The 135704-nt window shown below is 42.0% G+C and overlaps 4 protein-coding genes and 1 pseudogene across 4 annotated transcripts; 3 read left to right on the forward strand and 2 right to left on the reverse strand.

Moving 5' to 3' along the window:
- Nucleotides 1-15167: 15167 nt before the first annotated feature.
- Nucleotides 15168-15827, reverse strand: LOC139458644 (GRB10-interacting GYF protein 2-like). The gene has a single exon (XM_071240062.1). It carries the CDS (start codon nucleotides 15825-15827, stop codon nucleotides 15168-15170), a length of 660 nt encoding a protein of 219 aa, XP_071096163.1.
- Nucleotides 15828-18237: 2410 nt separating this feature from the next.
- LOC139459247 (monocarboxylate transporter 12-like) lies at nucleotides 18238-35342 on the forward strand. The gene is made up of 7 exons (XM_071240695.1): nucleotides 18238-18265; nucleotides 28548-28649; nucleotides 29285-29380; nucleotides 31612-31755; nucleotides 32316-33203; nucleotides 33693-33743; nucleotides 34592-35342. Exons 2-7 carry the CDS (start codon nucleotides 28550-28552, stop codon nucleotides 34798-34800), a joined length of 1488 nt encoding a protein of 495 aa, XP_071096796.1. The 5' UTR covers nucleotides 18238-18265; nucleotides 28548-28549; the 3' UTR covers nucleotides 34801-35342.
- Nucleotides 35343-42767: 7425 nt separating this feature from the next.
- LOC139459249 (uncharacterized) lies at nucleotides 42768-67969 on the forward strand. The gene is made up of 17 exons (XM_071240699.1): nucleotides 42768-42838; nucleotides 44839-45146; nucleotides 45669-45823; nucleotides 48237-48471; nucleotides 49876-49975; nucleotides 50763-50859; nucleotides 51894-51989; nucleotides 52848-52898; nucleotides 54051-54135; nucleotides 57088-57147; nucleotides 58401-58577; nucleotides 59692-59818; nucleotides 61951-62059; nucleotides 64445-64517; nucleotides 64798-64962; nucleotides 66412-66548; nucleotides 67642-67969. The coding sequence occupies exons 1-17, from the start codon at nucleotides 42778-42780 to the stop codon at nucleotides 67949-67951; spliced, it is 2346 nt and encodes a 781-aa protein (XP_071096800.1). The 5' UTR covers nucleotides 42768-42777; the 3' UTR covers nucleotides 67952-67969.
- Nucleotides 67970-74305: 6336 nt separating this feature from the next.
- On the forward strand, nucleotides 74306-102214 carry LOC139459250 (uncharacterized). Its single transcript, XM_071240700.1, has 17 exons — nucleotides 74306-74386; nucleotides 77685-77968; nucleotides 79648-79793; nucleotides 82747-82987; nucleotides 84507-84606; nucleotides 86373-86469; nucleotides 87402-87497; nucleotides 87977-88027; nucleotides 88645-88729; nucleotides 91970-92029; nucleotides 93179-93355; nucleotides 93955-94081; nucleotides 95564-95672; nucleotides 97022-97094; nucleotides 98042-98206; nucleotides 99323-99456; nucleotides 101911-102214. Exons 1-17 carry the CDS (start codon nucleotides 74332-74334, stop codon nucleotides 102212-102214), a joined length of 2304 nt encoding a protein of 767 aa, XP_071096801.1. The 5' UTR covers nucleotides 74306-74331.
- Nucleotides 102215-108970: 6756 nt separating this feature from the next.
- Nucleotides 108971-122895, reverse strand: LOC139459251 (uncharacterized; annotated as a pseudogene).
- Nucleotides 122896-135704: the final 12809 nt, after the last annotated feature.

Raw genomic sequence — 135704 nt, forward strand, 5'->3', positions numbered from 1 at the left:
AGTGTGGACACCGTGCGTCGACGATTGACGAGCAGACACCTCCACTGTCACAGGCCACACCGAGGACCCATTCTGACACCACGTCATCGCCGGGACCGTCTTCAGTGGGCAATACAGCACCAGAATTGGCGCCACCAGCAGTGGAGAAGAGTCCTCTTCTCAGACGAGATCCGTTTTTGGATCACAGCAGCAGATGGCAGAGAGAGAGAGGTGGTCCGAGCATCATGGTGTGGGATTGAATTTGTCTTGCACAGAGGGTCGGCCCTGTGGTCTTCCAAAACGTCGGTCCTGGGAGAGGCAATGATGTCACAGCAGCTCGGTATATTGATCAAGTCTTGAGACCACACGCCATACCTCATTAGGCACGTCGCCGCAGCCACGAGTTTCAGCATGATAACGCCTGTGCCCACACTGCGAGAGCAACAAGAGACTTCTTCCAACAGATTGGCATCAGAACCATGCAGTGGCCTGCCCTCAGTCCCTTTAATCCTATTGAGCCCCTATGGGACGAGATTCAAAGACGTCCGACCAAGGCCGACAACTGCAGTTGAACTGCGTCAGGCGTTTGTCAGAGTGCCATTGTCTCAGAGACTAGTGTTGTGTTTCACATTTGACACTTGACACTTTAATTTCAACTTTGATGATCAGATTTGCCAAATATCATCTTTTTAATATGTCTCCAAGTATGTTTACAGTGTTTGGACAAATAAGGTTTCTCATATAGCTATCCATGGTGACGTTTCTTTTGCGGTTCAGTATATGTATGTTAATTGTGTTTTTATTTAATTATAGAAGTTTATTTAATTTAATACTTCAATCAGTCAGTTGAAATTTTATCGTTAGTTATCTTTATATAAATGTCCATAAATAAAAAAATGTAGGTTCTCGTTACTTTTAATTTTTATTACATCCTGTAAGCCAGTTACTCATAAATGGCATCATCTGTGGGACCGACTGTTGACCAAATGTCCAACTTCATGAGATTCGTAACGGTGTCTAAAGTCTCATATGGAGGTCAACAACAGTTGACAATACACAAGGTATGAAGAGAGACACAATACACAGGCTCTGTTTGTCCAACGGAGGTCTCACGAATACACAGGATCTGTGTGTACAACGGAGGTCTCACGAATCGCTTGTTTGTGCTCATCACTGTTAAGAAGGAAGGGACGTAACTCCTGTAACGCCATGGTGTACAGGTATAGCATAGTATTGTATAGAATAGTACAGTACAGTACAGTATAGGTTCAAATCCTCAAAGTAGTTTCTTTTATTCTTTTGCTTATTTTATAATATTTTATTATTATTATTGTTCATTTGTATTTATTTTTTAGATATTTATTTATCTTATCTTAATTTTCAACTCGTTTTTTTACGTTTGTCGTAATTATGTAATACAGAGTAAAATTTCCTTACAGATACCATGTGCTATAGTTACTTATTAAAATCATGAGCTGTGGGATCGACAGTTGACTAACTGTCCAACAATATGAAATTCATGGGGGTGTTTGAAGTCTCACATGGAGGTTTCCTAAAGTTTACCTGAGACGTGTTAGTCATGGAAATGAGCTCCATTCTAGATACTAAACCTGGCCCTCGAATCTTCGCTATGCATCTAAGAATAGGGACACGACACACAGGCTACGTGTTTCCGAGGGTGCTCTAATTGGAAATGACTCGCATCATTCGTGACAAACTCGTGACAAACTCGTGTTATTACGGGACAAGTCGAATAGCGACTCGTGCCCCTCGCATGGCCCCGTCTTAGTGCAAACGAGCATACCTGAAACAATTGTCAACTCGTTGCGTAATGGATCAAATATATTTGCCCATGTATTATATATATTTAAAACACATCGAAACGTACGGAATTATACAGTTTGATTGAACACATTGTCACAAACGGCATAGAGGGTCTAGTTTAACCCACATTCCTATGAATCTAAGAGATAGATATGCTATCTTTAACGTTCAGAATACGGATAACAATTGTTTTACGTTGACAGCCATGGAACTCATGGAACAAGCATGATGAACGTACTGCTAAATACAAACAATATATAGGTAACCTGGATTTCACAGAATTCTCCTTCCGAGTTGGTCACCAGTTGGTCTGGCACTTCCATTGCATAGATGTCACCAAATTGATTGATAGACATTACTTAGAAGTTGACGGATGACAAGGTGGACACAATTTTATGGATAACAACTTCTTTAATACTGTAAAAAGCGACGTTTCGGTATAGATCCTTATACCGTTGTCAAGCAAGACTGACAACTTGGATCTACACCGAAGCGTCGCATTTTACAGTTTTAAAGAAGTATATATTCACACATCACCTAACCATCAATGAATATATTCCCACATCCCCTAACAATCCATGTATATATTCCCACATCCCCTAACCATTCATGTATATATTCCCACTTCACCTAACCATTCATGTATATATTCCCACTTCACCTAACCATCCATGAATATATTCCCACATCACCTAACCATCCATGTATATATTCCCACTTCACCTAACCATCCATGAATATATTCCCACATCACCTAACCATCCATGTATATATTCCCACATCCCCTAACCATCCATGTATATATTCCCACTTCACCTAACCATCCATGTATATATTCCCACATCACCTAACCATCCATGTATATATTCCCACATCACCTAACCATCCATGAATATATTCCCACATCACCTAACCATCCATGTATATATTCCCACATCACCTAACCATTCATGTATATATTCCCACTTCACCTAACCATCCATGTATATATTCCCACTTCACCTAACCATTCATGTATATATTCCCACATCCCCTAACCATCCATGTATATATTCCCACATCACCTAACCATTCATGTATATATTCCCACTTCACCTAACCATCCATGAATATATTCCCACATCACCTAAACATCAAATTACTGGATGGTCTGGTCCAGACTCGATTAATAACAGACCGCCGTCATATAGCTGGAAATCGTTATCTAAAATTGTTATATTTGAACATTAATTGAACCCTTTGTAGTATAAAGGCAGTTAAAACCTTAATAAAGACGTATAATGGGAATAGTACTGTTCATGATGTTTCTTAGGAAAGATGCAAGTAATAACAGAGGCGGTCTTTATCATGGTTGGTCCTTTGGTGTCTTATCAACGTGACTTATCGTCTCTTTTAAAGAGACTTCGTTTTAACGACTCGCTAACTTGTACTCTGATTTTAATGAGTTGCTATGTCGTCAAAATAAGATAATAATAGTGTTTACATAAATACTTTGCACTTGGCTGATCGAAATAATTGTAGCTTCCTTTTACGATCAGTTCGTTCGTACTTTGCGTGAGATGTCATTGTTCTCCTGTTTTATGTTCATAACAACGAGAGGTAGGTTTGAAGTCAGTACCAGACATGTGGTGAAGAGGCCGGAGTAAAAAGGCAAAGGATGGAGAATGCGTTCTTCATACTGTGTTACGGGAACAAGCAGATGTTGAGGCCATCTGGTTTTAAGGTACATGTTCACTCCCCACAATGTTATTGATATACAGTAGTGTACATTTTTATATACTAGTATCTGCTGAAATGCGGTCTATTTGTTCCCTGACAAGTGGATCCGTATGTTTTCCAGTTATCATTCTCAGCTCCCTAGTGAACTACACAAGGTGCCTACGGGCGCTGGAGGGGAGAGGGGGGGGGGGGGGGGGGGGGGGGGGCTGGTTCATTTCCCCTCACTTGTCGGGTACCCATTCCTTGCTGAGTGGGACCCGTACAGATCCGGGGTGGAATATTCAGCAACCCATGCTTGTTGTAAGAGGCGAGTAACGGTATCGGGTGGGACTTGGTTGATGCATGTCATCGATCCCAATTGCGTGGATCGATGATCATGACAGCAATCACTGAATTGTCTGGTCCAGACTCGATTATTTACAGACCACCGTCATATAGCTGGAATATTGAATATTGAATACCCGCATACGTCAAATGTGTGTGAGTTAAATATTCTGCAGCTCTCTCTTTCATTGAACAGGTTATGTTCGGTAGCCAAACCAATACTGGCTGCAATAATGTGTCTGTTGAAAGCCTGCCCGAACTGGTGTATACATGCATACAACACCTCAACACATTCGTTGTTCACATGTCATGGTGACATAATACGAATGTAATATGTCTCCATTACAAATTCATCCACGGTTCGATGAACTGCAGCAGGTGTCACCAGAGGCATGGCCATCAGTCATGCATAAGGCCGTAGTTAACTTTTTTTCTTTTCTTTTGTGTGTGTGTGTGCAAATATTTGTACAAGTATCACTTGTCCCAATTGCCCAATTATATCACGTTTCAAGCTTTTTTATAAATTAGGTTTAAACCATTAGCAAATCGTCATAAGACACGAAGTATTGATAAGCGGTCTGCTCCATTGCACAATGAATCCATGCTTGTTTGATATGGCGCCTGAGTTACGAGTGGTCGAAAATATACTCAACAACAAAGGTTCCTGTGACACCAATATTTTAGTGTACTTCAAACAAGTAACGTTTGGTTTTCAATATCGTAGTACATGTATAGAATCAAATCACAAAAACGCAACTGCTACAGAAAAGCATGCATTCCATGCAAAAGTTGACTCTTATGCAAACCCCATGCATTTCACTATCCAGGAAAGGGTTCGAAAACATGTGCGTTAACCGGATTCCATATGCATTGTTTAGCATCGTGCTGACAATAGCCAATCAGTAAAACGCAATTATTCAACATTACGAAATGCCACGCCTGTCCCAAAATGAGCGTCTGCGAGCCATTGGTATGCTTGAAGCAGGATCAAGTCAACGTGATGTTGCAAAACAATTTAACGTCCACAGAAACACCGTTTGGTGTTTATGGCAACGTTGGCAACAGACGAATGCAGTCAGAGACCATCCTCGGAGTGGCAGGCCACGCGTTACCAATAATCGACAAGACAACTGGATTCGAACAACACACCTCCGAAATCGAGTCCAGCCAGCAACAGTGACTGCAAGAAGCATCCCTGGCCTTCGACGAATATCTTCACAAACCGTACGTCGTCGCCTCACATGTGCAGGGGTTGTCGCCAGAGAACCCGCCAGACGTTCCATTTTGACTGGAAACCACCTCCAAGCACGTCTACAGTGGTGCGGACAGCGTCTACGCTGGACGGCCATGCATTGGGGACAAGTTCTATTCACTGACGAGTCTCGTTTTCACCTCAGCCACAGCGATGGACGGATTCGAGTGTACCGACGTCGAGGTGAACGTTACGTCAATCATTGTGTCATGGAAGAAGATCGGTTCGGGGGCGGCAGCGTAATGGTTTGCAGTGGGATTACAGCAAGACAGAGGACCCGTTTGATAGTGGTAGAGGGAAATTTCAATGGACAGCGCTACCGCGACGAGATCATCGGCCCTGTTGTTCTACCGTTTATGCATCGTCATAGCCTAGGCAATACCGTTCAACATGACAACGCCCGGCCTCATATTGCTCGATTTGTTCAGGGGTCTCTTCAACAAAACAACGTGAATGTCATCCCCTGGCCGGCTCGCTCCCCTGATCTCTCACCAAACGAGCACATGTGGGATGAGATGGATCGGCGCCTTCGACGTCAACCACGTGTTCCACAGACACTGCAGGAACTTCGAAACATGCTCCAGAAGATATGGACAGATATCCCACAGGACTTTGTGCGACGCCTGGTCCTTTCCATGAGACGAAGATGTGTTGATTGCATCGCAACCAGAGGTGGACACGCACGCTATTGATTTGTAAATTGACATTTTGACATGTTCATGTTTGTTTTGTATGAAATCACGCATTTTTTTAAGTTAGTATGGCAAATTAAACCACTTGAACATTTACAGGAGTCTTTTATCTGTTGCAAACCGAAATTGTTTCAGATTTAATAAAAAAACATAACTTTGCATTAAATATTATTCAATGTCGCAGGAACTTTTGTTGTGTATAGATTTGTTGAATAGATGTGCTGCCAATGAAAACGTATCAGCAATTTTTTTTAAATCTATTTGTACATACTCTTGGGTGATAGTTCGTTAGTATATTCTTGTTAATCATAAAGAAATAATAATGATGTCCGACCTGGAGCGATGTCAATTTGAGGATTGTTTGAGCTGTTTAGCCATCTTTCATATTGTTTCCTTTGAAATATTTACGATGTCAATCACCCAGAACTTGTTTTTGTTACTAACGAAAAAGCACTGACTCTGAAACATATATGGACGTAACAGGCATTTCGTCAAGTTCGTATTGTAACATATTCTTTGAAACTGTGCGCATGAACTAATGACCACTTTCGTCAATTTTGTTTTTACGTAAAACAAACCTGACAATTTCAACGTGTTTTTATCGGTAAATTAAACTCGCGGACAATTCTCAATGAATATTCTCGACACACTTTGACATAAATGTCATAATTATATCATCGTTAGGATGTCTACTTTCCAATGATATGAATTATTAGAGATCTAGATTTCAAGCAAGGGTGCTTGCTAGACTTTACTTTCCACATTTCTGGTGCTTCAATAATATTAAAATCAATGTAACATAAATAGCAATTTTAGAATACCGGCACTTCCATCGATGGCTGAGCATATATATATATATATATATATATATATATATATATATATATATATATATATATATCTTTGGGATTTGCTGAATGTAGAAATTGTTGGGTCCCGTGAAGATTCCGGTGTAGATTAGGTCTTCAGCAACGTAAAAGGTGACTATGCTTGTCGTAAAAGGTGACTATGCTTGTCGTAAAAGGTGACTATGCTTGTCGTAAAAGGTGACTATGCTTGTCGTAAAAGGCGACTATGCTTGCCGTAAAAGGCGACTATGCTTGCCGTAAAAGGTGACTATGCTTGTCGTAAAAGGCGACGAACGGGATCGGGTGGTCAGGCTCGCTGACTTGGTTGATGCATGCCATCGATCCTAATTGCGTGGATCGATGCTCATGATATCATTCACTGGATTGTCTGGTCCAGACTCGATTATTTACAGACCACCGTCATATAGCTGTAATATTGCTGTGTGAGGCGTTAAACAACAAACCAACCAACCAAGAAACTGTTAGAGACACATTCAACACCAGTTGAATGTTTTACAATTTGGTTCCATTGTGTGTAGAGATATGAACGGTGTAACATTGTCCATGCAATGTATACGGCGTTGAAACCGCGACGTCATCACAATGTGGCACTGAGCGGTATACAAAGCCTCCTGACGGCCAGGCACCATTCTGCTGAAACAACAAACAAACAAACAAACAAACACAATGCTTATATCCATGTTTTATCTGACACACCCACCGTTGGCGATTCCGGGTTAGACATTGTCTCTAGCACCCTATATTGTAGGTCGTCAGATTAGACAGACAGACAGACAGACAGATAATTTATTAAAGTCTCACCTCGTTTGCTACAAATACTAAACTATTTACAAGGTATAACAATATGAAGGTGTAGCACGAGCCACTCTAAGCAGAGTTATGAGAGACTAAAATTATCGGTAAAAGCATATAAGATTAGATATATAAGATTAGATTAGAGTTGTGTGCTTGTACACCGACGGCGTGTATCGTTTCATCGTGATATCAACCTCACGATTGTATGGTCCACACTCGAGTATTTACAGGTCGCTGTCGTATACCATGTAGCTGGAATAGTTGGCTGGGTTTGGCGTGAAACAACAAACAAACGAACCAACAACGACTGTATCAGTTTATTCTCACTATTCAAAAGTACAGGAATTTCCTAAAATATGTGTGCCGTACACATTAAACCTTCTGTGGTCAAAAACATGATATTGTTATATAAGAGAACAAGTGAGTGAGCTTATTTTAACGCTAGTTGGAAAATATATCACTTAAAATGTAGATCCCGGCGTGATAACAGTTTCTATAACATGTCCGTGCAAGTCAACGGGTTTGTCGCGAAGCGATGTTCCTATTAGTTCCTGTAGACCATGAAACTGTCACCGTTTTGTTTGACTGGCGTTAAGCTTGGAAAACCTTATCAGTATTTCCAATCTAACAGAATGCTATCGTTATTCAGCAGCTGCCCATGTTCTGTGCGACCCGTAATCCCTATATTTGTATATTAATCATCAATGTCTGGCTTCAGGCAAACATGACCTTGATAACGGATGCTTTACACGTATGAAAACACGGGCCAGAACGAAAGAGAGACTGCGTATTTGCGCAAATTACCCACATAAATCCACAACTGAATTGGATTTGGAGTTTGCTAGAGTATACGTATTCAGGAACATGTTGAAAAATACAACACTGTGCTTAACTAACCGATTAGTCATTCAGCTTGCGCACGCAAATTTAATGAAATATCATTTTGCTTCTCATGTTTCAATACAAGCATCACGTATACATAAACTCTACTTCGGCTAGACAAGCACACGAGGGCTTCATTCTCGCTCATTTTAACGTAGACATATGTCGCAGTTGTCGGCCTATGGGATATCAACAGATGCAAACTAGAAGGCACGAAACCGCAGTTTAAGCAGAATGAAGCGAAACCTATCACTATCCAATGTGAGTTAATTATGCGAGTACACACTCAGTGGCTCCAAGAATGACCAGGAGCCATCTACAGACACACTAATTAATAGTGTTGAAGGTGAGTGTCATCATAATCATCATCATCATCAGCATTAATAATCCAAGTGAAGTGCCCTATCTCTTTTTCAAGGAGAGGCTTTCTGAACGACCACTGCGTCGAGTTTATGTGCAGTGTGTTGAGAAGATCAGCAATCCTGCAGAGTCCTTCGCTTGGATGAAGTCGTCTTGCCTGAAAAATGAAACAGAAGGCTTTCTGTTTGCTGCTCAGGACCAGTCACTTCCTACTCGAAACCGTCAATGTGTGATTTTGCATCAAAATGTGAATATGAAGTGTAGATTATGTAATGAATTTAATGAGACTGTCCAACACATTGTCAGTGGATGCCCAGCTTTGGCACAAACACAGTATCTTAAACGACATGATAGTGTAGCTCGATCATTTAATTACCGTCTTCACCATGCTTGTGGTTTTGACACAGAGGTCCATCCACGGTACGACCCTGAATATGTAGAGGGCATCATGGAAAATGATAAATACAAAATCCTTTGGAATAGGCCCGTATACAGCCTCAGACATATCCAGACCAACAAACCTGATCGTGCCCTTTTTGATAAATCCAATGAAATAATTTATATCATTGAATTTTCTGTCCCGTTTGAGAGTTATGTGATTGACAAGATTGAGGAAAAACGTGGCAAATATGCGAACCTCGCGTTCGAAATGTTACACTTGCATCCCAAGTCCCCATTGTTTTCGGTGCTTTAGGTTTGGTACCTCCCAATCTGTTGACTGGCATTGGGAGATTACCCGGGTTTGCTACCAGGAATACAGCCCTTCTGACAATCTGGCTAATGCAGAAGGCTGCAGTGTTGGGGAGTCTCCACATTCTCCGAAAGGTTCTGGGTGTGTTTGACTAGGCAGCGCTTCCTGGGAAAAGTCCCATTTGCTGTCTGGGCTGCGTGTAGAGGGGGCAAGGGGTGTCAGGATCACCCAAACCCTCTTTGCTGTATTTTTTATTTTAATCTGTAAATAATAATAATTATTATTATATCAAAATAACAAAAAATATTCATGACATCGATGTGGGGATATAAAAACACACGAGGGTACTAATCTCTTTAGCAAATAATGTTATTCTTATTATATTTTTCCTATATAAAGTAGCTTTAGAATGTACACACCTTTTGAGTGAACCGTCCAAATTATCAATAGTGAAACTTTGGGAATCCCCAATCTAAGCATAGTAGGAACTTAATCAATGGTGTGTTGAGCAATGAGGGAGCATATTGATGTTTGGAGCTTGAGAGTCGTTTGCATATTTATCGGATTATAGGTAAGGCGAAGATATATGGAAGAACAACTTTTGTATTGCAATTAGGAGCAACGGTTTGGTGTAGGTTCTAACAACGTTATCAAGTAAATGAAGTACGGAGGGTGAATGAGAAGAATATGAAGGAGCGTTTGCACAGTTGAATACATTGGGGACTGGCTGCAGTTGAGTGGAGAAGCCAGTTATGTACACAAAGCGGGTGAAATACGGTAAAAGGTCCTAACTGGTGAAACCAGTAACATAAAGGAGAGAAGTATGGTAAGCAGCGAGCATGTAATATAAACGGTGGATTGATGGTTGGAGTCAAATGATATGGATTCGTATGTTGAAGTTGGCTGTAAGAGCTTTGATTTTGTCTCACCGGGTGCTGTGGCTGGGATTGTCGCGGATATTGTCTGATAGTGCTTACGTCACGTCAAGTTTGGAAACTGGGATTAGACCGCCTCCGTGGTCTAGTGGTAGACTATCCGCCCGGAGAGCGGAAGGTCCGGGGTTCGATCCCCGACCGCGTCATACCAAAAGCCGTTAAAAGATGGTACTTGTAGTTACCCTGTCTGGCGCTCGGCATTAAGGGGCTAAAACAAGGACTGGTCGGCTCGGAGTCAATGTACTGTGTCTGAGCGGGGTATTCATGTTAAACTGCGGCATGGTATCTCAGTGAGCTAGCACTATAAATCGGCATCAGTCCGGACTAGTACAAGCAGCCACACAAACAAACACACGTACATGCGCGTCGCTATATAAGTGCAATAATCTTGGACGCGACGTTAAACCCCATTTCACCTCACCTAATTCGGGGCTAATTAGAGGGGCCTTAAATTGATGTTTCGGTGATATTAATATGTCCATAGTTACACTGAATGTGGTACACTGCTCCTAATGGTTCTTGGTGTTGGGCGTAAGATGGTTTTCCTGTGGCTTTGGTGCTGTTTTGAATAAATTATCAGATCATGATACCAAGTTTTTTGCAGATTGGGTCATCGTATTGATAACACGAGCCTGTATGTGGAAACGTTTCAGAATGATCAACTTCTGTTTCATCACGGTGAAAAAATAAGATATTCTCGCTGATATCATGCTTATGTTTGTTTTTTGCTGAATAGACATGACACAGCTGTTTGCTCTTATAGACATGACACCGCTGCGATCTTGTAATTGTGTTGAAAGTATGTCACCAAATGAGTCTCAGTCAGTGTCCACAACTTTCTAATTTATTAATCTGCTTCAAATATAAACAGGGGTGGGGATGTGCGCTCCTGCACCCGACAGACCCCTGCAGCCCCACACCCCCGCAACCCTCACACCCCTCCCTCGGTATCCACGCTATGGATGGCTGGTTAACGCGTTAATGCACGTACCAAGTAATGGGCGAGGTTGGAGCTGCTGACACTATGTGTATGTACAAGGCGTGTATTTATAGACTGGTTTCTGTCGACCCCACTGCAGTCTGCATGTATGAAACGAGTTTTACAGTAAGACTGTTGCCGTATTATACGGTACCAGTCCTATTACAGACTGTGAATACGTTTTCATGTGTGAATATATTTGTCGCATTGTTGTACATGGATGGATACCCTAGCTCAACAGCCAATGTGAATGGTATGTTCACTGACCCGATGTTTATCTCGCCTCCATGATGTCCCTCTCTCTATATACATAGTCAGTTCCTGGTGATCCGAATCAGGCCGGTCGCAACACAAGGTCAACCTGACAGATGACTCTTCCAGCTTGAGGGTACAGTATTTTTGTTCAGTACTGCTGTAATATTTCACGTGTGTGTGAGAGAGAGGGCGAATGAGTCTCTCTCTGTCTCTCTCTGTCTGTGTATGTGTATTTGTGTGTGTGCGTGTGTGCGAATATGTGTATCCTCACGATGAGCATATTTTGTACGTTTGTTAGCTTCTTTCTTCGTCATTTAAAGCCACACTCAGCTATATCCCAGCCATATGACGGAAGGGGAATGGCCACCCGATTCCGTTAGTCGCCTCTTACGACGACCGTGTTATAGAAGATCGATCAATTTTAACCCTGATTCTCACTGGGGCCTAGCGTTTGTAGCACAGAGAAAGAACAGGTCCCCAGCAACCTGTTTGACGAAAGGAGCGACTAAACTGGTTCGGTTACTCGGTTAACTGCTTGTTATCGTACCATAACAGTGTGTGACATAGCTCATGGTATCAATCACCAGGGACCCGTGAAGATCCGTGGTAGAGTAGGTCTTCACTAACCCATGTTTGCCGTAAAAGGCTACTATGCTTGTCGTAAGAGGCGACTAACGGTATCGGGTGGTCAGGATCACTGGCTTGGTTTATGCACGTCATCGATCCCAATTGCGTGGATCGATGTTTATGATGTCAATCACTGGACTGTCCGGTCCAGACTCGATTATTAACATAATTATAGCTGGAATATTGCTGAGTGCGGCGTTAAACAACAAACAAACCGCTAGTTTATCCGGTCATTTTGAAATGCGCAAACACACTTACATGTGACCATCTGGTGCTATCTATCACGATATATTTCATGTCCTATACGTATTCCTGACAACACATGGGTTTTATAGGTTAAGGTTACTATATTGTGTATATCCACATTATTACCCACGTGGTGAAGATACAGGTGGTAAGATACTAAATCCGTACGTCACACGTCTGTCCTACATGGTTGACATTGTTTTATTCGTTTTGATTGGATAACCGTGACCTCTGTCACACCGGGACTACTTTTTTCATTCATTAAAAATCGCGAGACGTCATTCATTTTGCAACTACAAGGCAGAATTGAAGCAATCTCATGAGAGCGAGAGATATTTACAAACACTTTATTAAACCAAACAAGATAGTCACTCGCATCAAATTCTGTTTGCACTCTATATAAGTTATGCATAGACCTTCTACGGACATTATGTAATCGAGCTATATCCGTTTACAATGTAGATCTATACGACTACCGATCAATAGATCGAGGGTCCCCAAGAGCGTGACACACCCGACCACTTTCGCAACTTTCAATGCGAAACGATAAGCGTAGTGAAATGAAGTCAGTTTAAGCTATCTGGACAGATATCTAGACCTAGTTTGGATGCTCCGGTTGTGCCATCAGTGTCCCCTTCGAAGCGTAATTTGTGGCAATATTTCGGGAGTTGTTTGTTCACGGCTGCGCGACCAGATCACTCAAAGTGAACATTTCCGATACAAATCATTCGAAAACTATGTAGAAGTTTGCTATTGATTAAGTGGCCCAAAATATCCCAAATGTGAATAATAACATATATTCCCTATCCCTGGCGTAAACGCTGTGAGTAGATCATGGTTGTCTTTTCTTATTCCGGTGGTGACCTTGCCCTTCGATTGTTCCAAGTTGTCACTGACATGCAAGCAGACTTGAGTTTGTTGATTTTCACGTCTTCAGTAAAGGGTGGTACAGTTAACGTGCATGTCTTTGGCGAACAGTCTGATTTCCCTCTTCCAAAATGGTACGGACATGATATAAGTTCAGCTGATAGATCCAGGAAACCGAACCATTTTGATTGCACAGACTGGACACCGGCTGTGTGAGTGACCGACTGTTGGTCCGATATTCAAATTGCGGCGCTAATGTGACTTTTAAATTTTTCTTAAAGGTGCCCTGCGTACTAACAACATGGCGCTGGAATTACCATAAGTTGAAGAAATTCTCCCAAAAGGATCTTGAGCGTCGGTGCTGTTATGTTTGCAAACACAACTGCAGGCGCGTGTTGTTAATGCGTATGCATAGAAATGTCAACAATGCCCATATTTGGGCATATATCAATATTCATGCGCAGCCAGTGTTTCCAACCGGTTTCAGTTTGGTCTGTCAACGAACGAAACTTTTTATGTATTTACACTTTAATATATATTTAACGTGGGTAATTAATAAAATGCACCACTCATTCTCGTCAGATACCATTTCTACGAAACTCTAATGAGAATGAGTGTAATAATATCTACCAAATAGCTGATGGCCACAATAGAAGGGTGTTTAACTGTTGGAGGGGCAACCCATCTGTTGGGACGGTATTATTCTGTAGCCAGGATTCGTTAGTCCGGACCCTTCGTCCAGACACCCCATTACTTGGACGATATTTCACCGTAGCCAGGGTTCGTTAATTCGGACGATTTCAGTTATAACAATTTTCAAGGTACAACATGCAAATTACAAAGACAAATCATTTCATGTCATCGATCCCAATTGCGTGAATCGATGCTCATGATATTAATCACTCGATTATTTACAGACCGCCGTTATATAGCTGGAATATTGCTGAGTGTGGCGTTAAACAACAAACCAACCAACCAACCAATTTTATCAGAAAAAGACGTGTACAATAAGGTACCTCCCTGTGGATAATACAGGTCAGAAGGGTCCCAGTGCCCCATGCTGGTTCTTGTGAGCTGATGAATGGGAATCGGTAGAGCAAGACTTGCCTGCCCTTTTTGCGGCCTTTTGGTATGACCGGCAATACAAGTTGCCAAGCAGTTCGCATCAGTTCAGGTCGGATAATTGAACTCTGGACAATAGTAACATTGTGAAGGTGTTCTTTCTTTCAAAACGACGTTTCGGTACGCTTGGTGTATAAGTCAATAGGATCAGCTCCAAACATTAGATAAAGAACAATGTGTCATTGAAAAGATTTGACAACCCACGTCCCTGTACATGTTTACCTACGTCATGCGCTGTTGCACGAATATTAACTTTCGAAGGGACCTGTTATCCACATATGCTAAAAAAGGACGAGATAGGGCATGGGCGACCAACTCGGCAAGCTCCGTCATGGTTCGGAAGGGTCTTACTTTGTACCATCCGCTGTAGTCCTACTGATATATTACAACGACCAGCTGTCGCCCCCCAGACCAGCTGTAGGTCCGCACACACATATTGCATGACTCCATTTGTCCACTACAAGATAGGACGGCACTGACCAGGCGACCTCTCCAAGTCATGGGTCAGGCCATCCGACCAAGTCGATGTCCAACGTTCATCTCCCGACACGCATATACTTAAATATATCTAGGCCACGCGATCCCATGGAAAAGTCAAAGCAGGCATTTAGAGAAGTTGCTAGAATTTTCGTTTACTTATAATGATATCATCATTGTTCAGTCATAATAAGTGCTTCAAAGCCGTATATTCCCAATTACACTCACTGGTTGGTTTTCATATAAATGAATGGCGGAACGCAAGAAGATCATTATTTCTTCCGTATGCGTTCACATTTCATCCGTATGTGCTCACATTTCATCCGTATGTACTCACATTTCATCCGTATGTGCTTACATTTCATCCGTATGTGCTTACATTTCATCCGTATGTGCTCACGTTTCATCCGTATGTGCTCACGTTTCTTCCGTATGTGTTCACATTTCATCCGTATGTGCTCACATTTCAATCGTATGTGTTCACATTTCATCCGTATGTGCTCACATTTCATCCGTATGTGCTCACATTTCATCCGTATGTGCTCACGTTTCTTCCGTATGTGCTCACGTTTCATCGGTATGTGCTCACATTTCATCCGTATGTGCTCACGTTTCTTCCGTATGTGCCCACGTTTCATCCGTATGTGCTCACGTTTCATTCGTATGTGCTCACGTTTCTTCCGTATGTGCTCACGTTTCATCCGTATGTGCTCACGTTTCATCCGTATGTGCTCACGTTTCAGTCGTATGTGCTCACGTTTCTTCCGTATGTGCTCACGTTTCATCCGTATGTGCTCACGTTTCTTCCGTATGTGCTCACGTTTCTTCCGTATGTACTCACATTTCATCCGTATGTGCTTACATTTCACCCGTATATGCTTACATTTCATCCGTATGTGCTCACGTTTCATCCGTATGTGCTCACGTTTCATCCGTATATGCTCACATATGGTATTGCACCGAATATCCTTTTTGTCACTGATGTCTCAAATTTGGAAATGTCTTCCACATGTCTACCATAAAACAAGTTTTACAGTGGCCTAAAATGTTGAAACACTGTTCAAACAAATTGTATGCGATAGGAAAATTTGTAACCCCTTACATTTACATTTGTGATGGGAGATCCACCCAATGGTTACTATATATGTAAGATTGACCTGTGGAGTGCCATCTAAGCCGATCGCCTCCGTGGTCTAGTGGTAGAGCGTCCGCCCGGAGACCGGATGATCCGGGGTTCGATCCCCGACCGCGTCATACCAAAAGACGTTAAAAGATGGTACTTGTTGTTACCCTGTCTGGTGCTCGGCATTAAGGGGCTAAAACAAGTACTGGTCGGCTCGGAGTCAGTATACTGTGTCTGAGTGGGGTATTCATGTTAAACTGCATGGTATCTCAGTGAGCTAGCACTATAAATCGGCATCAGTCCAGACTAGTACAAGCAGCCACACAAACACACACACGTACATGCACGTCGCAATATAAGTGCAATAATCTTGGAAGCGACGTAAAACCCCTTTCACCTCACCATCTGAGCCAAAACAAAGTCCGACTGCCGTGTTTCATGCCCTGCGCGGTCAATCTAAGCTGTTGGGCAGCTGACCCGCACTGGCCATGACTTTTATCGGACGCAGCTGACCAGTGCATGACCTTCTGCTACTGGCAATCCCAACACAGCTGCTGTTAACTAATTTGTATTGTCGCATTGTGATTTCTCACATAGATAATTATACTGAACTTGTTCAAACTCTGAGGTGATTGGGGGGCGGATGTGGTTGGATTAAGATGTAAATACATCATAGGAATAGGCACGCTGCTATTTATTACTGTAACCATCAGCCTGCGTATTCCGTCAAACCGTATGATGGACCTGGTCATTTGTGTTTACTATCATTGCCTGCACCGCGGGCTGTGACAAGGAAATATACGCCAAGGCCGTCAAAGGTGTCTGGAAGACCATCGTGATATATGTGCAGTCGGGTAAGCCCAGTAGCTATTGTAATTCAAAGCAAAGCCGCCATGCAAGTTTATAATGACTTTTCATACATGTATGTAAGAAAAAATAAGAAAATATTTGATAATGAGTAATGGCTTTTCCAACCTATAAACTATATTTATGCGTGATTCTATGATTTATTGGCTATGCATGTGCAGTCTAAATTAAACCCGGGATGTCTCCAAACCTACAGGTTTATGTTGGTTTAATTCTGATGTCGTTGAAAGCACCGAAATATCACATGTTCCCCTGCGAGTACCTTACAGGTACGATTGCACGTAGAAAAGGAACAATGTTGATTAACATGATGGTCAAGTATACAAGCATGGACGTGACTTTCTATTACGCATACCATTGAAGCACAATAGATCAATGTGACTTCGAGGTTCAGGTGTGTTCCGTTCTTTGTCACTATTTGAAAAGGAGTCGACTTAACCGCTACAGCACAGAGATACATTGGGATACTTTGAATATTAAAGCAAAGAAAAATGAACTTGTGCTTCGCACTTATTGATTTACAAAATGTGAATATCAAATAATATAATACATGCATCAATGGAATCATTACACCTGCGGAACCGCTGAGAGGTGGAATGTATTGTGTACAAAACAGAGCTTTGAAAAGACCGAATAGTTTGGCTCTGTTTTAGGTATATTTGATACTGAATGATTATACATCCGAAATCACTTGTTTCTATATATTCACTCGAACACTGTTGTGTCGAACGTTGATGTGTCGAACTTACGATTGTCTCGAAGTAGAAGCATGGTACCTCATTTATCCCGTTACTTCATCATTTTCGGCTATGTCGAACCTCGAATAACTCGAAGTATTTACGTAGGCCCCTTCAACTTCGGCACAAGGGTGTTGACATACACCAAGGCATGATGCCATGGAGGGAAAAAACCCTTTTCGCAACGATTCAAAACAGTTCCCTAGGTGATTTATAAACTATATTTAACAACTCCCAAAGCCTTTTAACGTATGTGAAATGTGTAAACGTAATGTATATAAGTGGGGAGAAACTGCACAACATATGCCACTGGGATTAACACAGGGAATATAGATGAATGAGCAATGTCATCCTAGCAGTCACATCATTAGTTCTAAACAACGCATCCTGTTCAACGCCCCATTCAATGATATACTCCAGTATATCAAACCGCACAGACAGTCATAAAACAAACTAATTACTACCTGAAAAATTACAATCAATAAATGTTGCCAGATTGGCCTATTTCCGTAGGCAATTAGTGACTCAAAGCATGAACAACGATCTGCACTACATATACATGTGTGACAGTCAAAGCACCCAATTTTCCTTTGTCTCTTGCGACAAGCCACGAGTTCCTGGGAACACGGGTGTTATACTCTCTGTAAGTTAATTGATCAAATTTTCAAAAGGCGTTGACACTCATTTAATTCTGTGTGCGCTTTTCTACACGTATGTTATCATGCTTGCGAATAGTAGTATTTCTGCATGTAATCAATATTATACTTCTAATGTTTATGTTAAGTATCGGTGTGGATAAATGTGGGTAGTGTGGTGTTAGTTGTGTGTGTGTGTGTGTGTGTGTGTGTGTGTGGCGGGGGAGGGGGGATATGGGTGAGTGTGTGTTCGTGTGCGCGTGTTTGTGTATGATTGGGTACTCTGACACGTTTTCAGAACACCCTGACACGTTTTTAGAACACTCTGACACGTTTTTAGAACACTCTGACTTCCTGTCTCACGTTTGTTAAACTCGTGCACGATTTTGGCGTGGTCTTGTACAATGAAGGCGACTTTATCTTTATAATAAGACCATTCTCGTGGAGAGAGCAGTTGCGTCAAGTCCCCAGGGCTGGTAAGAAGTTGTAGTGTTCGTCGTCTGTTAACAAATAATAGCTTATCGGAGAATAACACCGCACATTCTTAGTAGTAGTAGTACCGACCTGTCACATTTCACCCTCACTAACTCTAGAGAGGTGCGACCTGTTTTAGATAGGTGTGTCTCCTAAACTGGCTTCCATGCACTGTTTCACTACAGGTGTGTCCGAGATATTAGACGAAAGCGCTGACATTGGTGAGAAATCGTCGTGGTCGTTGACTGTTCCTGTTAACAAACAATAACGTATGGGAGAATAACCCGTTGCTTTATGAGCAATAATACCGACCTAGCAGATTCGCCAGTCCGAAACACGCCCGGTAATACACCGTAGATTTGCCACATCCCCTGAAAGTAGACAGAAAGAATAATCATTGAGTGGACGTTAGTACTCCACAGTTACCCGTGACAAGGCATACTTTACCGCCTCCTCATAATTCTTCCGGGACCGTGAGTGAGGGTATAACAACAGGGTAGTGGTCAAGGAGAGATATGGTTTAGAAACTAAACTAGGCCTACCGCAAAGGAATTATACAGTGACAGCACTTATGGAAACATTTACAAAATTGGACATTTTTGACAATCGATTGGTCGGTCACACTCTGTCACCTCCGTTCACTATAATACTTGTCCAAAGGACATGTTGAACGATGTAGTACATGTGAGAGATAAGAATGCTTTAACGAGACGAGATACGTTCTGTAACTATTCTTATAACAGTCGATAGCGGGTGGCTCGTGTCATTCGCTAGTGGTCAGTCGGTGGTGATACGCCATTTTGAAAGGGAAGGGTAGAAGCATACTACTCGTGGAAATAATGTACGAGGGTCGTAGGGGGGGGGGGGGGGCGCATAGCAGTGTATGTCGGGAGGCATTACGGTCAGGGGATGCTGGTCTAGGGTATGTTCCAGAAATCCAATACCTGTCTTTAAAATCTGACGAGATACGTTCTGTAACTCAGAGGATGGCGGGGCCGCCCGTGTCATTCGCTAACGGTCGGTCGGTAACACTACATTCTAAAATGGAAGGGTAGAAGCATACTACTCGTGGAAATAATGTATGAGGGTCGTTGGGATCGCATACCCGTGTATGTCGGCTGGCATTACGGTTAGGGGGATGTTGGTCTGAGGAATGTTCTAGGCGCTATAGGTCTCGCACACACACTGCTGACTCTGATACCTGTAAGAACAAAAATGGTGAACGATGTAGTGCACTGAAGAGAATCCAATACAATTACTGTCTTTTAAAATTTGACGAGATACATTCTGTAACTATTCTTGTAACAGGCGACCACGGGCGGGCCGTGTCATTGGCTAGCCGACTGTCGGTGGTGATACTTCATTTCAAAAGGGGAGAGTAAAAACGTATAATACTCGTAGAAATAATGTACAAGGGTCGTAGGGGTCGCATACAGGTGTATGTCGGAAGGCTTTAAGGTCAGGGGGTGCTAGTCTGGGGAATATTCAAGCCGCTATAGGTAAAATAGCGATGCCCTTGCACAAGTCTACAGGAAAAATATTACTGAGGGAAGGCGCCCGGGCTGTTGCGGGCGTGATCGGTGATGTCGTGACCGGTAGTTCGAAAGCCACGGAAAGTATAAGGCGGCGAAGTAAGAGGGTCCTTAAAGCACTTTCGCCGACGTTATGGGACCATTCCCGTCAGGATCGCCGAGCAGTAAACGCAGAAAAATAAGTATATGCACTCAGACACCCATGAAAAATATACGCCGGGATAAAGAGAGGACTTTGGTAGATGCAAACGGGAGTAGCCGTAGCGCGTTATTAAAAAGAAAGAAACGTAGAAGAAAGCTTAAGAGACGCTTGTTATTTTATTAGAGACAATACGCATTTTTTCATTATTATGTCTGGGGATATGGGTCACATACAATGCGGTAAAAGCGAACTGGATTTATTTCCGCTACCAGGCATAGTTTCCACATTGACCGATTCACACTGGACATACAACAAAGATATCTGATCGACGGGTACCCTTAAAGATTGAATTCTTACGCAGCCCAAATAATTTTTACATGTTACACGCTACAACGGCCCGGGACGGTACTCGCGTACCCGGCTATGCTTGTTACATACTTTCCATCGAATTTCATGTCAGACAAGTTAACGTGGCACCCGCCATTAGAGATGGTCATATTAAAGGTCCGACGTGTGGTAGCACTGTCAAATATCCTATAGCTCGGGTGAAAACCACGGCACACGACATTCCACAGGGCTTGAGAGAATATAATTCTGAACATTTGATAATGGGTCATGTTCCCAAAAGAATAGTACTCGGACTCGTCGACAACGAATCCTTTGCCGGGGTATCGCAAAAAAATCCTTCCTGTTTCAAACATTTTGGTTTGACCAAAGTAGTTGTAAAAGTAAATGGTCAGAAAGTAGGTAAAAGATGTCCTACCGTAAATTTCCAACCCAACTCTACCAGGCTGTATGAGACATACATGGAGCTGTTTAGAACTACAGGTGGGCTAGGTAGAAATTCCACGCACACCTTTACTCTAGAAGACATTTGGTACTTACTTACTTACTTACTTTGGAGATTTAACGTGCGCTTTCCGACTGATGCGTATTTCGCACACGGGCCCGGCCAGGCCATTTAATGTGTTTCCGAAAGGGGCGAAGGTGGCCTGTGCAACCCTAAGAGGGGGCTTTAGGGGTTGCTTATATATAATTTGGGAATTTTGAGATTTGGAATAGATGCCGATGGGGTTGGGGAGGAGAACTAAGGGAGCTGGGTATGGTGGATGTTTGTTTGTTTATGTGATTTTGATTTGGTAGGTTATTATGTTTTTAGATGCGTTTTATTAGTTCCGTTTTGATTAAGAATACGCCTAAGGCCTTGAAGTTTTCTAGTTTATTTTGTGGGTTTAATATTGCTTCTAGAGTGAGAGCCTTGTTTAGATTGAGGGTGGTTTGTAATGCGGTTCGATGTGTGAGGTAGTGTGTGCAGTGGATGAGTGCGTGTTCTGGGGTTTCTAGTTGTTTGCAGTGTGGGCAGTTACCTGTAGTATGTTTTTTTTAAATTTTTTAGGTGGTTATTTAGGTTGGTGTGTCCTGTTTGGAGTTTAGTGATTACTCTGTCGATTTATTTTGATGGATGGAGAATTTTTGGTTTGGTTAGTGGTTTGCTGAGTAATTTTTTTATTTGGCTATTTGAGTTTAGATATAGGTTATGCCATTTTTTGGTGATTTTTTTATTTTTTTGTACGAGAATTGAGCGTTACACGCGTTCGGATTTAAGTACCAAGGGACTATTAGTACGCGTAATCACACCTATTTAGCGTTGACTTTTCGCCTTTTGCTGCGAAAGTAAGTAAGTACCTTTTGCTGCCATTCTTTACCCGCTCACCATATCCGAGGAAGTTAGGCCCCGCCCCTCTAAGGACACGCCCTATGTGAAAGGTGGTCTGTGTTAGCCATTCTACGCCTGAGAGTCAGAGAGTGAGGTCGCATATTTTAGAGTCTCCGCTATGAAGTCCTACCCAATATTCGATGCCAGTAAGTCGCAGATGGTTGGAGAAAGGAATAAACTGACTGTTTGTTGTAATAATAACGGTACCAGAGAAGTAGCGGCGATATCAGACTCTGATTCTGCTAATGAGGACAGTGTGTCAGTGGACAAGAAATTTAATTTCGAGACTCCCAGCGATATTGTAACGGATTATGGGCCGAAATGGAAACTGTCATGTCACTATGGTTACATTGAAAGTACGAAGAGACACCAGACGGGAGGGTCAGAGTTAGATTCCCGCGGATACTCGCTGACACCCCCGGGGAAAAATAGGAGGTTGCTGTCCGATTTAAGCGCGAACTGTTACGACGAAGTTATGGTATACGGACACGAGAGGATGGCTACTTTCAAGGATTGGCCCGAGCAACTTGTTCAGAAGGGTACACAGCTGGCCAGGAGAGGATTTTATTATACCGGACATTCGGACAAGGTCGTGTGTGCTTGGTGTGGTCTGAGATTGTGGAAGTGGAGTGCTGAAGATGACATTGACTTTGAACACAATCGGTTTGCACCCTCGTGCTCTTTCCTGAAAATGACATGTCCTAGTAGATTCGACAATGATGAAGTCGACACGAGGGCGGGAAGAATGTACACTACTGTGTGATAAATAGTACCCCAGGGTTTCTTGTGGTTGATATAGCGTTGTCTACTTTTAGTGTAGAGACTACTAAAGGGGCACTGATCTAACGCAATTCCCCGGACTGGTTGTTGCCTTTGTTATTGTTTTTTTCCCCGTGAGTACCCGGATGATACGCAACGCAACTGAGCGTGACCAGAGACTGGGCTACCGTCTGCAAGGACAGCTAAATAAACATGGAGGCTGGAGGCAATATTTGTTTTACGCATTTTTGCATAAACACTGATTGGTTAACTGTGATCTATAAAGATTTCGACAAAGGGCGCATGCTAATTAATTTCTCCAGCCTAAACAAACAGACAAAACGAACGGCGGAGCTCATCGGATGTCGTCATTTGGAAATACCCCAGATGGTTATGGTTTAATACTAAAAAAAAGTATCCATGCAGTGAAAGCATTTTCTGATTCCGGCTTGCGTCGATAATACGATTACTACTCCACGTTTTCTCGTATAACCCTACACTTGTGTATTTGTCGTCATTTACTTGATGCTCAGTTAATGAATATATAAAGTACTATTTATTCACGATGTATATGTAAGAGGATGACTTGTGAATAAATATTTTGTAATGTGGTACCTAATGTTTTTAAAGTGTTGCCGTTGTTTACCTCGTGGGGTATGTTTGGGGTGGTCCAGCCATATTAGAATATCACCTTCGTGCAGTCGAGTATTGTAGAGAGCTTTACATAGGCAGCACGACGCGATGTTTTTTTTATAGATATTGTTTGGTAGAATATCACTGTCATACAGTCTTGTATTGTAGAGAGCTTTACATAAACGGGACATGTGATCCTTTTTTTTGAGTGTGTAAATACATTTGTCTTACAGTATTGTAGAGAGCTTTACATAGACAGTAAGACATTTACAGGCCTCCTTCAAAACATTTTTTTTATTGCTTGCCCTCTGGGTATTTATGATACGAGGTAAACAACGCGACTCAACACACCATAATACTACTCTTACTACTTTACCGTTTTCTACCTCCCATGATATGTTTTTTCATTCCGGTAGAATACCGCCGTCTTCCTGCCTTGTATTGTAGAGAGCTTTACTCGGCCGGGACGACCTGCGGGGTTTTTGTTTTGAGTGTCTAGATACATTTGTCTTGCGGTCTAGTAAGGTAGAGAGCTTTACATAGACAGCACGACATTAACAGACCTCCTTCAAAATTTGTTATTTTATAACGTTTGACTATTGCGCATTTATGAGGTAAAAACGAGACTGACGGTAATCGAGAGTACAGCCCTCGCTAGTTTATTCATCGATTCGCTGAACAGTGACGTTACAATATGGCAGACACTATAGGGCCACACACACACCGTTGTCCGGTTCTGTCGGTCATTTTGCGATGCCGCCCATTAAAAATAATGCTTGCTGCGGTTGACGAGGCACGCACAGCATAACGACCACCGTAGGAATACCGAAATATCGCAACACCACAACCCGTTTATTCGAGATCTAGACTCAAACTGCCCTCCCCGAGCTCCGTTGCACGCTCACTACCTATACAGATACACTAGCAACGTGACTAAAACTCACCCAACTTGAGATTTACCCCAACTCACTGCCAGTGTTTACATTCGTAACCGCTTCCAATATATACAGTTATCTCCTTTTGACCGTAAGCGCTTGTCACAAACACTAGAAACCACGATTATGATCGCCGTGTTGTGACGGCACGAGAAGAATGCGTTGTACGACGTCACACACACCCGTAGTGAAAGGTCACGCGATGTTACACCCGTCACCCCACGATGCTATGACGATACGAACAAACACACGAAAACACGCTTATGATCGTCGTGTTGTGACGTCACGAGTAGAATGCGTTGTACGACGTCACACACATCCGTAGTGAAGGTCACGCGATGTTACCCACGTAACTCCACGATGCTATGACGATACGAACAAACAAACGAAAACACGCTTATGATCGTCGTGTTGTGACGTCACGAGTAGAATGCGTTGTACGACGTCACACACATCCGTAGTGAAGGTCACGCGATGTTACCCACGTAACTCCACGATGCTATGACGATACGAACAAACAAACGAAAACACGCTTATGATCGTCGTGTTGTGACGTCACGAGTAGAATGCGTTGTACGACGTCACACACATCCGTAGTGAAAGGTCACGCGATGTTACCCACGTAACTCCACGATTGTAATAATTGTTTGACAGCGTGTCGTTATTTTGTATATATTTTATTTCACATGTAATAAAATGGATTTTTGTTAAATGTATACACTTTTTCGTATTTTTTAAGAGAACACACACACACACACACTTGTGTTCTGTCAGGACACGCATTAACAGAAATGTTTGTTATGGTTGACGAACCACGCACAACACGACGATGACCGTTAGGATACAAAACCACGACCGCCATGTGCTGACGTCACGAGTATAGGATGCGTTGTATGACGTTACACACACACACACGTGATCATACGACCACCGACCCAAAATGGCGATCACCATAGGGACAACCCCCCAAACACAACAACAACGTAGGTTATGGCCGCCATTTTGTGACGTCATCAAGAGGTATCACCCTCTTTCCCTAATACCCCATTGATCTATTGTTATTTTCCGACTCCATTGTTCTCTTAACGATTTAGGTAAACACCCCAGGGCATTCATAGGGGCCAGGGCCAGACCAGCGAATTTCCGAGGTGACGTAATATTGCATAATATTACGTACCAGATTATCTCGGAAATTCGCTGGTACCACACTACTGTGTTCATGACCCAATCTTGACTTTAAACATTGTGTCAGGATATGTCTTAATTTACCCTATCAGGATCATAACGTTATACATATGCTTTTGTGTCTTGTGTCTCGTAGGCCATACCTGGTCGGATGTTATATTTTATTGTTTGTGTACGTGTTTTAGTATGAAGAGTATATAACATGTGAAAGTATAATAAACATTATTCTCTCTCTCTCTCTCCCTCTCTCTCTCTCGCTCATTCACACCTGACTAACCGAATAAGACAGGTTGCAACGGGTGTGTGTGTGTTTTACTGGCCCAGACTCGATAACTTACAGGCCGTCGTTGCATAGTAGCCAAACAAAGCCTTATTGTATTCATAATGTATGCGATATGCGTGAATACATTGTGAATGACGTATTCCGGTTTTGTGGTTCGTGTTCAAATCAAGTGCGCCCCATCGTTCATCTCCCACCAACCGCGGTATTCCTGGTCACATTACTATCGCTCTTCTCAGCATCTTAGGTATGTACGTCTTTCAAAAGTGGTAGGTAAGTAGGTATGTATGTAACTGTAATATTGTTTTACGAGTCCGAATTATATATGCATGTGTATTAGTTTTATAAAGGACGTTGTTTCACAACCGGGAGTACAAACAAAGCCAGATAGGAATTAATAATTAATTTTCTAACTAAACGTAGCGATTAACCCCCACCAAATTCACTTGACAAATACTCACTCAGATTAATTAACTTCATTTCAATCCACTCCCAGCCTACCCCCGATCATACACACATACCCTTTCAATTGTTTCACCTGTTACTTCACTCCTACCCTCCTCTCTGCCTACCTCTATGTACCAATACTAGTACATTATATCATCACACTAATACATCAACGGCAATGCTTGATCTCCTGAACCATATACATTAAAGAATATACAGTACACCGGAACAGTATAGAACGTCACCGTCGTATGTGCTGTCACAGCCACCCTCGAGGTAGACAATGTCACCACAGTCGTGATGTTACATAGACGTATAATAAGTCAAGTCCCACATCTGCTCTATCTATCTTCCCTACATTAGTTACGGTACTTGGCCATCGTTACATCCATGGCCAGAATTTAGATGTTGAAAATATCAAATATCCAATACGTTTACAACTTCAAACTTGCATTTGTTACAATATCATGCTAAGAAAGTTAGAAGTTCATGCACAAAGATTTACACTACACATTTCATTCTACAATGTTGGTGAGGATTTTACAAACGTATTTACAACAGCCGGGACACGGCTTATATACCCATTAAGTTACGTACTAGATATGGTTCAATTGTGTGAGAGATCCAATGTATTTTTATACTATACCATATCTATGACTGCACAAATTTCCATACATCTATATAAATTCCTGTCGCTCTACATAAATACATATTCTATACAAATTATACATACAACACTATATAATGTTCAATACAAAAGAACTTCAGAGTGATCAGGTCACAGCCTCTTCTATTCAGCCTCTCACTCGTAGGTGAGGCACAAAAAATCAATAAAGCTTTAAACTCCAACTCCAAGCACTTTACTTATTACTGTAATATTCAAACATTATAGCTTACTCACAAACCTCACTCTAATGTCGACAGTCAAATTGAATTAAAAGATTGTGTGATGTGATATAAAGGACATATATAAGTCAGTCTCGGTCACGAACCCTGTCTGATAGTGTGGCCTCACGCGTTTTGTAAAACGGAACACCTCAAAAGGGAGGGCTTATATCTAAGTAAACACACTTACGTGAGATTCTGATATGACCTGCGTATAAAGGACGAAGCAGGCTAAGCGAGAAAGTCGTCCCATCATGTATCCCTAGGACGGGAACAGGGTGCTATTCTATGCCCTTCTTTCTTCCAAACAAATGTTTCAGTAATGCATGTGGTAAGTTTTCATTGTATCATTGTCTTGGAAGCGACAGATTTCTGATGAGATTCCCGCTTGCATTTGTAATGTGAAAGGGCGAATGGACGCGTAGATTAGGAGAGGTCGACGACGGTACATCAGAATAGATATTTACAAAGCTGATACCAAGTAGGGTGGGGATATTTGACCCTGACCTCGCGGGCCTGTATATGTTTAGTGGGTTGATTGAGCGTTGACATACCAGCTGGAGGAAATACCGGTCACATTTGTCGGAGCCATAAACGGACATAGTCTTACATTTCGTCTAACCACATGGTAATTACTAGCAGATATTGTTCACCCTCCGTCATCCTTCCATCACCCAGAGAAGTATCTTTCATTTCCCTCTGAATCCAGATCGAATGATCTTCGTCCAGCTATCATTCTCTCTCGTCATATTGGTGTAAGATGGAAAATATGCCTGATTCTTGTTACCCTAAAAGATGTTTGTATGCTGTATCTTGAAGCTGCCAGGGGTATATGCAATGGGACATCTAAAATTAAGTTGCGGTTGTATAAGTTTGGTTTTGATCGAGTATATTCGAGTCTGAATGTCTGCATTTGTAACACGTTTGTCATGATTTATCAAAAGTCAAGATTTCGGTCACTGAAACTCCTTTGCACTTGTTTCGGCCACATCCAACACTGTACACTGAACATTACTTGCATCGTAGTTATTGTCATTAGAATATGTGTTTCGCATACAGTGTGTATGTGATTTGAATACAGAAGTTGGTCATTTTATGAGTCACAGTTACAATTGTAGATGTATTAGAAAACAGGCTCAACATATGTTTTACTGAATTAAGCAAAAGGAGTGGCATTTCGCCATTTGTCCAACTGCACTTAATATGTTTTTATCCCAAAACAGGCACCGGCGTCACCAGACGGGGATTGACTCTCCTATGTGAAATAGACATCACGATTAAGCCCGTTTTATGCTTTCCAGTGATGAAGTCACGAGCGAACATCGATGGAGGCTGGGCGTTGGTGGTCCTGGGGGCGGTGGTCTTCAACCTGACCGTAGTTGGGACAGTCACCGTCTGTCTGGGTACCTTATTATTACGTTCAAAATAGTACTAGTTTCAAAGGGGGCGTGGGTGGCCAAGTCGTGTTAGTTGGCTTATTTCGCTTTGCTGCATTGCGTCCATTAGGCGCGCCAGAAGCCAATGAGTGGTCGAAATCCCTCTTTGTTCTGGTACTGACTCAATGTATGTTGGCACCATAACGGTGTGCTCATGGACTTGACGAACGTGGTTGAGACCAGAATCATTTCTGGCTTTGCTTCCACGCCGTGATATATCTGAAAAGATGTTCTAAGCAGCGTAAAGCACAACTCACACACTTCTTTAACCTGGGCCCATTTGCACAAACGATCTTAGCGCTAAGACTATCGTAAGCGTATGTTAAAGTATGGGAGTTAAGATCATCTTAGCCCTAAGATTGCTTTGTGCAAGTGGGCCCTGCTCACCACGTTTGTAGAGGCGTCAAAAAAAAACCTTTGGATGGCTTATTAACAGCTTTTGTTGGTGAAATGCTTAGTAATAACTGATCAATTTATTTCGTTTGATAACTATTTCTCTTGACATGATATTTATACCAGTGTTAAACAAATGCATTATAGTATGCAGGTTAATACATAACCTCTTGGAGATGGTTATGTGCAATGAACATTTCTTTTACTAGGGATGTTCCAGGACCAATTTCTTCAGCATTACGATGGCAGCACGGCTTTTATTAGCTTGGTGTGCTCCCTCTTCATCAGCCTACAGTCAATATTAGGTAACGGTAATCACGGTAACTACGGTAACTGGGTTATCCAATGTCACATGGACCAGCATTATGCCCATGATGCGTCAATGTATGTTCTTCACGTTCTCGTTAATCTGTGTTGCTCTTTATCCTAATCACGTATGACACATCCTGTTCTCTCCTAGAATACGAAAATCCCGATTTTGATGAGTAGTAGAATATATTGTATGACTGTTGTACATAGGATGTATATGTTGTCTTTCGCTTTTGTGCTGGGCATTGTAAATGTACAATCTCATTAAAATCAGATCTAAGTTTTCGCTTCCGCAAAACAAAGATCTGAGGTCATGCCATTACGGGTCACGTCAGAACGACTTTTCGCGAACTTTGACCGACCACTGAAAAGAATAACCGCCGATAAAGTCGATATCAGCCAATGAGATTTTTCGAGCTTTACGGCACTCGTTTCAACCTGACGACTTCCATTTCAGACTAGGCTTGAAAAATATGTTGACACAGTTTTCGATTAAATTTTCAAAACTGAACAAACGAACATTCCGGAATGTTTAATATATTGTTGTGATTGTATTGCAGAACTTCCCACGTTCTTTGCAACGCCTCCTCTGCTCAAATGTTTATCCCGCGGAAGCGAGAGATAAACGATATTTTTGACGGAATCATTCTGTAACTGTCGTTCGGAATACCCCGTGTTAACGTTTTCGAGGTTGCATGATTAGAATACACATTCCGACTGTCACTTTCATGATCTGGTAAGCGACGCTTTGATTGGTCGGATGAAAGGTCGTTCTGACGTGACCCCAAATGGGATGTCCTCAGATCTTTGTTTAGCGATAGCGAGAACTAAGATCTGATTTTAATGGATTGTGTAAATGTACAAACTATAGCATCATTGTGGAGAAGCCGCAGGAAGAGTGGTTCAATCAATGTTAGACCCTTAACTTTATCAGAAGAGATGCAAGTGGACCTCCTTGTACTAATATAAAAAGCAAGTCTGTAAATAATATCGAAAAAATAACTTACCCTCAAAATGCTTGATCAAAATAATTCAGACTGTTGAAAAAGAAAGAAATTGTCTTAAACAAAACTTCTATTGTTACAAGAGGATATTTCTAAAAATATATGTTGGCTTTTAATGTTGATAAAAAAATATCTGTTTTGGCATCTGTGGCTGAAACAATATGGTCGGTCCCATATAACATATTCATTTTGGTAAACCTGACATTACCAAGCGTCCTTCAATACTGATGTACATGTAAGGTTTTTGTATATTTATGGCATCGCTTCTGAAGTCACAAGGGCTCTGAAGCTCACATGCAAGATGTCAGATGCTATTTCAAAAATATTCCCAAACAAATACACAGCCATTCATATATCTATACATTAATGTTGTGTGTTGTAGTTAAGTGCGATGTAGGGTTTTGGTATTTTGTTATGGTTGACCTAATTACCCTTAATCTAAAGTCTCCCTCTTAATCTAGTGGCATACCATGTATTTAAAATGTACCCGGAACAACTTGGTTAATGAAACTGAAATTTAGAAGTATTTGCTCAAACCAAATCTCACTACTGACATTCCTTTATACAATCGTGTGAGGATACAGTATGTACCAAACAGGATAACAACAAGTTCCAACTTTCAACGTATGATTGTATTCCGCTGCTAAGAGATGGAAGCCCCGATCTTCCTCTGCCGCCTCCGTGGTGCTATCCACTGCACCACGGAGGCGGTGGTACTAAAATGTATTACTTGCATTTTACAGCACAAGTTTCCAATTAAAAACGGTCAATACTCTGTATATATTGCAAGTTTCCAATCAAGGTGTAGATTTTGCACTTAGTTCCCCATATGACCATGTTAGACGGTATGAAATACTCCCAGATTTGCCTCTCTTTTGCCTACCAGGATCTTTTGATCGTGGGTTCGAACCCCACATTTGCCAGACTATGTTCCTTGGTTCCTCACCATCAGTCCTGATCTTGTGAGTTTGGTACAATGGTAACATCAATGACATTCATCACGTTGGGCTCTCCTCGACCAACTTTATAACAAATAATCTTCTCAAGGGGTACTTGTGAACGATTCGAAGGGAATACTACTGATCATGAAAGGTGTCGGGCTAGTTGGTTACAACGTATTTTGTAGAAGATATTCGTTCATGTATTTAGAGAGACACAGAGCCTGTCCTACAATTTAGGGTAACTACATGTATAATTATTATAATGTTTAGTTTGTTTTTCAGGTCCCGTAGCGAGTGTCATCTGCAACACCTTCAGCATACGTACATCTGTAATGGTTGGAGGAAGTCTACTGTCAGTAGGACTTGTGGCATCCAGCATTACCGACACACTACCACAACTGCTTGCTTGTTTCGGAATACTCTCAGGTGAGATGTCAACGTGCCCGTTCAAATTCATTTAGAGATGCATGTCCTATCTCCTTTTGTGTCTGTCCGTCCTTTCAGGTTGGTCGTTTAACGCCGCACTCAGCAATGTCATTTCGAGCCTCTGTCCATCCACCCATCGTTAACTCATATTTTTATATGTCCTCTGAAACAGACAATCTAACAAAGAGAGAAATGTTTATGGACCATCACAGTAACTGTGTCTGTCAAATGCCTTCTCTGAATTCGTATCTGATTTGAACCACGGCGGTCATTTTAAAAATATCCATTTTTCCTGTGCATTTCTTGAATATTATGTAATGCGAAACCTCGTGTAAGTTTCTCTGTTAATCAGTGTTTTCATGTTTACCTTCGTATAAACAGCTAATTGTCAAATTCTGAAACTTATTCTAGGAATATGAAGATGAGTTTTTCTATAATTGTGTTTTGTTCTGTGATTCGGAAAGAATAACATTGTTAAATCAATAAGTTAGCAGTTGGAATAAAAAAGTACTTTTATGTACTTTGTATTTTGAAATGATTGATGCTTACTTGACTTGCAGGAACTGGATTTGGTATTGTCTACACCCCAACTGCCATAGCTGTTGGCCATTACTTCAAGGAGAAGAGAGTACTTGCCAATGGAATCGCTTTAGCTTCAGCAGGCATCGGTATCCTGTCAGGCCCACATTTGATTGGCTGGCTGATTGATCAGTTTGGTTGGCGGATTGCGATGTCCACACTTGGATGCATCACAGCTCAGATGGTGGTGATGGGATCTCTGATATTTCCACTTGAAACGACGTCACGCACAAACGAAAATAGAATGTTCTGTTGCCTCAGGAAGAAATACAGTGCCGCACAAGCGGCGGAAGCAGAGGATCTGTATTTCGAACCTCCAGAGTCATCTGAAAAGTCTTCCTGTCTATGTTGCAGGAAACGTTGTAACGAAAGTGTCTTTGGTGACAATAGCAAACAAGACAGCACATGTTCGGTTCTGAAGAATAGACTCCTCTGGGTCTTCAGTCTCAACTATTTCATGGAAATGATGGGCTATTCTATTCAGATTGTCCATCTGCCATCCTATGTACGTTCGGTTGGAGTACCACAGACCAAAGTTCCGTCACTGTTCACAGCCTACGGCCTCACTCTCACTGTTGCTCGGTTTCTTGGCGGTGCTGCCTGTAATGACAAAAGTATTGACCTCCTAATGGTATACCTATCGTGCCAAGGCCTGAAAGCTATAACTGTGATTTTAATGCCTCTGTTTGCACATGGATTTGCTGAACTTCTCCTATACCAAGTCTTATATGGTATCTTCTTCGGATTTAGTTACATTTTATTGACGCCTATAATTGTGGAGTTATTCGGAGTAGCGAAATTGGCAACAGTGTTTGGACTTACCTTGTGTGTTGGTGGTATGAGTTATCTGATTGGTCCAACCATTGCTGGTATGTTGTTTCATTAGCTATTTGCCTGAATGTATATTCAGGAGTGACGCCATTTGCATTATGTACACATTCAATTCTCGCAATTATTATTTCAACACAGGATAGACAGCTCTGACCACTACGGTTAGCACAGAAACAACGACTACTAACAGTAGTTGTCGGGCTTTGTAACATGGCTCACTGGGTGTCATCACAGCATGGGATTTTGTATATGCAATCAGTAAGCGGTGTTTCTTGCCAATGCAAGACTTGAGGACACTCTGCTATAAATGATATATTGCCGAACCCAAAGTAAAACTTAAAATATAATCGCTGACATCGCTTAAATTATTAATACTAGTGTTACATATTTGATATGACCCTTAGGTTAGGGTTAGGGTTAGGGTTAGGGTTAGGGTTAGGGTTGAGTCTTGCTGTGGCTACTGCTCTCTAAATTAGTATCTACTAAACATTGCTGCTGCAAATATAACATGTCCTCGTTGGTTTTAGGTGCACTGTTCGACATGACATCATCCTATTCTGCGGGATTCCACATTGGAGGTAAGCATGCGATTTTCATTTAAGACAGAATATGTTTCGGTCACATTTCAATCATAGGTTTTTCCCTCTGGGTGAATGAGTGAGTGAGTGAGTGAGTGAGTGAGGCACCGCTTTTAACAGTATCCCAGTTATATCGCGGCGTGTCAGCTTAATGTGGGAGGAAAGACCGAAGTGATGCAGGTCTCAGACGTTTACCACTTCGGTGAAACCCACGAGCACGGGTATGGTGCTGACAAACCTGGAAACATAATCGGGGTGAACCGGGATTCGAACCCACAATCATAGGTTTCTGGCGTGTCCAAGGGACGCAACTCTACACAGCGAATCGCGGCGCCTTAGAGGACTGGGCCACCCGTGCCCCTTTCCCTCTGAATAAGAAGACCAACCATTTCTTTGGATACCCTTTTTCATAACGTACTACAGGTCCACTGACGATATATTTGTTGTAAAACCAGTTGACAAATTATTTTGTAGCAGAATTTCCGGAAGCTGTAGATGGTTGGCCCCAAACATATATAACAGCTTGTCACAAATTGTTAAGCACTCTATACTGCATAATTTACCCATTATTATCGCGTTACGCAAGCAACGTGTATGTTTCATGGATCAAACAAATCATATATAATGTTATGGATTAATGATCAGTTTGAATATATATGAGCTTCATTTTGCAATGTTGGACGAACTACATTTCTTTATGCAATGGCTAGGATAGGTGGCAATAATGCTTTCCTTATTTTCGGAGGTGTATTGTTTTATGTGAGCTTTGCTACGAGTTTTTCATTTAATAGTTCAGATTCAGGATATTGGCATCCTTAAATGTGATGTACATGTTCATATGCTTCCAGGCTCAGTGTCTTTTCTTGGCTCCATGCTCTTGTTCCTGATTCCCATCTTGAGGAGAGACGCCAAAGTTCCTGGACAGTCAGAGAACAAGGAACATTTGATTGTTACGGAGAACAAGGCACCGCTACTTGTTTCCGAGAACAAGGACCAACTGATACTTCACGAGAACAAGCAACCACTACAGAAGAAAGAAATAGAGAGTCCATGCTAAAATTTTCTCCCATGAGTCTTTAAGGATCAAATAGATGGACGTCGAAATTTCATCTCGCCGATAGTTTCAAAGGACCCCCTTTTGACACTTTCCTGACACAGATCTATTTCGTATATTTTTTTTATTTCATTGTTAATAATGGAAACACCAAGAATCCCATACAACAAGAAGAATGCAATAATCACTGTACAAAACGAATCATATGTATCCTTAGTGTATCACTTTTGAAACGCCGTCCTTCCATGGTCAGTACCTAGCTCGGGCGGGACATGTTTACCATTTTCGCGAGCACATGGTGGCATCAGTGATATTTCAGTGATCGATTTATATAACATTCATCTTTATTTTAACTCCTGTGGGATCGTTGGCAGATAATAGAGACTGGTTGTTATCTAGCGTTGACAGTTTATAACTACTTGACTGGGATTCGAACACATGATCATCGGATGCAATTCTCAGAGAATACGGAACCCCCGGATCACTGTGACATGCGAGTCGTTATTAATTACCAAGCTAGTTTTTAAACCATCGATGACATTGAATGGCGATATGTTTATATCTTTGTTTCTACATTCATTACCGACAATGATTTTCATACTATTTATGCATATTGTAATCACAAATCAAAGAGGTGTTAAACAAAACTCACTAGTTTTGGATTAAACCTTTTAAGTCATGTGTGCTGATTATTACACACTGTCCACAATACGGCTTGAAACATCTTTATTTATGCCCGTACCATCATGTTGGGGCACGGGTGGCCCTGTCGTCTAAAGCGCCGCGATTCGCTGTGTAGAGTTGCGTCCCTTGGGCATGCTAGAAACCTATGATTGTGGGTTCGAATCCCGGTTCGCCCCGATTATGTTTCTAGGTTTGTCAGCACATACCCGTGGTCGTGGGTTTCATCGAAGTTGCAAACGTGTAAGACCTGCATCACTTCGGGCTTTCCTCCCACATTAAGCCTACACGCCGCGATATAACTGGGATACTGTTAAAAGCGGCGATAAACCCAACTCACTCACTCACCCGTACTGTCATGTACCATCATCAATGGTTGGGCAGCCTAGTAGTAAAGCTGTTCAGGTGTCACGCCCAATGCTCGGGTTCGAATCCCCATATGAATACAATGTAGAAAGCACATTTTTAGTGTCCATCGCCAATATAGGGCAAGACGAAACAGCGATTTATAACCACACAATCACAAACTGTCCAGTCAGCATTATGTGTTCGTATTGATCTAGATCATTTTCAATTCATAAAAACAAAGTTCGTTGTTGGCATTGGATATATTTGATGTTGCCTAATAATATGTCTTCTGTTTGTGTTGCTGATCATGTCTTGGATTACTGCGGGCGCAGCTACAAGAGGATCTATACAAGTATATCTTGCTTACTTCGAACATACTCCAGTCACTTAACTTACCAACATCGGTCCCTTCTCATATTCCGGGACAGACTCACGTCAAACGTCGGGTCGGGCGAATAACATACTGTGTGTCCTGGATCACGTGTTTTTCCATGTCCTACAGTCTGTTTTTTGGTTTTGTTTGTTGTTTAACGCCGAACTCCAATATTCCAGCGATATGACGTCGGTCTGTAAATATTTGAGTTTGGACCAGACAATCCGGTGATAGACATCATGATCATCGATCTACGCAATTGGGATACGATGACATGCATCAACCAAGTCAACATAATTCAAGCTGGTTACTAGTTACCCTGCTTGAGATTATGGGGATATTTTAAACTGCGGCATGGTATCTCAGTGGGCTGTCACCGACATTTGTCCGGTCCAGTACACACATACACCCACACGCACACGGACTCAAACACACACGCACGCACGCACGCACGCACGCACGCACGCTTACTTAGGTGCAATAATCTTGACCACGGGGTCGAACCACATCTCACCACACAATACCATATATTTGAAGACATATGTTTTCGGAGGTTCGGGGAGAGCAAGGAGTTTTTAAAATAGAACAAAAGTGCATTTATTTGGGGTAGTATTCTGTGAGGTCATCCTTAATATTTGAATGTCTCAGATCACATCGAACGACGTTCAGCAGGGATATCAGTGACTTTGCCGATTGTCGCGCATCATCTAACATATACAGTCGTGCCTCGTTTATACGGACACTTGCGTCATTTCACAATTCGTCCGTATAAACAAATTTCCGTATTACTGAAACCAGCTTCTTACTGGAAGAGTTATTTCCCTTCAATTATGCAACTCATGCTTGTCTTGCTCATCGTCTGAATCTTGCTCCGGCTGTGTTACGGCTTGCAAAATGTCAACATCACTGAGGGACTCGCCAGTCACCTCTTCCTCATCACAGTTCACATATTCCTCAGCGCAAGTGCTGTCCATTAGGAGCCAGCAAACCGATACTCTAATGGATTCAAAAATAAAGTTTACCATCATTGCAATAACATGAGAAATGCAGTACGTATATTATGTGCGCTGAGCTGGCATCTGATACAACCTGCGAGTCTAGTCATTATTTCCCGTACCCCACGTCAAGGACAAGCATATGTGCAGTTAGTTCATGTTTAATGCGTGCCAAAAAGCAACATATAATTCACAGGGTAAAATACATCACTTTCTGAGCTTTGAGTGAATGTGTGAGTGAGTGAGTTGGGTTTAACGCCGCTTTTAAGAGTATTCCAGTTACATCACTGCGTGTCAGCTTAATGTGGGAGGAAAGCCCGAAGTGCAGGTCTCAGACTTTTAATATTTCGGAGAAACCCACGAGCACGGGAACGGTGCTGACAAACCTAGAAACATAATCGGGGCGAACTGGGATTCGAACCCACAATCATAGGTCTCTGTGAAAGTGATGATACAAGGTGTTCGAGAAAAGGTGGCGTATCCTGCCCCTTTGGTGGCACGCGTCACAAACACATGCAAAAGCAAGTCAAATGTTCACCTGGAGTAACACGGAAACACATGTTTGAATAACAGATGGGGAGATGGGGACGTCTTGCAGCTTCTCCGATGGATATTGCAGCCACCCGACCGCACGACCTCTGACTGACTGGCTTTAATGACATGGTTTCCTAAACACGCGGGGGAAGGACTCACCAGCTTCGACCTTTAAAGCAATGTGTGCATTTGTCAAGCAAATCATGCTGAGCATTTCATTGTTGTACTGGGGTTAACAATAAGTGAATGTCTAAAACAAGTGCTTTTGCGAATGGCACATTCAAGTAGGTTTCAAGCCATCCAAACAGAATGAATACGGGTGTCAATTCACTTCATGCACCCATACCTTGAGTGATCTATATTGAATGTGTCATATGGGGCACGTTGTACATTTGTACTCACGTATTTTTTATCACTACATATATTTGATGGTTTTTTTTGTTTTGGTTTGTTGTTTAACGCCGCACTCAGCAATATGCCAGCTATATGACGGCGGTCTGTAAATAATCGAGCCTAGACCAGACAATCCAGTGATTAATATCATGAGCATCGATCCACGCAATTGGGATCGATGACATGCATCAACCAAGTAGGCGAGCCTAGCCACCCAATCCCATTAGTCGCCTTTTACGACAAGCATAGTCGCCTTTTACGGCAAGCATGGGTTGCTGAAGGCCTATTCTACCCCGGATCTTCATGGGTCACATATATAAAGCGTTATTGAAACGGTAAAGAAAGACAATGGCATGAAACGTGAAATATCAGCTGGATATCTATGAAATAGTAAACAGACTTTAAAACAATTTGCGTATCAATGAAATAGGATTTGGAATGATACTATCATCTCGGAGATTTGGGCTAAAGAGGGAAATATGAAATACATGTATGTTATTTTGCATTATACACCGCCTCCGTGGTCTAGTGGTAGAGTGTCCGCCCGGAGAGCGGAAGGCCCGGGGCTCGACCCCCGGCCGCGTCATATTAAAAGACGTTAAAAGATGGTACTTGTTGTTGCCCTGTCTGGCGCTCGACATTAAGGGGCTAAAACAAGGACTGGTCGGCTCGGAGCCAGTATACTGTGTCTGAGTGGGGTATTCATGTTAAACTGCGGCATGGTATCTCAGTGGGCTAGCACTATAAATCGGCATCAGCCCGGACTAGTACAAGCATCCACACAAACACACACACGTGCATGCACGTCGTTATGTAAGTGCAATATTCTTGGACGCGACGTTAAACCCAATTTCACCTCACCTCACCTCACCTCACCTCACCTCACCTCACCGCACTTATTGGGCATTATAAGATAAATCGCAAAGAACAAAGAAGAACGAGACGTGATTATTTCACGATACAACATTGTTCTATAATGACGGCATTTGTGACATTAGGGCACACCTTGATGTCGTTAACTGGACGAAGCTAAAATCTATTTTTGAGAGGGTAGTGAGTACGTCTGATAATAACATATATCGTCAATATTTATATATTGGTAAATACTATTAAAGCTTGTAATGACATACTTAAAGAGGCTCTTCGTGTTGATATCTCATATAAGAAATCTACAACTCGTGGTCGTTGTTTATTGCACGATAAACAACTCCCCCTCGTGTAGTTCTTAATTAACAGTGTACCACTCAAACTAAACATGTTTCACCAGCTCCAGTGGCGGGTATTTAGCAAGGTCGACAGATCATACGACAGTCATACCATGAGAGGTGATATGATGAATTAACCTAGACAAACAATAGAGATAACCATCCCTCGTTGTATATATATTTGCTTATGTACCACGACAACCTGGGTGATAAGTAACAAATGTGTTTCATATACGTGTAACCGGGATTGTGTAGGTATATAGGAAGACCAGACACAGGCTACGGGTGTGAGACTTTATTGTCTTTGTCTATTGACAGATAGACACACCTCTGATTGTTGTGAAGTGCAATGGCTGACGTGCAAGTAGCTTTTAGTATTTTAAAAACAAGCCAATCAACACAAGGGGCGTCGCAAGACAAAGAACATAATACAGGCAATGACACAACACAACCTGTCACCCCTTATACCCGTAATAGACGTGACAAAGATCTAAAAATAACTATAGGCTAAAGCTTGAAGATGATACTATTAGAGGTAAAACTATAAACAATCACAATTCTAACAACCTGAAATGACAACCTATATACATGGAAGTTCATATCTGCCACACATGTAACCTGTAGCTGAAGCAGTTTCTCAAATCATTTAAACATGTACCTGTCAATAAGCTCTGTCGGACATGGAATAATATTCCCCAAAGTTCATACACACACTATATATATTAGAGAGTTATTTACCTTAAATATAGCTCAATCTTTTAATAGTTTATAAATATTCTGACACGATGTAGATGAGGTTAGGTGAAATGATGCTATGCTATCATGTCACTCACATGCCTTTGTTTTAGTGCTTGCCCACTGAGATACTATACCCCAGTGTATCACGGATACCTACTCTGACACAGTATACTGACTCCGAGCAGTAGTCGTTCTTGTTCCCTTATCTATAACAGCGAGCGCCAGATGGGTTAATAACCTAAATCAAGTATCATCTTCCAACGTTGTTTTGGTATGACGTGTTCAGGGGATCGAACCCCGACCTTCCGCCCTCAGGGCAGACATTCTATACACTACATCAAGGTGGCAATGGATGGCTGAGCAATGATTTGGATATTACTAATTGTCCAAGCTGAAATCGCGGAACAGGAGACGAGTATGATACAGAATATATGCTTATGATTTAATCGGAATCGAACAACTGACTCTGCCTTTGCAGATATTCCTTATGATTATTGAAAATGTTTTGTCGCCTTTTAAGATCATTCGTATCGTTATAATGATTTATGATTAAGGAATATCTATGTTGTTATCCTGAATTTGAATAATGATTAACGCCGCGTTCAACATAATAACAGTTATATTCCATTTTGTAGGACGAGAAATACCACGTTTTGCAGGTCTCCGACGTTTACCGCTTTGATGAAACCCAAGAGACAAATCTATGCAAATAATCAGGGCAATTGTGGTTTTCGAACCCACGACTATACAATTCATTGGAGACACGTGGAGGACATTTCCAAATTTGACGCATTAGTGACAAAATTGATGTTTTTCGCTACTTTGTACCATATGTTCCCGTGTTTTTGTTCAGGTGAACAATTGACCAGTCTTTGCATGTGTTTGTGACGAATACCTACGATGGGGAAGGATACGCTCACCTTTTCGCGACCACCTGGGATCTGCATTATTTGACAGTGATATTCATAAACACATGCTGTTGATATAGTTGGAATCGTACAATCGACTCTACTTCTGGCAGAGATTTCTTATGATGATGGAGATGGTTTTGTCGCTTTTATTTCCACGTCTAAGGGGCGCAAATCTGCATAGTGAATTATGTAGCTTTGGGTGACTGAGCCGCACATGCACGAACTATCACGTGTTTGAGAAAACCCTGGTAAATAACGTAACCGCTATATTTTAATTTTTGTTGTTGTATTGTACTGTGTGTAGTATGAATGAATGAATGAATGAATGAATGTGATTTGGTCCGGTCCTGGTGATTTTCTCATTTTTAAGCTTTGTTTCAGTCGTTTTAGTTCGTGTATTTCTATGTCTGTCTTCAGTATAGGATCATCGTCCAGAAGTGGTATCTTTGAGATGTTGTTTATTCTAGAGTCCGTCTGAACACGAAAGTCGCTGTCAAACTCCGGCCGGTCAAGACGTGATAATAAATCTGCATAGTAGTCTGCCCACAAGTTGCACACCTCTGATGGTGTATTGCAACAGCGTTCTTTGTACCTGAGGTGTGTATTTACGGTCTTAGATTGTCTTTGTTTCTTTACAATCCTGTAGAATTCAGCAATATCTACTTCACATGATGATTTGTATTGTACTGTATGTAGTATGTAGCCCGCATATGGAATGAATACCCACCCTAACGTGTTGTACAATACATAACTGCCAGCACCCACCCTATCCACACAGCGTTCTTTGCGGGTACAGTTCAGAGTTAGAGATTATGAATTCGGCATAGTAGGTGTATCACCTCGTTACTCACGACAACAACGTCCCCAACAAATTGTCTGGATTAACGAATCCACTGTGTATACATGTAAGCAGAAGACATCATCTGGAAGTAGGGTTGTCCGGATTAACCGTATCCGGATTAGCGAGTTTTAAGTGTACTAAAGGTATACTAGATGTATTTCCGCATACTTTATATGTATGATTACAAATACAACTGATTAAACTAACATATAGTGAAGCGTAAAGTTGAGTAAAGAAAAGGGAACACTCTATATTTAGGAAACCCTCAAATCTCTGTGAATGGGATGAGTTTTGGCTTCTGGAGCTGAGGAGGGAGTCGGGATAGAAGGGAGCGAGTTGCTTCAATAACTATTTGCTCTGAGATCTATAAAAGGAAAGCTGATATTAACAGTCTGCCATTACATATATCTAGCTACATATAACTAGTCCGTGTATCTATCCTTTGTAGCTAGGCTGTGTATCTATACTTTGTATCTAGCCTGTCTATATATCCTTTGTATCCAGTCTGTGTATCTATTCTTTGTATCTAGCCCGTGTATCTATCCTTTGTATCTAGGCTGTGTATCTATACTTTGTATCTAGCCTGTCTATATATCCTTTGTAGCTAGGCTGTGTATCTATTCTTTGTATCTACTCCGTGTATCTATCCTTTATAGCTAGGTTGTGTATCTATATTTTGTATCTAGCCCGTGCATCTATCCTTTGTAGCTAGGCTGTCCTGTGTATCTAGTCCGTGTAACGATCCTTTGTATCTAGCCTGTCTATATATCCTTTGTATCTAGCCCGTGTATGTAATCCTTTGTATCTATCCTGCGTACACAAGTCGCTCTCTTCATAACGCCCTATCACAAACTCTGATAACGAGAAGTCACTTAGTGTTCCAAGTGTTATCTTTAATATTGAACCTGGTGATATGATAACACCTTTTATCTCACCAACCAGTCACGTGGCCGGAGACAAAATGGTGGCGACGAACCTCATCCTTCTGACAACGGTCAGTTTAATGCTTGCCATAATTACAGGTAAGTAACATATTCATTGTTGAATCTTCAGTGTTGTGACGCTTGTCATTATTGCTGGTCTAAAACGATGTCGCCCATCATGAAGTCGTACAGTGTTGAGATCACGTGACGATAGTGTCCTGTCCCATACGCTCTGTGAGTGGCGACGATCATTGTACAGCAATCCAGTAGTGGAAATATAATATTCTGCATGTACAGAATATCTCCCTTGTGTCTGTTGATATTAAATGTATTAACACGAGTCGATAAAAATTGAAACCTCCGAAGCTTGTCGATAAGCTTTAGTGAGTGAGTGTAGTTTTACGCCGCTTTTAGCAATATTCCAGCAATATCATAGCGGGGGACACCAGAAATGGGCTTCACACATTGTACCCATGTCGGAAAGCAAACCCGGGTCTTCGAGCGAACGTTTTAACCACAAGGCTACCCGACCGCCCCCCGACGAGGTTTAAACTTTAACGGCGTTTGTTGATATCAAAAGACACTAGGGTGAGATTTTATCATCCAAAATCTTTCTTCATACTTCTGTTGTTTGTAACCAGTATCAAGAGTGTACAATGAAGGCAGCTAACCAGCTTCAGTGACAGATAGATTAGATTGCCACTGATACTTAATAGTAATCGTACTCTTATCTCTGTCCTGTTGACGTTGGTAACTCCATTACCGCCTTCAATTATTATTTCCTTAAATATATTCATCTTGAATAGGAAATTCACATAAACGTTGATAAATCACCAGGCAGTGTAATGCTTGCTCTCTTCCGGATTATGGTCGTACGTGTAGTGTGTGCAGATGTAAACTATTATGAAAAGGCGCCAAGATTGGTTGGTTGGTTTGTTTGTTGTTTAACGCCGCAATCAGCAATATTCCAGCTATATGACGGCGGTCTGTAAATGATCGATTTTGGACCAGACAATTCAGTGATTGATATCATGAGTATCGATCCACGCAATTGGGATCGATGACATGCATCAACCAAGACAGCGAGCTTGACAACTCGATCCCGTTAGTCGCCTCTTGCGACAAGCATAGTCACCCCTTACGACAAGCATAGTCGCCTCTTGCGACAAGCATAGTCGCCTCTTGCGACTAGCACAATCACCCCTTACGACAAGCATAGTCGCTCTTACGACAAGCATAGTCGCTCTTACGACAAGCATAGTCGCCTTGAAGCAAAGTACAGTGGGTCTGTAATCATATGTGTTCACCATAAAGAGGGTTTATGGAAGGCTATATTTTCGGTTATTGCGTCTGGTAAGTATGAAATATCATCGCCTAGACATAACGAGTGATGAAAATTATATCAAAGAATCGATGGAAATCAGTGATGACACCAGGTGTTCGCAAACGTGTAAGCATATCGGTAGCACCCGCCACTCACACAATTTGCTAAAAAGTGTGTTTTTGTTTGATGCCTAATATACATGCGTTTTCCCTGAAAGTAGAAACAAACAATCTTGAGGTTACTTCATAACATACTCTTGACACCCAGCGTGTTCAGTGGACAATTTCTTTGGTGAAATCTGGGCAATAGATCATTCTTTACTATTATATTATAATATAAATAATGTTATCGATGTCACATACCAATCCGATAAACGTGATACCACCATCCGAAAAAGTAGGTCACCTCGCAGGAACTACTTTTGTTACATCGATGTGACTACTACTTGCTACAAAGCTGTTGCATAAATTTCCCCAACACGTTTAGATGTGTGAGTACTCATGTTAACAAACATGGATGCAAAGCATTCGGCACAATATCATGAACGAGACTGTCCACTCAAGCTTTGTATTCCTACGCGGTTCGTAAGTTACAGTAGTGAATAGCAATATGTCCTAAGTTTCGAATTTGTTTTTAAAATGACATGACTTCGGCGACGTAGATCTCACAACGTCAATACCTCGCATTATATAATTTGGATTCTTTATATATGAAACTTATGACACGTGAACACTCTCGGCTAATAATCTCTATTTCCCAAACCTCTATTTTCCAGAACAAGCACCTGCGGATCAAGCCGCTTTTCCTGCCATACAGGTGGTTGTCGCCAGTAACGGGACCTATCAACTGAAGGTCAAGGGTACGGTCTGGTTAAACAGTGCCCCAACGTTCTTCGTTCTGAACAACCAGAGGTATGGCATTGACGACGGATCTCTGGTGGTTGAGTCCGTCACGAACATCAGCTTCACAGGGGATCTTTTGGGACCCGGCGTTGAGACGCGAATCACCTTCAACGCCAACAACGTCACCATCGTCGCAAGTGTCCTTGCATACTCCTCGGACGAGCTGTTGACATTTAAAGTGGTAAGATCTAAGATAGTTGCTGAAGGAGGTAGTGGGTTGATAGGATTTTACGTCGTCAAGGGCTCTCGTCTAGATATGTTGCCCAGAGCACCACGGTTATGATTCACTGTGCGAAATCGGACCCGAATCTTCGACGTTACGAGTTGACCCTTTAACCACTAGCCTACCCAAGATCCGATATCTCCTGACCGAATTTTGTTAAGGGTATTATATATGGATTAAGATTTTCTATACTCATGTGTTTATTTATAATGTGATTGTGGGAGGTGGTTTTCTCAAATAGTTATCATTTTCATGAAACCCACAAACACGGGTATGGTGCTGATAAACCGGGAATCGTAATCAGGGCGTGTTTTGGATTCGGATCCGGGATCATAGGATTTTGACACGTCTAAGGGATGCACTCTGCATAGCGATTGTGACGACTCGCCCGATAAATTGTGACAGTTTTCTGGAATGGGTCCCGGTTTCACAAGCCTTGATGACGCGATTTTAAATTTGCTTTTTTTCTTACACTTTCAGAACTTCCCCATGGGCGCTACAGACATCAACCACTTCAACTACGACAAAGTCATCTGTGGGTTCCCCGGCTTCGTGATGGAGAACGACTTGTATCCCCTAGGCTTCATGTCTCTGGGTGGGGAGTTTGCCGGCTACACGGGGCAGGTGGTGGGCAGGTGGGAGAAACAGTCAGCTTAGGGACCGACCATTGTCTCGCAAGCAATCGAGAAGAAATTACCCTTTCAACAGCATGTAAAGCCTGTGGCGAAATGATTGTTTGCGGTATTTTCTCGAACAAATCATTTTTGTCAAGCAAATCGCACGCCCCATAATATAGAATGGTCAGTCCCTTGTAAACATCATGTTTTACTGTCGGCGGCATAACTCAACACCTGGTTTGACTTATTTTCCAAATTGATAACCCAGTCAAGAAGTTGTTGAGGCCTTGCCTCGTTACTTTGGGGTAAGCGTCAATGTAAGGCTTTATTTGTGAGGCATGCATGCCAGTGTAAAGCTTAGTGTGCCGTGCATGTCAGTGTAAAGCTTAATGTGCCGTGCATGTCAATGTACAGCTTAGTGTGCCGTGCATGTCAATGTACAGCTTAGTGTGCCGTGCATGCCAGTGTAAAGCTTAGTGTGCCGTGCATGTCAGTGTAAAGCTTAATGTGCCGTGCATGTCAATGTACAGCTTAGTGTGCCGTGCATGTCAATGTACAGCTTAGTGTGCAGTGCATGTTAATGTACAGTTTAGTGTGCCGTACATGTCAGTGTACAGCTTAGTGTGCCGTGCATGTCAGTGTACAGCTTAATGTGCAGTGCATGTTAATGTACAGTTTAGTGTGCCGTACATGTCAGTGTACAGCTTAGTGTGCCGTGCATGTCAATGTACAGTTTAGTGTGCCGTACATGTCAATGTACAGCTTAGTGTGCAGTGCATGTTAATGTACAGCTTAGTGTGCCGTACATGTCAATGTACAGCTTAGCGTGCCGTATATGTCAATGAACATCTTAGTGTGCCGTACGTGTCAATGTACAGTTTAGTGTGCAGTGCATGTCAATGTACAGCTTAGTGTGCCGTGCATGTCAGTGTACAGCTTAATGTGCAGTGCATGTTAATGTACAGTTTAGTGTGCCGTACATGTCAGTGTACAGCTTAGTGTGCCGTACATGTCAATGTACAGTTTAGTGTGCCGTACATGTCAATGTACAGCTTAGTGTGCAGTGCATGTCAGTGTACAGTTTAGTGTGCAGTGTCTGTCAATGTACAGCTTAGTGTGCCGTATATGTCAATGAACATCTTAGTGTGCAGTGCATGTTAATGTACAGTTTAGTGTGCAGTGCTTGTCAATGTACAGTTTAGAGTACCGTGCATGTCAATCTGTGGGGTAGCCTAGTGGTTAAAGCGTCGCATTTCACGCCGATGACCCTGGTTCGATTCCGCATATTGGTACAATGTGTGAAGCCTATTTCTGGTGTCCCCCGTCGTAATATTGCTGGAATATTGCTAAAGGCGGCGTAAAACCATACTCACTCACTCCCACATTAAGCTGACACGTTTTGATATAATTGAAATACTGGTGAGGCGTTTAACCAATTTCGCACACAAACCTCTGAGATAATTTTACGTTCAAATGGTACCTTTTTAAACATATATATTTTATTAATATTTCGGACGGACGAAAGGCGTCAAACGATGGTACGTATTGTTACCCTACCTGTTCAGTATGAAAGGGCTAAAACAAGGACTGGTCGCCTCAGGGTCAGTACTGTGTGTCGTCGCTGTTTGCGTGAGATATTCTTAACATTAACCCCATGTCACCTCACCTCGTTCATATCTTGCTGTTATTAGTAACACAAAGCCTACACGTTTTCTACCCTTTAGTCACTCACATTGTGACTCGGAAATGCCCCGAGTGTGTTCCATCATGAAGATTTTGTACAGACATAACGCCTCTATACATATCCTTTGTTTGCTGTAGAGCGTATGTCTGAGTGAACGACAAATGAAATGGTTTGGCCAAGACATTATAACTGTCACTCGCGGTGTTGCAGAACAAATATATTGCTTAAACGTTTCTCATTACCTATAAACAGCAGAGTCTCTGCACTTTACAGGGAAGACGTGTCAGTAAGTACGCTAGCATATCACTGGATTCACCTTGTTTATAGGCCGCCGTATGGCAAGAGTACTGTGTGGCGTCAGGCAACAACCACTTACATTTTAAGCGAGTGATTGAGTAATGGTTTTACGCCGCTTTTACCAATATTTCAGCATATCACGGCGGGGGACACCAGAAATGGGCTTCTCACATTGTACCCATGTCGGGAATCGAACCCGGGTCTTCGGCGTGACGAGCGAACGCTTTAACCATTAGGCTACCCGACCGCCCACATTTTAAACGTCGAGTGTCAGTGGCGTGGTTTCGGTAGGACAGTGCGTGTTTACCCTTTTTGTGAACACCTGGTGTTATCATTGTTCCGTTCATTAAGGTTTTATCGCTATTCTGTCTGTTACGCCAAATGGAATCCGTTTCGGCGGATAAATGAGACTGGCTGTTCTCTAGAGTTGACGTTTTATATTCTCTCCAGGTGGAACAAGACGGCCAACATTCAGGATGGCCTGGAGGGGTCGGCTCCCCTAAACCTGTTCGACAAGAGCTTTAACGCCATCACCATAGGTCCACAGGATAACTTCATGTCCACGTCGTTGTGGAGGGACATCGACAACGACTACGTATACTGGGGAATCATGAGCGGTGTTACCCAAGTTCCAACTAATTTCACATACCAAGTTTTAACGGCCTATTCAGCTGACGTCACAGAGGTATTATTACAGTGGTTACATGTCTTGATAAACGATATAGAGTTTGAGACCTGTGAAGATCCGGGGGAAAATAGATGTTCAGCAACCCATGCGTGTCGTAAGAAGCGATTAACGGGATCAGGTGGTCAGGCTCGCTGACTTTGTTGATGAAGGCCATCGTGTCCCATTTGCGTTGATCGATGCTCATGATTTCAATCACTGTATTGTCTGTCCAGACTCGATTATTTACAGACCGCCCTCATATAGCTGGAATATTGCTGAGTGCGGCGTTAAACAACAAACCAACCAACAAAACATGCGTATTTTTATGAGGGATTGAGGTGCGTTTGACGCTGCTTTGATCAGTATTCCATTTATATCACAGCTTGTCAGCTTGATGTCGGGGAAAGTCCCGCAGTGCATATAATAGACGTTTATTACTTTGGTGAAACGCACGAGCACGGATGTGAGGGTGACAAACCAAGATACATAATCGGGGCGAACCGGGATTCGAACCCACAATCTCAGGTTTCTTGCGTTCCCAGTGGACACAATTCTGCACAGAGAATTGCGGGCCTTGCACGACTGGGCCACCCTTGCACAGTATGGATATGATGACCTTCGAGCTGAGAGCTCGTATGGTATCCGTAAAGATAATAGCGATGTTCACACCGAACGCTTTTCCTTTATCGCAATTCAGTATGCACAAGGCACCGCAATTTGCTGGTCAGATTGGCGTCCCTTAGGCATGCCATCATCCTATGACATTCTTGACCAACTTGTGTTATTCCGGGACAAGTCGAAAAGCGACTCGTGCCTCTCTCGTGTCAATTTTTGCGACCGGGTTCCGTCTTGGCGCAAACGGGCATAGCTAAAACAATTGTCAACTCGTTGCGTAATGGTTCACATATATTTCCCCATATATTATATATATTTCAGATGCAATTTATAGCACACCGGAACATGCCGAATTATACAGTATGATAGAACACATTTAACTGTGTCTTGGGTATATTTTTAGATGCAAGACATGTAAAATCAAACATCATTTCTGAGGGATTCTTTGACGAAGAACTTGAAATCATACGCGCATTTTGATTGGTTTGTCGTATTTTCGCACATAACATTCATCGATAGGGGGACGAGTCTTCTTGCAGGTTACGGAAAGAGGCGAGTGGAGACGAATGCATCCTATGATAGAGATTCTAATCTCAGATTCGCCCTGATTACCTTTTACCTGTCAGTACCATATCCGTGCTCGTTGGTTTCACAAACCAGGTAAAAGACCTTCCCATAGTCCCTCCCACATTAAGCTGACGCTCATATCTTTGACTGAAACATTCATAAAACCCACCTAACTCACTTATTTAATCCTATAACGACCAACAGGACGGTAATCTGGTTTGGTTTGATCTGTTTGTTTAGAGCATGTTCGTGTGGGGCAACTCAATCGCCAGCTTATACTACCGGCTGAGCCGACCCTCCGACCCAGTTGTCAACAACATCGGCTACTGGACCGGAGAAGGTCAGTGACACTACACGAGACAATGTGAGATTGCGTGAGATTTATTGATTGAAACTGACAGGTCAGACATGAAAATATCCTTCAATATATGGTGCTTATTATGATGGTATTGTCTATAAATTTTGGTTGTCCTTTGTTTAACCATTGTTGCATTGTACGCGGATCCATTGTGAAAAAGTGTTTTTAATAATAATAATTATTTATAGGCGTAGTTAGTCATCGACCATCTCTTTAAAGCTGCAGCTTATTCTTATAGCGAGGCTTATTTTACCGTGCTATTTTCAATCGTCACTGTTTATTTTCTACAAATTTGTTTTAACTGGTAATCATAACGCTGGAGTCACATAAAGTGGAACTCAGTTTGGCGAATTTAGACCACACGTTACGTTAGTTCTTTCAGCTTTTGGGTATCGTTCGCTGGCTTTATTCGACGAGTTTTGCGTTGTCATCGTGAATCGAGTACTCTCTTTATCGTGAGCGACAATCACCAGTTACTGAAAAATCAGTGTTCGACTATACACAATCACGGACCTTATCGCTCGCAGCGTGCAGCCATAGGCACAGGTATGATCCTCCACATTGTGAGAGGCCCCTTTCAAGTGTCTTGCGCCGTGATGTAAAGTAAGCACAATGTACTGTCAGTCGGTTGTATAGTTGATCACTCTCACAGGTACTGCTGTGGCAGGTCCAGCCGGTAATTTACAAGCCACCGTCACATTACTCGAATATCTGTGATCGCAGCGTAGACGAACATCCACGCTTTCACTCACTGTGTCTATTTCTGTAGGGTCCTTCTACTACGAGGAAGGGAGTTTCGAGGGTAACTATGAAGACGCCATCACAGCTGTATTTGCAGCTGCAGCTAATAGATCCCTGCCATACAGGTAATTCTCCCCGCCGTACAGGTAATTCTCCCTGCCATACAGGTTGTTCTCCCCGCCGTACAGGTAATTCTCCCTGCCGTATTGGTAGTTCTCCCCGCCATACAGGTAATTCTCCCTGCCGTACAGGTAGTTCTCCCCGCCATATAGGTAATTCTCCCGGCCATACAGGTAATTCTCCCTGCCGTACAGGTAGTTCTCCCCGCCATATAGGTAATTCTCCCCGCCATACAGGTAATTCTCCCTGCCGTACAGGTAGCTCTCCCCGCCATATAGGTAATACTCCCCGCCATACAGGTAATTCTCCCTGCCGTACAGGTAGTTCTCCCCGCCATATAGGTAATTCTCCCGGCCATACAGGTAATTCTCCCTGCCGTACAGGTAGTTCTCCCCGCCATATAGGTAATTCTCCCCGCCATACAGGTAATTCTCCCTGCCGTACAGGTAGCTCTCCCCGCCATATAGGTAATACTCCCCGCCATACAGGTAATTCTCCCTGCCGTACAGGTAGCTCTCCCCGCCATATAGGTAATACTCCCCGCCATATAGGTAATTCTCCCTGCCATACAGGTAGCTCTCCCCGCCATATAGGTAGTTCTCCCCGCAATACAGGTAACTCGCCTTACCATGCAGGTAATACTCCCCGCCATACAGGTAATTCTCCCTGCCGTACAGGTAGTTCTCCCCGCCATATAGGTAATTCTCCCCGCGGGACAGGTAGTTCTCCCCGCCATACAGGTAATTCTCCCTGCAGTACAGGTAGTTCTCCCCGCCATACAGATAATTCTCCCTGCCGTACAGGTAGCTCTCCCCGCCATATAGGTTATTCTCCCCGCAGTACAGGTAATTCTCCCTTCAATACAGGTAATTCGCCTTACCATGTAGGTAACCCCCCCCCCCCCCCTGCCGTGCAGCTAGCTCTGCTTACCATGCATGGAGGTGCTAATACCTTTTTAAAGTGGGTGAGGAATGACACTACATAAGTCAACCCTGTGTTCAGATATATCGTTTTGCCCATCTCTCTTCTTGTGCTGCAGGTACGTGGAACTGGACAACTGGTGGTTCACAAAAGGTCAAGGCGGAGGGGTCAAGGAGTGGACAGCACCCACGGACATCTTCCCCAATGGAATCGAGTACGTCTTCAGTAATGTAACATTCACTATCGAACACGTAACCTGCACAATACTGGTCGTGACCCTTAGAGTAATGTTATAAAATAACAGACTGCTCCTGGTGTGTTGGATAGAGCGTCTGCCCGGGGAGCGAAGCTCGGTGGTTCGCGTCATACCGTAACGTTAAGAGATGGTACTTGTTGTTACCCTGCCCTGTGCCCGGCTTAAAGGGGTTAAAACAAGGACTGGTCAGTATTATGTGTCTTATGAGTGGTATCTCAGTGGCCTTGCACTGTAAACTCAGCGTCAGTTCGGGCCAGTACAAGCACCCACAAAGACACACATATGCACGTCGCTGTACAAGTGCAATAACCTAGAACACGACAGTATTCCCCAATTCACCTCAACTTTGTAATTTCAAGTCATCTGTAAAGGATACTATCCCCGTTCTTGTGAAACCCCCTTCAGCATTTTATGCACGATAGGGATATATTGTCATATAGTAAATTCACAAGTGTCATATAATAATTAATCAGTGTTCGACCGTGATCTTTGCTGCAGCCATGTTCAAGGAACTGAAGTGTTGCATTTCACCAATGGTCGATGAAAGTTATGCTTTACACAGGGTATAGGAAAGTCCCTTTCGAAATCTCGATCAATCACTGGTATCGCATAAAAGATATACAAGCATGGGCGTGGGCTGTGCCGGTTCTTTATGGTGTGTGGGTAGGGGGTGGTGGTTGGGGTAGGAGGTAGCTCAGGCTTATAAAGCATTGTGTGGGACTTACCGAAGGTGCACATGGTCTGGATTATCGAGGCCTGTGTTAAGTGTTGCGGTTCTTTGCATGTAACCTGACACCATGGCCTCGTCTGTTGTAGGCAGCTGCACAACAAGATTAATGTTCCGGTTGTTGCCAAGAATAACTTCTGGTAAGTGAATAGGAACAGTTGTCTGCGGCACTGACAGACACATAAACCGTCACTATATGACTTTAAAGTAGAACGCCATGTATCTTCAGTATGTAACACCATCGTATATCTATTGTATATAACACAACCACATATTTATTGTATATAACACAACCATGTATCTATTGCATATAACACAACCATGTATCTATTGTATATAACACAACCATGCATCTAATGTATATAACACAACCACGTATCTATTGTATATAACACAACCATGTATCTATTGTATATAACACAACCACGTATCTATTGTATATAACACAACCAAGTATCTATTGTATATAACACAACCACGTATCTATTGTATATAACACAACCATGTATCTATTGTATATAACACAACCACGCATCTATTGTATATAACACAACCACGTATCTATTGTATATAGTACAACCACGTATCTATTGTATGTAAAACAACCATGTATCTATTGTATATAACACAACCACGTATCTATTGTATATAACACAACCACGCATCTATTGTATGTATCACAACCACGTATCTATTGTATATAACACAACCATGTATCTATTGTATATAACACAACCACGTATCTATTGTATATAACACCACCATGTAACTATTGTATATAACACTACCATATACATTCAGTATTTAACACCACCGTGTATCTATTGTATATGACGTCACCATCTATATTCAGTATTTAACACCACGATGTACGAGAGGCCTTTAATACGTTTTGCAACTTCAATATAAGACCAAGTCGCAGAATATCTTTAGCACTTTTATTTTTCAATATAATCTCCATTCACCTCAACACACTTATTCCATTTGTCCTTCAATCTTTTAACACAACTTTAATGGAAATCCGCAGATCTGTGGCAGCCTTTATGTCCTCGTCATCCTGGAAGCGTCTTCAACGTAGGGCAGATTTCATTTGCCGGAACAGGAAATGGTCACTGGGGGCAAAGTCTGGGCTGTAGGGTGGGTGATTTAACTGTACAGCCCAGTGGTATTAAAAGCTTGAAGGACAAATTGAAATATTATCACTTACAGCGGATTACAATTTACTTCGCTGTGAGCGATATGTTATTCGACTTCGTAATACACAGAGTTGGTTATATATTTCCATTGTGAAGGTCAAGTGATACAATCTACGCAACACAAAATCAGGGGCAGTACAACTTCGACATATCCGGTGACATGGCTCTACCTAAAGATGAGGTACAGTAAAACACAAGTTTTGTACATACAGAGAATAACCTACAAGGAAATACGGATAAATTGAAGTCATATTCCCAAGGGAAGAGCGTCCACTAACCTTTTTATCAAAGTCGTGTTTCCACCCTTGCCGCATCAAGCCCACTTTTCCGTGCTTAATATGATTGGACCAATCCATTAACATTGATAGTCCAATCAGAGAACGTTCCACAAAATCAACATATACGACTAGTACACCTTCGCATGAAAGTGAGTTACCGCGGGAATATGTCAATTTCATCCTTTAAGGAATGTGGCCTTGTTGTGGCAAGGGTAGAAACTAAGCTTTGATATAGGCCAGTGGACACGCTTGCCTCGGGAAGATGGAGTGAAGTAGGTCCTGAGCCTTTCTGAAGAACACAAACTTCGTGCATCTTACTCGCGAGGAGGTTATTCTGTACAACTATTTCTATATAATTATTAAATTAATTAATTAAATTACGTATTTATTTAGCGCTACTTATCCAGACAACTGCCTGCTCAAGATCGCTCAGTCGTATGCTCTTTTGAAGAGGATGGTCTTAGAGTTTTGATCTAAAGGTGTTGACATCTTCAGATCCCCTGGCATCAATGGGCAGTGCATTCCATTGAGTTGCATTATGTTTGTTTCACCGAGAAAACTTCAGCTAAGTCAAGCTAATGTTGAATTGACGTTATAAATTCAGCAATGACGAACAATAAATAACGAGGTGTGGTTTATTTCACGATAAAACATTCTATTATCATGACGTCATTTCATGAGTTACGACCAGACGCTCGCAACTCGATGACATCGTAAATTTGACGACGTTATTGTTTAGAGGGTAGCGAGTTGTTTCCCTTAGAGGTAGCTGTGCAAAGCAGATAAGCGCAATGGCCGAACGATCGCATCCATCTCATAACGCTGTGAGAATTGTGAGAATATTCAGAAAATGCCAAATGTAATCTTTATTTACATACGGGCAAATATGTATAGAGCTTGTAAATTGTATTAACATCCTTAAGAAGGCTGTACATAATGCTGATATCTAATACGATAAAAAATGTTTTATTGTGCGATAAACAACGACCACGAGTCGTATATTTTTTTATATCTATGACGTCATCTTTAATTACTAATGCGTTGGCATGACGTCACGTTTCTAAGGGCAGCTTCGCAAACAAAACTTAAGAATTGACCTTCACTTTGTGTGAGTTCATTGTGATATGAACCTTCATAGAGTGGGGGCCAAACTGTATGAACGTCGGAGCTTGGTACACTCCAATTAACTCACACAAAGTGAAAGTCAATTCTTATAATTTTTTTATCACGATTTCTTACCTCAAAGGATGTAGGCCAAGATCTAAACACAATTTCATTTAGTACGTGTGACTTCATGTTTACACTGACAGCCATACAACAACCAGATATACCGCGGAATAAAATAGTTCCTCAAATAGAGAGGTGACATGAGCGTATGGATGCACAACTTGCTCTTCAGAATTATCTTACGCAGCACGTGTTCATATATCCTCATCAGATGAGAAAGGTCTGTAAAGAACAACCGCAGTTAGTCAGTGACAATGACAGCGCGTCGTAATACATTTACATCAAGTACAAGACGTCAAAATGGCCGACACGATCAACGTGACGGGAGATTTCCGAAGTTGTTACTGAACCTGTGGCGGTTATATGTGTTAGTCATCATTGATCAACTGGCCGATCATTGAAAGGTGATTAAAGATGCGTCAAACAAACACTAAGGTAAATTCGTAGATTGCTGGAGATGGTTACTGTCAGCCAAGACACATCTTCACGAGGCAAGAGAGTTAACTGGAGTTTAGTCCAGTTTCCACCCTTGCCGAACTAGGCTGGAATTCCTGGGCTCGATCGTAGCGCCACCAGTGGCTGTTACGAGTTATGTCCTTTCTATGCCTCTCCTATTGGCCAATCAGATTCTACCTCTCGTATCACTTGCATTTGCTTCAAACAAAACGGTGGCGCCCAGTCAAGACGATGTGATCGATAATCAAGATCAATATTGTGATAAAACGAGTTTTACATCGTGAAGTGCATCAAATCACGTGAGCACCTTGATTAAAAACAGGAAAAGATTTGGAAAATATCTGTTGACAACGAGTTTGCGGTGCACGTGGTTTGCAAATCCTGCAGTCGACCGAAATATGCATGAAAGTCCATAATACCAGCCTAGTTCGGCAAGGGTGGAAACTGGACGTTTATAGTCAGTTAACTCACATGCCTCTTGAAGATGGCCAAGACACGGATCGAGTCGATACTGACGATAGTTGGGAGGTGCATTTCTTCGATTGTTCATTAGGATGGGTCGTAGCGAGGATATTCGTGAACAATCATACAGTCAAGCTCCTTGACGTTTTTCAATGTATACTGGAACGCTGAGACCAAAATTAAAGGTTCTAAATGATCAGAAAGAACGCCTTTGTATGTTTTCGTGCTAGGGAATTCCCAAGGGGTTCATCGGGAATGTGGAAGTTGTCCGTCAGTGTTTACGTCATTTCAAGAACACTATCTCGTGAAAAACGTATGAACGTCAAGTTGTGTCGTTCATACACTTATGAACGTCAATTTCGCGGTCATGTGACCGACCTCTCTTCTAATGGAAAACGTCAAATTAAAACATTATAAAAAAATAAACAACTGGCGTGAGCTAGCCAACTGGCATAAAGCGAAAGATTATTCTGATAATGCCTGGGCCCCTATGTGTAAGATATATGATATAAGATAAGAATTAAGACATAATATACCCATCCACATGGGTTTCACCAAGGCGTTTAAACGTCTGAGACCTGCATTCGGGCTTTCCTTTCACATTAAGCCGACACGCCGTGAACTGACTACAATAATTAGAGAATACTGTTAAAGGCGGCGTTAGGCCCAACTCACTCTTGTTCACTATATGTGTTTTATTCCATGTACAGGCATTTTGGGACTTCCTGTTCGGGGAAGCAAAGCAGTGGGGCATGACTACCTACATTCAGGTAATTTTTTATGCAGTGTTGTTGTTGTTGTTTAACGCCGAATCAGCAATATTCCAGCTCTATGATGGCGGTCTGTAAGTAAGAGAGTTTGGACCAGACAATCCCGTGATTGTCACCATGCGCATCGATCCACGCAACTGGGATACGATGACATGCATCAAGCAACTCAGCGACAAGCATAGTCGCCATTTACGGCAAGCATGGGTTGCTGAAGACCTATCTTCACGGATCATGACGGTTTTTTTTATGCAGTGAACATTATTAGGTCAATAAAAACATTTTATTTCAGTTTATGGCAACATAAACGCAAAAATAATTTCTTGGTTAGCCCATCAACATGGCAGCTAATTCTGAGAATGTTAATGTTTAGGTAATGAAGTTAGGTGTACAATGTCAAATGGAGCAACATTGAAAACTGGTTTTCGACTTCCGCTAGAGTGTGTAACATGACGGACACGTCAAATCCATTTCCAATGCTCCCAACGCTGGTCGAAATGAGGTGAGCCGAGTCGAAACATATGACCAAAACATGATAATTCGCTCAGGTTTCAGTTACTGGTGTGCCTGCTTCACATTCGATTATGAGTGAGTGAGTGAGGTATTATTTAACGTCACATGGGCAATATTTCAGCCATATCGTTACGACATTCGATTATGTGCAGAACGCCGTAATGTGGCTTGCGTAATGCTGACTGCCGAGTTACAATCTAACATTCACTAACTCAATCAGCAAATCAATTTGCAGACACCTCCATGTCTGATTCTAATTCGATAAAGGCATATAGAACAAAACCTACCGCCTTAAATAAACCCATAATTTCCATAATCTAAAAGCAGAGTCCACTGAACGACTCCGACTGCATCGTAAGCAATTGATACAAGGTGCGAGCGAAAAGGTGAGCGTATCCTGCCCCACCCGTTACAAACGCATGCAAAGGCAAGTCAACTGTTCCTCTGAAAAAAACCGGGGACATATGGTCAAAATAGGGAATTGCATCGTACATCATTTTTGTCACTGATGCGTCACATTTGGAAATCCTTCCAAAATTTCTGCCGTAGACCGTTTTGAAAGCTTTCCTGGGATCTTGAACTTTTGGAGAAGGAATGGTGTGGCAGTCTTTAAAATCTTCGTAGAAAGAGCATGCGCAAAATCCTTTTCTTGGAAATTGGTCAGTATTGATTAATGATGTGTTGAAGTATGTCTACTAATACAAACAAAATAATTAATTGGATCCAATCGTATTTGTTTTCAGGACAACATGACAGAAATATTCCGTCAGTTTGATTACCTGAAGATGGATCTGGACTATGGCAGGGACTGGTTGATGAACATGGGCACCGCTGCCACCAAACACAACATCACCATCCAGTACAGTGGCGCCCTCCCGCGGATGGTTATGCAATCTCTGGAGATACCCGCCGTCACACAGGTAAGTAATAAATACTGTTATGTAATCAGTTACTGTGTTTGTTTGTTGTCTTACGCCGCACTTAGATATATATAATCTCTATGACAGCGACCTGAAAATAAGTTTTGTTTATTTGTTGTTTAACGCCGAAATCAGCAATATTCCAGTTGTATGACGGCGGTCTGTAAATAATTGAGTCTGGACCAGATAATCCAGTGATTGACATCATGAGCATCGATCCACGCAGTTGGGATCGATGACATGCATCAACCTAGTCAAGGAGCCTGACCACCCGATCCCGTTACTCGCCTTTTACGACAAGCATAGTCGCCTTTTACGGCAAGCATGGGTCGCTGAAAACCTATTCTACCCCGGATCTTCACGGGTCCTGAAAGTAAGTCTGTACAAGACAATCCAGTGATCGATTTTGTGAATTATATGGCAATTATATGGAGAAGGAACGTTTTTTGTTTGTTTCATTGTTGTTTAACGCTGCACTCAGCAATATTCCAGTTATATGACGGCGGTCTGTAAATAATCGAGTCTAGACCAGACAATTTAATTATTGACATCATGAGCATCGACCTACGCAATTGGGATACGATGACACACAATAAACCAATAACGCAATAAACCAAGTCACCAAGCCTGACAACCGATCCAATTGGTAGCCTCTTACGACAAGTTACTTGCCACAGAGTTGGTTGGAAGCAATCGTGTCAGAAGCACGCATACAATCGTATGAAATAACGAGACAGACTTTTCAAAAGATGGTTGGCATCCTGAGCCATGTTAAATTGCGGGCACCACGAACGCGCGTCAAACGCGTGTGAATTCAAGGTTATAATTAGTTCCTGGTCCATACTGAAGGAAACGCCTTAAGAGGCGGTGGTCAGGCTCGGTACTTAATTGGTCCTGCATCACCGTGGTCTGACGGCGTGGACAATTTCACAATATCAATCACTGGATTGCCTTGCCCTGACTCAATCATATACAAGCCGCCGTATAACTGGAATATTACCGAGTGTGGCGTTCAACAAGAAACAAATCGAATTATGATATTCCTCTATCTCCCAATAGATCTATTTGCGCCGTTGTAATTGGTCGTTATTGTGAACTTTCTTCACGTTGCAAGATTCGAGTGAGCCCCAACTACGGCGCGTCCGAAGACCAGTGGAAGATCGGTCTGACGTCTATATTTGCCAGTGGTCTACAAGTCGCCATATCTAAGGACGGGTTTCTGTCACAACAGCACGAAGGGGGTACTAACTATTAATACTATAATGAATGATAATGTGAATTAACATGTTTTTGATCATTTCTAACTATTGAACGTTTGAGACCCCGTACATTTTCGCCAATTGTCACAGTCTGGCACTGATTATGCATTTTCTCACTACCATAACCCTTGCAATGAAAATGACCTGTATCACACGGGCTTCCTCCTACACTAAGCTGATATACCGTGTTATGAACGAAATACGTTAAACGCGGCATTATACCTTATCTATGAAAACTGAGAAACAAAGCAAAATATGCCTTTCATTTGATTCGATTTGTTTGATTTCCAATTGAAAATATCTGAATAATAAATATAGCGACAAAACCCTTTCCATATCCAGTAGATATGTCCGCATAACGCAGAGTCGATTGTACGATTCCGACTATATCAAGAGCATGTGTTAATGAAGCACTATCCACTAGTAATGATACCAGGTGCCGGCGAAAAGGTGAGCGTATCCTGCCCAAACGGTGGCACCCGTAAGTGATATTATATGTACAAAATGAACCGTACTGCTGCTCAGACAGCACCCAAAGGTTACATTTCTTAAAACATAAATTTACTTTGATTTAAAACATTTTAAAATGAAAACAAATCGCATAATACACAACTGAGTATCTTAGAGATCTTATCTTTGAAAGTTAATACATTTCCTTGTTTCGGCACAAATTTTACATTTCAATAGGGGTAAGAGTGATATGTTAGCAAATTAATATCTTACTCCAGACTTCATTGAACTAATTGTTTTACACAAAATCAGCCAGGCACAGATTAATGTTTACAAACTGTTGCAGTTGAACAGACATTATCACATTATACAACAGCTCTTTCAATTTTCAATAATATTAAAATAAAACTCGGTATACCTACTTTTCCCCTCTGGTATTTGAAAAAGGTCATCCGTTTACCAACTTATCAAATACAAGTCCTTAATACGTGAAGTACATGCATTGATGACTGTTCGCTGTTCTGTTTGTCAGTTGTGGGGGTGGGTGGGGGTGGGTGGGGTTTGGGGGTGGTGGAATACATGCGGGAGTTCATGTATTGATGACTGTTGGCTTTTCTGTTTATAAGTTCTGGGAGAATACATGCGGGAGTTCATGTATTGATGACTGTTGGCTTTTCTGTTTATAAGTTCTGGGAGAATACATGCGGGAGTTCATGTATTGATTACTGTTGGCTGTTCTGTTTATAAGTTCTGGGAGAATACATACGGGAGTTCATGTATTGATTACTGTTGGCTGTTCTGTGTGTAAGTTCTGGGAGAATACATGCGTGAAGTACATGTATTGATTACTGTTGGCTGTTCTGTTTATAAGTTCTGGGAGAATACATGCGTGAAGTACATGTATTGATGACTGTTGGCTGTTCTGTTTATAAGTTCTGGGCGAATACATGCGGGAGTTCAAGCATTGATGACTGTTGGCTGTTCTGTTTATAAGTTCTGGGCGAATACATGCGGGAGTTCATGCATTGATGACTGTTGGCTGTTCTGTGTGTAAGTTCTGGGAGAATACATGCGGGAGTTCATGCATTGATGACTGTTGGCTGTTCTGTGTGTAAGTTCTGGGCGAATACATGCGGGAGTTCATGTATTGATGACTGTTGGCTGTTCTGTGTGTAAGTTCTGGGCGAATACATGCGGGAGTTCATGTATTGATGACTGTTGGCTGTTCTGTTTATAAGTTCTGGGCGAATACATGCGGGAGTTCATGTATTGATGACTGTTGGCTGTTCTGTGTGTAAGTTCTGGGCGAATACATGCGGGAGTTCATGTATTGATGACTGTTGGCTGTTCTGTTTATAAGTTCTGGGCGAATACATGCGGGAGTTCATGTATTGATGACTGTTGGCTGTTCTGGTTGTCAGTTCTGGGGGAATAAATGCGTGAAGTACATGTATTGATGACTCTTCGCTGTTCTGTTTGTCAGTTCTAGGGGAATACATGCGTGAAGTACATGCATTGATGACTGTTGGCTGTTATGTTTGTACGTTCAGGGGGAATACATGCGTGAAGTACGCATATTGGTGATAGCTGTTCTTTAGTAATTTCGTTGGGCCTAAGTGCGGGAGCACAATTTATTGATGATTGTTTGCTGTTCTGTTCATAAGCTCTGGGGGATCCCAACTCACAGCGGCAGGGTCTGATATCGTCCCTCAGTAAGGGGATGTTTGAAACTGGCGACGAGGCGTGGAAGTCCAACACAACCCTCATCATGAAGTGAGTACAGCTGAACGAGGGACAAGTGTTGACATATACACAAAGAAAAATGTTAAGCATACCCTAATATATTTCATTATTGTTTGGTGCCGATATTGGTAACAGTCATGAAAGATATAATTACGGGAAGAATTATGTTTTCTCGAGATGATGTAATCAGTCATGCGTCACGGAAGCTCGCTTTGAAACAGTTATTCGATGACATTGTGTGACCATGGCATGAAGGCAATGATCAAACGCCACAAGATGGCAAATAATCGGCATGCAGGAATGTTTGGTAATTCCATTGGTCGGAATTTGGGGTATCATCACACTGTCGTTAGCCGTTTTGTCGAGAAATGGGTAATGTACAGGACCGTCCCAGATCCGGAAGACCTCCTGTGACGACACGTCGCGAAGACAGGGACCTTCTTCGTCTCCTTCGCCTAGAACCCTTTTCAACAAGTACTCGTCTGAAACAGCAGTGGTTACCCAATCGTCGTTTCAACACCAGAACCAACAGGAACCGTCTGAAAGCAGCAGGACCGAGGGCTAACGAGTTATAAAGCGTCCCTTGTTGAGAGATCACCACAGAGCTGCTCGTTTAGCATGGTGTATTGCGCGACAGAACTGGAATCTGAGAACTTGGAGACGGATCCATTGGTCAGACGTAAGGCACTTTCTTCTCCACGTCACTGATGGACGAACGAGAGTTTGGGGGCACTGGAACACGGCCTACACCCCCAGGGACATTAAACCGACATTTGCATACGGCGGGGGCTCGGTAATGGTTTGGGGGTGTATCTCTTATGATTGCAGGCTGGCTTTGTCAGCATAAGAGGCAACTTAACAGGGGCTCAGTACATCCGGGACGTTTTGAGGCTAGTCGTCGTTTCTGATTTTGACAACCACCCTCTTGCTACTCGATCTCAGTACATGGATGACAATACCAGTCCTCATCGATCCCATGTAGTCGTTGATTACATGAGGGTCAATGCAATAACGACTCTAACCTGGCCAGCAATGAGCCCAGATTTGAACCCCCTTGAACATGTTTGGGATATTCTGGGGCGGCGCATACAGGAACGAGATCCTCCTGTACAAGACTTACGCCAAATAGAAGCAGCATTGCACCAGGAGTGGTTGTTGTTGTTGTTGTTGTTATTGTTGTTGACCCATCAACAAATCCAACGTCTGACTGGAGGCATGAGACGTAGGGTGGAATTCGTGGCGGTTATACCCGCTACTGATCTGTTTCACGGGTCATGTCGAGTAGAATCTTCAAGGAACATTTTCACATGAAACATCAAACGTAACTCGTTTACTTAATCCAGCAGCAATATACTTTTTTAGGTATTGTCAAAGGTTAAAAACAGTAACTGTGTTACCATGATGTTTTTGTCAGTACATTTCAATCACAACTCACCAATATCTTCTTTATTTGTTGTCAAATGTTTGTTCTATCCGATGACATTGGTATCGCCCAGCTCCTGTGGTCAGTCATCCCATGCCATGATTTTTGTCATTTGTCATGGTTCAGAAATAAGGGTGTACTTAACATTTTTCTTTGTGTATATTATGAGGAATACAACCACAGCGTGACGTTACTGATCCAGCAGCATAATATATAGACGATTATTGGCTTGGTATTAACGACAAGCATGCCACTCGTGAACATATCCATTTTGTCAGGCCACTCGCGGTGATCAACATGTTATTTGACAAGAAAGGATAAATTATTCATTTATTATATATGTTCTCACTTATCTCATAGGTCTTACGACCGTGGTCTAGTGGTAGAGCGTCCGCCCGGAGAGCGGAATGTCCGGGGTTCGATCCCCGGCCGGGTCATACCAAAAGACGTTAAAAGATGGTACTTGTTGTTACCCTGTCTGGCGCTCGGCATTAAGGGGCGAAAACAAGGCCTGGTCGGCTCGGAGTCAGTATATTGTGTCTGAGTGGGGTATTCATGTTAAACTGCGGCATGGTATCTCAGTAGGCTAGCACTGTAAATCGGCATCAGTCCGGACAAGTACAAACAGCCACACACAGACAGACACGTGCATGCACGTCGCTATATAAGTACAATAATCTTGGACGCGAAGTTAAACCCCATTTCACCTCACCTCTTATTTTAAAAACCATTGTGTCAGTAAGCAAACTGTAAATAGTTCCAGCATGAACTGCCATCTCACTCCAGTGAGATATCGATATTAATTAAGATAAATACAGCAATTCAATATCTACTTTATACATGATTTATCACATATTTGTATGACAAATCATGTTAATTTGCAAAAGGTTACGATAACAGTAAGTGAAATATCAAAATATTGAAAAACAGACCCCAGGTCCCTTATTGGCCACCGTAACATCCTGTCAATGTACCCCACTATAACCCACCAGGAGCTGCCTAAAAGACGGAACGATTCTGAGACCGGATTTTCCCGTTGTGGCCGTTGATGCCCAGCTCATGCAGGTGGGAACACGAGGGATGGGGTTAAACTGTTTTCAAATGGATTAAATGGATGTATCCAATATATATATATTATCCAATATATCCAATGTTATTTCCATCTAAAATTGAAACTGTAACGTCTTGTCCATGGAACATTTACATATCGTAACATTTACATTGATTGATGTCACAAAACCTAATTTAAAATATTTTTTTATCCGACATCGAACTGTTTGACTTATCCCTTAAACCTGCTTACCAACATCATGATGAAGGCATGCAATGTTCTCTCCCCTTGTAGAGGGCGTTCCAAGATGGCAGCGGCCCAGTTGGTGAAGTGTGGGCGACGCTCTCCACCGTCACAAGGATTGGGGATGGCCCTGAGCTTAAGTTTGGAATTATCTTTGCTTCCAATCTCCAAGGATCATACGCCATCACACCCTCCACCGCCGGCTTCACGTTTGAGGTAGATCAAAGAAATACATGAGTATACAAATTAATTGGTAAAGCGTGTTTCTTGTTTTACGCAGCACTCGGCACTATTCCACAGCGGCCTGTAAAAAAATTTTTCGTTTTTTAAAAATAGTTTTTATTCAATTCCGTATATGACATTACAGCGTTATACATGGAGTAGCACGTCTGTGAATTATCGAGTCCGTTTCAGTGAGTGAGTGAGTATGGTTTTACGCCGCTTTTAGCAATATTCCAGCAATATCACGGCGGGGGACACCAGAAATGGGCTTCACACTAGAGTCCGTTTCAGACAAACCGTTGCCTGAAAATCATGGCATCGTTCGATGACTGATGGAATCAGTCTGGTAAGAGAGCTTGACATCCAATTTACTGGCGTATTACGACTAGCATCGATGCTCATCACTTGATTGCCTGGTCCAGACCAAATTATGTACTGTCATAAAAACTGGGCCATTGCTGAGTGCGTCGTTAACAACAATAAAAAAACCCAAAGCATGTTGAGGGATGAATGCAGACTTGAGTTTCCACTGTGTGTATTTATTAAAACACATTCTCCTTTCACAGAAACAAATTGCGTGTTTTGAAGTAGCAGCATTCCTCATGTTTATTGAGAGGCTCGGGCGGATGGCTTATTGGTCTATGGCGCTGCGATACGCTGTGTAGATGAGTGATTGAGTGAGTGAGTGAGTGAGTTCGGTTTAACGCCGCTTTTAACAGTTTTCCAGTTATATCGCGGCGTGTAAGCTTAATGTGGGAGGAAAGCCTGAAGTGATGCAGGTCTCAGACGTTTACCACTTCGGTGAAACCCACGAGCACGGCTATGGTGCTGACAAACCTTGAAACATGAACGGGGCGAACCGGGATTCGAGCCCACAATCATAGGTTTCTGGCGTACCCATGGGACGCAACTCTGCACAGAAAATCGCGGCGCCTTAGATGACTGGGCCACCCGTGACCCCGTTGTGGAGATGAAGTTCCGCTGACGTCGGTTCGAATCCTCGAAACCCTGGTGTCCGTCCATATATATATATATATACATATGTGTGCCTCCGACCTGTGTAGGTGATCACATTTCTTAACATTTACGTAGGGGCGGTGGGGTAGCCTAGTAGTTAAAGCGTTCGCTCGTCACGCCGGTGACCCGGGTTCGATTCCTGACGGGGCTACAATGATTGCAGCCCATTTCTGGTGTCACCCGCCGGAATATTGCTTAAAGTGGCGTAAAACCATATTTGCTCGCTGACTAACATTTACGTAAGTTCGGAGGTCATTCTACATCATGTTAATATGCATTACTGTTACTGTTATTACTGGAATACTGTTCAACGCAGCGTTAAACACATTTACTAACTCACTACCTTATTGCGTTAATGACACTGTGAGTTTTGCTGGATCTCTCTATGTAAACCCACCTCGCCTAAAATAAAACTCTGTCTTTCAGTTTCCAAAAAGTAAGATCTTCAACGCCAAGGATCCCCGAGAGCAGCACGACTTCTCCGAAGACAAACCCTTCACGCTGACCGGCTGCACCGCCGACACCTTCTGCCTCTACTACACGTCTCCTGTCATCAGCCTCAAGTGAGACCAACGAACTACCTTGGTGTATACTCGATCCCTGACTGAATATGTCTATTTAGGTGCACACTGATTGAGTGAGTGAGTTGGATTTAACGCCGCTTTTAACAGTATTCCAGTTATATCGCGTCTTGTCAGCTTAATGTGGGAGAAAAGCCCCAAGTGATGCAGGCCTCAGACGTTTACCACTTCGCTGAAACCCACGAGCACGGGTATGGTGCTGACAAACCTAGAAACATAATCGGGGCGAACCGGGATTCGAACCCACAATGATAGGTTTCTGGCGTGCCCAAGGAACACAACTCTGCACAGCGAATCGCGGCGCCCTAGACGACTGGGCCACCGGTGCCCCCAGGTGCGCATTGACAACTCCATAGTAAAGACATAATTATATCCCTAAATTTTTAATCCTCGAAAAGAATGATATTACAGCTTTAATTAATCAGTGATTAAACCAATATCACATATAGTACGCTTCTATAAATATAAACACTTACTTGTTTCTGCAAATTGTGTGAATGGCGGTTACTACCGGTTGGGCAGGACATACTTACCCTTTTCGCGAACACCTGGTGTCATCACTGATTGTCAGTGGTCCATTCATATCGTTTTCACAGGTATTTTGCCCTTTTCGCCAGTTTGAATCTGTTTTGGTAGATAGTCTAGACTGGTTATTCTCATGCATTGACAAAATATATTTCCATGCCGAACGTGAATATTGGCTTTCCGCCCAACATAACATTAAAGATACCACCTTATAAAATTAACCTGTTCTCATCTAGACAATCGACCTCTCATCGCTGCACTTTGTGATAAAAGCATGAAACTTGGCACTGCAGTATGTTGTGATATCCCAAATATTTTATTCCACATAAAATATTCTATTCCAAGATTTTGGAATGTATTTTCCCAACACTTCATATATAAAGTAAAGTAAATAATTATATTATTATAGACTATTTATCTTAGTTTATGTAATCTAAAGTGTGACAAATTATGATTTCTCTCTTCAAAGCGAAAGCCAATTACTACAGCTATTTAATATTACATGTTTTGGGGAGATTTATGTGAACTAACCAGACTTCTGTTTCCGCAGTAACAAGGAAGTGCTGATCCTGGGCGAACTGGACAAATGGATACCAATGTCAAGACAACGTGTTATCAACGTCACCCTCAGCAACGTCATCACCATCGACTTGGTAGGAGCGAAACAGGAGAAGGTGGAGATGTGGTTTTCTGTGAATGGAAATATGGGGGCCCTCGCCATCGATGTGAATAACAACGGAGCAGCGTCACTGGTATTCGAGGACAAGTTAATCAACTCCGGAGGACGTGGTCAGCCTCTATCCGTCGTCGTTGCTGCCGCCGTGGCGTTAGTTGTCACCTTTTTCTGCAAACAGTTATAGTTATAAATGTAACTTGGATCATTAAGGCTGAGTTGTTATGTATATGTATAACAGTATCAGATGTCAACCGGTCTCGACTGGTATATGATGTCCCATTGCGATCTACAAAGCAGGGTAGTAAATTCATTTGTCACTATCCTGGTCGAAATTACTGATTAAGTTAGTAGAATTCAAAGTAATTGTTTTTTGTCAGTGGAGGGGTTTATGATGTGATGTACCTTGTGTGAGACGCTTTGTACCCCGAACCGGTACGCGAGGGTTACACTTTTAGATGTAGCAGGATCACGAGGGGTACCATTCGTGACCAACTCGTGTTATTCCGGGACAAGCCGAATAGCGACTCATGCCCCTCTCGTGGCCATTTTTGCGACCGAGTTCCGTCTTAGCGCAAACAATTGTCACCTCGTTGCGTAATCGTTCACATATTGTACCAATATATTATATATATTTCAGATGCAATTTAAAGCACATCGGGACGTGCGGAATTATACAGTATGATTGAACACATTTATCTGTGTCTTTGGTATATTTTTAGATGCAACATATGTAAATTCAAACATTATTTCTGAGGGATTCTTTGACGTAGAATTTGAAATCATACGCGCATTCTGATTGGTTTGTCGTATTTTCGCACATAACATTCATCGATAGGGGGACGAGTCTTCTTGCAGGTTACGGAAAGGGGCGAGTGGTGACGAATGGAGGGGTACATGGGGTTTTATTCGTCCCGCGTGAGTTTTATACCACGAGCTGGAGGCGAGAGGCGAGTGGTATGAAACCTCACGAAAGCACATCGGGACGTGCGGAATTATACAGTATGATTGAACACATTTATCTGTGTCTTTGGTATATTTTTAGATGCAACATATGTAAATTCAAACATTATTTCTGAGGGATTCTTTGACGTAGAATTTGAAATCATACGCGCATTCTGATTGGTTTGTCGTATTTTCGCACATAACATTCATCGATAGGGGGACGAGTCTTCTTGCAGGTTACGGAAAGGGGCGAGTGGTGACGAATGGAGGGGTACATGGGGTTTTATTCGTCCCGCGTGAGTTTTATACCACGAGCTGGAGGCGAGAGGCGAGTGGTATGAAACCTCACGAGGGACGAATAAAACCCCATGTACCCCGAGTGATCCTGCTACAACGAATATATCTTACCGACATGTTTTAATAAAAAATTGTAAAAGAATTAAAACAAATTCAAAATTGATGGTGAACAGTTGTTCGATTAAACGAATTTCAGCTTGTGTAATGTCACGTGACTTTCGTTTCCTCGGAAAATGCGTGAGGATTTCATGAGGGATTTATACTGCCTCTCAGAAATCCACGTGCAGCATGTCTTGCTTGTGGCGGATTTATTTACCCGCTGAAAAATCTATTTCCCGCCAATGCGGGGAACATGGTATTTTATCAAGATCACGTGGCCCAATCAGATCTCATTATTAGACATGGGGTATGCTGAAGTATCGTACACAGAGACACTGTAACATGTACCTTGAGGGACCAGTTGACAACGAACTGATGTCACCGGCATATTTTCGCCGTTTCATGTCAAATGTCCACCGAGCCGTTTCTCTGACATCATGTCAACTGGTAAACGATAAAAACATCCAGAGTTGTCGCCCTTGCCTTACAATCGGCGATGCTTGGCATTAACACTTTACTGTTAGCGGGATACAGGAACACCATCGACCATACAGTACCCGCTCACAAGCCTGAACCTTATATAATACAAGGTGAGTTTATCATCACGGGCCTGCGACATGGATGCTTTCACAATTCTACGTTACAAATTACCAAAATGAAGACATTTAGTGATATTTGTTTTGTGAAGTATCTGTTTCAATGAGAGTATATATGGTGAATCTGTGAAATGTTTATGGTTTGTTTGTTAGTTGTTTAACGCCATATTCCAGCTATATGACGGCGGTCTATGAATAATCGAGTCTGGACCAGACAAACCAGTGATTGACATCATGAACATCGAATTATTGATGGTAAATGCATTAAGGTATTAGAGATAAAACTCGTTGAGATGGTTCCTTGCATTCTCTCCGCGGTTCTGCTTGTCAGGGGACAAGGGGGTAGCCAAGACGTCACCGTGTTGTCACACCCACGTCCCTTGTGTTATTCCCCACACTGGTACAATGTGTGAAGCCCATTCTGCATGTTCCCCGGCATGGTATGGTTGGGAAAAAAACTCGACTCAATGGTTCTTAGTTGCCCAATGAGGTACCCTACTGGTTAAAGCGTTCCCTTGACACGCTGAAGACTAAGTTTTTTTCCCTACATTGATGCAATGTGCGAAACCCTGATCGCTGTTCCCATTCATAATATGGCTGGAATATTATTGAAAGTTGTGTACAACTCACTAACTCGGTTACCAGAAGAGATACGAAACCTTTGCTGCTTGTTCCAAGTGTAGCTACGTTAAGGGCTTCTGACCATCTAAATGCATCTTCCCGAGGACATTTATAGTCAGTTAACTCCCTTGCCTCGGGAAAATGATCTAAATGGTGCTCTTACATTGAACAAGAGAATAATTCATAAGAATTTCTTCCGAATCACTGTACACAGAAGCCATTTTATATTTGTCAGGATTACTGAAGCATATCCAGTGAATAAACATTTTTCATAACTGGTTTCGATGGTGCCATTCATGTATGAGTTTAAGTACACACCGTGTGCTAAACTGGGGCGATAACTAACAAAAAAGATGATCAGATTTACTTGACAGCGTCAGTTTATTGCTTACCCTCAAAACCTCATGGTTATTGTCTTCAGCAACCCACGCTTACCATGAGAGGCGATTATGGTTGTCGAAAGAGGCGACTAACTGGATCGGGTGGTCACGATCGCTGACTTGGTAGATGCATGTCATCGATCCAAATTATGCAGATCGATGCTCGTGATGTCAATCACTGGATTGTCTTGTCCAGACTCTATTATTTACAGACCGCCGTCATATAGCTTGAATGTTGCTGAGTGGGGCGTTAAACAAACAAACAAACAAACAAACAAACGGCTGCCTGTCCTCGCCACTTGAAATAGAATCACGAAAAATAGCGACAATTAATAAACGAAGATAGCTGCATGTCTGCCAATACTTGAACAGTGAAAAGAAGCCATTCCGCCGATAAGGAATATTACTTACAACAATGACAAACATTGCAAAGTGCTTTTCAATAAATGTCAGCTTTCCGAACCGACCAATCCTATCTCCTTATAACAGAGCGCAAGGCAAGTCCCGAAACGGGGTATTTAAAAGTGAACAAATATCCCATTATCATACTTAGTTTACAAACATTCACATTCATGTAACCGGGGTGTGTTTTTTTATTGTGGCAGCTTTAGTCTTTTCATCTTCCCGACGCACGAGCGTCCACTAGCCTTGTTGTCAATGTCCGAATGTAAACTTAAGTTTCTGTGTATAGATATTTTATGGACGTTTTATTTGCACTATCATATGCTTTACCAAACCTTAAATGTTAACCGGAAAAGATGATCAGAACTAACGGCCCCTGATGTGTGAATATGTTTGTCTGTTGACATTCATGCATCATCAATTTTAGACATGTGTACGCCTCTGTCAGTAAATCGTTTATCCAACGAGAGTAGTTGAAGCCTCTATCAAACAAAAGGTTAGACGTTTGGCGAAGTCAACAAGTTATGGGCCCAGGCAACGTTTGCTGTTTGATGGCGATGAAGCAAAATTCGAATTGTGGGAAGTAAAATTTCTTGGCCATATGTGATTGAAGAAACTTTATAATGGGATTTTAGCACCCGAGAAATGTTCGGGAACAACCGCTAAAAATGGTGATGCTTTCGCCGACAGAAGGTTTAGCCTAACAATGAGCGATGCAAAAGACGATGGGAGACGGGCGTTTGAGATTTTACGGGAGAACAACCTTGGACGGGATAAGCCACGAATAATGTCATTGTACACAGGGCTTACGTCGTTGAAAATGGGCAGCCAGGAATGTGTTACGGACTACGTAATTAGAGCCGAACTGCATCGACTTCGTTGAATATGGCAGGAGAGACAATCAGTGGCAGTTTATTGATGGGCATGGTTCTTACAGGACTCCCTCCCTCTTTCAAGAAGTTCTCAACTGTGATCACGCAGAAGGAGAAGCAAGTGATGTTTGTCGTGTTCAAAATGGCTCTTTGAAGCTATGAAGAAACGGAAAAGATTCAACCTACACCCAATTATGAAGACAGTGTCATGAACTTTAAATGTTTCTCATGAGGGAAGCCAGGGCGCAGGGCATCGGAGTGTAGAAGTAGAAATCAAGGTTATACTGGTGGTGAACAGAAAGGTTACCATGGACATCAGAAACAAGACGGTTATCATAGTATACAGAAGAAACACGCATCAAGTTACAGTTGACAGAAGAGATCGGGTAGGTGGTGTGATGTTTGCAAGAACTCTACCCATGACATCAGGGACTGTCGTAGACGAGACTCTGCCAAGACTGCCTGTGATAGAGAAGAACAAGAACATTTGTACTACGTATTCAAGATCTGTGTTGATTATGTTGTCATAGTAAGTGAGGATAGTGTGAATACTTTACTCGTGGACTGTTGGGTAATCGCCTATGTCGCAACTGATAAATCCAACAAATGTTATATTTGGGATAACACTCTCTCAGTAAAGTACAGATTCTCGTACTCTTTTGGGTTCAGTCCCGTCCGGGATTCGAACCCACACTTGCCAGAATGAGGCACCTAATCGCACACAAAGTCAGCGATCTAACCCACTCAGCCACCGAGACTTCCACAAAAAATGAAGGTCCGACAACTGGTAGTCTAGATCACGTACTTTGAGTACCCCCCTGACAAGTGTAATTTGGCACGGCTCCCATGGCCGAAAGCTATGAATACACAATGCCAATTAGAAAGCATTGTGTATTATGATAAATCCAAGTTCCTGAAATTTGATAAAAGCTTTAAAGTACAAGATCACTGTATCGAATATGCTGGTGGAAGCAGAACGAATGGTATTGTACTAAGAAGAGGGTGTGCTGACGTCATGTTATATGATGTAAGGAGTCGACAACAACGTATTGAGTTGGAGAATGCTTTGTATGTGCCGTCCTTCAACCAAGACATTTTTGCCAGTGCAAGCAGCTACAAGTAAAGGTGCATCAGTTCACTTCAGTCCAGAGAGTGTACATTTTAAGTTTGACATCCACAAGCAGGGGAAGCTGTACTTCTTGCACAATACTGCTCCATCCGACTGGCACAGAGTGAGTGAGTGAGTTGGGTTTAACGCCGCTTTTAACAGTATTCCAGTTATATCGCGGCGTGTCAGCTCAATGTGGGAGAAAAGGCCGAAGTGATGCAGGTCTCAGACGTTTACCACTTCGGTGAAACCCATGAGCGTGGGTATGGTGCTGACAAACCTAGACACATAATCGGGGCGAACCGGGATTCGAACCCACAATCATAGGTTTCTGGCGTGCCCAAGGGACGCAACTCTGCACAGCGAATCGCGGCGCCTTAGACGACTGGGCCACCCTTGCCCCCTTGTGTGATGTAAGGATGTCGACAACAACGTATTGAGTTGGAGAATGCTTTGTATGTGCCGTCCTTCAACCAAGACAATTTTCCCTTGCAAGCAGCTACAAGTAAGGTGCATCAGTTCACTTCAGTCCAGAGAGTGCAAATGTCAAGGCTCCAGATGGTACAACGTTTGACATCCACCAGCATGAGAAGCTGTACTTCTTGCACAATACTGCTCCATCCAAGTGTGTTGTCGAATCCCGGTTCGCCCCGATTATGTTTCTAGGTTTGTCAGCACCATACCCGTGCTTGTGGGTTTCACCGAAGTGGTAAATGTCTGAGACCTGCATCATTTCGGGCTTTCCTCCCACATTAAGCTGACACGCCGCGATATAACTGGAATACTGTTAAAAGCGGCGATAAACCCAACTCACTCACTCACTCACTCATTACGTAATGGCAATTCAGTATGACAATTCTTTTATTTATGCCGTTTGCGCTTAGACGGAACCCAGTCGCGCACATGTTTCTGCAATATATTATGTAAGTAACGGAATAAGCAGAGCGGACCCAAATGACTCACCTAAATGTACGAAATCGTCGTTACATGTACAGTTACCTTACGGTAAACATTCTTTCACCACACACGTTTTGAAATAAACCAATCCCCAAAGTCCCTTATTATCATATCGGATAATGGCGGCTTGATAACAACCGCTTTGAGTATGGGTCAAGTGATTATTGGACTGAAGAACGACACGATTTGTAGCTATTAAGTGCACTTTGATCAAGCGAAATGAAATTCCCGGGTCACTGAGGTGAACGCGAGATAACGCCTACCCTACAACAGTGGTCAGCAACTAAAGCATGGCGCGCTTCTGGTCTGGGGTAATACTGTGTTTCACCTGCTTCCTAATTACAGGTAGGTTACGTCTGTTTCGTGTTACAGATAATATTATCAATATATTAACGCGTGTTTATAAATAGGTAGAGTTTCCTGTTATCTCACTGACATGTGGCCTAGATAATAGGTCTCCCACATGGGACAGTACATATTTATTGCTGGGGATTGTGATATTCATTTAGGTAGCCTTGACGCGAATTATGAAGTTTTACAAATGAAAAGTTTAATGTCAATAAATATAACGTTACATAGGCATTGATAATTGATTACAGATGAATGAAATTTAACTTAACATTTGTGTTAATTGGAAATATGATTCCAAACAGTTTCGACATATTTACATGATTCTAAACCCGAGAAGATCCGGTGTAGAACATCGCTTCAGCAACCCATACTTGCCGTAACAGGCGACAATGCTTGTCACAAGAGGCGACTAACGGGATCGGGTGATCAGGCTCGCTGACTTGAATGATGCATGTCATCGATCCCAACTGCGTGGATCGATGCTCATGATGTCATTCACTGAATTGTCTGGTCCAGACTCGAATATTTACAGACCGACGTCATATAGCTGGAATATTGCAGAGTGCGGCGTTAAACAACAAACAAACAAACAACATGATTCTAAAGCTACCTACAATGTGAGTTTCGGAAGAGGCATGGGTTGTATCGTCCAAAGTGTCGGCGATTGTGGTCCTGCAGATACCCTGAGTAGACACCTTAGAGTAGAGTTACGCCTGTCCGCCTACCACCGGGATATTGCTCTTGATAAAAATACAGTCAGTCTCAGTATGCTTTAATGTCCACATTATGATTTGGTTGGTTGGTTTGTTGTTTAACGCCGCACTCAGCAATATGACGTCGATCTGTAAAAAATCGAGTCTGGACCAGACAACCCAGTGATTGATATCATGAGCATCGATCCACGCAATTGAGATATGTTGGCATGCATCAACCAAGTCAGCGAGCCTGACCACCCGATCCCGAAAGTCGCCTCTTACGACAATCATAGTCGCTTTTTAAGGCAAGCATGGGTTGCTGAAGACCTATTCTACCCCGGATCTTCATCACATGATGAGTTACATACGCTTGATTAGTGGAAACATACTTCTTTCTACATTTACCTCTGCCATGACGGTTCCATAGTCTATACAGAAAACTTTCCCTTCCTGTCTATTTCGACATTAACGGAAGGTGCATGGGGATATTGAGGGAGGTAAACATACCAGACAAAAGAGGTCAGATTGATAAATTTTATAAGCATTTTCATTTTCCATCGTATCCTGAAATAACGGACTCTCTCTGGTTGACTTAATGTACGTCTCTGTTCCGTGACCTCGTTATTCCGAACCCCCTAATTCCATACATCCGTGCTCTGGACGATCCTGTTGGTAACGCCTACTTATGTCCACAGGAATGTGACTCCGACCGTAACTTGTGATAGCGTGTGATATCACAGCGTTCTACATTTCACCCGCCCCCTCCTCCCCTTCCACACCATCATTAACCGACACACACAGTCACACATTCATCACTCCCACCAACCCGTCCCCTCCCCACCCACACCTACACCCACAGTGACACACAAACCCAAGCCCGTACCAAATGGACACGTCACCCATGTAAGTGTCTTATCGACCTTGAGTAGAAAATAAGACATTATACCCTTAAGTAGAAAATATAACGACATTCCCTTTAACATAAACTAATACATTGCCATCAGTCTCGAGACGATTAATGTTCTTATTGCGAAATCTGGCGCGAAACGTTCTTAGGGCTGACATTTGACACTTGTTCAACGGTGAAATACCAACGTCACCTAGGTACAGTATCAGTTGTCGCTTTGATTTCGGAGGTCGATGCGGGCCGTATCTGATGAGAGTGTATTATACCTTTGACCCGGTGTCGATGGCGGGGCTGTTTGCCTGTCCGTGGCTACATCTGATATTATCAACGTTCACACACGATCAGTGGCCTCACTGCAACAATGCGGCGAAAGTGAGATGCAGATGAATTTTGAAGAATTTCCACCTGTCTTGATTAAACCTTAATACAGCGTTTCCTCGTCGTATAATTGCATTCTCTCGTGTTCCCTGACAATAATCTTCGCGTTCCCTCACTGTACTAAAAACTAAAAAGTTCGCTTGCAACCGTCACTACTCGCTCCTTTCCGTAACCTGCAAGAAGACTCTTCCCCCAGTCGATGAATGAATGCTATGTGCGCAACAATGACGAACCAATCAGAATGCGCGTATGATTTCAAGTACTTCGAGCAAAGAATACATTTTGATTTTACATATGTTTGGCTTTAAACATATACCCAAGATACAGTTAACGTGTTCAATCGTACTATATAATATCCTAAGTCCGGCCGGTTTTACTTACATCTGGAATATAAAAGTAATATTTGGGAAATGTACATATTTGTCAACGAGTTGACAATTTTTTTTGGAATGTCCGTTTGCGCTTAGTCGGAACCTAGTTGCAACAATGGCCAGGAGAGGGGCACGGGTCTTGTTCCGGAATAACACGGGTTGGTCACGAATACGTTCCCTTGCAGTACCATAGGGTTCCATTATCATACTAAAACCCTCGCAACAGAATGATGTTCCCTCGCTAGGCTGTCGCTTTCCCTGGCTATATAGTCTCCCCTAAAAGTAGGGGATATTCGAACATAACAGATGATTACAGAAATTCAAAGAGGTATGGAGTGATGGTGATGGATGCATCAGACAAAGGAAGAACAAACTGTAACATAACAATCAACAGCACACGTTGTATGGACGCGTATTGTAATGTTGAAATCAACAGGGCCATACAGTAAAAGACTGAACTTTTGCGATGACATTCCTTTATACGAAGTTTGCTTGTTTATTTGTTTGATTTTGTCTAACGCCGCACTCAGCTATATGACGGCGGTCTGTAAATAATCGATTCTGAACCAGACAATCCAGTGATTGACTTCAGGAGCATCGATCCACGCCATTGAGATAGTTACGTTGACATGCATCAACCAAGTCAGTGAGCCTAACCACCGGATCCCGTTAGTCGCCCCTTACGACATAGTCACCTTTTAGAGCAATTATGGGTTGCTCAAGACCTAACGGGATCAGGTGGTCAGGCTAACTCACTTGGTTGATGCATGTTATCGATCCCAATTGGGTGGATCGATGCTCATGATATCAATAACTGGAGTGTCAGGTCCAGACTTGATTATTTACAGACTGCCGTCATATAGCTGGAATATTTCTGAGTGCGGCGTTAAACAACAAACAAACAAACAGACACTATTATATCTGAACATTTAATTTTTTAGCTGAGGCCGACGTCTTCAATGTAGTTCACTTCCCCGATGGACGTTACGCGATTAAGATCAATGGTGTCACATGGTTAAACAGCGCTCCCACGTTCTTCGTCGTCAACGACACGCGCTTCTCCACCGAAGATGGCAGCCTCATTCTCGACAGCATCAACACTACGGTGTCTGGATGGGGACCATTCGGAGCTTGGGTCGCCACCAACTTCCATTACCGAGCTGGTGACGTACCCATCGTCGCGAGTATCTCCATGTCCGGGGTTTCAGTCATTACATTTATAGTGGTGAGCAGTATTTAAAACGTCTCAACGTTAAAATCAGTTTGCCTTACAAAAACAGCGAATATTGACTTGCAAAATTGTAAACATCAAACATTTTTTGTTTTTTTCTCATGTACTTGGTAAAGTAACCGATTCCCTTCAATATTCTCTTTTGAATATACATTTCTCTGAAAACTCTGCGCTCTTTTAGTAGTGATGTCATCTGATAATTTGTGTGTGTTAGTGTTCGTGCTTCATTCGTTACCACTAGTCCCTTTCCGTAACCTTCAAGAAGACTCGTCCCCCTATCGATGAATGTTATGTGCGAAAATACGACAAACCAATCAGAATGCGCGTAAGATTTCGAGTTCTCTGTCAAATAGATTTTTGATTTTACATATGTCTTGCATCTAAATATATACCCAAGACACAGTTAAATGTGCTTTAAATTGCATCTGAAATATATATCGTATATGGGGAAATATATGTGAACCATTACGCAACGAGTTGACACTTGTTTTCTGTATGCCCGTTTGCGCTAAGACGGAACCCAGTCGCCAAAATGTCCGTGAGAGGGGCACGAGTCGCTATTCGGCTTGTCCCGGAATAACACGACTTGGTCACGAATGGTTCGTGCTTGATACTTGTCGGACATATTTGTTTGAGATGTATATAATGCGGCAGGTCGTCTCATGGCTCTTTGTATAACAGGGTCACAAAGCGCAAAATAATCAGATAAATCACGTGCATTTGTATGGTTGAATGTAATTATACCTCAAAATGTAATATCAAATCAATTGATTAACATCGAAACTCAGAGAAAAACATTGACAATATAATGGCGTGCGGCGTCCTTTCAGGTTTGCTTATTGCTTTGTTTGTTGTTTATCGCCGCAATATTCCAGCTATATGACGGCGTTCTGTAAATAATCGAGTCCGGACCAGACAATACAGTGATTGGCATTATAAGCATCGATCCACGCAATTTGGATACGATGACATGCATCAACCAAGTTGGCGAGCCTGACCACCCGATCCCGTTAGTTGCCTCATTAGCCGCCTTTCACAGCAAACATGAGTTGCTGAAGACCCTTCTACCCCGGATCTTCACGGGTCTTTTCAGGTGTTGATTACCCTAATCACATTGAGACTAGAACCCTGTTGGCATTCCGGGCTAGGATAGGCCTCCAGAAACCTTTGTTGGTTGTAAGAGGCGACCAAATCGTCAGGCTCGGTGAGGCTGTCCTCGGGTCCGGACGACGTGGATCGTTACTCACAATATCGATCACTTGATTGTCTGGTCCACATTCGATTATTTACAGGCCGCCGTCATATAGCTGGAATATCGCTGACTACTTGAGAACTTTAGCAGCAAACAAACAAACAAGCAAACAAAAACAAAACATAAACTATATCGCCATTCCGCTCCGATATATTGTGACATTTATTAAACAATCTTGGCTAGAAAAATTGGCTCGAGTGTGCCTTCACTTGGGACGGTTGGGTTGCTTTGTGGTTGTAGCGTTGTTGAGAATCGGTTACTTTCAAACAGGATTTATGGTTTCGGCGTAAAACAACTTTCACTCACAGAACACGCCATAACCTAAAAATCAAACACGTAATTTTAGATCATTTGGTTTTCGCTTATGTCACAAAATAGATATCGTATATAACATTTTAATTGGTACTTTTCATTAATGAAGCGATTCCCCGACGGAGTTTCAAACATCAATCAAACCAACTCAGACGGTGTTATGTGTGGATTCCCGGGATTCCAACTGGACACCACGCAAAAACTGGGATACATGTCTTTCGGGGGAGCTGACATTACAGAACAGTCCGTCGGAAGGTAAGCTTTCTGCTCATGCCTTATTAAACTGCAAGAAACAAGGCTTTGGCTAATCGACAGTCCCACAAATTTTGATTCAAGACCGTTATGCCATTTATATCATTATAGCAGTATAGGGCTACCCGACGTACACGCAGAAATTACAAATGGCAAAATTAAATGTTAAGACCCATATAGCAAATTGACAATTGGCATTGCAGAACTGGACCCATCGACAAAGTGATCTGATTGGCCGGTTGGTTGGTTTGTTGTTTAACGCTTCACTCAGCAATATTCCAGCTATATGACGGCGGTCTGTAAATAATCGAGTCTGTACAAGACAGTCCAGTGATTAATAACATGAGCATCGATCCACGCAATTTGGATCGATGACATGCATCAACCAAGTCAGCGAGCCTGACCACCCGGTCCCGTTAGTCACCTCTTACGACAAGCCTAGTCGCCTTTTACGACAAGCATGGGTTGCTGAAGACCTATTCTACCCCGGATCTTCACGGGTCCAAAGTGATCTCAACGCTGTGACGATTGTTACTTGCATCCTTTAACATAGACTTACACAGCAGTAGCACGAAGATCGCTTTGTGGAACCAGGCCCTGTAAAATATGTTTCCGTTTCATATTCATGCACACATCTGAAGAAATGCTTCTTCAAATTACGTTCAGTGGATGACTATTTACGCACATGTAATGGCTTGTATTAATAATGCAGCTGCCCTTGACTACAAACAGTAGTTGCGATTTTTTCTGAGTCATTTAAACGATGTGGGGGCAATCATTATAGGTTGTGTCCTACATCCAAATGAATGACACGACCTTGAACTCGATACTGTAACAATACTTCTGCATTTCAAGTTGACTATATCGACCAAATTTGATTTATCTTTGTCTCAAAGTATGTGCCCTCAGTAAAACTTTCAAAAGGTTTTATGGTAGACATGTGGAGGACGTTCCCAGATTTGACGCATCAGTGACAAAAATGATGTCGGATGCAGTTCCATATTTTGACTTGTACCATTTGTTTTTTCAGGTGAACAATTGACTTGCCTGTGCATGTGTTTGTGAGTGCCACCGGTGGGGCAGGGTACGCTTACCTTTTCGCCGCCACCTGGTATCATCACTTTTGGATATTGATTCATAAACACATGCTTATAATATAGTCGGAATCGTACAATCGTAGAAAGATTTGTATTGAATATGGAAAGGGTTTTGTCGCTTTTATTTATCACGATATACTGGATAACCCGGTAAGGACTCGAATGTTTAGGGGCACCTGTCATGTAGCTCGTAATATGCACATCATAAGTACATTTATGTTCATTTATGTCATCTGAACCTAAAATGAGACAAAGCTAACGTCAGCAAATGGTAGGCAGGGTTGAGGTATGGTATGGGAGTCTTCCTTCCTTGCTGGGGTCAATTGTGTGACCCAGTCGTCTAAAGCGCCGTGATTCCCTGTGCAGAGTTGCATCCCTTGGGCACCCCAGAAACCTATGATTGTGGGTTCGAGTCCCGGTTCGCCCCGATTATGTTTCTAGGTTTGTCAGCACCATACCTGCGCTCGTGGTTTCACCGAAGTGGTCAACGTCTGAGACCTGCATCACTTCGGCCTTTCCTCCCACATTAAGCTGACACGCCGTGATATAAGCGGAATACTGTTAAAAACGTTGTTTAACCCAACTCACACACTCACTCCTTCCCTGCTGAGACAGCCTCCGTGGTCTAGTGGTAGAGCGTCCGCCCGGTGAGCGGAAGGTCCGGGGTTCGATCCCCGACCGCGTCATACCAAAAGACGTTAAAAGATGGTACTTGTTGTTACCCTGTCTGGCGCTCGGCATTAAGAGGCTAAAACAGGGACTGGTCGGCTCGGAGTCGGTATACTGTGTCTGAGTGGGGTATTCATGTTAAACTGCGGCATGGTATCTCAGTGAGCTAGCACTATAAATCAGCATCAGTCCGGACTAGTACAAGCAGCCACACAAACACACACACGTACATGCACGTCGCTATAAAAGTGCAATAATCCTTGACGCGACGTTAAACCCCATTTCACCTCACCTCACCATCCCTGGTGCAGCGGTTCTGTCAGGCGACCAAGGCGGGAGTCGATCTATCTGAATACTCTCTTACGTGCTGATGGAGCTGATCCATGGTCGAGTTGGGCTCTGTTTTTCCGTCTCTATCTTCCGGTCTCTCTCTTCTATTGTCTTAAACTTGTTAATGAGTTCAAACACATTGGGATGGGCTTTTGACAGAGACCTGTTTAGCTTGGAATGCCATTCATCAAGAAGGTTATTGGTTCGCGGTCCAAAGTCTGGTTTTCACACCGTAGCCACCGAGTCATCATCGACCAATGCGGATGTCTCATCAATAAACTCAGTTACCCTCGGCCACTACAATTTCTAGCCAAACATCTTGCTCTTGGTTAAGAGGCAGAGATTTTGATCGTCTCACAAGAGTATTAAATTTTTCGTCAGTACGTTCGAAGGGTGATATGTTGTCACAGGAAGCCAGTTCTGACCATGCTTCTACAGCAGCTTATCCTCTATCATATCAGTAGATAGGGTAATATGTGTTTACTTGAGGCCACTCTCACAAGATGTTATAAATTATATAGATTCAATTTGATATGTAGTCACATATCTTTATATACGTCTCTATAATTTGTGTTAAAAGGATAGGTATATGATTGGAAGAGAAGACCTGTATTCAGTAAGCCCTAATAAACCTTATGTGTATTATACTGTAGGTAATCTTTTTATTGTATCTCATAACCTGCACGAGTCACTTTTCGTTTGTGGACAAAAAATGGCAATGTTTCCTTTGCTGTCTAGATGATAATATCTCTTCATTAGTGGATTCCTCTTGATTCCCCAGGGTCCTACACAAACAGATGACCACATCAAACATTTCGGACACTCAAATGTTACTGATCCATGGACGTCTTCTGCTTCAGATTGGGTCCGTCCGCTTCCTTTCAGGACGGTCTGGAAGGTTCCAGCCCCTTCTCGGTGTTTGACCCGAGTGGAAATTCAGTGGCATTTGGACAGTTGGATAATGTCATGACAACACCAATATGGCAGAACAAAACCAACAACTTCCTGTACTATGGAATTATGGGAGGAATCGATCAGATCCCGACAAATTTCTCCTACCAAGTTGCTGCATTATATACCTCGGGTTGGGGGCCTGAAAATGTAAGTATAGATTCGACAATCTTGATCAGCTCTATGAATTATTTAAATGATCATTATCGATAACTGTATTTGATACATTGCTAGATAAACAAGACAAAGTACGACCTGACAACTGAATCCGCGGATGTGCATAATCTTTGAAGTCAATATCAATATCAGGGGTGAAAGGTGGGCTATTGTACATGTGTCCAGTCGTCGTAGCGCATTGACGAATAGATGAACAGCTTCTCGTCTACGTGCAACGGATAAAACTACACCGCAGTCCCCTCTTCAATGGGAATGGATTCTTCCAATACACCAGGAACTCGTACTGTCCTACACGCATTGTTCATGCAGATTACGGGTGTTTATCACTGGGCACCGTGCTATTGATGAATTTCATTCGGACACATGCTGCTTTGAATATCCTCCTCGATATTCGAGGGTATATTTGCTATGTTGTCCCAATATCAAAGTTTGTGTTCGAATCATTGTCAATATGGATACATCATTATTTGAATACATAGCGATTATTTGGACATAAATAAAGGGTTCTATCGGAAACAAATCGAAAAATATCCCTTCAAAACCAAAACAATCAAAGGTTGGATCAACGGTGACGAAATACATAATACCATCGATAGAGTTCCAAACATTCACTGATTTTTAGCCGTCAATTCATATAATTTTCACAGCTTTTTTCACATTATCGCCAAATTGATTCTGTTTCGGCGGATAATCAAGACTGCATTCACCAGAAATATATTCATAATAAAGGATAACCAGTTCAATATGATACGCTTGCCACACTTGCCACACAAAATGTCATCAACAAAATATTGGATGTAAACAATTTGTTTCACAGTCACATATGTCTGCTTCTGAGAACTAGCTGTGTATGGTTTGTTGTTTTACGCAGCACTTTGCAAAATTCCAGATATATGACGCCTGCATACAAAGGATACAAAGTTTATTGCTTGATTAGAAATTCATAGGCAGAGGTTTGTTTTACCCTTGATCTCTGTTGACCAAACGTTTGTGGCATCGAATTTTTATAGCTTCTGAATTTTCTTTGAGTAAATTCTTTATGTTTAGTTGTGAGAATTTGGAATTTTCTGACTGAATTTAAGACTAGGGTTTTTTGTTGGTGGTCTGAGAAGGGCGATTGGTGTCTGCTTTGGGATGATCTACAAGATTAATTGTGACTGGTGAACCGTGCATTGGTGAAACCTCCCGCCCAGTTGATCCCCGCATTAGAGAACATACGACTTCAACAGCCAAAGCAGACCGGAAATCAGCCCTGTTATTTACTCACCAACGTTTAGAAAGCCAATCAAATAAACACTTTTATGCAAATTGAACGAGTGGCGGGTGCTACCAGCAGAGCAAACAAGCTTATATTTTTCGCGAACACCTGATGTCGTTACTGAGTTTCAGTGATCCATTCATATAATTTTCACCAATGTTTCGCTTTGTAGGTCCCACGGAATCTCTGTCTCAAAGACCTGAAGAATTGATGCTTCTGTTTTCTTATTTTCAGAGTCTTTCGACGTGGGGTTTCGCAATCAGAAGCATGATCTACAAGCATGACAAACCCGAGGATCACACCGCAAACTCACTCGGATACTGGACAGATGAAGGTGAGAACAAGTCATTTTATAGATGTTTTAGACTCTATTTGTAACCCTTTGTCGTCAAGTGATTACAGACCACGGGGTTGTGAGAATAGCAGTTCATTCAGCAAAGGCATAAAGAAGACACTCCTGAAACAATTTAAAATCACAATTTATCACTTGTTTCAGAATAAATGTACAATAACACATTAAATGTAAAGTATCGATCTGCTGCTTAATAATTCATTACATCATTACAGCAGATACACAAATATATTTCTTACTTGATATCTAATCGGTGCAAATGTACCTTCATATACAAAGACAATATAATTACACATTATTAAACGCATATCTGAGGAAATCATTAAATCACCAGATAATCATATTATGCATAATGAATCAACGACATGAACATATTATATAGATAAACTATATACAAAACATACCCTGGGTGTGACACGAGACTGTAACATGCCTTCTGCCAGTCATCTCATTCGACAGTCACACGACCCTAAATACAGATACAATATTAATTATAATAGTGTAAGTAACATATAAATATTTGAGACATATACGTGCATCACTGAATTACAACTTCAGTCATTCATACCACTATCAATAAATACATGCATACATCTAGAGGGATATGTACAAAGTCTAGAAATACACCAGATTTACTAAATAATAGCAAATATGCATCAAATACCAAACTACCAAATTACCACTGCATTGAAATATAAAATATATGTATAGATAAGCAATTCTCATTAATCAGACCCTAATCCCATCACCATGATCTCATTCACTCAACCTATCGCCTGTTTATGTTTACAAGATATTTAAAACCTATTTAATTACTTATATACTTGATTTATATTAATGATTAAAAACATAATGTTTAGATTGATATAAATTAATTATGATTACAAACCTTGATTATTTGATCTTTAATCCATTGAGTTTTGCTGTGCAGTGCAGGTGTGTTTGCAGCATACGATTAGCAATGGCAGGTGAGAATGGGATTTGAATGGAAAGGTATACTAATTGGCTAACAACAAGAAAACCTAATGATTGAGCAAACAATAAAACAAAACACCCTTGGAAGTAAAATAGACTGGACCATTGACCTTTGACACAGTAGAAGCTTATCAGTAGCAAATACTGATAAGGACACAACTAATGATATATAGGAAACCCGGAAATGACACAACCCTCTGTTGAATCAACACGCTGTGAAATAGAAAAACCATGATACCTTATCTACACTAAAAATACTTACATATATACAAGCTGCAGAATTAACACCTACTACATAAATATGTCCTGAAAGACCTTGGATTTGAACGAGCAGTTTGCGGGCATCAAGTTCTGTTTCGCCGACAATGAATCAGCTGTTTTAATTACCAGACACCTATGATCGTGGGTTACAAGCCAGCATCACCCTGAATGTGTTCCTTTCTTTGTCGGCACCATACCCATGTTCGTTCCAGGGGCCTACTATTCCGATGTCAATGTCCCAGGGGCCTACTATATCGATGTTTCTGTTTCAGGGGCCTACTATTTCGATCTCAATGTTTCAGGGGCCTACTATTCCGATGTCAATGTTCCAGGGGCCTACTATATCGATGTCAATGTTCCAGGGGCCTACTATATCTATTGCAATGTTCCAGGGGCCTACTATATTGATCTCAATGTTTCAGGGCCCTACTATTTCGATCTCAATGAATCAGGGACCTACTATTTCGATGTCAATGTTTCAGGGGCCTACTATTTCGATGTCAATGTTTCAGGGGCCTACTATTTCGATAAGACCGATGGCACATCAACGTATGAAGATACATTGATCAATGTGTTTTCTGATGCACGAAATAGAAGTATACCCTACAGGTACGTTTGTAGTTTGATAGAATAAAACATCATTGATAAGGTAAACGTTTCGCGTTGGGGAGACGATGTTGTATGTTAATATACTGATAACTAGATCCTGCGGGTGAACCAGGAATTCACAGTGCAGATGTGTAAACTTAGAATAACTGAATTGTTAAGATTAGATCAAATCTTCTGAAATAGCTTTAGTGGCGCGTTATATCAGTACAAGAACAATACAAGAACAAACTGATATACCAGCATGAGACTCATACGCAGTGATGTAGCATTATTCATTGATATCCTCTTGTGCAGCAGAAACATATTTTTTATCCTTGCACTCTTCTAGATGTACCCTTACTCCTTGCACTCCTCTAGTGAAACACATATCCTTACTTTTTGCACGCCTCTTGTGAAACACACATCCTTACTCCTTGTACTTCTCTTGTTAAAGACACATCCTTATTCCCTGAACCCTTTTTTAACACACAGACCCTTACTCCTTGAACTCTTTTTTAACACACACATACTTACTCCTTGTACTCCTCTTGTGACACAGACATATCCATATTCTTTTCTCTCTTCTTGTGGAACAATTACATCCACATTCACTTCTCTCGAATTTTTACACAGACTCATCTTTACTCCGTGTACTTCTCTTGTGAAACAGATACATTAAATATTCCTTGCTCTCCTCTTGTGAAACAGACACATCCTTACTACTTTTACTCCTCTTGTGAAACAGATACATGATATACACCTTTCTCTTCTCTTGTGAAACAGACACATCCATATTCCTTACTCTTCTCTTGTGAAACAGATACATTCATGTTTCTTGCTCTCCTCTTGTGAAAAAGTCAACTTTCGCAGCTGACCTATCCTTATTCCTAAAGCTTGCTCTCCCGTTGTTCTGCATGTATATCCATATTCCTGTTTCTAATTTTGTGCTGCAGGTACGTGGAACTGGACACCTGGTGGTTCACAAAAGGTCAAGGCGGAGGGGTCAAGGAGTGGACAGCACCCACGGAGATCTTCCCCAAGGGAATTGAGTAAGTCTTCAGTAATGTAACACTACTCGTGATAAATGTAAGTGTCGATGTACAAGTATTATCAACGATTTGCAGTGTAATTCTAAATATAAGCAGCCTGATCATAGACAACTGTGCGCGATTTCCAACTTTGTTGACAATAATGCATGGTCGTCCATAAGTTCTTCAAAAGAAATTTATTCGCTTGATCAATCCTGGAAGCCTCCAGCTGTACTGATTTTGGCTACTTGTCAAGGTTACAGAAACAATAATGAAACGCTTCGATCCGACAAAAGCGTTTGGTCGAAAGGTAATTGTGTAGCTTTGCCCCGTCTAAAGACATGACATTACAACAGGACGTCCAGTCTCTAAGGTAAATAACATGGATACCATTGCAATGGAAGTGTATTATACAAGTTGCTACCTCGGGGATCACCATCAGCACGATGTGTGACAAAGAGAATACAGATGCTTTAGAATTCTTTCTGGTTCGGTTTCAGATATGTATACAGAAGTTTGAACGTACCCTTCGTTGCGAAAAATAATTTCTGGTGAGTTGTGAGGCCGAGTATCGCTTAAAGCAATTTAGTAATATTTGTTATTAATATTAACAGCTTCCTAAAAAGAGTCTGTTATTTAGTGTTTGACGGTGTGGTCGAAACATGAAGATAAAAGTGTTTTTTTTGTGAGGGGTGTGTGTGGGGTGTGCGTGTGTTTGTGCGTGTGTGTGTGTGTGTGTGTGTGTGTGTGTGTGTGTGTGTGTGTGTGTGTGTGTGTGTGTGTGTGTGTGTGTGTTGGGGAAGGGTGGGGGGCTGGGGGGGGGGGGGGATGCATATGCAGGACATAATTTCCTGGTACATGTATATTAGGACTATGATTTCTAGGCGGAAATGTGTTCTGTTGCATTGATGTCGTGCGACTGTGACATCTACAACCTCGAATCCGAGTGAACTGGAGTGAACTGAAATACACACCATCACCGTTTAGTTGTTCGTCAGTCCAATCCCGTTGGCTACGAAACCCGCTATTAACCCATTACTGATTTGAAGGTCTTTTTCAAAGAACCATTACGAAAAAAACCTGGAACCTGTTAATCCAGATCTCACTGTGAATGACTTGGGAATATTCAATCATAGGAAGCTGATTCCACAGCCTTTATCTATTGCAGGTCAAGTGATAACATATACGCAACACAAAATGGTGGAACCTTTAATTTTGAGATCGAAGGTGACATGGCAATACCGACAGATGAGGTATGAACAATTAACATTAGATTATATACATTTATTTTATGTCTGGAATTGGTTTTGAGTCTTAGATGATTAATTGAGGCATTTGGGGAGTTTCTTCTACACCTACTACATAAAAAGTCTTACTATACAGTTTATTCCAGGAGAGCCAACTGATCACTTCTAGGTACTATGCAATCCCAAATAATAGGGTAGGTAAAAAGCTAGAGGCAGTCTAATGCCAGGTACCAATTGTAAAAGTTAGGTTCATTATATATATATCTGCACGGTAGGATAGAGGCAATGTTTGTAACAACACTCACAAACTTACGAAACAATGTACAGAGGTACTTCAGTGGCCAACAAAGCTTTCTAGTTGTAGATTTAAAAAAATAAAATAAGCCAGGACCTGTCATGAAGCCATTTTTTTAAGATGGCCGACGTTTGTCAAAATGACCATTCTAAAAACAGTACATACCTATTATTTCTACGTTTCATTCACACATTAAACTAAATATATTAGGTTATTAGTTTCTTATAATAATTCCTTGATGTAAATTCAGTTAAGCTTGTCTCATTACATTAATTGCACTATGCATTAGATGCAAATCTGCTTCAATTTTCAATAGAGAATTCCGTACAATAACCAGGAGGTGAAGTGCAACATAAACCGTTAAAAACCGGCTCTATGCAGCCCGCGTGAAAGCAAAGTGTTCTGTGATGGAGGGCGTGACCCTAACAGCTTACCATAGTAGGCAACGGTGCGCTTGACAACGCCAGGGACGAGCTGTGCGCCAATGGCTTAACACCATGTTTACAGACGAACCAAGGTGCCGCCGATTTACAGATGGCAGAAAACATTGTTGGCGACGTATCGGTGAGCGGTATGTCAAAACAACACTTAAGCTTCTTGGCAGTGATTTGGTATGAGGGGCAGTAGTATCATGGTGAGGGGCGGTATTACACATGACAGGCGAACTAATTTGGGTATGGACATTTGACTAGCAGGTGATATATTGACGACATTTTGCGTCTTGTCATTGTTCCATTCGCAAGAATTATTTTGAACTGCAAGATGACAATGCCAAACCACATCTTGCCCAGGTTGTCACTGTTTGTACCCCCGAAGAGAAAGCATACGGAGATTGGACAGGCCCGCAAAGTCACCTGACATGTCCTCAATAGAGCGTCTGTGGATGTTCTCGGTCGGAGAGAGTACACCAGAGACCCAGCGCCCGCCAAGGTGGCCAAGCTAGGGGACGCTCTTCAGGCGGAATGGTGGGCAATACCAAGGCATGCCCACAGTATGCCATCAAGGTGTTGTGCATGTATCGCCCAACATGGTGGACACACAAGTATTCACCAACACGCCCGAAATAGATTTTACATTTCATCGTCATTACACCTTCACTATCATTTCACCAATTCTCTTATTTTTGTCGTCAGTACGTTTTACATGGATTCTGACATTTGCCTTCACCCATGCAGACACAAGCACAAGTGGAAGGTAGTTCATTTGGCACTGCGTGCATATGTTCTTGTACGACATGCTGGCCGTTTGCATTTGCCAGATTCTATTCTAACAGTCTCTTTTGGTCCCCAACACTGAATTACACCGTCTTTTATCTTCCAACCATGCCCATCAACCGATGGAAGGTTGTGCATGGCTTACAATGCCCTTCTCTAAACATGGTCTTGGTAGATTGCTCGTTTTATGTGCTGAATAAGACTGTTTGGGGTCAGGGGTAACCTTTCGTTGTTGAGCTGCTTCTTAAAGAATAGGCAGTTCTTGCCTTCTTGCCCTGTCACCAGCAAGGCAGAGGCAGGCTAAACCGGCACCTCAGCAAAACGTCACCGATTTCTCTGGCGACTTCTCTGTAGAGTCCGCAAAATCCCCATATAGCCTTGCTTATTCTTCATCTAACTCCAGGGATTCACCAAAATGTGCTACGTTGGTTTGGTGAACTTAGCTGTTCCTGTAGCGGTGCCCTATCGTCACTAAGTAAAAATGGCGAAGGAGTAATCAAATATACTTTCAATGTCCTTTTCCTGTATGAGAGAAAGCTTGTGTGGGTGTCGTCTCTTTGGCCTCTCACACCAAGGTCTCATTGCAACCCCGCTTGACTGTACTTATCCCACAGCCGTGAAATTACACTTTTTGATTTGCCAAACATTCGGACAATGTGGAATATTGATACCGTCTAAAATATCACTCCACGGTGCAAACTTGCTAAAATGTTATACATTTCAGTTACACATATTGATACAGTACAAGTGCAGATACCTTATCAAATGTTACGCCATTCCATGTATTCATAAGAATGAGAAGAACCTCCTGGCCGTACACTTTTGCATTACAAAATGCCTATTGATATGTTCAAAAGTGTACATTATTGTAAGACGTAACGAAAGTCATGCCAAAAATGTAATATGACTGTCAATGCAATACCAAGACAGAATAACTAGACCCTTATACACAAAATATGCTCAGTTCATATGTGAATGAAACGTATTAACTAGACATCTTTATTGGTCACTGAAGTACGTCTGAGGTATGTTTCATAAATTTAGGACTCATGGTACAGTTTATTGCCTTTAGTGAGTGAGTGAGTGAGTTGGGTTTTACGCCGCTTTTAACAGTATTCCAGTTATATCACGGCGTGTCAGCTTAACGTGGAAGGAAAGCCCGAAGTGATGCAGGTCTCAGACGTTTACCACTTAGGTGAAACCCACGAGCACGGGTATGATGCTGACAAACCTAGAAACATAATCGGGGCGAACCGGGATTCGAACTATTGCCTTTAGACCACCATGCAAATCTATTTATGAAATGAACCTAATTTTACTTACCCTATAATTTGGGATTTCGTGGTACCTAGCAAAGTTTAGTAGACTCTCCTATACCAAGCTGTAATGAGTGAGTGAGTGAGTGAGTTGGGTTTAATACCGCTTTTAACAGTGTTCCAGTTATATCGCGGCGTGTCAGCTTAATGTGGGAGGAAAGGCCACAGTGATGCAGGTTTCAGACGTTTACCACTACTGTGAAACCCACGAGCGCGGGTATGGTCCTGACAAACCTAGAAACATAAACGGGGCGAACCGGGATTCGAACCCACAATCATAAGTTTCTGGCGTGCCCAAGGGACGCAACTCTGCACAGCGAATCGCGACGCCTTAGACGACTGGGCCACCCATGCCCCCTTATGTACCAAAGAAAACAGAAATGAACAACACGACGTCAGTGCATGATTTGCTTGTTGTCAGGCGTTCTGGGACAAAATCTTCAGTGAGTCGAAGCAGTGGGGACTGGCCACCTACATACAGGTAGGTCATGCCACCAAACACACTCAAGTTTATTGTGAAATTATATCCATCGATATTTCTGTGAAGGGGGGCATATTTTGTAATTGTTGAATGACGTTATCGTCACCTCATTTAATGGTTATGACGTGACTAATCAATCAGAAGTTTCTGAATAATTCACGATGTAAGTAGGCAGTGAAATGTTTCATTGAAAATCTTGAACAGAGCAGGGTATTCAGCAGAACTTTATTGTTAAATATGTCACAGTGCTTATCATTATTCACATTCAATATTGTTTTATGTCCACACGTTTTGACACAATCCGTTACATAATAATAAAAAAAATCTCTGTTATAAGTCCTACTTTAACATAAGCACGTGTTTGTTAATCACAGAGCATGTGTTTGTGATTATACCAGGTGAACTTTTCCTGCTCCACCGATGGCGACATGGACTGAGACAGGACTGCAACTCCAAAATCAAAATATAAAACGTCAAAGCTCACGATATCGGTGATGACACCAGGTGCTTGTCTGGCTGATCCTCCAGTGCTTGTCTGACTGATCTTCCAGTGCTTGTCTGGCTGATCCTCCAGTGCTTGGCTGACTGATCATCCAGTGCTTGGCTGACTGATCCTCCAGTGCTTGTCTGGCTGATCCTCCAGTGCTTGGCTGACTGATCCTCCAGTGCTTGGCTGACTGATCCTCTAGTGCTAGCCTGACTGATCCTCTAGTGCTAGCCTGACTGATCCTCCAGTGCTTGGCTGACTGATCCTCCAGTGCCTGGCTGACTGATCCTCCAGTGTCTGGCTGACTGATCCTCCAGTGCTTGGCTGGCTGATCCTCCAGTGCCTGGCTGACTGATCCTCCAGTGTTTGGCTGACTGATCCTCCAGTGCTTGGCTGGCTGATCCTCCAGTGCCTGGCTGACTGATCCTCCAGTGTTTGGCTGACTGATCCTCCAGTGCTTGGCTGACTGATCCTCCAGTACTTGGCTGACTGATCCTCCAGTGCTTGGCTGACTGATCCTCCAGGGCTTGCCTACTGCCTACTAGTGCTTCAATGCTTGATTGTCCAAAGTTGCCCTGTTGTTGCTTGCTGTGTAAAATGGTTACAATACTGCCAATGTGGAAATCATGTGCAGCCCTCAACAGGATATTTTTCTTCCGCAGGACAACATGACGGAAATATTCCGTACTTTCCCACGGATGCAGACGGACCTTAACTTTGGGCGAGAGTGGCTGGTTAAAATGGCGGATTCTGCTTTGAGACACAACATCACCATCCAGTATAGTGGCGCCACGCCTATGATGGCACTCATGGCTCTCCAATTACCGGCTGTAACCCAGGTGAGAAACAGTCGTTGCTGTTGATATCGGTACATTCAGTATAATCTCAGTATCTGCAGTTGTCATTCGCTTATTATGGTTCCCGTTCAGGACAATGCATCAAATGTGTTACAAGAACAAGAAAAGTTAACACGTCCAGTCCAGTCCTTAAAATCTGATGTTTCCTTCTAATACGATACCTCTCTGCGTAAGGGATGGTGGTTTAGCCTAGTGGTTAAAACGTTGGGTCATCACGCCGAAGACCCGGGTTCGATTCCCCACATGGGTACAATGTGTGAAGCCCATTTTCCGGTGTCCCCCGCCGTGATATTGCTACAATATTGCTAAAAGCGGCGTAAAACCATACGCACCCCCTCTGCGTAAAGATTTGAGAACACGCGACAGGTGTAATGTTTTGATGGTTTATGATGTAGATGCCATGGCGTATGAAACGACAGGGTGGATGAAATATCCACAGCAATGATATTGCGCCTTGTATTGTTTGCTTTCGGAACTGGCCCATTAACTTCATTTGGAGATTCAGAAATCAAATATTCTGGTCTGACTTCTTTTCACTCGTGCCAGAAATTTCGACCTGATTGTAAGCATATTTCTTTCAGGTGCGCGTCCAAAGAGGCTATGGCACAGGGTCCGACCTGTCTAGTTTTCTTGCTTCTTCCGTATTTCCCCAACTTTTAGGGATATCGGCCTTCAAAGACGTGTTTCTTACTGAAGACAAGAAGGGAGGTGGGAACATTATGTCATCATTGTTGTCGTTATTGTTATTATATGGTGTTGTTATTGTTGTTGTTACGATCATTATTGTTAATCTTATCGTTATTTATCAGCAGTGGTTTTGCCCAGTGGTGTAATCAGGCCGAGAACATGGTTGTCATCCCGACGTGAATGTAATGCAAGAATCCCTTTCAGGGAATCCGAAATTCGAACCGGCTATGATCATTTGTTCACACAGACCTAACTGACTAACCCACAAAATTAGATAGCAATTCATTTTATTGAAATATACTGAACCGCAAAAGAAACGTCCCCATGGATAGATATATGAGAAACCTTATATGTCCAAATACTGTGAACATACTTCGAGACAGATTAAAAGGATGAAACTTGGCAAAACTGATCATCAAGGTTGAAATGCCTTGGTCTGACTTCATTCGGCCGTTTTTGAATCTCGTCCGACAGGTGCTCAATGGGATTTAAATCGGGACTGAGGGCAGGCTACTGCATAATTTTGATGCCAGTCTGCTTGAGGAAGTCTCTTGTTGCTCTCGCAGTGTGGGCACGGGCGTTATCAGGCTTCAACTCGTGGTTGCGGTGACGTGCCAAATGAGGTATGGCGTGTGGTCTCAAGACTTGATCAATGTACCGATCTGCTGTGACACCATTGCCTCTCCCTGGGCTGATGTTCTGGAAGACCACAGGGACGACCCTCTGTGCAAGACCAAATCCACCCCACACCATGATGCTCGGACCACCCCACGAGTCTCTCTCAACAACACAAGCATCCGACTAACGTTCCCCATGGCGTCGTCAGACTCTCTCTCTCTCTCTCTCTCTCTCTCTCTCTCTCTCTCTCTCTCTCTCTCTGTGCCATCTGCTGTTGAGATACAGTAACGGCTCTCGTCTGAGAAGAGGACACTTCTCCACTGCTGGTGGCGCCAATGCTGGTGCTACGTTGCCCACTGTAGACGGTCCCGGTGATGACGTGGTGTCAGAATGGGTCCTCGGTGTGGCCTGTGACAGTTGAGTTGTCTAATCGTCAATCGTCGACGCACGGTGTCCGCACTAATGTGTCGCTGGTGTGCCCCCAATGGTCTGTCGAGCAGTTTCCGCAACAGTAACAAAGCGATCTTGAAGATTCTGTTGCACAATCTGACGATCCTGACATCGGGTAGTGACCCTTGGTTTTCCAATACGTGGTCGGTCATCTGTAGTGTTGGTGGTCTGGTACCGTTGCTGGCAACTTTTTACGCAATGTTACTTGGGGTGGCGTTTCTTTTGCGGTTCAGTATATATACAAATATGACATGCTATCCTTAAACGAAGCGAAGTTCGAAATCTAACGAATGACGACGACCTGATTACATTACTCATGTCCGACACATCAACTGGAAATTATTCTGCTTGCGTAGTACATTTAATACCAATATGGCTAAAGATATCCGATGTGGTGCAGTTGAGTGTTGGAAGGCAGTGCTTTCTGTTACCCAGACACTGGAGGAATATCTGCGTCCAGGAGAAGTGTGGAGGCTGTCCTGTCCTACGGCCCTGTGGGGATTGGTGACCAGATCGGACATACAAATACTTCCATCGTCAATCGGTAGTTACCTTATCTCATAGTGTCCCAGTTCAGTTCCAGTTGTCTGTACGCATCATTTTCTCAGCTCTAGTATCCTATACGTATCGTCTTCTCAGCTCTAGTAGCCTATACTTATCTTCTCAGCTCAAGTAGCCTATACTCATCCTATTCTCAGTTGCAGTAGCCTATGCTCATCCTCTTCTCACTTCTTGTAGCCTACACTCATCCTCTTCTCAGCTCTAGTAGCCTATGCTCATCCTCTTCTCAGCTCTAGTAGCCTATGCCCATCCTCTTCTCACTTCTTGTAGCCTATATTCATCCTCTTCTCAGCTCTAGTAGCCTATACTCATCCTATTCTCAGTTGCAGTAGCCTATACTCATCCTCTTCTCAGCTCTAGTAGCCTATACTCATCCTCTTCCATGCTCTAGTTACCTATATTTATCTTCTTCTCAGTTCTAGTAGCCTATACTCATCCTATTCTCCGTTGCGCAGTAGCCTATACTCATCCTCTTCTCAGCTCTAGTAGCCTATACTCATCCTCCTCTCAGTTCTAGTAGCCTATACCAATCCTCTTCTCAGTTGTAGTAGCCTTTACTTATCCCCTTATCAGTTGTAGTAGCCTATACCGTCCACTCCTCAGTTCTTGTAGCCTGTACTCATCCTCCTCTCAGTTCTAGTAGCCTGTACTCACACCCTGATTTGTTGTAGTAGCCTATACCGTCCCCTCCTCAGTTCTAGTAGCTTGTACTCACACCCTGATTTGTTGTAGTAGCCTATACCGTCCCCTCCTCAGTTCTAGTAGCCTGTACTCACACCCTGATTTGTTGTAGTAGCCTATACTCATCCTCCTCTCAGTTCTAGTAGCCTTTACTAATCCCCTTCTCAGTTGTAGTAGCCTTTACCGTCCCCTCCTCAGTTCTAGTAGCCTGTACTCACACCCTGATTTGTTGTAGTAGCCTATACCACACCTCCTTCCCAACACTAGTAGTCCTTTACTCATCCCAAACTCAGTTCTAGTAGCCTATACTCAACCGATTCTCAGCTCCGGAAATTAAGAGAAATTAATGAGGTTTCCAATATAAAAATTGTTTTGTTTAACCTTATACATAACTTTATTTCCGGTACTATATTTTTAGTCTGATGGCCGTATGGATATGACACATGTTGCATTCGTTGTCAAGCGAGAAATATTGTCGTTTGTGCGATGTTACCTGAATGAGCATTGGTCTGAGCGCTAGCTAGAATCAGGCGACTTCGCCGCTGGTCGATCGTCCTTATGTTGTCACGGGTGATGGAGGAATTTAGTGTGTACACAGCCCGGGAAGTATTGTTGATGACAGAAATTAATCTCTGACAAATGTTTCCACAGGATGTGTCGGGCTGATGGAACTGTTCTCAAGCCAAATAATGCAGCACTTGCAATAGGTGCTCAGGTTATGCAGGTGAGAAGCAGTGAGTGGCCTTAACGTCACTTTTTTCACAATATTTCAGGAACCTAATACGAGAAGCAACAGAAACTTTACCTCTCAGTTGATTTTATCACTATATCCAAAGATAAATTGTAATCGCCCTTAGTCAGACATCACAGGATACTTCTGCATGATGGTGTTTTTTTCAATATTGACTTAAAACTGTTTTCAATTACAAGTTGTTCGCTTAATACACAACTGCTCATGGATATCTTAGACATATTATCTTTGAAGATCAATGACTTGTGCTTGTATCGGCACCAGTTTAAAACACATGAAACATGGTAGGGGTCACGTGGTTGCAATTCATTTCTTACCCCAGTCGTCGTTAAACCAACTTATTTCTATTCAAAATTACCCAGCCACAGATGTTTTACAAACTGTTGCAGGAAAGAGTGATGGTTAAATAGAGGCAATCAAATTTAACAACAGTTCTTTTAATTTTCAATGTACATAAAAAACCCTCGATAATCTACCCCTCAGTTTATATCACGTCTTGTGCATGCAAAAGTAGAGCTATTTAAGTGACGTATGTTGACGTTAACATCTTAGTGAAACAAACGATTGAAGGTATGGAGCAGACCAAGGATCATAATCTGGGTGAATCTGGACCCATGAGTAGCGAATCCTACCATGGCTAAGGGACACAACTCATAAAAAAGGGTTGACATTCCTTATTTGCTTAAGGGTGCAGCTCACGACTCTGTTAGGTTTAACGTTAACATTTCAGCTGTCATATTTTGAAGATAATGTGGTCAGGTCTTTAGCGATAACACACTAATATACACGCTAGATTGATAGTGCCAAAGTCTTGTTTGTAGGTGCAGACAAAGGAGATGAGTCTTCAAGGCGTGTTTATCAAGATATGCTTTTGCCCAATAAAGGCCATAAAATTGCAAATGCCGTTCACTGTTTACTAGATGGCATTTCAAGATGGCAGCAGCCCTAACGCCGAGATATGGGCGACAGTCTCAGGTGTCCATGAGGGTGGATCCGCGCCGAAACAGGTGTATGGGATTATCTTCGTTTCCGGTTTGAAGAATAATTTTGACATCACCCCGACGAAAGCCGGTATAGGGTATGAGGTTAGTATGACATATGCATTTAAAAAAGCAAATCGACAGTCCTAGCTAATATGAAATAAATTGTTCAAACATGACGTAGGTTTTATGTCGAGACTGCATGATCAGTGATTTGTATTGTAAGTCAGGGAACACAATAGTTGTTCGTAATACAGCGTGTATATATGCTAAAAAAAGTGCGTTTAGTTTCGAATGTTGGTATTGCACTTTTAATTAGCTCCCTTCTCGTACCACCGATAATGCATTTCGCTAGTTTACTGCCAACTCCAACTGTTTTATATGTTCATCGCACTGTTTAGTTAATGATTACCTACCCTGAGACAATCTTTTATGTCGAAGAATAACACGTGGCATTTCTTCGTACAGTCGACTCCACCCCATCCCCCAACTCCGCCCCCCAACCCCGCCCCCACCATTATGGCGTTGCACAAGAATGAGGAGTGAAAACCCAACGTGTGAGACAGGTCTCAGGCGTATACCATCCTGGTGAAACCCATGAGCACGGGTATGGCGCTGACAGGCCTAGAACCATAATAATGGCAAACCGAGTTTCGAATACATGATCATAGGTTTCTAGTGTGCCAAAAAGTCACACGTTATCTGCTTTCACAAAACAAATCCTCAAGCATGGAATATGGAAATTCAAGTGTTTCGATGGTCACCATTCGCTACTCCAGTTGCCTACTTTCATCCCACTCTCGGCTCAAGCAGCCTCTATTCATCCCACCCTCAAATCCAGTAACCTGTACTCATCCCACTATCAGCTCTAGTAACATTTACCCATCTATTCCTCAGTTCTAGTAACCTGTACAGTCCCATTCTCATCCCATTCTCAGCGCTAGCAGCATGTATTCTATAGAACTGTAATCAGGGCAAGCTTTGATTCAAATGCCCAAGCGTCTGATATCATTTACGTTCATTTTTGACAAACAATTCCTGAAGCTTGGAACTATGAGATGTAAGTGTAAAGATGGTCACCGCCTTTAGTGGTATATGCCCAATGGATCAAGGAATGAAGGAAAAAAAACCGAAACAATAATTAATGGCGGTACCTGAGACAACGGGGCTACCCGTCTTCATTTAATCGTAAGCATCCTAACATTAATTTTCCTGTTCCAGTATCCAGTCAGCAAGATCTTCTCTGCAGCGGATCCTACAAAGCAGTACGACTTCAGCGACAGCAAGCCCTTCACCATCCCGCCATGCCAGCAGGATTTCTGCATGTACTATGCGTCACCAGTTCTAAAGTACAAGTAAGAATCATCTATCTTCAGCTTCAGATTTAGATCGATTCGAGATTGCTTATCGTCCATGCATTCTTTTTAGCAAAAGGTGTATGTTCTATAGGGCGATAAAAACAAGGAATTAAACTTTTCTTTCAACTGATGTAGTTAGGAGGCTGCCAACCCCTCTTTCGTACGTGGGATTCGGGGGTCTATTTAGAGGTTATTCGGGCCGCAGGACGCATATATAATCGTATTTGTTACGCAGATTCAAAATAAAAAGGAAACAGCTAAGGGTGTACATACAAAACATTGTTTTCGATATTATTTCAGTAATTTAACTTCATATGGGACCATTTTATAACCTAGGAACGTGGTCTATGAGTTTTCGTTCTGCTTTTATTGAATGCATCCTGATATTTGCTTTTGAGATTTGTGATAAGTAGTATTCGGGAGTGAAAAAGTAGATGTCATTCGGGATTCAAGGGAGGGTGGATTTTCACCCTCAATTAAACTGACTGGTGTTTTTTGGCAATGCGTAAGGCATCAACATTGATATCATTGTAATCATTTTTCGTGGGTGTTCCGGACAACTGCAATAATTTTGTCAGTGTATGGTTTGTTGGAATCCTCAGTCATCCTAGGCCTGTACTGCAGAAAGATAAAAACACACTCAAAAACGTTGTGCGGTGATAGGCAGCAAAAAAACCTACTTTTTGATGCAAATTGAGTGGCAGATGCTACCGGTAGAGCAGAACATGCACACCCTTTTCGAGCACATCTGGTGTCATAATTGAACTTCAGTGATCCAGTCATAGAATCGAGACTAATTGTTCTCTGGCGTTGACCTTTTATATTTACTGCAAATACTTTATTTTCTTAAAATCCTGGCACTGACATGACCTTAAATTGATTACTTGGAGAAGCATAACAAATTTTAACTGACAAACATGAGTCATCTTCTCACGATCAATCAGCAGGAGAGATCCCCCTATTAATATACGAATGCTGTTGAATGTCTTTCAGAGTGGGTTAAGTCAGTGCGCGATGTTGTCATTGGTAGAATGCACAAACTGAAAAAGAGAAAACGGAATTGGAATTTACTCATTCTGTCCCAGCCAGCTGTTATCCAAAGTCTAGCTGCCCTACATGTAAAGTTTGTAGTTGTTCCCACTGACAAGGCCTCAAATAACATAACCATTGTATGTAAGCATCACCACATAAATTGTTTGATCAAATAACTTGGAATAAATGGCATATCAAATAATGCCCCATATAAGGCCAGTATGTTAACTGAGGAAGAAGTCTACCGAAACCATAAATCAGTACTGTCAACTTTTGACTTGATTCTAAAACCTGAAGACATGCCCATTCCCCTTTTGTACTTGATTCCAAAGCTCCATAAATATCCATACAAAGAGAGATATATTGCTGGATCCTGCAAATGTACCTTCAAATCCCTGTCTCAAAGACTAACCATAATCCTTTATACAATCGAGAAAGGACTTTAATTATATTCACAGAACGTATTTGAGACAAGTGGAATTATTGCCATGTAGATTCTCAAAAACGATTTGCTTGTATTTTTGCAATCTAAGAAAGGAATTAAGTTCCACTCTGTCAAAAAATTTGATTTCTTAACTTTGTACACCTCTATCTCACATGACAATCTTAAGGAAAAACTTGATCTATGAGCCTTTTGTTACAAAATGTGGTGAACACAGATACAGTTACGTATCTATATTCAGAGGGGCATTGTTAATACAATTCCTAATTCTTTAGGACATTACAACATGAACAAATTTAAATTTAGTTGGCATTGTTAAATTTGCTTAGTTAAAGCTGTACTATTTTGGAATGGTTACTGAGACTTGATAAAGTAGTAATAAAATGTTTAATCGCTATGCTTACTGGCATTTCACATTGTGCGTATGGTTCTTGTGGAAAGCATTTATATTGACTGAGTTAACTTAAATAGACGGGACACCGTTCTGAGCACTAGACCAGTTCTACACCGGCGAGAGAGCAGAACACCAGAGACGTTTACCACAGGTATTTGGCAGCATGTAGGACCGAGTTGTAGGGACCAGGGTTAGGATGAAACCTGAAGTTATAACTACGGCTGGCAGGGCTAAGGGACGTAATTGCACCATCTTAAACTTCTTAGTTACCTTGAGGGTAAATGCATCAAACAGCAGTAAACTGTGCAATGCATCTCCGGGGTTTCCAAAGTCCTTTACGTACGCTTCGATACATCACCCAAGGCGCGTTTGCAAGTGTTATGTCCAATACCATACTTTCCTGTATGAAAGGTACGGTAGTATATTGTATTGAACCTGCTGTTATTCTGCGAGGCTGAGTCGGCTCGTATACCACATTCGCGTTTTATTTTTAGGTAAATGTTAAAGACCTACATCTTTTGACATACGGAAATACTGTGTAAAGCTGTTTAAATACTCACCTACACTCTTAAATTTGTTGCAGAGAGAGAGAAGTTCTGATCCTTGGTGAGCTCAACAAATGGGTACCAATGTCCGTCAACAGGGTCGTCAATGTCACCCTCGGTGACGTCATCACAGTCTACGTCACGGGTCAGTCGGGGGAGTCTGTTGAGATTTGGTTTGCTGACGGTGTAAGGTTCGGGGCATTAAAAACTATTCTAGGGAAGGATGGCCAGGGTAGCATCATCTATGAAATCAAATCTCATGTTAACAATTCCGACCTCAGAACAGCTTCAACAGTTGCTGTTGTGATGGGTATCCTAGCAACCATCATGGTAACGTTGTAAGAAGAAGCTCATTGCGTTGCTGCTTATGTTGGCACCACATGGTTAAATCACCACCTGTTCTCATTGTGTTAATATGGTTTCACTTTTTTATTATATACTTATTCTCCTTTTAATGTGACAGACATGCGGCTGGAGACTCAAGCAACTGATCTATTGTTCTTTTTCATATTTTTGTTTTCGCTGGGGTTAACCGATACATATTAACCTCCCAAGAAGACGGGGAAGAAATAGTTGTTATTTTTACATAAATAAAAGGCATCTCTTATACAGATATAAATATCCCAAAATCCCAAGCAAGTCTGCACTACTTTGGTAAATCTGAATGTTTTCACTTTGTCTGGGCTACTTTGTGTTACATAGGAAAATGCAACTTGATGTCCCAAATCATCATATTAAGTTTCAGATTAAAGATGTATTTTAGAAAAAAAACATGATTTGATTTCTTTCATAAAATCCCGCAATCTATCGCCACAAAAACCCCACGACACCCTCACACACTATTTCACAAAACAAAAATGGTGCAATTTTCAACGTGCAATCAGTTCCACTTGGAAATAGTTCAAATATTGTCAGTGTTAATGTATCTTTGAAACATGTTCAAAGAAAAAACTGTTCCATGGATATAATTCCCCAAGAGAAGATTTGTACAAAGGAATAATTTCGCTACAGGAACAGATACTCTTTGATACTCTTTGACACGTGTTAGGTAATTGTGTTAATGTATTAATGTCTTTGGCATATCAAGAGAATCAGAATGTTTTGTCACTCATCCACACCTTCAGCACCTTCCTTTACCTGCTACTGTTTTCTAAGATAAGAATGTATCATATTTGTCGTTTTCGATGTTTAAGTTTTTAATGCATGATCATTATTCAAACACCCGAATCCCTCTACAAATGTGTTATGGAAAACATTTATCATGGCATGGCAATGAATGTGCAGTGAAATCTGCCCAAACCGAAATTCTTTGGGACCAAAATTTCAATTCGGCTTGAAAACATGCCCGGGTTACAAAACGTGAATTTTCAGATGATAAATTAACATTGTAAATTTAGGACTATAAATTTAGTCCTGTATGATTAAGATCCGGATTAATCCAAGTCTGGTCGAGGGTCGACAGGCAGGTAGTAGAGCAGGTTACTGTGACCTGCTGTACTGGCCTGAAGGCGAGGTCACTGTGACCTGCTGTACTGGTCTGAAGGCGAGGTCACTGTAACCCTGTTGTACTGGTCTGAAGGCGAGGTCACTGTGACCTGCTGCACTGGTCTGAAGGCGAGGTCACTGTGACCTGCTGTACTGGTCTGAAGGCGAGGTCACTGTGACCTGCTGTACTGGTCTGATGGCGAGGTCACTGTAACCTGCTGTATTGGTCTGATGGCGAGATCATTGTTGTCGCCATTGGCCCATTTTTGAATTTTGTTAAAACAGAGCTATAGCTGTCTTTCTGTTGTATGCATATTCTTACCACGACAAGAAATGTTGAAATCGTCCACAAACAGTGTACCATAATTACTATTGTTTAATACTTTAGTGAGAATATTAATTTTAATGCTGACTGACAGTATGCTGCCTTGGGGAACGCCCTGATCTTGATCGAAATGATGAGACAGGGTAGAGCCCACAATTGTCTGTTGTTTAAAAAATGAGATATAGACTTTGGTAATCTGTTCCTCAATCCAAATTCATGCAAATCTTTTAAAATACCATGTTTCCACGTTTTATCATGTGCCTTATCTAGGTCGAGAAGAATGATGTAGTATGTTGTTTGTTGACAATGGAATTTTTAATAAATGATTCTAAATGCACCAATTGGTCAATAGTACTTATGTTTTTTTCGGAAGCCGCACTGGATGTCACTCAGGACGTAATTGGTTTCCAAGTGCCAGATTAATCGATTGTTGACCAAGCGCTCTATAGTGTTACAAGTTAATGATATTGGACGGTAATTTGATGGATCTGTATGATCCGGTCCAGGCGTTGGTATAGGAATACTAATAGCATTGTGCCTAGAAGGAGAGAGATTGCCGGTTTCCATATTTCATGAAAGATATTAAGTAAAGTTTCCAAACATGAATCTGGCAAGTGTTTCAGGAGTTGATAGTGTATGTAGTCGGCTCCTGCTCCAGAGTCATGGGTTTGCCTAAGGGCAGTATGCAATTCATGGAGTGAAAATGTTTCATTGTAATCCCCACCATTATCAGAGTTAAACTTTACTTTTTTCATTTTCTGATTTTTTTAAACCTCTGACATTGAGGTTTATAATTGGATGATGAGGGATGATTTGCCACAGTTTCACCAAGCTTGTTGGCAATTTCAGATTTAGTGTTTGATAGTGTATTATAGTCTTTGAGATGGTGAACTCCAGATTTTGATCCTCTACCCTTAATCTTTTGAATCATGTTGAACGCCTTGTACATGGGTGTGCGGGATTTGAATTCAGATACATAGTTCCTCCAGGAGTGACGTTTGTTTTGTTTGAAGGTATGTCTTGCTATGGCGCCCGTGATTTTAACATTATTCAAATTGTGGACAATGGGATGCCGGCGGAAATATTTCTCAGCTTTTTTTCTATTTTTTCTAGCTTGTTTACAATTATTATCGAACATGGTTTACCCATATGAGGGTTTGCAGAGGTCTTAGGAATCCTTTCGTCTCCAAAAGCATTTAATATATCTTTAAAAAGTTGCATAAGATCAGGACCATTCTTGAAACTGTCCGGTTTCAGTTGTCCGGTACATAGTGTTTGGAATAAAGACCAATTGGCCTTTGTAAAGTTCCACCTTGTTGCAAGTGGTACGTCAGCGGGATTGAAAGTTGTAAGTCATGTTGGAAAATTGCCACTTCCACAAAGATCACTATGGACCAACCATTCAAATTCGTTTAAGATATTTGAATCTGTCAGTGAAAGGTCAAGGGCAGAGTATGTACCAGTGGCAGAATGCAGATATGTACTAGATCCATCTCTGAAGCAGTATAAATCTTTGTTTGAGGTGACATCTTAAAGGCCTTTTCCCTTATTATTTGAATCAGTACTCCCCAGTAAGGGATTATGACCGTTTAAATCGCAATGATGATAAAGGGCTTCGGGAGGTGATCGTACTGAAGATCTGATTGACACCTCACATCATTTCTGCAGTCAGTGGCCTCGTGCTTGTCACCGCAGCGGTAACAGCAGAGGCATAGCAGCGCTTGGATCCATGTCCAAACGCTTGGCAGGTGTAGGACAGGAGTGGATTGGGGATGTACACCGCTTCAATTTGACAATTTGTTCTTCGGTCATGTCAGACAGACCGTCTGTTCTGTCGTGGACAATGTCCTTACATGAGTTCAGAGATTTCTGCTCAGAAACAGGAACCTTAATGTTGACAAACTCTTTCAATTTGAATAGATTGACGGATTGCTGTTCCTTTGCACACTCTACAAGGAGAGAACCGGAATGTAGTTTAGTGACATTGAAAACCTCTCCGCAGATACTAGCGATACCTTCGGAGATTGCAAAATGATTTAGCTTGATTGGTTCTTTGTCACATGCTTCAATTACCCAAAGAAACGTGGCCAATAGTAAGATCGAATGGATGTATTCTCGTCAGAATCTATGTCTCATCGTTTTTAACCCAGGTGCTGGGAAGCCATATCGAAAGGATACCACGGAGTGTAAACACCACACACTGTCTTATGCTGCAGCGGATTTCTAAGCTGAAAAGACCGAGGATGAAGGAGTGGTATGCTCCAGCAAGTTTTACACGAAAAGCTGTTGCTATCTACCAAATTAAAGGTCAGGCTGGTTCGGCCCATGACAATCAATTGGAGACGTACAGAATTCTGAGGTCAGCATCACCAGGTTGATGAGCCACCTCCTTCTAGGCACAGGGCTCCAAGAAACATTTCGAATAGATTTTTTTATAGTACCAAACGGTTGTGCGAAATAGTGTATGCACAGGACAGGACATGACATGACCAGCCGACAGATATTTGTTAGATCTATGTGATTTCAATGACTACCCCTGCCGTGCGGTTTGATCTGGCATCCATACTGACTGTGCTGAGAAGTTCTTTTGATGCCATTGTATGCAAGTTGCACTGTAGGCAATATGTCAATACATCGATCAAGGGATTAAAGTGTGGCAGCCGTAATCACTGGACCCTGAAGTCGTTTGATTAGCACCGTTGGCATTAAGAAAAGACGCCCCAAAAAGTTGCCTTGAATTATTATACATGTCCCCATCTTTTCATTATTTTGCATCATTTTTCATAATTAATGTCATGTTCACAAGGTTATAAATGTGCATCCACACCAATGTGGTACTTGACACCCTTAACTCAGAATCTCAGAGTAGACCATGGCGTTTGTTTGTTGTTTCCACTCTCCAGTCACCAACGTTCAAGCTGTATCACAGCGATCTGTACATCCAATCTTGGCCATGAACGTCAAACCAGCAATGTCCATTGTCTCTTCCAGACTCGATTATTTACAAGCCATCATCATATAGCTGGATTATTGCTGAGCGTGGCGTTCAACAAACAACCAAAACTAAAGGACAGGGACAAAATACACAACACAAGCAGACAAGCTTAATACACAGTTTATTCGGCTTAACAAACGTGTTGACAACAGCCACAATGTGGAATGGGATATGAAATGAAAATCTACATTATGTATGTGTTAAAACATTGAAGACGGTGATAAATATAACGCAAAAAGTTTACAGAGTGATTTGGTAAAACTTGAAAGCAATGAGGCATACCGTTATCGTAACTATGGACTTTAAAAAAAATGATACGCAAAGCCAGATTTGTGTAGGGTAGGTAGATACATTTATACGAGGAACCGTACAAGGTATTGAGCAAAAATATTGTGGAGAGAACATTTGGTGAGTGTAGTTATCTCAGTTATCGGTAAGTCCCAGGTGAGGGTCAGCTACCATCAATAACGCGCATGTCCCCCGTTGGAATCGAAAGTGGCCTGACATCTCCTGTCCATGGAAGAGACGAGTATGCGAATCATATCCTGGGAAATGATAGCCCACTCGGCCTGCGACGCAAACGCCAACTGCTGCAACGTCTGGTGTTGTGGTTGACGTCGCCGCAGCCGTCTATCAAATTCATCCCACAGGTACTCTATCGGGTTCAAATCCGGGGATCTGGAGGGCCAGGGGAGAACATCAACGATGTTGTTGTGTAGACAGGCTCTTGTGATCCGTGGTGTATCGTTGAGCCGTAAGATCGCCTTGGATATGGACCAAACATGCCCTGCCATGATGAGAGATACCTGCCCAAATCATAACACTACCCCCACCAAACCTGTCCACTTACTGTACGCAGTTTTCGGCGTACCGTTCTCCCCGACGTCTGTAGACCCGTGCTCTTCCATCCCCTCGACGGAGGAGAAATCTTTATTCGTCACTGAACCAGATGTCTCAGACAGACGTTCTTGACGATGTTGTCGACTCAATATGACGCGTCGAACAGGACGTCTTGCTCGTAGACCTGCTGCTCTTAAACGGTTTCCTACGGTCTGGTCGGAGATTCTTCGTAGTCCGGGTATTTGGGATGCAGCTGAAGTGGCTGTGGTCGTCCTTTCACGTAGGTGGGGCAGTCGGATATTGCGATCTTGAGCGGGGTCGGTTACTCTTGGTCGTCCCGGCCTTGGACGATCCCATAGCCTTGTGATGGTGCTGGGCGCTACATTGGCTACAGCTGATTGGGATTCCCCTGCCAGAAAGCGGCCTATGACGTTGTTTCTTTGCACTTCTGTTACTCTTGGCATGTTGTTAAACTGTCACTGTTCGATTGACGCAGATACCAGGCAAACCCACTACTTTAATACCGTTCATAGTGCTGCTGCACGTCTTAATCCACCGTGTTAATCTACTGGGTGCGTTTTTCCGAGTCGTACGTGTTTCCCGACTAATGGTTTGCATGTCTTTGTTGTGATCATTTTGATGCGGGAAATTTGTCACTGACCCTATAATACATTAAACCTCTTGGGTCGCTAATTTTGCTTTTATGGCCAAAGATATCTGTATTGCGTTTTTTTAAGAGTATATTTAAATTTAAAATGTAAACACAAATGTGGGAAAGGATGGGAAATTGTAATATTGACACAACTTCAAGCTTAATGCTTTTAGAACATAGACATTACGTTAACTAGCCAAAGTGACATTACAGGAAATTAGACATGATTCGTTACTTGGAAGCATAAATGCATTCGGGGTAACTAACATACCATGGAAATATCAATTTGGGGTGAATGAGGGGGAACTGTTGAACCGACATGGGCTGAGAAGGGACTGCACTGACGATAAAGGGTGCAAATCTTATATAAGGCAGGGAATACTGGCGAAGCGTTGGGAATAAAGTTGCAACTCGCGGATGTGCGAAATGCGCTATATATGAGGAATGGTGAGGTAATGTAGCGTTTTCACGTTCAATACATACACTTTATGAATAGATAACATAACATACATGTATGTCAATTTGTTTTGGAGAAAGGCAGGTGAAATCATCAATCTCTAACACTGCCCCAACAGGATGTTCTGCATTTCAAAAAAAAAATTCAAAGAAAAAAATGTGTAACTTCATTAATCAAAATATCAGTGAGTCTTCATCAGGTGATCATATATATTCGCAAGAGGAGGCACAGTAATGACCTAGCATAACACAATAGCCACGTAACCGGACATAGGAAATAGGCTTGAACTAAGGACATTCCCAGCAAGAAGGTAACAATATTATGCACTTATGGTGGTGGGTTCATTAAGGGCAGCAGTTGCTAACACGGATGATGTCAGTGCCCAAGCTAGAACGGACATCAATTAGATCAGCATCGCCTAAACCGACGAAAGGCATGCTTAAGTGCGATCCTTCATTGTAGTAAAGCTGAAAAAGGAAAATAATACATATTTTACTGAATCGGATTACAGTGATACTGCACACAACTATGCCCAATTTCGTTGTATTTGATTAAAGTTGTTCTACACTAATCTATGCCCCATTTCACTGTATCAGATAACAGTTATACTACACACAACTATGCCTCATTTCTTTGTATCAGATGACAGTTATACTACACACAACTATGCCCCATTTCGTTTTATCAGATGACAGTTATACTACATACAACTATGCCCCATTTCGTTTTATCGGATGACAGTTCTACTACACACAACTATGCTCCATTTCATTATATCAAATAACAGTTAAACTACACAATACTATGCCCCATTTCGTTTTATCAGACGACAGTTCTACTACACACAACTATGCCCCATTTCGTTTGATCAGACGACAGTTATACTACACACAAATATGCCCCATTTCGTTGTATCGGATGACAGTTATACTACACACAACTATGCCCCATTTCATTGTATCAGATGACAGTTATACTACACACAACTATGCCCCATTTCGTTTTATCAGATGACAGTTATACTACACACAACTATGCCCCATTTCGTTTTATCAGATGCGATTAATCGGTCTGCTATTCCCCAAGATGGATGTTATGATATTTACCGAAATCAGGTCCGAGGACCACATGATGATTAAGGAGAAGTCCGAAGCTCCGTCTGAGGAGATAGCGCGTTTGTCATGATCAGTAAATGCCCCTTGGGTTAATCCTGACCATTGTATGGTTCCCTCAGTGAAGCTCATGTGTAATCGAGCAAGGATTTGTGCGGTAGCGTGATTGGAAATATCTATGGTGATATTCTGAAACAATGGAAATCATGTGTGCATGTTATAAACTGGTATGGTTCTACCGTCTACCGTGTTCGCCCTGAATAGCTGCAAGATTGCTGCTGTGACGTTAACTCATAATTACTCACTCCTTCCAGATACGTCTGCCATTATATACCCACTGCCAAAAGATACGCGAACTACAGAAACATATAGAGAAGTACATACGTTGAGCAGAGATGTTGCAAATGTGTTTCAATTAATGACAAAACTAGCAATCAGACAAGTGTTACCACAGAGTGACTTTATTCTTATCACGATATACTGCAAGTGATTTCTAAACTGTACACGCTAATCCTGCACGAGACAAATGGTGCATCTCCTGTCATTAATCTATGACGTCGCATGCGATGCGTTCATGAGCATCGGTTCACACAACATACCAGTATGTTCGTTTGTGCTTCGAACCAATCTAATACCATTGAATATCAAGTCTCATATATTACACTCTCAATGGTATTCGCGTTTCGTTTGGCAGTGAATATATAGTCAACACTGTTGTAAATACTGTTGTATGGACCAGGCAAGCCAGTGCAGTGGCATGATCAGCAATCAACTTCGTCGTTTATCACCTGATCCCTATTTAGTATTATGTTTGGGGTAGTCGGTTAGGAAATTTTTCAATAGATACAACTGTACTGTGAAAGGGGCTCAACGGATAATTTTAATTACAACCTCAGGCAAATATGTTTTGTTCCAGTGTGTTCTTGAACAAAGGATGGACGGTGATGACGGTGAAGTTGAAAATGAAGCTGATGGTATGGTGATGGTGATGCTATATGATGTTAAAGATGATTACCCAGTAGCACTCACCAGCATCGAAGTAGCCAATCTTGTTAATATAAAGTTGGATTCCGTAGTCAAAGGGCAGATTAAGGCTCTCCTTTCGGCCTGCGGTGGAACAAGATTAGCTTTTTCGTAATAACCATTATCATCCAATACAGACTGAAGGTGGTATAGTCCTGTGGGTCAAGTGTTTGCTCATCGCACCAATCGCGTTAGATTCGCCAAATATGCACATTTGTTGGTGTTCCCGATGGTTTGTTTGTTTGTTTGTTTGTTGTTGAACGCCGCACTCAGCAATATTCCAGCTATATGACGGCGGTCTGTAAATAATCGAGTCTGGACCAGACAATCCATTGATTGACATTATGAGCATCGATCCACGTAATTGGGATCGATGACATGCATCAACGAAGTCAGCGAGCCTGACCACCCGATCCCATTAGTCGCCTTTAACGACAACCATAGTCACCTTTTACGGTAAGCATGAGTTGCTGAAAACCTATTCTACCCCGGAATCTTCACGGGTCTCCACGCAATGGGGACATCCATCAACCAAGTCAGCGAGCCTGACTACCCGATCCCGTTAGTCGCCTTCTACGGCAAGAATTACTGAAGACCTATTCTACCCCAGATATTCACGGGTCGTCCCCGTTGGTGTATGGCTGCAATATTGTCACAAGAGTAGTACTACAACTAGCACTATCACACTCATCCGGACCGAACACTTTCTTCCAGTTTCTGTTCAGGTTCTAATAGGATGATCATCTTTACATGGCACTACTTTGTTGAACTCGATATTTACTCACTCACTCACGCATTAAAATGCCGCTATGTGCATCAGAAATACCTAGAATCCAGTGAGTGAAATGGGGTAACAGGGGAACAGCGAGCGAGAGTGTGAACACGTTTTTCACCATATGTTTCATATTCCGGCTATATATCTCAGGAATGGAACCCAGGTCTCGACGAGTAAACACTCGGCTATCCTACCACTCACATAATGAGTAAGGGATGGGCTTCGCGCCTGTCATCACCGTCACCGTTATGCTTTGTCCGTAAGGTCCCTTGGAGCGGTGGGGTAGCCTAGTGGTTAAAGTGTGTGAAGCCGAACTGTGAGGCCAATTTCTGGTGTCCCACCTCGTGATATTGCTGGAATATTGCTACAAGCGGAGTAAAACAATACCAACTCACTCACTATTAAGTCCCACGAGCCAACAATATAGGGCATTATATGTGGTCCAGCAGTTGCTGTGGTAGTCAAGCTTGAGTTGCTGAGGATTTGTTCTCACATCTGACAAACAAATATCGAAATGACCAAACTAGACCATGCAGTGTTATCATAGTAACCTTGGCCAAATCGTCACAACTCGGCAGTTTCCGTAACATCTAACACCCCTATAGCAAGTGGGTGAGTTGGGTTTAACGCCGCCTTGAACAAAATTCCAGTTATAACACGGCGTGACAGCTTGATGTGAGAGGAAAGCCCAAAGTGAAGCAGGTCTCTGACGTTTACCACCTTGGTGAAACCCATCAGCACAATAAACTTGGAAACATCGGGGCGACACTCCTTTAGCTAGCTCTAGTAATAAACGTTGTGTGAGAAAATATGACAGTGAGATCAGAATTCGCGTGTGACTATTAGTATTCTGTCAAGAAATTCCCTAAGAAACATTTTTTGTAGACATTTAAGATATTTTTGTTATAAAACACTTATCTAAATAATGATATATGACGCGGTTGTTTTTTATGTGTGGTGTGATACTCAAAATGGCGCGGTCTGAAAGTTTTAGGATTCTTTTGTACAAAAGTACAATATGTGTGGCCTGTGACACTAAAAATGGGTTTCCATGTGACGAAATAAATAAATTATGGCGCAGTCTGTGACAAGATAAATAGAATATGTCGCATTCAATGACAAGATAAATAAAATATGGCGGGGTCTGTACCAACAAAAGTACAAATGGTGCTACTCAAACTGCGTGGTTAAAGCCTTTTCCTGAACTTTTGGTTTCCATGTGATAATAATAATTCTGCTATTTTATTAACCCCAATTCTTACCACGGTCACAAATTGAGGCATGCACTGGAACTCCGAACTCGCCCAGTTGACTCACATACCACTGTTCCACTTCCACACATTATGTGGTTCGTGTTACAGCCGTAGAATGCTTTGTCACCCACGTCGTATCCCAACACAGTCGCCGTGGCTTCTTCCTCTTGTTGAGGCAAGCCACATTTCGGAGCCACCGTGGTAGTAGGTGATGTTGTCCATGATGTAGTGGTGGATGAATCTGTTGGTTCAGAGGATGACCAAGTCGATTCTGAAGGAGTGAGTGAGTATGGTTTTACGCCGCTTTTAGCAATATCCCAGCAATGGGCTTCACACATTGTACCCATGTCGGGAATCGAACCCGGGTCTTCGGCGTGACGAGCCAACGCTTTAACCACTAGGCTACCCGACCGCCCCGATTCTGAAGGATGTTGTCAAACAAAGTACACAACAGGTTTGGGTGCAATATGTGAAGCCATTCTTGTTGTGCTCAATGCATTGGTATTGTCACTCACATACCCATGCAACTATCCACCGCCCGAACACCCACCCACTGGTACCCTTACTCACTTACTATCAGTATATGTGTGTCTCCCAGTTATACATCAGTCTCTCAGTGTATGTGTATCTCACTGTTATACATCAGGCTCTGTGTGTGTGTGTCTTCCTGTTATACATCAGTCTCTCAGTGTATGTGTATCTCACTGTTATACATCAGGCTCTGTGTGTGTGTTTGTCTCTCTGTTATACATCGGTCGATCAGTGTATGTGTGTCTCCCAGTTATACATCAGTCTAGCAGTGTATGTGTGTCACCCTGTTATACATCAGTCTATCAGTGTATGTGTGTATCTCTGTTATACATCAGGCTCTGTGTGTGTGTGTCTCCCTGTTATACATCAGTCTCTCAGTGTATGTGTATCTCCCTGTTATACATCAGGCTCTGTGTGTGTGTGTCTCCCTGTTATACATCAGTCTATCAGTGTATGTGTGTCTCCCTGTTATACATCAGTCTCTCAGTGTATGTGTATCTCTCTGTTATACATCAGTCTATCAGTGTATGTGTCTCTCTGTTATACATCAGTCTATCAGTGTATGTGTGTCTCTCTGTTATACATCAGTCTATCAGTGTATGTGTGTCTCTCTGTTATACATCAGTCTATCAGTGTATGTGTGTATCTCTGTTATACACCAGTCTATCAGTGTATGTGTGTCTCTCTGTTATACATCAGTCTATCAGTGTATGTGTGTCTCTCTGTTATACATCAGTCTATCAGTGTATGTGTGTCTCTCTGTTATACATCAGTCTATCAGTGTATGTGTGCCACCCTGTTATACATCAGTCTATCAGTGTATGTGTCTCTCTGTTATACATCAGTCTATCAGTGTATTTATGTCTTCCTGTTATACATCAGTCTATCAGTGTATGTGTGTATCTCTGTTATACATCAGTCTATGTGTTCCACCCTGTTATACATCAGTCTATCAGTGTATGTGTGTCTCTCTGTTATACATCAGTCTATCAGTGTATTTATGTCTTCCTGTTATACATCAGTCTATCAGTGTATGTGTGTCACCCTGTTATACATCAGTCTATCAGTGTATGTGTGTCTCTCTGTTATACATCAGTCTATCAGAGTATGTGTGCCATCCTGTTATACATAAGTATATCATTGTGTGTGTGTCACCCTGTTATACACCAGTCTATCAGTGTATGTGTGTCACCCTGTTATACATCAGTCTATCAGTGTATGTGTGTCTCCCTGTTATACATCAGTCTATCAGTGTATGTGTCACCCTGTTATACATCAGTCTATGTGTGCCACCCTGTTATACACCAGTCTTTCAGTGTATGTGTGTCTCTCTGTTATACATCAGTCTATCAGAGTATGTGTGCCATCCTGTTATACATAAGTATATCATTGTGTGTGTGTCACCCTGTTATACACCAGTCTATCAGTGTATGTGTGTCACCCTGTTATACATCAGTCTATCAGTGTATGTGTGTCTCCCTGTTATACATCAGTCTATCAGTGTATGTGTGTCACCCTGTTATACATCAGTCTATCAGTGTATGTGTGTCACCCTGTTATACACCAGTCTATCAGTGTATGTGTGTCTGTCTGTTATACATCAGTCTATCAGTGTATGTGTGCCACCCTGTTATACATCAGTCTATCAGTGTACGTGTGCCACCCTGTTATACATCAGTCTATCAGTGTATGTGTGCCACCCTGTTATACATCAGTCTATCAGTGTATGTGTGTCTGTCTGTTATACATCAGTCTATCAGTGTATGTGTGCCACCCTGTTATACATCAGTCTATCAGTGTATGTGTGCCACCCTGTTATACATCAGTATATCAGTGTATGTGTGCCACCCTGTTATACATCAGTCTATCAGTGTATGTGTGTCTCCCTGTTATACATCAGTCTATCAGTGTATGTGTGTCTCTCTGTTATACATCAGTCTATCAGTGTATGTGTGCCACCCTGTTATACATCAGTCTATCAGTGTATGTGTGTATCTCTGTTATACATCAGTCTATCAGTGTATGTGTGCCACCCTGTTATACATCAGTCTATCAGTGTATGTGTGTCTCCCTGTTATACATCAGTCTATCAGTGTATGTGTGTCTCCCTGTTATACATCAGTCTATCAGTGTATGTGTGCCACCCTGTTATACATCAGTCTATCAGTGTATGTGTGCCACCCTGTTATACATCAGTCTATCAGTGTATGTGTGCCACCCTGTTATACATCAGTCTATCAGTGTATGTGTGTCACCCTGTTATACATCAGTCTATCAGTGTATGTGTCACCCTGTTATACATCAGTCTATCAGTGTATGTGTGTCTTCCTGTTATACATCAGTCTATCAGTGTATGTGTGCCATCCTGTTATACATCAGTCTATCAGTGTACGTGTGCCACCCTGTTATACATCAGTCTATCAGTGTATGTGTGCCACCCTGTTATACATCAGTCTATCAGTGTATGTGTGCCACCCTGTTATACATCAGTCTATCAGTGTATGTGTGCCACCCTGTTATACATCAGTCTATCAGTGTATGTGTGTCACCCTGTTATACATCAGTCTATCAGTGTATGTGTCACCCTGTTATACATCAGTCTATCAGTGTATGTGTGTCTTCCTGTTATACATAAGTAGACGCACTATTGATGTGTGTGTCACTATGTAATGCATAAGTAGACGCACTATTGGTGTGTGTGTCACTATGTAATGCATAAGTAGACGCACTATTGGTGTATGTGTGTCACTATGTAATGCATATGTAGACGCACTATTGGTGTGTGTGTGTCACTATGTAATGCATAAGTAGACGCACTATTGATGTGTTTGTCACTATGTAATGCATAAGTAGACGCACTATTGGTGTGTGTGTGTCACTATGTAATGCATAAGTAGACGCACTATTGGTGTGTGTGTGTGTCACTATGTAATGCATAAGTAGACGCAATATTGGTGTGTGTGTGTCACTATGTAATACATAAGTAGACGCACTATTGGTGTGTGTGTCACCATGTAATGCATAAGTAGACGCACTATTGGTGTGTGTGTCACTATGTAATACATAAGTAGACGCACTATTGGTGTGTGTGTCACCATGTAATGCATAAGTAGACGCACTATTGGTGTGTGTGTCAGTATGTAATGCATAAGTAGACGCACTTTTTGTGTGTGGATGAGACAGTCTGTTGCACATCTACGTCAACCAGAGCTACGTTGGCTGTCGAACGGAAAGTATTTTACCATTCACGCTGTAATTAAACTACAAACATCAATCGAGTGCCGTACTTAACATTTAATGCATTCATAGGGTAATATGTTGACATCTACAAATCGAAACCACAATCTAACGACAATGATTGTTCGTTAGAATTAAAGAACTCGGTGCCCCCAGAACTATCTAATAACAGGTTCCGCATGTTCGTTATGACACTCATTGTTATTTATAACTGAACTGGATCGAAGCTGTTGTATGGATTATTGAAACATGTTCAGCAATTACTGCGCTGGGCATAAGGTATTAGTGTGGTGTATCATGTGTGGCAAGATGACAAACAATGAAGCTAACCAACCAACTTACCGACCTTTACACCAACTCCCCGGCCCGCCAGTCCGTCCCCACCCAGACACACCTCCCGCGATTATCTTGTTACAGTTGTATGCTAGTTTTAGATAATGATATGTGATATTCTAGTGATTTTACTGTCCATCGATGACAGATTTTAATTTAGTTAAAATATATGTATTTAAAAATGTATAATTTCTCGTCACGATATGGCTGGAATATTGCCGATGTAACGTAAAGCATTAACTCACTCACTCACTTAATAAAGTCAAGACAAACAGAAATAGTCCCAGTTCACCGTAGCTCACCTTCATATGTAGCCAACATTTTAAAACGTCAACAAAGATAGCCTCTTAACATTAGTATTTTCTACATAAAGTGTTGAGGACTGTACATTTATTAATTGTGCTTTTGAATCTGCAAATATTTGTTTCAAAATATATGTTGTTTAGTATGTAAAACGGAAGCAGTGGCGTTTAATTTTAGACATTGTCTTTTCAGTTGTTTTAATAAGAATTAAGTTTTAATTGTTATGCTTTTCGCAAAATTAAACCTCCTAATGGTGACAAATATAAAGTAAAATATTATTCACTAAACCGTATCAGGGGAACTTGAAAAGTGTTCAAACTACAGGCTGAAACAGAAGCAGTCTCACCGAGTTTCCTTTAACATATAACTTGTAAGCTATATACAACTACCGTTATACATAACGAAAAATGCGCTTCCGGCGTGTCCTCATCTTCCCGAGGCAAGGGAGTTAACTGACTTTAAAAGTCTAGTTTCCACCCTTGCCGAACTAGGCTGGAATTCCTGGGCTCGATCGTAGCGCCACTAGTGGTTATCACGAGTTATGTCCTTTCTATGCATCTCCTATGGACCAATCAGATTCCACTTCTCGTATCACTTGCATTTGCTTCAAACAAAACGGTGGCGCCAAAGTCAAGACGATCTGCTCGATAATCAAGATCTATATTGTGACAAAACGGGTCTTACATCGCGAAGTGCATCAAATCACGTGAGCACCTTGATTAAAAACATGAAAAGATTTAGAAAATATCTGTTGACAACGAGCTAGCGGTGCACATGCTTTGCAAATCCTGCAGTCGACCGAAATCTGCATGACACTTTACAAACCGGATTTCGATTTCGGTGCGCGATTCTTATTGGACTATGCATAGACTCGTTAGTCCAGCCAAAATCTAACTCCATAATACCAGTCTAGTTCGGCAAGGGTGGAAACTGGACTTTTATAGTCAGTTAACTCACTTGCCTCGGGAAGATGGCGTGTCCTAAACTAGGCCTTCGAAACAGAAAGTCTCGCTGACTTTATAAGAAAGCGGTATGACACATCCTTTCTTTGAATATGTTTTTAGATTGTTTGTTTGTTGTTTAACGCCACACTCAATAATATTCCAGCTATTCGGGTGTTCTGTAAATAATCGAGTCTGGACCAGACAATCCAATGATTGACATCATGAACATCGATCCACGTTGTTGGGATCGATGACATGCATCAACCAAGTCAGCGAGCCTGACCACCCGATCCCTGTAATCGCAGTCGCCTTTAACGGAGAGCACGGGTTGCTGAAGATCTATTCTACCCCGGATCGTCAAGGGTCTGAGGTGGTCTGACGGGTCCGAGGCCGTAGACCCGAGAGTCCTTGATTCCATATAGTGACCTCGCCAAGAGTGTTGTTTTGTCAAACCGGAATTCATTGATAAAGTGCTTAATTTAAGCTTTTTGACAGTCTTGTTTCTATTATAACTATAATTCAATCGAAATCATCTTCGGAAATATAGGCGTACCGTTACTAGTACATTGCAACACGCAGACGACATGTTGTTTTCTAGCCGATGATGTCAATATTCATCACGTGACATGTCAATAGTGAACTTGTGACGAATCAATATCCAAGGTCCGTCACCATATTTAACCAATCCCTTTCGGGTCAGTTTTCTCTTGTTAGGTCAACGTTGAAATTTGTTTGTTTTCATGTTGGTCAAAAAGGGAACTGAAGAATATATGACAATTATCTATAACTATGCTTATCCTTACCTGAATTCTGATCTTGACTTCTAACATATTCTGACCAAATCCTCCGCAACAGGACGCATCTCTAGCGTTAAGGATAGGCTCTACACACAGTGGGCCTGAGCCGAGTCAACACTATGCCGACTCACAGCCACACATGGGAAGAAGACTATTCCTTGAGACTATAACTAACTTACCCCACACAGAGTGGGCCTGAGCCGAGTCAACACTATGCCGACTCACAGCCACACATGGGAAGAAGACTATTCCTTGAGACTATAACTAACTTACCCCACACACAGGACGGCCGATGCAATCTGTCCACTACACATTTCTTCCCAGACTCACAGCTTAATTGGGAACAGCGTCCTGCCAGAGACTGAAATGAAACCAGTATCTACATTGCCTCTTGAAAATAATTATTAATTATTCACAAAACACTAACGACTTTATATTAAAAATAATATTATTTTTAAACGGGGCACACAGGTGGCCCAGTCGGCTGAGGAGAAGCAACTCGCTGTGCATAGTTGCGTCCCTTGGCCGTGATTCTCCGTGATTATGTTTTGGAATTTTTCAGCACCATACCCGTTCTTGTGGGTTTTGTAAATACATAGAAATTAATCACATAATAGCCGTTGTAAAACTGAACCACTGTTCCAAGCGGCGTTAAACTGATTCAATCCTTTTTTTAAAAACCGAGCAATTTTAAACAAATTAGAGTGAGTGAGTGTGTGAGTTGGGTTTAACGCCGCTGTTAACAGTATTCCAGTTATATCGCGGCGTGTCAGCATAATGCGGGAGGAAAGCCCGAAGTAATGCAGGTCTCAGACGTTTACCATAGACTAACATCTAGTCTCTGAAATGAACATATCGTACATAAAAAAACAGTTGTTCAGTTATCTTAATAAAAATATAATAAAAAGGAGCCCAGTGACTCTCTTCATTTTATGATACTGCGGTGATCTAGACTTGCCAAACATTATAGACTTGCATGGGCTGTATTTGATATATATTTGTATCAGGGTCTGTAAGACAGACTAACGTTTACCACTTCGGTGAAACCCACGAGCACGGGTATGGTGCTGACAAATCTAGAAACATAATCGGGGCGAACCGGGACTCGAACCGCCGTGCCCCCTAAACAAATTGAAGGAAAACAACTACCATATAGGTTTTGCAGACCAATACGTCTTATCAACACAAAATATCCTCTACTTCATGACCAGACATCTAATTTAGAACAACGGATAAACGCACACTTGCATTGAGGCTATATTCTAAGCGGCCGTGTAAAGTCATAGGGTTCAACGAAATATTGCCGTATCACGTGACAAGATTGTCGATATGGAATCTAGTATTTATACAGATTTTGTTGGGACTCTAAAGACGCATACTCTTAAGTTATAGAAGTTAACGTATAAACTTATTAATAAGTTATATGAGTTCACGTACAGTAACAATAGACAAAGTGCACAAACGGACACAACGAACCGTTACAAAATCCCCGATTTATCTCCTTCATGTTATCATGTAAAACCTCGGTTAGTAACACATTCTCCACGAATTAACGTATACAGGGAACTAATATTGATCACCCGCAGGACTTTAAGCTCATAGTTTAAACAAAATATATCTGGTTTTGTAGCTGCAGCTGAAAAATATCTAATCTCTCTAAAGCTCCTTCAGGATCAGGATGATTAGCACTGGACTTAACCTGAGTTATGCCCAACTAATGCACAGCTTGTTGGAAAACACCCCACATGAGATCAGAATCGTAATTGTTCATAACGGAATAGCCTCCGCAAGCCTTGTGGAAGTACATGTGAGAGTCAGCATGCACTGTTTGCCTGACCTAGTTTTTTTGAAATGGTTGGTTGGTTTGTTGTTTAACGCCATACTCAGCAATATTCGAGCTATATGACGGCGGTCTGTCAAAAACATCGAGTCTGTCCAGCCTGACCACCAGATCCCGTTAGTCGCCTCTTACGGGTTGGGTTGCTGAAGACCTATTCTACCCCGGATCTTCACGGGTCTATATAACACCGTACTCATCTTATCTCAACTTATGGCGGCGGCCTGTAAAAAATTATGTTTGGACCAGACAATCCAGTAATTAATATAATGAGCAGCGATCGACGCCATTGAGGTATGATGACACGCCATTGGGTATGATGACACGCCATTGGGTATGATGACACGCCATTGGGGTATGATGACACGCCATTGGGGTATGATGACACGCCACTGGGTATGATGACACGCCATTGGGTATGACACGCCATTTGGGTATGATGCCATGCCATTGGGATATGATGACACGCCATTGGGAATGGTGACACGCCATTGGGTATGATGACACGCCATTGGGTATGATGACATGCCATTGGGTATGATGACACGCCATTGGGTATGATGTCACGACATTGGGTTATGATGACACGTCATTGGGTATGATGACATGCCATTGGGTATGATGACACGCCATTGGTCATGATGACAAGCCATTGGGTATGATGACACGCCATTGGGTATGATGACACGCCATTAGGGTATGATGACACGCCATTGGGGTATGATAACACGCCATTGGGATATGATGACACGCCATTGGGTATGATGACACGCCATTGGGTATGATGACACGCCATTGGGTATGATGACACATCAGTGGGGTATGACGACACGCCATTGGGGTATGATGACATGCCATTGGGGTATGATGACACGCCATTGGGGTATGATGACACATCATTGGGGTATGATGACACGCCATTGGGGTGTGATGACACGCCATTGGGTATGATGACACGCCATTGGGTATGCCGGCACGCCATTTGGGTATGATGACATGCCATTGGGATATGATGACACGCCATTGGGAATGGTGACACGCCATTGGGTATGATGACACGCCATTGCGTATGATGACATGCCATTGGGTATGATGACACGCCATTGGGTATGATGACACGACATTGGGGTATGATGACACGTCACTGGGTATGATGACATGCCATTGGGTATGATGACACGCCATCGGTCATGATGACAAGCCATTGGGTATGATGACACGCCATTGGGTATGATGACACGCCATAAGGGTATGATGACACGTCATTTGGGTATGATGACACGCCATTGGGGTATGATGACACGCCATTGGGGTATGATAACACGCCATTGGTCATGATGACATGCCATTGGGTATGATGACACGCCATTGGGTATGATGACACATCAGTGGGGTATGATGATACGTCATTGGGGTATGATGACATGCCATTGGGGTATGATGACACGCCATTGGGTATGATGACACATCATTGGGATATGATGACACGCCATTGGGGTATGATGACATGCCATTGGGTTTGATGACACGCCATTGGGGTATGATGACACGCCATTTGGTATGTTGACACGCCATTTGGTATGACGCCATCAACAAAGTCGCCGAGCCTGACCACCCCATCAATAAAGTCGCCAATTCTGTCACTGAACCCCAACGGTTCTCTGTTTAGTCGCCTCTTACGACCAGCAACGTGGCACATTCAACACAGTACTCCAATATTACAAAAATCAGGAGCGCTTCCAGATTTTTTTTAAAAATAAGCAGGGGGCGTGTAATCTTCACCCCCACCCCCCACCCCAAGAGCAACATAAAGATAAATACCTTTTGAAAGGAGTTCATCTTGATAAAGACGAAGTCTTCATCTTTGTTCAGTCCTGGAACATCAGTGTCAACCAAAGCGCATGACATGGACCCTTTGTGGTAGCTGATGGACTTGCATTTGTCCGCCATCTGGCAGTGGGCGATGCATTTGTAAAGGGGTACCCCTCGGTCTACCCTGTATACATTTGATATTGCCATTCTGTTGTCCCCCACCTGTCCATGCAGACATCCTAACTCAGAGCCAGAGGACTTGTACACATGCACCCCAAGGAAACACGCCACGATAGCCTGGAAAGCCACCATCTTGCAGAACGGTAAACACAGACTTCACAAGAAGAATGGTGGTGGCTTTGTGCTGACGGTTTAAGTGCAAGGGTACATTGCACCCGATCAACTGAATTGATTTTTCTTCATGTAGACAAAAGGAATCATAATTATCAAAGCTGCACGTGCTGTTGAGGGCGTTCATGCGTGGAAAGGGTTCATTCGTCTGCTGTTTGTCAAGTTTGCCAATTATAAAGTTTTCATTTTGATAATGCCACACTCATGCAAGCAACATCAGTCTGGACCAAAAAGACCAGTGATTGATATTTGTCAGCAACGATTAACTCCATCGTTTGTTTGTTTGTTTGTTTTTGGTTTAACGCCGCACTCAGCAATATTCCAGCTATATGACGGCGGTCTGTAAAATAATCGAGTCTGGACCAGACAATCCAGTGATTAATATCATGAGCATTGATCCACGCAATTGGGATACGATGACATGCATTAACCAAGTCAGCGAGCCTGATCACCCGATCCCGTTAGTAGCCTCTTACAGCAAGCATGGGTTGCTGAATTTTGTTACTATCGATGCCATTTACACTCTTAAAACAAGAAACGCAAAGGTAGTATGTTGTTCATGGAACCTGACTACACAAAAAATCCGGTATATAAATTGAATATATGTTATTGGAAACTGTTGGTGGCCTGACATTCGACAAACGCAGCCATTGTCGATTTGCAATGTCTTTTCACACTTGTCCAAAAAGGGGCGGTCGGGTAACCTAGTGGGTAAAGCTTTCGCTCGTCACGCCGAAGACCCGGGTTCGATTCCCGATATGGGTACAATGTGTGAAGCCCATTTCTGGTGTCCCTCGCCGCGACATTGCTAAAATATTGCTAAAAACGGCGTAAAACCATACTCACTCACTCACTTGTCCAAAAAGGTCATGGAGTAAAACAGTAAAGCAAAATGCACGTGCAAGTTATGGCAGTCGTTACTCGTGGTGATGGCTATAAAACGGCAAGCATAAGCCTGCAATTTGTCATTCAATTGTCAACATTTCTCAAGTTCGAAATTCCGAGGGGGCGGTCGGGTAGCCTAGAGGTCAAAGCGTTCGTTCGTCGCGCCGAAGACCCGGGTTCGATTCCCGACACGGGTACAATGTGTGAAGCCCATTTCTGGTGTCCCCCGCCGTGATATTGCTGGCATAATGCTAAAGGCGGCGTAAAACCATACTTACACTCACTCACTCGCAAATGCCGAGACTCACCGCTGCCGATCGGAACATCGCCATAGGACGTATCCAAAGAGGGTTTTCGCAGTCTTCTGTTGTACTCCACTTCAACGTCTACCACAGTACCATTTGCTGCCTTTGGGGCCGATATACACAGTCCAATTCCACTGCAGACCGTCCGAGAACCGGCCGACCAAGAGTTACCACCCCTGCACAGGATCGCTACATTCGACTGTTCCACCTACGTCATCGCAATGCCACAGCTACGGAGACTGCAGGATGCATCCTTGGTTTGAGGAGGATAGCGGACCAGACTGTCAGGAACCATCTTCGCGAGGACGGAATCCGACCCAGAAGACCTGTTTTGCAAGAGGTCCATCGACAGCGACGCTTGTGTTGGTGCCATACCTAACAGCCTTGGTATTTAAGAAACTGGAAACGAGTGTGGTTTAGCGATGAATCACGATTTCTTCTTCACCGGCGAGATGGAAGAAAACGTGTTTATCGTCGTCTAAATGAGCGCTTTGCCCCGCATTGTGTACGTGAATTCGACAAATTCGGTGGCGGTAGTGTCATGGTGTAGGGGTCATATCCTACTCCACGAGATCTGACTTGCTTGTGGTTCGGGGAAATTTGACAGCAAATCGCTACATGAATCAAATTCTTCAACCTCACCTTCTTCCAATCATTGACCGCCAGAGGGAGCTGTTTCAACAGGACAACACACACGGCTCGTGTCACGGTAGACTACCTTCATAATGCCAGCATCAACCCTTGCCCTGGCCGTCGAGATCTCCAGATCTCAACCCAATCGAACACCTCGGAGATGACCTCGATCTACGTGTACGTCAACGTCAGAACACGCCGAAGACACTCCCACAACTGGCCAACGCGTTACAAGCAGAATGACGCAGAATTCAACAGGACAGAATTCGTACACTTATCCAGCCAGTGCCGAGGAGATGCAGGGCCGTGATGCTGACCAGGGCGGAAACACGAGATACTGAGTTCAGCGCATCTTATGGCCATATGTGACATGACAATGAACAGTTTTCACTGCCTTTGTACAACGACAACATGTAACTATCGAGCTCCAAGATTTCATATTTGTGTCTTTGATATTAGATTAAATATATCGACTTTATTTGGTACAATAAATATACTAAACATCTACCTGTGCGTTTCTTCTTTTGAAGAGTGTATATATTGCTAACGGGTAAAGGAAAATATATCACAAATGCCAACTCTGTACAGAAACGTACCTACCTTGCAGAAAATTACATTTTGTGCAGAACTCTTGTAAAATTTTGCAGAATACGTAAAAAATAGTGCATAACTTTGATATGTGGGATTTAAACGTGTGACTATACATATTTCATTTTTTAAGTCCAGTGGAAAAGTTTATCATCATAATTGCCTGCCAGAAGTCAAGCAGGCGCACACATACAAAATTCACGAAAATTAAGCTCACAAGTTTGCAGAATTATCAAAATTTCGTTGCAAAATTTACAACTGACCTCACAATTTAGATTTTTGGGCCACTGAATACAGCGTATAGTTGGAACAGTCGTTTTAACTCTCGTCCAGTGATCAGACCCGTGAAGATCCGAGGTAGAAAAGGTTTTCAGGAACCCATGCTTGTCGTAAAAGGTGACTATGCTTGTCGTAAGAGGCGACTAACGGGGTCGGGTGGTCAGGTTCGCTGACTTGGTTGATGCATGTCATCGATCCGAATTGCCTGGATCGATGCTCATGTTGTCAATCGAGTGAGTAAGTGAGTTAAAATTTTACATCGCATCGGCAGTATTGCAGTCATATCGCGATGAGAACAAGTTTATTATCATAAAATTTCTGTCGACGAAGGACAGTAAAACAGTAAGGTAAATATCACAGTGTAGACATAAAATATACCTGAACAATATTTAAAAAAAGACTTTTTTCAGTCAATTAGTTATTAGAAAGTAAAACCAGGCTATAGACCACTGGCAACCAAAGCTAGACCACCTTACTGGGGATCATGGGGACTTACAGTGCTTTTGCTGCCTGCATGACTCGCAGCAGGATTTATGCCATCACTTTGGTCACCAGTGGTTGTGTGTCATACTAACCAATATTAAAAATAGAAGCACAATCAATACATTAAAACACTAGTTGATATTAATCACTTCAACATAGATGGACTCACGTGCCTCTGTCAGAGGGACAATAATTGTACACTACGTTAACCCCCTGAGTGGCACAGCCTTCAATAGACCCGTGAAGATTCCGGGGTAGAACAGGTCTTCACTGGATTGTCTGGTCCACACTCGATTATCGGTTGGTTGCTGGTTTGATTATTGTTTAACGCCACACGCAGCACTTTTCTAGCTATATGGCGGCGGTCTGTAAATAATGGAGTCTGGACCAGACATTCCAGTGATTGATATCATGACCATGGATCAACGCAATTGGGATCAATGACATGCATCAACCAAGTCAGCGAGCCTGATCACCTGATCCCGTTAGTCGCCTTAGAATTAAATATTAATACTGAAGAACTATTTGGAACTTTACCACTGTAGATTCATCAATGTTCCTTGAAAACAATAACAAATGCATCAGGTTTCTTTCAGAAAGTCATTGTTGTGGAAGCATAGTCCAAGTCTTTGAATGGCATTTAGAAATGATACACACAAGGAAGAGAATTTATGGATGTCAATTCTTTATTATAAGGAAACAATATTTCGGTGTATATGTTTATACCTTCATCAGGTGAATGAATGCTATGAGGCAGAGAGCATAATAAGATAACAAAAGGTGGAAACTAACAATGGAGGCCAACAGATTCTTGCCGCTGATAGATTATCAATGACAATGGAAGCCAACACTTTACAGTAGTTAGTTTATAAATAACTGGTAGCCAGCCCTTACATTATCAGTGATTACGAATGGACAATATGCAAACGGGAGGCCGGGGGTAATTAGCACTTCTGGGTCCATTTGTTGTGTAAAATACGATGTCATAAGGTCGTGCGACATTCTAGTTTAGAATGGCTTTACGACGTTGTTAAGAGGCTTTCGTAAAAGGGTAGTTTGGATATCATTACGGGAGGGAGTGTGGTTTTACGCCGCTCTTGGCAATCTTCCAGCAATATCATGGAGGGGGGACACTAGAAATGGGCTTCACACGTACCCACGTGGGGAATTGAACCCGGGTCTTCGGCGTTACGACCGAACGCTTTAACAACCGTGTCGTACGTAGCGGTTACGAGGTCCTTTCTCCGCTTTGCTGATAAAATGAGCTCTGCATCAATATTGATGACAACAAAAATAACATTAAAATCTCATAATTTGAACAAATGTGATGTCTTCATAACGAAAAACATACAAAACAAAGTTTATTCCCTCAAGCCGGCAATTTCAGAGAAGATATTTACAGAGCCAAAATATGTATGTTTGAAAGAGTACGGTCAGAACAAGGTCAAATCTTAAAATATTGCGAAAAACGAACATATGTTTTTCAAATACATAACTAACCAAACGAATACCAATTTCATTCCATTTATTTTACAAACATTAACGAGAGTCATGACAACAATCAATTTTTTTAAAAGATCAGGATGTTTTGGCAGCAATTCTGAAAATTGGTGGTGTTTCCGAAGAACCAATAATTCATATTTCTCCCATGAAAACAATATTATAATCAGTTTATGGCAGGAATATAATAAAATTGACAACTTATCTGTTTTGAAATCATGAAACAAAGAGAACGATATTCACGAGCTGTATTTCATCGCCATTACAAAAAAATACACTGAAGAGCAGAAGAAACTAAACCAATTAAAATGTATAAAAAATTTGATTTATACCACTCGCAGACACAGACGCAACAGTAAACCTTGTTTTAGTTCATTGCTGAATTCACTGAATTTGAATAAAGATACTTTTTTTGTCTCTAAAATTGGACTTGCACGTGCAACTTGAAGGTCGTTGTGAGGTCGTCTCTGGAAGCCAATGGGGCGGGGGACACTGTATATTGCCTATCATAATTTCAATTCAAGACTTTAGTCTCAATAATATACATTGCATTTACAATACGAGCCTTCTTGTCATCATGGGTTCTGTATTTTCTCTGCCAGTGCATAAAAAGTAAATTCTGTATATCTGACAGCTGTTGTGGCCAGTCGTGTCTCACAGCTCTCTGGAAAATGTAAGTTTTCATCTGATACACTTACTATACAGTTGTGATTTTCTGCAAAGGGATTGCTGACACTGCAAGTATGACATTTGTGTCTACAAAATATGGTATTTATTTCTCTGAAGGTAAATATTAACTAAAACTGTACAAATTTGACAATATCTTTTTACCTAGGTCCAATCAGCACCAAAACTGGGTCTTTCGTCAAGGGTGAGCCCTTACCACAGCTCTTTGTATGGCTGGCTTGGCCTCTGAAGTAAAACAATGGCTGAAAGTGACGAAGTCCACACTACCCAGCCCTCTGACGAGTTGGATGAAAATATATACTTGGAAATAAAAAGAAAGCTGGGACTCTTTGACAAACTCAGTTTTCAACAAGAGCTCTTAACCATCTACACTGGGAACAACTATGCAAAGGACAATTCTCATTCCTTCCCTGCTGGTCAGTAAGTGCGGAGAAGATTAAATAATGCAAACCGAAAGTCTATCCTCGAAAAGTACTCGCAGGACGTATACTACTTCTTTCACTTCATTGAAGGAGGACTGCCTGAACATGTTCTACAATCCAAAGTATTTAGCAGAGCTAGCACACGGCCAAGTAACAACTCCATATCCAGAGTATTAGCAGATGACACATTTAACGACAGTGATGACAACGTTAACACCAGGAATGAAAACAGTAGCCAGGGCAATGAATTACTCAGAACAAGAGTGGATGACACAGAAGCTGTAACTGCAAACGAGTCAGGTACCTTATCTCTAATCCTCAGTCACATAATGTAGCTAAAGCAATGTGTATCTAAAAACACGGACCATATGTCAAATAGAATCTCCTTACTGGAAAAACAATTTCAGGAAGTTAAGGTGCAGCAAACATCTGAAATTGAAGCTAAGGGTTCGGAAATTAACACTCTCAAAGAAAAACTTATGGAATCAGAAAACAGACGAGCTGAGTCATGATCTGAATTAAAGCTTCAAAACCAGGAAATCAAAACGTACAAGGACAGGGTAAATGAACTGGAACACGAACTCCTGAGATTAAACTACTCAATAGATTCCAAGCTCAAGGCGACAATGAATAACCTGGAAGGCATATCCTGCAAAGGGAAATCGTCTTATGCTGAGGCTGTAAAGTCTACTACAACGTGTCATACATCTGACACAATCCACGCAAATACTTCTACACATGACGCTTTGTCCTCAAGTGCTCAAAGAACAACTCCATGTGACCAGCCAAACCCCTCCCAGGCATTACAGACAGAAAGCATTTCTGCTTCCACTGATACCGAAAACGTTCCTCCAAGGAGTCCTGGTAGTGACAGTGGCCATCACTCACAGACTAGAACACTAGCAATGAAAGTGCAGATGGTAGAACCCCCTTTCATGCAACTAGGCAAGATAGGACCCATATGCATCGGAACCTTAGCAGCAATACATCACAGCATCAACCAAGACCATCAAGCAAGATCGTTGATCTTTCAGACTGAGAACATCTTATGAATTTATATTACGAAAACAACTATGGATTTACTTTTGGAAACACAGTGCTCAATGCAGAGTCTACACATGCACAACGCAACACAACGAAGACTGTGAAGGAAAAACCACAGAATATACGATCTCTGGCTAAATCCTACTCTTCACTAGAGGGTGTATTTCGTGTTCGAACCAGTCGGATTGTTCTCTCCAACATTCGTCCAGATAAAACTTTTGATGAGACAAAGAAGTTCATCTATTGTCAGCAACATCATGTGCGCGCAACATATGTTAAGCTATTGAAACAGAGACGTCATTACGACACATCTGAGACCTTCACCATACTAGTAAATATTGACTCTTCTGACTATGAGACTGTCATGTCCAATGAGAAATTCTGGCCCCCCTGACATTACATGTAGAGACTTCATACCATGGAACAGACGTTACGGAGACACAGGTAACAACGAAACAGGGGGCAGTATCAACGCAATTGGGATCAATGACATGCATCAACCAAGTCAGCGAGCCTGATCACCTGATCCCGTTAGTCGCCTTAGAATTAAATATTAATACTGAAGAACTATTTGGAACTTTACCACTGTAGATTCATCAATGTTCCTTGAAAACAATAACAAATGCATCAGGTTTCTTTCAGAAAGTCATTGTTGTGGAAGCATAGTCCAAGTCTTTGAATGTAAATCACAGGCGGCGGTCTGTAAATAATGGAGTCTGGACCAGACATTCCAGTGATTGATATCATGACCATGGATCAACGCAATTGGGATCAATGACATGCATCAACCAAGTCAGCGAGCCTGATCACCTGATCCCGTTAGTCGCCTTAGAATTAAATATTAATACTGAAGAACTATTTGGAACTTTACCACTGTAGATTCATCAATGTTCCTTGAAAACAATAACAAATGCATCAGGTTTCTTTCAGAAAGTCATTGTTGTGGAAGCATAGTCCAAGTCTTTGAATGGCATTTAGAAATGATACACACAAGGAAGAGAATTTATGGATGTCAATTCTTTATTATAAGGAAACAATATTTCGGTGTATATGTTTATACCTTCATCAGGTGAATGAATGCTATGAGGCAGAGAGCATAATAAGATAACAAAAGGTGGAAACTAACAATGGAGGCCAACAGATTCTTGCCGCTGATAGATTATCAATGACAATGGAAGCCAACACTTTACAGTAGTTAGTTTATAAATAACTGGTAGCCAGCCCTTACATTATCAGTGATTACGAATGGACAATATGCAAACGGGAGGCCGGGGGTAATTAGCACTTCTGGGTCCATTTGTTGTGTAAAATACGATGTCATAAGGTCGTGCGACATTCTAGTTTAGAATGGCTTTACGACGTTGTTAAGAGGCTTTCGTAAAAGGGTAGTTTGGATATCATTACGGGAGGGAGTGTGGTTTTACGCCGCTCTTGGCAATCTTCCAGCAATATCATGGAGGGGGGACACTAGAAATGGGCTTCACACGTACCCACGTGGGGAATTGAACCCGGGTCTTCGGCGTTACGACCGAACGCTTTAACAACCGTGTCGTACGTAGCGGTTACGAGGTCCTTTCTCCGCTTTGCTGATAAAATGAGCTCTGCATCAATATTGATGACAACAAAAATAACATTAAAATCTCATAATTTGAACAAATGTGATGTCTTCATAACGAAAAACATACAAAACAAAGTTTATTCCCTCAAGCCGGCAATTTCAGAGAAGATATTTACAGAGCCAAAATATGTATGTTTGAAAGAGTACGGTCAGAACAAGGTCAAATCTTAAAATATTGCGAAAAACGAACATATGTTTTTCAAATACATAACTAACCAAACGAATACCAATTTCATTCCATTTATTTTACAAACATTAACGAGAGTCATGACAACAATCAATTTTTTTAAAAGATCAGGATGTTTTGGCAGCAATTCTGAAAATTGGTGGTGTTTCCGAAGAACCAATAATTCATATTTCTCCCATGAAAACAATATTATAATCAGTTTATGGCAGGAATATAATAAAATTGACAACTTATCTGTTTTGAAATCATGAAACAAAGAGAACGATATTCACGAGCTGTATTTCATCGCCATTACAAAAAAATACACTGAAGAGCAGAAGAAACTAAACCAATTAAAATGTATAAAAAATTTGATTTATACCACTCGCAGACACAGACGCAACAGTAAACCTTGTTTTAGTTCATTGCTGAATTCACTGAATTTGAATAAAGATACTTTTTTTGTCTCTAAAATTGGACTTGCACGTGCAACTTGAAGGTCGTTGTGAGGTCGTCTCTGGAAGCCAATGGGGCGGGGGACACTGTATATTGCCTATCATAATTTCAATTCAAGACTTTAGTCTCAATAATATACATTGCATTTACAATACGAGCCTTCTTGTCATCATGGGTTCTGTATTTTCTCTGCCAGTGCATAAAAAGTAAATTCTGTATATCTGACAGCTGTTGTGGCCAGTCGTGTCTCACAGCTCTCTGGAAAATGTAAGTTTTCATCTGATACACTTACTATACAGTTGTGATTTTCTGCAAAGGGATTGCTGACACTGCAAGTATGACATTTGTGTCTACAAAATATGGTATTTATTTCTCTGAAGGTAAATATTAACTAAAACTGTACAAATTTGACAATATCTTTTTACCTAGGTCCAATCAGCACCAAAACTGGGTCTTTCGTCAAGGGTGAGCCCTTACCACAGCTCTTTGTATGGCTGGCTTGGCCTCTGAAGTAAAACAATGGCTGAAAGTGACGAAGTCCACACTACCCAGCCCTCTGACGAGTTGGATGAAAATATATACTTGGAAATAAAAAGAAAGCTGGGACTCTTTGACAAACTCAGTTTTCAACAAGAGCTCTTAACCATCTACACTGGGAACAACTATGCAAAGGACAATTCTCATTCCTTCCCTGCTGGTCAGTAAGTGCGGAGAAGATTAAATAATGCAAACCGAAAGTCTATCCTCGAAAAGTACTCGCAGGACGTATACTACTTCTTTCACTTCATTGAAGGAGGACTGCCTGAACATGTTCTACAATCCAAAGTATTTAGCAGAGCTAGCACACGGCCAAGTAACAACTCCATATCCAGAGTATTAGCAGATGACACATTTAACGACAGTGATGACAACGTTAACACCAGGAATGAAAACAGTAGCCAGGGCAATGAATTACTCAGAACAAGAGTGGATGACACAGAAGCTGTAACTGCAAACGAGTCAGGTACCTTATCTCTAATCCTCAGTCACATAATGTAGCTAAAGCAATGTGTATCTAAAAACACGGACCATATGTCAAATAGAATCTCCTTACTGGAAAAACAATTTCAGGAAGTTAAGGTGCAGCAAACATCTGAAATTGAAGCTAAGGGTTCGGAAATTAACACTCTCAAAGAAAAACTTATGGAATCAGAAAACAGACGAGCTGAGTCATGATCTGAATTAAAGCTTCAAAACCAGGAAATCAAAACGTACAAGGACAGGGTAAATGAACTGGAACACGAACTCCTGAGATTAAACTACTCAATAGATTCCAAGCTCAAGGCGACAATGAATAACCTGGAAGGCATATCCTGCAAAGGGAAATCGTCTTATGCTGAGGCTGTAAAGTCTACTACAACGTGTCATACATCTGACACAATCCACGCAAATACTTCTACACATGACGCTTTGTCCTCAAGTGCTCAAAGAACAACTCCATGTGACCAGCCAAACCCCTCCCAGGCATTACAGACAGAAAGCATTTCTGCTTCCACTGATACCGAAAACGTTCCTCCAAGGAGTCCTGGTAGTGACAGTGGCCATCACTCACAGACTAGAACACTAGCAATGAAAGTGCAGATGGTAGAACCCCCTTTCATGCAACTAGGCAAGATAGGACCCATATGCATCGGAACCTTAGCAGCAATACATCACAGCATCAACCAAGACCATCAAGCAAGATCGTTGATCTTTCAGACTGAGAACATCTTATGAATTTATATTACGAAAACAACTATGGATTTACTTTTGGAAACACAGTGCTCAATGCAGAGTCTACACATGCACAACGCAACACAACGAAGACTGTGAAGGAAAAACCACAGAATATACGATCTCTGGCTAAATCCTACTCTTCACTAGAGGGTGTATTTCGTGTTCGAACCAGTCGGATTGTTCTCTCCAACATTCGTCCAGATAAAACTTTTGATGAGACAAAGAAGTTCATCTATTGTCAGCAACATCATGTGCGCGCAACATATGTTAAGCTATTGAAACAGAGACGTCATTACGACACATCTGAGACCTTCACCATACTAGTAAATATTGACTCTTCTGACTATGAGACTGTCATGTCCAATGAGAAATTCTGGCCCCCCTGACATTACATGTAGAGACTTCATACCATGGAACAGACGTTACGGAGACACAGGTAACAACGAAACAGGGGGCAGTATCAACGCAATTGGGATCAATGACATGCATCAACCAAGTCAGCGAGCCTGATCACCTGATCCCGTTAGTCGCCTTAGAATTAAATATTAATACTGAAGAACTATTTGGAACTTTACCACTGTAGATTCATCAATGTTCCTTGAAAACAATAACAAATGCATCAGGTTTCTTTCAGAAAGTCATTGTTGTGGAAGCATAGTCCAAGTCTTTGAATGGCATTTAGAAATGATACACACAAGGAAGAGAATTTATGGATGTCAATTCTTTATTATAAGGAAACAATATTTCGGTGTATATGTTTATACCTTCATCAGGTGAATGAATGCTATGAGGCAGAGAGCATAATAAGATAACAAAAGGTGGAAACTAACAATGGAGGCCAACAGATTCTTGCCGCTGATAGATTATCAATGACAATGGAAGCCAACACTTTACAGTAGTTAGTTTATAAATAACTGGTAGCCAGCCCTTACATTATCAGTGATTACGAATGGACAATATGCAAACGGGAGGCCGGGGGTAATTAGCACTTCTGGGTCCATTTGTTGTGTAAAATACGATGTCATAAGGTCGTGCGACATTCTAGTTTAGAATGGCTTTACGACGTTGTTAAGAGGCTTTCGTAAAAGGGTAGTTTGGATATCATTACGGGAGGGAGTGTGGTTTTACGCCGCTCTTGGCAATCTTCCAGCAATATCATGGAGGGGGGACACTAGAAATGGGCTTCACACGTACCCACGTGGGGAATTGAACCCGGGTCTTCGGCGTTACGACCGAACGCTTTAACAACCGTGTCGTACGTAGCGGTTACGAGGTCCTTTCTCCGCTTTGCTGATAAAATGAGCTCTGCATCAATATTGATGACAACAAAAATAACATTAAAATCTCATAATTTGAACAAATGTGATGTCTTCATAACGAAAAACATACAAAACAAAGTTTATTCCCTCAAGCCGGCAATTTCAGAGAAGATATTTACAGAGCCAAAATATGTATGTTTGAAAGAGTACGGTCAGAACAAGGTCAAATCTTAAAATATTGCGAAAAACGAACATATGTTTTTCAAATACATAACTAACCAAACGAATACCAATTTCATTCCATTTATTTTACAAACATTAACGAGAGTCATGACAACAATCAATTTTTTTAAAAGATCAGGATGTTTTGGCAGCAATTCTGAAAATTGGTGGTGTTTCCGAAGAACCAATAATTCATATTTCTCCCATGAAAACAATATTATAATCAGTTTATGGCAGGAATATAATAAAATTGACAACTTATCTGTTTTGAAATCATGAAACAAAGAGAACGATATTCACGAGCTGTATTTCATCGCCATTACAAAAAAATACACTGAAGAGCAGAAGAAACTAAACCAATTAAAATGTATAAAAAATTTGATTTATACCACTCGCAGACACAGACGCAACAGTAAACCTTGTTTTAGTTCATTGCTGAATTCACTGAATTTGAATAAAGATACTTTT

The sequence above is a fragment of the Haliotis cracherodii genome, unplaced genomic scaffold (assembly GCF_022045235.1).
Source record: "Haliotis cracherodii isolate W230 unplaced genomic scaffold, xgHalCrac1.p SCAF_13, whole genome shotgun sequence".
NCBI classification, from domain to species: domain Eukaryota; kingdom Metazoa; phylum Mollusca; class Gastropoda; order Lepetellida; family Haliotidae; genus Haliotis; species Haliotis cracherodii.

What these genes read in the sequence shown, in the direction of transcription:
- LOC139458644 (XM_071240062.1), bottom strand. Translation starts at nt 15,827, where the DNA reads ATGAAACGTGAGCACATACGGATGAAACGTGAGCACATACGGATGAAA.
- LOC139459247 (XM_071240695.1), top strand. Translation starts at nt 28,550, where the DNA reads ATGAAGTCACGAGCGAACATCGATGGAGGCTGGGCGTTGGTGGTCCTG. An exon ending in GACAGTCACCGTCTGTCTGG is followed by an intron (nt 28,650 to 29,284) that starts GTACCTTATTAT and finishes TTCTTTTACTAG; the next exon opens with GGATGTTCCAGGACCAATTT. An exon ending in GATTGGTCCAACCATTGCTG is followed by an intron (nt 33,204 to 33,692) that starts GTATGTTGTTTC and finishes CGTTGGTTTTAG; the next exon opens with GTGCACTGTTCGACATGACA.
- LOC139459249 (XM_071240699.1), top strand. Translation starts at nt 42,778, where the DNA reads ATGGTGGCGACGAACCTCATCCTTCTGACAACGGTCAGTTTAATGCTT. An exon ending in AACACAACCCTCATCATGAA is followed by an intron (nt 62,060 to 64,444) that starts GTGAGTACAGCT and finishes ATAACCCACCAG; the next exon opens with GAGCTGCCTAAAAGACGGAA. An exon ending in TTGATGCCCAGCTCATGCAG is followed by an intron (nt 64,518 to 64,797) that starts GTGGGAACACGA and finishes CTCCCCTTGTAG; the next exon opens with AGGGCGTTCCAAGATGGCAG.
- LOC139459250 (XM_071240700.1), top strand. Translation starts at nt 74,332, where the DNA reads ATGGCGCGCTTCTGGTCTGGGGTAATACTGTGTTTCACCTGCTTCCTA. An exon ending in CGGGTTGGGGGCCTGAAAAT is followed by an intron (nt 82,988 to 84,506) that starts GTAAGTATAGAT and finishes TCTTATTTTCAG; the next exon opens with AGTCTTTCGACGTGGGGTTT. An exon ending in TCACCAGTTCTAAAGTACAA is followed by an intron (nt 99,457 to 101,910) that starts GTAAGAATCATC and finishes AATTTGTTGCAG; the next exon opens with AGAGAGAGAAGTTCTGATCC.